The 144,179-nt window shown below is 46.8% G+C and overlaps 1 protein-coding gene across 2 annotated transcripts; it reads right to left on the bottom strand.

The window, feature by feature from the left end:
* Nucleotides 1-82,800: 82,800 nt before the first annotated feature.
* Nucleotides 82,801-141,562, bottom strand: TUBGCP3 (tubulin gamma complex component 3). 2 transcript variants are annotated; one of them, XM_062575495.1, is made up of 22 exons: nt 141,296-141,562; nt 129,939-130,046; nt 127,997-128,064; nt 124,798-124,875; nt 123,959-124,176; nt 118,333-118,505; nt 117,466-117,584; nt 112,509-112,634; nt 108,920-108,988; nt 104,646-104,778; nt 103,168-103,334; nt 101,727-101,837; nt 101,218-101,326; nt 96,485-96,674; nt 95,043-95,178; nt 94,099-94,167; nt 90,574-90,709; nt 86,606-86,694; nt 86,342-86,473; nt 85,844-85,984; nt 85,101-85,217; nt 82,801-83,978 (listed from the first exon to the last, which is right to left on the bottom strand). In XM_062575495.1, exons 1-22 carry the CDS (start codon nt 141,369-141,371, stop codon nt 83,820-83,822), a joined length of 2,724 nt encoding a protein of 907 aa, XP_062431479.1. In that variant the 5' UTR covers nt 141,372-141,562; the 3' UTR covers nt 82,801-83,819. The 2 variants fall into 2 exon arrangements, with proteins under 2 accessions (XP_062431479.1, XP_062431489.1); XM_062575505.1 differs by lacking the exon at nt 82,801-83,978 and having other exon boundaries at nt 85,130-85,217; nt 86,553-86,694.
* Between the last annotated feature and the right edge of the window lie 2,617 nt (nt 141,563-144,179).

Genomic DNA, 144,179 nt, shown 5'->3' with positions numbered 1-144,179 from the left:
ATAACTTAGGCTAAGTCCTTCCAGAGAAGCCTCTCTTTATTTCTATTACTTGCTCCAATGGAAGAAAAATAGATATTATAAACTTTGACCATTGAATCCCACCCTTGTGTCAAACTTAAGGTCCTTGCTACTTAATCCACTGAAGTGTTACGGGTGTCTTTTTGACAAGAGACTTCTGTATTAATATTGATGACATGAACACCTTTCTTTCACAGGCTTTAGAGAATGGAAGAGTAAGCAAGACTTCTTCAACACTAGTAGGAGTACTGAGGAGTTTTTAACATTTTATTTAATTTTATTTCAGTATATCAAAAACGCCTGTGTGGAAGACTCATGTATAGAAAATTAAATCTAGTGCATTTCTACACCACTTTCTTCAGTCTTCTGCAGAATATAATGTGGGCAAATTGAGGTGGGAATATTGTTCTATGGGAATCCTTCTACTGTTAAAATGAACAAATAAAATGATGGCTGCAAGCAGGCACAGCTGAAGTGTGCTGTGGACCAGGGGAGATGCTAGGACTCTGCCCTCAACAGTACCCTGCCCAGATACGGAAAGTTTGCAGCTGCTCTTGCAGCAAGAAAGGCAAAGTTCTGAATGCTGTGCTGCACCACATATTCAAATCGCTTTGTGCAAATTCTTCATATATGTAAGGTTTTTATTTTTAATGGACTTCACAGTTAAACTGTATTTTAACTTGCATCACCATATCTGTGGGTTTGCGTATATGCGAGAGGTGTGCGTTTGGGTGCGTAAAGGAGATTACACTTGAGGGTGAAGTTTGAGAGACTGATAAGTAATGGCAGCACTCCCATGTCTGAAAGCCTGCCCTAACAATTGACAGAGATTATACATGTTCCCTGCCTCTGGAGCTTTACTCTGCCATGGGGAAAGCTCTTGCAGCCTCCTGCCTGGAGCTGAAGGGGAGGATGGGCTGCAGGCCCGGGTCCACCGGATGCTGACTACTACAAGGTGCTCAGTCCTGAAGATCAGAGGAGAGCTAGACCCCCAAAAAACCCCCCTCTAAAGGCATACAGGCTAGTGACCAGGCTCGTAGCACCCATTGCCCAGCTAAGCGATCCCCATGGTGCTACTTACTGCTGGAGGTGTGGCCTACGCCAAGAGGTACTTTGGAAGCAAACAGTGGTTTCCAGCAGCTTTGGCCTGCAACCTCCTGGCCTTGCTCCTGCAACCTGGGAAAGACATGTGGGACTGGCATGGGAGGGCTGGGGCAGTGGTGCAGGGGCAGATGCCCTGCAACCGCCACCCGGGGAGCCAGGGGAGATCTCCTGAAAAGGCTGAGCTGGACATGCTGGAGGAGCTGACAACTTCCACAACTCTGCCCATTGCAGTTTGAGGGCTGAGTGTGAGGCGTGTTTCTGCTCCCTGGTTTATGGTGGGGCAATAGTGCAGCTTTGAAGCATGAAAAGCACAGCCATTGGGATATGCGAGCCATTGCAAGCTGCTCTTCCTATAACCATGCACTCTTGTTTGCCTTGAGGCAAGAGTTTTGTGTTAAAGCCTCTGCCTTAGAACTGGTGGCATCCTGAAAGTTTCTCAACCAGCCATGGAGGAGGTGGGATTTCCTCGCACCTCTCTAGGAGCCTGTAGCACAATTAGGCTTTGGCTAAGGTATTTCTGGAGGCCTCCTGCAGTGTCCTAAGCCTGAGCTCCCTCCACCCCTTCCCTCTCCTTGTGCTGAGGAGCCTCCACAACCAGCTCTGTCTGTCAGCTCACACACAGTGGGGTGATGATTGTCTCTGTTTGGAGGGCTGTGCTTGGAGACCCAGTGCCTGAAGGTCTTTGTGTGAGCAGAGCTGCTCTTTGGAGTGGTTCTCCTAGTCCTTACCTGGCTGAGCCTCGGGAGAGGAGGCTGCTGCGTGAACGCCTGTCCCTTAGTGCAGCGTGCAGAGCAAATCCTGCAGGACTTGAAGAACATGCAAGGTAGAGGGAGCAGCTGACTCTTCTGATCCCAGAGGCAAAGGGTTGCGGAGCCACCTGAGAAGTGCCTTAAAATCCCACCACGTGCCTTTCCTGTCCTGTGCCCTTCCCTCACCAGGTCTCTTATGGCTGTGTGAGCTTTACCAAGGAGAAGACAGGTGGTAGGGCTGCACCTTGTCATGCCCTTCCTATTGCATCCTAGGAGGGTCTTCATTCCCTTCCCTCTACTGCAAGCTGGCAACAGGGGTGACAAGTGTTTTCGGAGGCAGCAGCTCTTTGACTACATTCCTCTGGAAAGGCTGGAGTCCACTTCGGCTCACTTCAAAAGTATATAGGATCCTGTGCTTTCCTCACATACAGCTGCATTCCCTTTTCTGCTTTACCTCTCATAGTCACGGCTTGAGTGTTTGGGAGCAGAGCAACACCATTTCTGTGGGTCTTTGGGTTACCTCTTGTGCCATTGGTAGGGCCATACTGTTCTTCCCATCACAGTCCTTTTTGCCCTCTTTCCCAGCCAGCACCATCTGACTCTTCCCTACTTGAAGACCTTCAGCTTCTGCACACGGAAGACCACTACTCTATCCCCCAGCAGCCTCTGGTCTCACATTAGCACTCCCCTAACTCATTGCTCACAGCTGCACGGCCACCCTTTGCAGCCCCTCCTTCCCCTCTCCCTCCCCACATCTGGCAGGATTCAGCAGAGCGCTCCCAGGGAGCTCACTTGCGCTCCAAGGCTCATCTGCCCTCACCCATTTGCTTGAATGAAACCTTAGTGACAGCCCAAGCTGGGAAACTACGTTGATGAGGGGGACTGAGTGCAGACCTTGATGGAGGGCAACTCACTGACAGCTCCTCACACTCCGCCAACCCTGTCCTAAGCACTGTGCATTGCACCCAGACACAAAGCTCCAAAGCAGCCAAGGACTCGCACCAGTTTAGCCCAACAGTTTTATTATTCTATTCGGAATATGCCTCTGAAGTACATTGTCCCTGTTGGTAGTGAAAACATGCGCACTTGGAACGATCGGCTTTGGGTAAATCCAGTAAAATGCAGGTATCTGAGGAAGAGTGATAACCGCCATCTGCGTTACTCTGGCATCCAGGCTGAAGTGAACGTTTTGTATTCACACCATTAAATAAAGGGGCAAGCTCTCTTGCAAAGTTCACCGGAAGCGGACTGGAGCTGTTGTTGAGATTTACATTCTTTATGGCAAGCTCATCCTTTTCTCTTTTGCTTCCGAATTTTGCTTTGCCTTCCTCTATACTGGACTCTTGTCCTTTGGAGGCAGAGGCAGGATTAGCTGGTACCGCGTCTCTGCAACAGTGAGAATGGCTTTCAAGAAAGAGAACTCACTGCGAGGAAGGACGAGTCCACCCAAGCCAGATGACACCAGACCTCTCAGCAGAGGACCCTCCACAGCTCACCCAGCACTCCACAATGCTACCACTACACACGCTTCGTTGCTAAAATATAGCAAACAGAAGGAATGTGGGAAAAGAACAACTCACTGTTTTCTCTTCCTCAGCAGGGAAGCAGCTACACAAGTGAGCACTACTCCAAACAATACGGAACCCGAGACTGCAGCAGTGAAGACTACACGGTGCTTCTGTAAGGCTTTTTGAGCTGCAGCCTTTGCATCTTTGTCATGTGCAAAACCTGGAGCAAAGGAGACAATCCCATACATTGATATGGGTTCTGCAGTGCTGATAATCTCTCCGTGTGTTTGGGATTCCCAGGCAATTTTGCCTTCTGTGCTGTTATTATCGCTGATTCTGGTGTCTTGGCACTGGCGGACAGTAACAGTCATTTACACTTCTCATGGGCAAGAGCGCACTGGCCAGTGAAAGCCTGTGCTACCATCCCTTCCCCCTAACAGTGCCTCTGGGCTTCAGGGAGGGTGTGTGTGCTGGGGGACCTTCGATTCACCAAGAAGGCCTTTATATAGGAAAATGGGGGAAAAAAAAGAAAAGAAATGCAAAGCAAAGGAAGACAGACTACTTACGGCTGAGATCTCCCTGAGGCTCAAGGAACAGCTCCAGCCCCTGAGAAGCTGGAGACACACTGCCTTTAGGGACATCTGTAATTACACACAAAGGAGAAAAGGTTAAAATACCTGTGGCAATACTCATGTTTGTTAAGGAACTCTAGTGCATTGAACGGGATGTCTTCATGCCCTGGGTGTGGATTCACACAGCAGCAGAGGGGCCTGCCTGACCTTTGCCTAGGGACGTGGCGGTTCTCACAGTAAACCAAGTGTCACAGCTCACCTGTCGGTTTCCCCAGGAACTCTAAACCAGCATCCAATCGAGAAGCTCCATAGCCATCATGTACAACCACATCTGTAACCAAAGACAGAAGAGTTCCCGTTACATAGTTCCATGGGCTTCTCTGGATTTGGAAGGTGGTGACGGAGCATGGGATGAAAAATTACGCTAAGGTACTTGTCTTGCCCTTCCACTCCGGAGTATTTTGCAAATGCTACTGGGGAAAAGGACACCCTGGAGTTCATGCAGGCTGGGCATTGGCCAAGGACTTACACAGCTGAACATCACATGAATATAATATGGAAAAGTAAAGGCTAATTCCAGGAAGTGAATACATCTTGACTGCTTACCCTTGGCATCCCCCTGATGCTCCGAAATGAGATCCAGATGAGACGCTGGAAGGCCACTGCCTGCAGGAACATCTGTAACCAAACATAGAGGAGAGGATTTTTCACTGCAGGTTGCAACACACTGCTGCAGTGTGAATTGCAGTGAATGGAACTGAAATGCTGCTGCCTGCGCTCCCAGCCCAACAGCCAGGGCCAGCTCCTCTGGGGCAGCGTGTGGCCAAGGAGACATCTGAACCTGCCTCTCTCCCTATGCCTTTCCTCCAACACCGGTACCACCTCCCCTTCCTCCGCCCGCTGGTCTTCCAAACACCACTCGTATGCTCCAAGTCTTCAGCACTCCTCTCTCACTTAGGCATCCCTGCAAGACTGCTCCATACCTCGGTGCTTTGGAAAAAAGGCATATTTCCTGTCGTGGAGGCCTTCTCTGGGCTCTGGCACACTTGGAAGCACTGTCAAGAATCAGAGAGAGGTAAAGCCTCAGCACTGCTCCGGCACACAAGCTGCAGAAGGATGGATGAGGTTCCTTCTATACCCCTGCCTGACCTGTGAATCAGGGCATCCCGTGGGACCTCCTTTCACAGCAGGGATCCCACTCGGTGCTCCTTCTGTGCCTAGGACCTCTAGGGACTCCCTGCAAGTCCTGAGCTGCAGCTACAGCAGGAGGTCAAGTCAATTAAGAGTCATGTTTTCTAACCTGCGCTCAATGTGGTTAAAACGGGTAAAGCTGCCTCCTTCCCCACATGGCAAAGCTCCAAAATCCCGTGAGCTGTGTGGTGTGGGAAGTGAGGCTACCTAACAGGACCCACAGAGGTTGATACGCACATCTCTGGCATTCTCACTGCAGTCATCTCCACACACTAGAGACAAAAGTCATCTACAGAAGGCCGTGCCCGGCTTGTTTTAGGGCACTTCTGATGCCCTAATCCTTTAACAGATGCCTGCTGACATGCTGTGCAGTAGTGGCCTCCAAGGGAAGAGCCTGCAGACACACAGGGATTTTGATTTCCAGCACCAGGTGGCAACCGACAGCAAGCACCTGGCATGCCTGCTGCTTGAATTGCCTCTCTTTCTTCATCAGGCACTGCCAGGCTGTGACTGCCTCCTGCCAGAAAGGTCACCTTCTCTGGGGCCTCCTGATGATTGTCTTTGGAAAGAAAGCAAGACAGCTTGATGAGAAGGAATTGTTCCTCATCTCTTCCTCAGGGTATCTTCTGGAGGCAAGATGTTTCAAACGGCTTCAGTAAGAAGTTCAGAAACAAAACCCGGATTTTGGGGTGGGCACCTGGTCACTAGCCCAAACAATGTGTCCTTTGTTAAGAAAAAAATCAAAGCACACAGAATCTTCCAGATAACCAATACAGACAGCAACACCTCGCTGTATGTGTGGGGAGACGAGACAACTGCATGGGATCCTCTCGATCCCATTCCACTTGGTGCCTTTTTGAGAACTGGCAAGATAACATTGAATTCTTTCCTTTAAAGAGGGCAGGAAAAAGCTGTAGCTGGTTCAGCTGGGGAAAAAGGCCTTCTAAGAAGCAAGGCTCATCATTGCCAACTCCACCACGCAGTACGCATAGCAGTCACACATAGTGCACTGAGGCTGAAGCTCTTGCCACTATATTCAGGGCACCTTCACAAACACAGTGAAGAACACGTTCCTAGAAGAGACCCTGAACAAGCTCTGCAGCTTGCCAATGCCTGCAGGGTGTGAAAAAGTGCATCACTGCTGTGAGGCTCTGATCAATCCCTTTCTCCTGTGTAAGCATCAGCTTATCCATACCTGTTTATAAAACCTTAGGTTTACAATGATTATGCTTAACACAGGGTGAAATCTACCCACCAGGTTCTTTCTCCAAGTCCTTCAAGATTTCCTGTAGGACCTGAGAAGATTTCTGAGATTTTCCTGTATTGGCCTTATACTTTCTTCGCCGAGGGCCTAAATAGAAAGTATGAATTTAAATTTCACATGGACAAGACATGCACATGTCAATGCTGCTTCTTTCAAGGAAACTGAAACAGAAAAAGAGTCACGACTCAGCTAGAGGATTCCCCAGAGACTATAAACCAGCATCCAGCCAAGAAGCTGGATAGAAATCATCTGCAGCAACATCTGTAGCCAAAGAGATGAATAGTGATCCCATTACCTGTTTCCATAGGCTTCTTCAGATTTGAATGGTGGTGAAGGAGCATGGAGCGCCTCTTCACACCAAGACATTTGTCTTGCCTTTGCACTCCTGAGTCTTTGGCAAACACTTATTGGTTGCCTGCACAGGCACCATGTGGCTACAAATCTAAGAGTGCTGGGAAAGAATGTCCTGGAGTTCACCTGAGCTGCTAACTGAACCCAAACTAGCCTGCTGGCTTTGCTCTAGGCACTGGAAGAAGCACAAGGCTGCAGGAGGCAGGCAAAGCACTCCCCAAAGATCTCTGAAGCCCTCCCAAAGCCCACTCTGCTCTTTTGCAGGCATGAGCCGAGGACTTAAGCTATGTGCCCCACATATAAAACACAGAAACAAAATTCTTATTCCAGGAAGTGAATAAATCTCTGTCACTCTAAGCATGTGCCTGAGCCTCAGAAATGGGATCCAGCAGAGAAGCTGGAAGGCCACTGCCTGTAGGAACACCTCTAAGCCGAGACAAGGTTTCATGATGTTGTGCAATGTACTTCCACAGAAGTGACTTGCCATGAACGCAAGGGGAACAGGGAACACACACATAGTCTGAGAGTCTTCCAGCCGCAGGAGGGCTTGGGAGACTTGTTGCCTGGGACCTAGCACCACTCCAAATCCTCCCTCAAGGCACTACCCAACAGCTCCCAAACACCCCCAGGGAACACACACAACATCCCTCAGGGCTTTCTACCAGGAATGCCAATAACGTCCACCAAGGAAACCAGAACTCTACCAACAGGCAACCCTTAGATCCAGAGGACAAGGACTGTTTACACTGCTCACACACACAAGCCCACTGGCCACTGCGAGACTGAACCAGCGCTACATCTACTTGTTCAGCAGCCTTTTGGCCAGGAGATGTGTGTCACAGACCTTGGCTTCCTCAGAGAGCACTGCGAAGTGAGAAAAGAACTGCATATTAGTTAAACTGACTGTTTGCTGATGACTCACCCCCACGATGTCTCTGAAGCTCAAATCCAGGGTCCAGATGAGAAGACAAATCTCCATCACCTAAGGCCACACCTGTAACTAAACACACATGGCAATGGCAACCATTACACAGATTTCTATATGCATATTTAGATCTGAATTCTAGCAACAGACAGTGGGGAAAACAGAATTACAGCAAGGCACTTGTCTTGCCCTGCCACTCACAAGCATCTTGTACACGCTCACCTGGTGCATGCACAGGCACCCTATGGGTACAAATCTAAGGAAGCACAGAGCTGCTGCAGGAAAGGACACCCTGGAGTTCACACAAGCTGTAAACTCAACCCCAGCAAGTCTTGGAAGCAGCACCAAGACTTTGCAAGGCAAAGCACCCCGGGGCAGATCTCTGAAGGCCTCCCACATCCCACTCTGCTCTTCCGTGGGTCTCAGCACCAGCCAAGCACTCACTCACTCACACTCCACACCAAGAGAAGTCAGAAAGGTAAAAGCTTCCTCTGTGGAGTGAATACATCCTGACTACTTTCCCCGGGGATCCTCCTGGGGTTTGGGAAGAGGCTACAGCCAAAATGCTGGATACCCATAGCCTACAGCAGAGCAGAAACACCACACATAGGTGGCAAGCTTTCCTCACAACCTGCTACCAACTTCTTCACAAAGCAGTTCTAAGCAATGGAAGGGGAGGGGGTCCCGTCATGACATGCGACATATATGCAAGTCAAGAGAGCTGTGGAGGGGCAAGGGTCACCCCTTCCCTGGCACCTGGCAGTTTTCAAAGTAAAGAAATGCTCACAACTTACCCCTGAGCCCCCCACCCCCACCGTGACTCTAAAGCCCTTGGTCGACCTGAAGAGGAAGTATGAAGTACAATTGCACGTGAACAAGACAGGACCAAGGAAGTTCTTATTCTTTCAGGGAAGTCCAAAGTGACTACGTACCCCTGGGAAGACCCAGACCCTCAGCAAGGGGATGCAGCCGAGAAGATGGAAAACCATCGACTTTGGCCACATCTGTAACAAAACACAGATTTCACACAAGCTGTAAACTCAACCCCATCATGCCCCCGGCCTTGCAGCAGGCACTGGCAGCAGAACAGGCTCAGGGGGACTCGCCAACAGCCCTCTGCGAGCCAAAGCACCCAGTGCAGATCTCGGGAGCCTTCCCCAGGTCACACTTGCAGGTCAACAGCCTCACAGCTGCAGAGGGACCAGGGGAGGACCTGTTGCCTGGGATCTGGCAGCTCTCCAAACCCTCCACCCAGGCACTGTCCAACACCCTCAAACACCCTGGCACTAACACCCAACTACTCCGTGCCTTCTTCCACGGAGGAAGCCGAGGAAGCCAGGCCTCTGCAAAGGGGGAGCCCTCAGCACCGGAGGGCAGGAAGGATCATTTACACTGCGTGGCCACCAGAGCCCCCTTGGCCAGCTAAAGGCCAAAGCAGCACGAGAAAATCGCGGCTTCCAGCCTTCCCAGGCAAGATGCCCGGCGCTCACCTCCAGCCCATCCACGAGGCTCCGCGCTGGCGACCGGCCGGGGGCCTGGACGGCCTTCGCCCCCGGGCACGGCTGTGAGCACGGGGAGGGGACCGCAGCGGCCGGCACACAGCGCCCGGCGCTGCTCCACGGACACCTCTCGCCCCAGCCGCGGCCCCGCGCCCGGCGCCGCCGCCGCCCCGCGCAGCGCCGCCCGTCGCACCCACCCGCCGCCGCCCCACGAGCCCCGCGGAGCCGCCAGCGGCCCCCGACGCCGCCAACGCCGCCGCCCCGCCGGCCCCGCCGGCCCCCGGCTGCTGCCCCGCGCCGCCCGCGCCCGCGGGGCCTCCGCCGCCGCCCGCCCTACCTGCGCCCGGCGCTGCGCGCGGAGCAGCCCGCGCGTCCCGCGCACGCAGGGCCGCCAGCAGCACCAGCAGCAGCACCAGCCGCCGCCCGCCGCCCGGCGCCGCCCGCGCTCGCACCATGCTGCGCCCGGGCAGCAGCCGCCGCCCACGGCGCCCGGGGCACCACGCGCGAGGGCAGCGGCGGCTGCGGGGCGCGGCGAGCAGGAGGCACCGCGCCGCGCCGCAGATCAGCGCACCGCTCCGCACCGCTCCGCAGGAGAGCGCAGCACAGCACACCGCACTGCAACGCAGCACAGCACAGCACTGCGCACAGCACCGCTCCGGAGGAGAGCGCACCGCTCCGCACAGCTCCGGAGGAGAGCGCAGCACAGCACACCGCACTGCAAGCCAGCACAGCGCAGCACTGCGCACCGCTCCGCAGGAGAGCGCACCGCACCGCAGCACAGCGCACTGCACCGCACCGCTCCGCAGGGGAGCGAAGTACAACGCACTGCCCCGCACCGCAGCACAGCGCAGCACAACGCGGGGCCCCTCTGTGAGCTCACGGGCGCCCTCCGCGCGCCTCCGCGCCGGCGCAGGGGGTCGCGCAGCCCCGCCGCGCACCGCGCTCCCTCCGCGCTCCCTCCGCGCCGCGCCGCCGCCCGCGCCTCCTGCTGCCGCCCCCCAGCAGCCCCTCGGCCGCAGCCGCTCCACGCCCGCCCGCTCCCGCCCCTGCGCTCGCCGCCCGTCTCGGCCCCTCCGCGCCACCGCCTGCTCCAGCCTCCCGCTCTGCTCCCTTCCCGCCCCCGGCCCCGCTCCGCTCCAGCCCCGCCTCGGCGCTTCTCCGGCCGCCCGACGGGCAGCTCTCGGCAGCCCTGGCCTTCTCCCCACGCTGCCCCTCTAACCGCTCTGCGAGCGACCCGTGCGCACGCAGGCTCCAGCCGCTTGCTGGATTCATTCCTGCGCACAGATGGCCGCTCCCTGGCAGAGCCGCAGAGCTAGCACACCTTCTCCCCTTCCACTCTCCGTGTGCATCTACACTGCTCTGGCAGTGCTTTATACAGCTTTTCCTACTGGTTACCATTTCAGTACGCGACCTATTCGCTCTGCGCTTGTGCTTTAACATTGCTGCTAATTAGCATGGGAAGTGGGGAGGAAGGTGGTAACATCCTCATCATGTCATTATCATCTCATTACTCACTCGGGGGAGTGGCACTTAATATGGTAGTAAGCCTTAGTGAACTTAGAGGTCACTCTGGGCTATTGTGCTGTCCTTGTCTTGTCCACTCCTCACATTCTCCAGAGAGTGGTGGTTTCCTCGCGGTTATTCGGCTGGAGCTGCTTGTCCTTTGCTTTGCCCTGTTACAATAGTCTCCCTCCCTAGTCCTTGAGTCCTGTTGACTCTCTGCAGGGTTTCCACAGCACCGTTCCGACAATTCCTCCCTTTGAGACTTGATCGTATCACTTTGCTAGCAAGTCTCATCTAAACAACTGCAATTGTTCCCATCCCTTTAACTGCTGTTGGAAGGACGTCTGACTTTCCGCTGACTGTTGTCCTATTCCATTTCCTGAAGGTGGCTTGGAGTTGACCGACATCTCTTGATGGGTGCTAGATCTCAAAGACCATATGAGCATATTTTTAACACATCCAAATCCATCAGTCCACTTGAAGGGATACCTGCACTGTTATCCTCTGGAGCTGAGTCCATCAAGGGTTGGATTTGTGCTCTCCATGCCCGTTCCAGAGAGGTATGGAGCTGCACAGCATTCTCGGAAAAGGTCACCCACCCATTCAATTTGCAGAGTAAACCCCGTCCTAACAACGATGATATTCTCCCTCCGTGTCCTTGAGTCTTGTTAACTATCTGCAGGGTTTCCTCAGCATCGCTCCAACAGTGGGGGCTCCAAAGCCAAGCCTCTGCCCGGCTCTCATCACCCCTCAAGCTCTCATTTCCTCTCCTGGTTGCTTGCAGGCACCACGCCCTCCACACCCTTTGCTTTAGCACAAACTTTTCAGGCCCCCTGGAGCCTTGTGCACCACCCCAAGCAATCAGAGGTCTCCTGTTCCTTTACATATCCCTTAGTGCTCCAGGGGGCTTTTGGTGCTCTCCCTGTCAGCAAGGAGGAGGTGCTGACACACTCACATACGTCCTGGCACCATAGGCTGGGCTTTGTGAGGATGGTTTGTCTGTCTTCCCACCTTCCGCTGTTCATGTGGAGGTCAGCAGGTCACTTGTGCATTGCAGGAGCTCACGTGGAGGAGGCAGCGTGACTTGAGGAAGAACTGTAGCCGGTGGTGCTGGTGTGGCCTGTCCTCAGGCTGGCGCTGAGGCAGGCAGAGCAGCTTTAAAAAGACAGTGTTCTGGAGCTGAATAGGAGAGGGAGCAGGAGAGAAAGGGGAGCTGCCTGCTCCTGCCTGCTCCTTCTCCATGCACGCCCTCTTGTTGAGCTTGCCTGAGGCCTTCCCACTGTCCCCCTTTGCAAGTAACAAGCCTCAGGGAGGCAGCCCTCTGCACTCGGCTCTTTTCTGCTCCTGCATTCGCTGTGCTCTTGCTTAGCTCTGAGCAGAAGCATATGAAAGGCAGCAATCCCTTTGTAGCAGCCTCAGGGCTCACCTGGAGCGGCACAATCACTTTGGCAGTTGTTGAGGGAGAGGACTTCCTCCCCCCAGACATCTGCCTTCTTCCAGAACGTTGAATATCTGCATGCCAGAGAATTATGCTGTTGGTGGTTGTCTGGACACTACCCTTCTACAACTCAGATTCCTTCTTCTCCACTGGAAGTGGTTGGCATGACTTGCCCCTGGGTCTCTGTGGTGGAGCAAGGAAATGGGGGAGACCTCCAAAGTCATGAATGCCGCAGTCGCATCACACTCCCTCTCCAATTTGATCTCTTCAGCAACTGACATGTGGCTTCAAACAAACTCTGTCGCTCAAGCTCTCTCTGAAACCATTTGAGTTCAACAGCCATGTGTTAGGTGTCTGTGCTGCTTGTCCATGGAAAGGATGGTGCTGCAGTGACACTCACCTGCCGGGCTCACCTGAGACTTCCTTCACAGTCGCGATCTTCCTAGGAAGACTGTGGGACCAATTCCTGCAGCTCATCCTTGTAAAGAAGCCAGGTCACTAATGCACCTTGCACAGTCTCATGTGCTGCACAGGAGCCACGTGGACTGACGGCTTCAAAAGCAGAGGCTTTGTGTTTGGCTTGATCTGGCTTGTGCAGCTGCCACTACTTGCTCACTTGGGCCAGGTGCTGCTCAGATGTGTATTTTGTAGTGGATGATGAGTTTGGGTATGAAGAAATCCATTTCAGAGGAGGAGTAGGTGTTTCTGAGAACAGTTTCTGAAGAGGGGCTTAGGGGCCCTGTAGGCTGGGACCTACTGCTACTAAAATCCGCTGTCAAGGCGCTACCCAAAGACCCGTAAGGACCGTGGCACGAAGACACTGCCACAGTGCCAAGGGAGCTCTCCCATAAGGTGTCCTTAGCCTGGGCCAGAACTGGTGTCTATGTCCCAGGCTTGGCCTGAACAACACGTCCAGATTTAGGGTTAGGGTTACAGCTGAGAGGAAGGGCAAGCCTAGAGCCGCTGTCAGCATGGCAGTGGGAAGAGGCTGCCAAAGGCAGGCGTGTGGTCCTCAGAGAACTGTCATGTGAGGGGGTCGTCATTTGGGCCAGAAATGGGGTCCCTGTTGTCCCAGCCTTGGCCTGAGCAACGCTTTGAGGGCTAGGGCTATGGTGAGGGTGAGGGTTGAGAGGAAGAGGAGGGCTAGAGGCGATGCTGGCTTGGGTGTGGGAAGGGGCTGCCAAAAGAAGGTGCGTGTTGTCATCAGACCAATGCTTGTATGTTAACCCCCATTTCCGGCCCAGAGGGGAAGTTCCTCCCACAACAGCTCTCCTGGCACCACACACCTTCCTTTCACAGCCCCTTCCCACAGCCACGACAAGGCAGCTTCTAGGTTTGCTCTTTCTCTCAACCTGAACACAACGCAACGCCTAACCCGAAGCCTAGATTATTTTTCTTCCGGACAAGCCTGGGACGTGGACCTGCCATTTCTGCTCCAGGTGGAAACTCCTCGCAGCTCAGCTCTCTTGGAAGCACGCACCGTCCTTTCACCGTCCCTTCCCACACCCATGACAACAGTGCCTCTAGGCTTGCTCCTTCTCTCAGCCCAGACCCTAAGCCTCACCCTCAACGTCCTTTCAGGCCAAGGCTGGGACAGAGACCCAGGCTCAGTGCTTCTGCTGGGAAACCCAGGGGGAGGCGGCTGGGCTGGCTCAGCTCTGCTGCTCCTCCACAGCCCACGAATCCCAAACCTAACACAAGGCTTGAAAAAGGGAGGAAGCTCCCTCCCCTTCTCTTCTCTTGCCTGCCCTTCCCAAAGGTGCTGTTGCCCTGGTCACAAGTGCCACAGAGATTCACTCCTACCTTAGAGAGACACCTACAGGCCAATGCCTTATTGCCGAGACCAGAAGCCACCAGGAACCACGAGTGTCCCAGCTCCTCAAGGGAGACAGCACAAAGCTGGGTGTGAGCCTGCCCCAGTTTTATCCATGACAGCACAGACTACAGTTTATCCTCCAGTTTATCCTCCAGTCCCACTGTAGCCATGATCTCCGGAAAGCCCCAAGTGACCTGGTGACCCCGCCATGAAGAGGGGAGGGTGAGAAGATATTCAAGCTATCCTCACAAAGTCCAGTCACTGGTGCCAGGCTATATGTGAAAGCGTCAGGACTTCTGTCTGGCCGTTTGCTCCACCCGACCCCCTTCTCTGCTCCCTGCCTATAAATCATTGGCCAGCTCCTGCCTGGCCACCTTCTGTCATGTTGGAGGCTATTGGGTGCTCTCCCTTTGGCTGCGTGCACACTAGCGTTTCAGTGGAGATGAGGAGGGAGCTCCTGAAGTGAGTCTTCCCATGCTCCCTACCTCTGGAGCTTTGCTCCACCATGGGGAGAGCTCTCACAGCCCCTTGCCTGGAGCTGAAGGGGAACTTGGGCTGCAGGCCCATGTCACCTGGGTGCTGACTGCTGCCAGGTGCTCAGTCCTGGAGTCCGGAGGCGAGCTAGCCCCAAGAAACCCCCCTCAAAAGGCATACTGTTGCCATAAAATCTGGCTCAAAATAAAACCCTCTAAGACTCAATTTGAAGCTTTAGAAAGCAGGCATTCTTTGTTGCAGTGCTGGATGCACGGGGGATCGTTCCTCCAAACGTACATGCTGCACATCATGGTAAAAAAAGCTTTTAGCACCCTATCTTATTCATTAGATTTCCTGGAATTGCTTTACATATTCTTAACATTTCCTGGAACTAATTATAATATTCACATTGTGATTACGCATGCGCTTTGAGTGTCATGGAGTCCGCTGTGGGGATCTTTGGTGTTTGGGGTCACCAGGTGGTTGCTCAAGGGTGTCCTTTAGTTGAACTTTTCTGAGAACATGCATAATTACTGCAGTTTTGCTGTCTCCAAGCCCCTTGCGCTATCATGCAGTCATTGGCACCCTCCAGACCAGAATGATCTGGCACCCTCCAGACCAGGATGACTCCCCACCACCACCACCTGCCCCTCAGCTCCTCTTCAAGGACACAGCCATCAGTTTTGTACTGTCTGCTGACTTCCCTGTCTCCTAGATCCTTTCCCTAACCAGCAAATTCTTTCTCACAAAACACGCTATCAAGTTAAGTATACAAAATGATCATAAAAGGCAAGAGTGGAACCTTCTCCAAGGCCTAATGCATCAATACAGGCTAGAGACCGGGTTCACAGCACCCACTGCCTGGCTCAGCAGAACCCCACGGTGCTCCTTGCTGCTGGAGGTACGGCCTGGAAGCAAGCAGTGGTTTCCAGCTGCTTTGGCCTGCCACCTCCTGGCCTTGCTCCTGCAACCTGGGAAAGACTTGTGGGGCTGGCCTGGGGGGTGGGGGCAGTGGTGCAGGGGCAGTTGCCCTGCAACGGCCACCTGGGGAGCCAGGGGAGCTCTCCTGAAAAGGCTGAGCTGGACATGCTGGAGGAGCCAATGACCTGCACAGCTCTGCCCATTGCAGCTTGAGAGCTGCGCGTGAGGCTGGCTTTTGCTCCTTGCTTTAGGGACTAACAGCCATGGCCAACCAAGTTTGTTCTCTGGGCACCAGAGCTCAAAGATTATCTGCCAGGATCAGGAGTCCTCAATCTGATTCAAGAAAGCATGTCAGGGTTTGAAGTCAGTGGCCCTTACAGGACCTGGCAAGGCAGCTTCAGGGAGTGCTTGCAGGCACCATTTCTGCCAGGAGAAAATGTGATCTCCACGGCAAGGGATGTTTTATGTGGCAGGGGAGAGCTGCAGTCTTCAGAGCCTGGCCTCCTAACGTTGCGAGAAGCACTTGACAGTTGGAACGATTCAGTGCCCATGGTGGGGCTATTTTGTTATTGTGAAGCCTGAAAGCAGCACAAAGCTTATGTGCTGGTGACTTTAGCATCGCTGCCTGATTCTGCTTAGAAAAACGCAGCTCGAAAGGGACCCTTTGGGCTGTTGCCTGAGGGAGCTGTTAGGTGCTCCCATGTGTCCCTAGAGACTCCCCGTGCCAGAAACACTGCCCAAATGTCGCCGCTGGCAGACCAGTTCCGCACGGTTTGTTCTGTGCCTGAGTTCGCTTGGATCTCTCCAGTTTACAGTGCTAGATGCTATGTAAATCAATCTTTATGTCATGGGCTTATTAGGTAGAAGTCAAACAAGGGCTTAACCCCTTTCCTGCAGGACACCCTAGCTAATGAATCCAGTAATTCGTTAATGCGCATCCTTACGAAGAAAATGATTACGGAGCTGGCGACAAGGGTGCTTGCCCTACGTCCTCCGTCACAATGTGGGCATCCCCGGAATTACACCAGAAAGCCCCAGGTCTCAGCAGACAGGCTGCTCTTGCAGCTGCCTCTCAGGCTCGTTAGGTAAGCTGATGTATCTGTACCTTCCAGCTAGGAAGTTTGGTCCGTATCATTTCTATCAATCGTGCCAGTTCCGGAGCCAGAATTGCTGCTTGTGCTCCAGTCTCAGCAGGAACTAGTAAAGAGTTCCTTGCAAAGCTGCAGGGTTAGCAGACCCAATTCTTTGAGGCCCCAGGTCACTGCTGAACCCCAGGTTATTATGGAGGCCTGGAGATCATGGCTGCCTTTCCCTGCAGATGCAGGGGCATGCTGCCACCTTTCCGTTTGTGCAGAGCAGGGAGCTCTGGCCACGCGGGCCCATCTGCCTGGAGGTGCCTGGGAGTCCTTAAAGTGTGTGTGTGCTGCAGGTAGGCTTGAGCGAGGCATGAGTGAAGAAAGAGGTGCGGAGAAAACAGACTGAGGAAGCTGCATCCTGCCCATTGGCTTAAGCAGACCATTGTAGGCCTGTCCCACCTTCCGTTTTACAGGATTTTCAGGTGTTGCAGCAGCATCAAGGACTTTAAAACTTGACCTAAGTGCAACTAGGTAAGTGATATTATCAAGTCTGCAATGGGGGAATTGTTGGAAGGATGCTGTGGAGACCCTGCAAATACTCAACGAGTCTCAGGGACAAGGGGGAGAGGCTATTGTAAAAGAGTAATCAAAGGACAAGCAGTTGCAGCTGAGTAACCGCAAGGAAACCAACACTCTTTGAAGACTGTGAAGATGACAAGGCAAAGACAGCAGAATAACCCAGAGTAATCTGAAGTTACTGAAGACCTCCTGCAGTGTCCTAAGCCTGAGTTCCCTCCACCCCTTCCCTCTCCTTGTGCTGAGGAGCCTCCACAACCAGCTCTGCCAGTGAGCTCACACACAGTGGGGGGGATGATTGCCTCTGTTTGGAGGGCTGTGCTTGGAGACCCAGTGCCTGAAGGTCTTTGTGTGAGCAGTGCTGCTCTTGGGAGTGGTTCTCCTAGTCCTTACCTGGCTGAGCCTCGGGAGAGGAGGCTGCTGCATGAACGCCTGTCCCTTAGTGCAGCGTGCAGAGCAAATCCTGCAGGACTTGAAGAACGTGCAGGGGAGAGTGAGGAGATGGTTCTTCCGATCCCAGAGGCAAAGGGTTCCTGAGCCTCTGGGCTTCAGGGAGGGCGTGTGTGCTGGGGGACCTTCGATTCACCAAGAGGGCCTTTATATAGAAAAAGGGGAAAAAAAGAAAGAAAAAAAATCTAAAGGAAAGGAAGACAGACTACTTATGGCTGAGATCTACCTGAGGCTCAAGGAAAGGCTCCAGCCCCGGAGAAGCTGGAGACACACTGCCTACAGGGACGTCTGTAATTACACAAGAAAGAGAAAAGGTTAAAATACCTATGGCAATACTCGTGTTTGTAAAGGAACTCTAGTGCACTGAACGAGATGTCTTCATGCCCTGGGTGTGGATTCACACAGCAGCAGAGGGGCCTGCCTGACCTTTGCCTAGGGACATGGTGGCTCTCACAGTAAACCCAGAGTCACAACTCACCTGTGTGATTCCCCAGATACTAACTGCAATCATCTCCTCACACCAGAGAGAAAAGGCATCTTCAGAAAGCTGCCCCCAGCTTGTTTTAGAGCCCTTCCGATACCTAGTACCTTAACATTAACAAAGGTGGTGAAGAACACGCTCCTAGAAGAGACCCTGAACAAGCTCTGCAGCTTGCCAACGCCTGCAGGGTGTGAAACGGTGCATCACTGCTGCGAGGCTCTGATCGATCCCTTTCTCCTGCGTAAGCATCAGCTTATCCATACCTGTTTCTAAAACCTCAGGTTTACAATGGTTACACTTAACACAGAGCAAAATCTACCCACCAGCTGCCCTCTCCAAGTCCTGTAGGACTTGTAAGATTTCTCAGAAAGGTGTCCTGTCTGGGCCTTGTACTCCTCTCACCGAGGACCTACAGAAAGTATGAAGTTTCACATGGACAAGACATGCACAAGTCAATGCTGCTTTTTTCAAGCAAACCAAAAGAATAGTCTAATACTCATGACTCACCTAAAGCATTCCCCAGAGCCTCTAAACCGGCATCCAGCTGAGAAGCTGGATAGCCACCATCTGCAGCAACATCTGCCACCAAAGAGACGAGCAGAGCTCTCGTTACCTATTTCCGTAGGCTGCTTCAGATTAAAATGGTAGGAAGGAGCATGGAGCGCCTCATCACACTAAGGCACTCATCTCGCCTTTCCACTCCTGAGTCTTTGGCAAACACTTATCGGGTGCCTACATAGGCACCGTGTGGCTACAAGTCTAAGCATGCTGGCAAAGGATGCCCTGCAGTTCTCATCAGCTGTAACGACAGTCCCAACAAGCCTGCTGACCATGCTGTAGGCACTGGACAAGGTTACGCTGCTCACGCGTGAAACACTGAAACAAAGGGCTCATTCCAGGAAGTGAATAAATCTGTACCACTTACCCTTGGCCTGCCCCTGAGGCTCAGAAATGGGGTCCAGCTGAGAAGCTGGAAGGCCACTGCCTGCAGGAACACCTGTAAGCTGAGAAATGCCTTTAAATCCCACTGTGTGCCTTTCCTGTCCTATGCCCCTCCCTCACCAGCTTTCTCATGGCTGTGTGAGCTCCCTCAGAGACACTGCAGGTGTGGGGCTGCACTTTGTCATGGCCTTCCTATTGCATCCTAGGAGGGTCTTCATTCCCTTCCCTCTACTGCAAGCTGGCAACAGGGGTGACAAGTGTTTTCGGAGGCAGCAGCTCTTTGACTACATTCCTCTGGAAAGGCTGGAGTCCACTTGAGCCCACTTTGAAAAGCGCAAATAGGGTCCTGGGCTTTCCTCACATACAGCTGCATTCCCTTTTCTGCCTTACCTCTCATAGTCACGGCTTGAGTGTTTGGGAGCAGACCAACACCATTTCTGTGGGTCTTTGGGTTACCTCTTGTGCCATTGGTAGGGCCATACTGTTCTTCCCATCACAGTCCTTTTTGCCCTCTTTCCCAGCCAGCCCCCTCGCATTCTTCCCTACTTGAAGACCTTCAGCTTCTGCACACGGAAGACCACTACTCTATCCCCCAGCAGCCTCTGGTCTCACATTAGCACTCCCCTAACTCATTGCTCACAGCTGCACGGCCACCCTTTGCAGCCCCTCCTTCCCCTCTCCCTCCCCACATCTGGCAGGATTCAGCAGAGCGCTCCCAGGGAGCTCACTTGCGCTCCAAGGCTCATCTGCCCTCACCCATTTGCTTGAATGAAACCTTAGTGACAGCCCAAGCTGGGAAACTACGTTGATGAGGGGGACTGAGTGCAGACCTTGATGGAGGGCAACTCACTGACAGCTCCTCACACTCCGCCAACCCTGTTCTAAGCACTGTGCATTGCACCCAGACACAAAGCTCCAAAGCAGCCAAGGACTCGCACCAGTTTAGCCCAACAGTTTTATTATTCTATTCGGAATATGCCTCTGAAGTACATTGTCCCTGTTGGTAGTGAAAACATGCGCACTTGGAACGATCGGCTTTGGGTAAATCCAGTAAAATGCAGGTATCTGAGGAAGAGTGATAACCGCCATCTGCGTTACTCTGGCATCCAGGCTGAAGTGAACGTTTTGTATTCACACCATTAAATAAAGGGGCAAGCTCTCTTGCAAAGTTCACCGGAAGCGGACTGGAGCTGTTGTTGAGATTTACATTCTTTATGGCAAGCTCATCCTTTTCTCTTTTGCTTCCGAATTTTGCTCTGCCTTCCTCTATACTGGACTCTTGTCCTTTGGAGGCAGAGGCAGGATTAGCTGGTACCGCGTCTCTGCAACAGTGAGAATGGCTTTCAAGAAAGAGAACTCACTGCGAGGAAGGACGAGTCCACCCGAGCCAGATGACACCAGACCTCTCAGCAGAGGACCCTCCACAGCTCACCCAGCACTCCACAATGCTACCACTACACACACTTCGTTGCTAAAATATAGCAAATAGAAAGAATGTGGGAAAAGAACAACTCACTGTTTTCTCTTCCTCAGCAGGGAAGCAGCTACACAAGTCATCACTACTCCAAACAATACGGAACCCGAGACTGCGGCAGGAAGGACCAAATAGTACATTTGTAGGACTGTATGATCTGCAGCCTTTGCATGTTTGTCACCATGAAGACCTGGAGCAAAGGAGACAATCCCATACATTGATATGGGCTCTGCAGTGCTGATAATCTCTCCATGTGTTTGGGATTCCCAGGCAATTTTACCTTCTGTGCTGTTATTATCGCTGATTCTGGTGTCTTGGCACTGGCGGACAGTAACAGTCATTTACACTTCTCATGGGCAAGAGCGCACTGGCTAGTGAAAGCCTGTGCTACCATCCCTAACCCCTAACGGTGCCTCTGGGCTTCAGGGAGGGCATGTGTGCTGGGGACCTTCGATTCACCAAGAGATAGGAAAAAAAGAAAAAATACTAAAAAACAGAAAATCCAAAGGAAAGGAAGACAGACTACTTACGGCTGAGATCTCCTTGAGGCTCAAGGAAAGGCTCCAGTCCCTGAGAAGCTGGAGACACACTGCCTACAGGGACACCTGTAATTACACACAAAGGAGAAAAGGTTAAAATACCTGTGACAATATATTTGATTGTAAGGGAGATGTAGTGAATTGAAAGAGATCTTGTAATGACCTTGATGTTTAGGTAGGGACATGGCATAAACCAATAGCTATGACTCACCTGTGGGATTCCTTAGGGACTCAGAATCAGAGTTCAGATTAGAAGATAAATCTCCAGCACCTATGGCCACATCTGTAACCAAAAATAAGGGAACAGCTCCCAGTACATACTTTCATATGCTTGTTCAGATTTGAATGGTAGTGAATGCAAGGGGGGAAACAGAATCACACCAAGGAACTTCTCTTGCCCTGCCACTCACGAGTATCTTGCCCGCGCTCACCAGATTCATATATATCTAAGCAGGCACAGAACTGCCAGGAGAAGGGATTCCCTGGAGTTCCCACAAGCTGAACCCCCAACTCCAGCAAGGCTGATGCCTTTGCTGTAGGGACTGGAAGAAGCACAAGGCTGGAGGAGCCAGGCAAAACACCCACTGGAGATCTCTGAAGCCCTCCCAAAGCCCATTCTGCTCTTCTGCAGGCGTGAGCCTCGGTCAGGGACTTAAGCTACATGGCCCACGAGTAAAACACTGAAACAAAAGGCTCATTCCAGGAAGTGAATAATCTCTACCGCTTACTCTTGGCATGCCCCTGAGGCTCAGAAATGGGGTCCAGCTGAGAAGCTGGAAGGCCACTGTCTGCAGGACCAACTGTAAGCAAACACAGAGGAGACTAGGCTTCATGACCTGGTAGGACATACTTCTGCAGAAGTGACACGCTATGAATGGAAAGGGAATGGGGGATACGCATGTAGTTGGAGAGTTTCCAAGCTGCAGGGACTTTCTACTGGGGACATCTGCTGCCTGTCCAAACCCTCCATTGAAGCACTACCCAACAGCCCCCGAGCATCCCTAGGACAAACACACGACCCCTCGGGGATTTCTTCCGGGGACATCTCTGACATACACCAAGGAAACCAGAACTCTACCAACAGGCAACCCTTAGAGCCATGGGACAACCAGGACCGTTTACATTGCTCACACACAGGAGCGCACTGGCCACTGCCACACTGAACCAGCACTACCCCTAGTTGTTCGGCTGCCCTTTGGCCAGGGGATGTTTGTTGCAGACCTTGGCTTCCTCAGGCTGCACTACAAAGTGAGAAAAGAAAGGCTTCTTTTTTCCTGACTGACTATCTGCTGACTACTCACCTCCAGGATGTCTCTGAAGCTCAAACCCAGAGTCCAGATGAGGAGAGAAACCTCCATCACCGAGGGCCACACCTGTAACTAAACACACGTGGGAACAGCACCCGTTACACAGATTTTTATGACCTTCTTCAGATTTGAATGGCAGTGAATGATGGTGGGGAACACAAAATTACAGCAAGGCACTTGTCTTGCCCTGCCACTCACAAGCATCTTGCACACGCTCACCTGGTGCATGCACAGGCACCGTATGGGTACGAATCTAAGGAGGCAGAGAGCTGCTGCAGGGACGGACACCCTGGAGTTCACACAAGCTGTAAACTCAACCCCAGCAAGCTCTCTGCCTTTGCAGCAGGCTTTGGAAGCAGCACCAAGACTTTGCAAGGCAAAGCACCCCGGGGCAGATCTCTGAAGGCCTCCCACATCCCACTCTGCTCTTCCGTGGGTCTCAGCACCAGCCAAGCACTCACTCACTCACACTCCACACCAAGAGAAGTCAGAAAGGTAAAAGCTTCCTCTATGGAGTCATCCTGACTACTTACCCCAGGGATCCTCCTGAAGCCTGGGAAGAGGGCAGAGCCGAAATGCTGGATACCCATAGCCTACAGGCAGAGCAGAAACACCACACATAGGTGGCAAGTTTTCCTCACAACCTGCTACCAACCTCTTCACAAAGCAGTTCTAAGGAATGGAAGGGGAGGAGGGTCCTGTCATGACATGGGGCACATATGGAGACCAACAGTCACAAACTTGTGGAGGGGCAAGGGTCACCCCTTCCCTGGCACCTGGCAGCTTTCAAAGTAAAGAAATGCTCACAACTTACCCCTGGGGCCCTTCCGTGGCTCTAAAGCCCTTGGTCGACCTGAAGAGGAAGTATGAAGTACAATTGCACGTGAACAAGACAGGACCAGGAAAGTTCTTATTCTTTCAGGGAAGTCAAAACTGACTACGTACCCCTGGGAAGACCTGGAGGCTGAGCAAGGGGGTGCACCCGAAAAGCTGGATACGCCCTCTGCAGGGGAACAGCTGTAATGAGAAAACACGAGAAACACTTCACTTTTAGCTTGAGTTATAGTTTTTCAAGTCAATGGCAGCACACAAAAGGGGAAAAAGGGACACGCATATGGGTCTACAAAGATAATGCTGACAAAGTACCTGGCTGATGCTTTGTCCAGGACATGGAAGCTCTCAAAGAGGTTAAATATTCATAACTTACATGTGCGATCCCCCTTAGGTTCAAAATGAGGATCCAGCTGAGCAGCAGGATAGCCTTCAACTTCAGCTGCATCTGTAACAACACAGATGGAAAGGACTCCCATTACAGATATCGCAATATGCTTCTTCAGATTTGAATGGTAGTGAATGACGGTGCGGAACATAAAATTGCAGCAAGCCACGTGTCCTCCCTGCCATTCACAAGCATCTTGCACATGCTCACCTGGTACATGCACAGGCACCATATGGGTACAAATCTAAGGAAGCAGAGAGCTGCTGCAGGGAAGGACACCCTGGAGTTCACACAAGCTGTAAACTCAACCATGGGGCAGATCTCTGAAGGCCTCCCACATCCCACTCTGCTCTTCCGTGGGTCTCAACACCAGCCAAGCACTCACTCACTCACACTCCACACCAAGAGAAGTCAGAAAGGTAAAAGCTTCCTCTGTGGAGCGAATACATCCTGACTACTTTCCCCGGGGATCCTCCTGAGGTTTGGGAAGAGGCTACAGCCAAAATGCTGGATACCCATAGCCTACAGCAGAGCAGACACACCACACTTAGGAGGCAAGCTTTCCTCGCAACCTGCTACCAACTTCTTCCTTCACAAAGCAGTTTAAAGGAATGGGGGAGGGGGCGGCCTTTCATGACATGGGACATATATGTAGGCTAATAGTCTCAGAGCTCTGGAGGGGCAAGGGTCACCCTTTCCCTGGCACCTGGCAGCTTTCAAAGTAAAGAAATGCAAACAACTTACCCCTGGAGCCCCTCCACCCCCACCATGGCTCTAAAGCCCTTGGTCAACCTGAAGAGGAAGTATGAAATACAGCTGCAAGTGAACAAGACAGGGAAGTCAAAAATGACTACATACCCCTGGGAAGACCTGGACCCTCAGCAAGGGGATGCAGCTGAGAAGATGGATAACCATCAACTTTGGCCACATCTGTAATGAATGAAACACAGATGGGAACATTTCTTATTAAGTATTTCCATAGATGTCTCATGATGTGAAGGCTGGTGAATGATGGGCAGCATATAATGACACCATAGCACCTGACTCTCCCTTCCACTAAAACACATCAGGCGCATCTTGAGCTGCGAGACGAAAGGATGCCCTGGGCTTCACGCAAGCTGTAAACTCAACCCCATCATGCCTCCGGCCTTGCAGCAGGCACTGGCAGCAGAACAGGCTCAGGGGGACTCGCCAACAGCCCTCTGCGAGCCAAAGCACCCAGTGCAGATCTCGGGAGCCTTCCCCAGGTCACACTTGCAGGTCAACAGCCTCACAGCTGCAGAGGGACCAGGGGAGGACCTGTTGCCTGGGATCTGGCAGCTCTCCAAACCCTCCACCCAGGCACTGTCCAACACCCTCAAACACCCTGGCACTAACACCCAACTACTCCGTGCCTTCTTCCACGGAGGAAGCCGAGGAAGCCAGGCCTCTGCAAAGGGGGAGCCCTCAGCACCGGAGGGCAGGAAGGATCATTTACACTGCGTGGCCACCAGAGCCCCCTTGGCCAGCTAAAGGCCAAAGCAGCACGAGAAAATCGCGGCTTCCAGCCTTCCCAGGCAAGATGCCCGGCGCTCACCTCCAGCCCATCCACGAGGCTCCGCGCTGGCGACCGGCCGGGGGCCTGGACGGCCTTCGCCGCCGGGCACGGCTGTGAGCACGGGGAGGGGACCGCAGCGGCCGGCACACAGCGCCCGGCGCTGCTCCATGGACACCTCTCGCCCCAGCCGCGGCCCCGCGCTCGCACCATGCGCTCCCTCCGCGCCGCGCCGCCGCCCGCGCTTCCTGCTGCCGCCCCCCAGCAGCCCCTCGGCCGCAGCCGCTCCACGCCCGCCCGCTCCCGCCCCTGCGCTCGCCGCCCGCCTCGGCCCCTCCGCGCCACCGCCTGCTCCAGCCTCCCACTCTGCTCCCTTCCCGCCCCCGGCCCCGCTCCGCTCCAGCCCCGCCTCGGCGCTTCTCCGGCCGCCCGACGGGCAGCTCTCGGCAGCCCTGGCCTTCTCCCCACGCTGCCCCTCTAACCGCTCTGCGAGCGACCCGTGCGCACGCAGGCTCCAGCCGCTTGCTGGATTCATTCCTGCGCACAGATGGCCGCTCCCTGGCAGAGCCGCAGAGCTAGCACACCTTCTCCCCTTCCACTCTCCGTGTGCATCTACACTGCTCTGGCAGTGCTTTATACAGCTTTTCCTACTGGTTACCATTTCAGTACGCGACCTATTCGCTCTGCGCTTGCGCTTTAACATTGCTGCTAATTAGCATGGGAAGTGGGGAGGAAGGTGGTAACATCCTCATCATGTCATTATCATCTCATTACTCACTCGGGGGAGTGGCACTTAATATGGTAGTAAGCCTTAGTGAACTTAGAGGTCACTCTGGGCTATTGTGCTGTCCTTGTCTTGTCCACTCCTCACATTCTCCAGAGAGTGGTGGTTTCCTCGCGGTTATTCGGCTGGAGCTGCTTGTCCTTTGCTTTGCCCTGTTACAATAGTCTCCCTCCCTAGTCCTTGAGTCCTGTTGACTCTCTGCAGGGTTTCCACAGCACCGTTCCGACAATTCCTCCCTTTGAGACTTGATCGTATCACTTCGCTAGCAAGTCTCATCTAAACAACTGCAATTGTTCCCATCCCTTTAACTGCTGTTGGAAGGACGTCTGACTTTCCGCTGACTGTTGTCCTATTCCATTTCCTGAAGGTGGCTTAGAGTTGACCGACATCTCTTGATGGGTGCTAGATCTCAAAGACCATATGAGCATGTTTTTAACACATCCTAATAGGACAGAAAATAAAATTTTTATCATTCTCAGAACTAAGTTTTGTTGCAGACTTTGTATCCATCCAGGTACCAAAATTCCCAGGCTGTGTAAGATTTTATTTATCCATCCACTTCCCATACTTGCTCTCAAATCCCTCCTGTTTTTGCTACCTGCCTCATTCTATCCAGGGGTTGATTCAAAAGTTTTTGGTTTTGACTATCATTTTTGAGATCAAGATGTCCACAGACCCCATGTTCTTGCAGCAAAAGTAAATCCAAAGCTAATCTGTTTCGGCAGGGCATTTTTGAAGTTGCCTGTAGTTGCCAGTTTGCCTCTTGCAATCCAATTAGTTATCCAGTTAGTTGTAACACTGGCCATGCATAACAGAACTAACCATGTCCTCATTTTCCATCTTACTAACTTCATAACGAGGATTAAATAAATCACTATTCTTATAGATCAGTCCTAGTATTAAAAATAATAATAATATCAGAATGTAAAATAACACCAATATTCCAAAATAACACCAAAATAACACCAACACTGAGAGCAGTCTAATTCAACATAAGACAGTTCCGTTTCCCAAGTACAAGTCATCGATTTTGGAACTCTTGTATTCTTCTCTTGAGAGGCCCTGTGGGTGTGACAGTCCACATGTCATTCAAAGGTGCCTTCTTCACTTGGGCATAGTGGGTGCAGGAACTTACTCCCTCCACCTTCACTGCAGTATGAGCTGTCAGAAGCACCACTAAGGTCCCTTCCACTTCCCTCTTAGGGGTTCTTCTTTGCACGTCTGAACATAAACCAGATGCCCAGGCTTGAAGTCATGCACGGGGGAGTCCAATGGGAGGGGGGTACGTTGATGAAGGTACCTATGTAAAGATGCTAGTACCCGGGACAAACACAATAAATATTCTGTCAACATTTCTTCCCCTCTTACGTGCATTTGATCACTTCCTCCCTCTATTTCATTAATTGGGTAAGGTTTCCCGTAGTGTATTTCGAAAGGGCTTACCCCCTCTTTCATTCTTGGGGTTATTCCTGTTCTCATGAAGGCCATTGGTAATACGTTCATCTATTTCAGATGGGCTTCCTGACGAAGTTTTGAAATGTGCCTTTAAGAGTTAAGTTGTTTCATTCTTTCAACCTTACCACTAGACTGGGGTCTCCATGGGGCGTGTAATTCCCATTTCATCTGCAAAAATTTTTGACGTTCCCTGAACTACTTCTGAGATAAGATGAGGTCCATTATCTGAGGATATACCTTCAAGAATCCCAGATCAAGGGATTGTTTCTTCTAGTAAAATCTTAATTACTTCCCTTGTGCGATCAGTGGAGCACAGGAAACCTTCTGGCCAACCAGAAACAGTATCTACCAAAACAAGTAAATATTTAAGCCAACCACACGTAGGCAATTCAGGGAAATCTACCTGCCGGTGTTCCCCTGGAGTTAGTCCTCTTCTTACTTCTCCCATCGGTGGTTTCTTTGGAGATTTTGGGGTATTAGCACAACAGGTGGGACATCTCCTTACAGTAAGGTCAGCATTAGATTGCATCTTTGATCCCACAGCATTTCTTTGTACACTGCTTATCGTAGCGTCTGCTCCCATGCGAGTTTCTTCATGCAGTCTCTGAGGGAGCACTTCCGTCATTTTGGCAGTATTTAAAACTTGTCCATTCGGGGTGACCCACCACTCTGCAGCATTTTTGGTACCTTTTAGCCTTTCTGCCAATTGATTCTCCTTGTCTGAATATTCGGGAGGTCTCATCTGTATCCTTCTCCTGGGTATCAAAGCCCCAATCACCTGTCCTGCTAACGCTGCCCTTTTGGCTGCCTTGTCTGCTCTCCTGTTTCCTTGTGCCGCTTCGCTATTTCCCTTCTGGTGGGCTTTGCAATGCATTGTGGCCACTTCTTTGGTTCCATTATTGCCTGTAATAATCTTAATATCTCTTGTCCATACCTGACGTTGCTTCCCTGAGAATTTAAAAGCCCTCGTTCTTCCCAAATTGCTCCACAAGCGTCACCTGCCCCAAAGGCACACTTTGAGCCAGTATAGCTATTTAGTCTCTGGGCCTTTCTGAAACCAAGAGCTCGTGTAAGGGCAACGATTTCAGCCTTTTGTGCTGAGGTGTTTTGTAGCAATGGTTTAGCTTCTGCTTCCTTCCGTCAGGCCACTTCTGCATATCCAGCCTTTCTTTCTCCATACTGTACAAAGCTGCTACCGTCCGTGTGCAGCCGCACATCTGGGTTCTGCAAGGGTTGAACTTTTAAATTGAGCCGGCTGGAATATACTTGCTCTGTAGTGGCCAAGCAGTCACGTGGTAATTCTTCTTGCTCCTCATCGGTGAGCAGAGTAGCAGGGCTTAAGGTCAATAGCACCTTTAAGGTGACAGGTCCTTGTTCCAATAGCTGCTCTTCAGCTCTGAGGCACTTTGCTGTGGGCTTTGTTAGGAATTTGTTTTTCCTCAGAAGGAAATTTGGTCTTTGTTCATATTTTGCTCCCCCAGGAGGCATTTCCCCTCTTTTTTGGCACGGATCAGATGTTTGCAGATAAAGACTCCGCTGCTCACCGCCTTCTGTTTTTGCCGCATGTTAAACACCACAGGTATTTAGGATGCTGGCCAGGCCCTTATAGCTCTTGCTTGCAAGAGGGGGCCGGTGTGGACTTCTCTGGGCATGTGACCCCCGAGAAAGGGGAGTGTGTTGGTAGAGACATGTGCTTCCCTGTATGAAGGCAAAACCACGTACTGCACTGGATGAAAATGCAGCCTTCCTTTTGTAGCAGCCTCAGTGCTCATCTAGAGCCCCTTAGATTTTTTTTTTTTAATGGAAGATGAGTAGCTTTAACTTCTGAGGCTTCGTGTTTCACTGCTCTGTTTAGCAGTCTGTATGCACTAATCCTCCACAGGCAGTAAGTTTTGGGACCGTGTATAGCTAGTTCTGAACCTCCCTGCAAAACACCCACAACATAGTAGGACTTCTATCTTGTCTTGTAGCTATTGCCTGCAGTAATCAATCCTGCCAAAGGCATTTTGCATGATACTAATACTGTGCTTGGCTGAGTGTTGATTTCAGCCCTTACTCATCCTTCTTTGCATTTCACTTTGTCAGGGTACACTGATTTCAGCGCACTACAATGGCAACTCACAGCCTCCTCAGCATGTGCACAACACCTCCTGTCACTTATGTCTGGCCATTTGCACCACCAGACCCCCTTCTCTGCTCACTGCTCATTGGCCAGCTTCTGCCTGGCCAGCTTCTGTCATGTTGGAGGCCATTGGGTGCTCTCCCTTTGGCTACGTGCACACTAGTGTTTCAGTGGAGATGAGGAGGGAGCTCCTAAAGTGAGTCTTCCCATGCTTCCTACCTCTGGAGCTTTGCTCCACCATGGGGAGAGCTCTCACAGCCCCTTGCCTGGAGCTAAAGGTAAGGATAGGCTGCAGGCCCGGGTCCTGACTGCTGCCAGGTGCTCATTCCTGGAGACCAGAGGAGAGCTAGTCCCAAAGAAACCCCCTTCAAAAGGCATACAAGCTAGTCCCAGATTCTGCAGCATCCTGGCAGCTCTCATCCTGGCAAGGAGGTGAAAACAACAATTTAGCGCTTCCCTCCCTTCTTTCAGTTTCTGGTCTCATGCCCTCTCCCCCCCCACACACACACACAGCTTTTCTGTACTCCTAATTCCCTGCTTTGCTGTTTCTCAAATCCCTGCCCGCTCCCGTTAGCCCCTGGAGAAGAAGCCTGGGCAGCCTCATCGTTCTTTAGACCCCAGGCCTGCACAGCTCTGCCCATTGAGGCAGAGCTTGAGGACAGAGCAAACAGAGGCTAAAACCAAACAAAGGTAAGGCAAATAGCTCTGTTCGGTTTTGGCAGAGTTAAGTTCAAAATCAAGAAAAAAAAATTGGTCGCCTTTCTACTGCAGCATGGTGGCTCATAGATATTTATTATTATATAATCTTTGGCTGCCTCCACAACCAGACCTAAATCCCTACTCGGGTTTCGATCGGCTCCAGGTGGTTCCAGTGGGGTAGGAGGGAAACACTGGTGGGGGACCGGGCGGCCGGGGGGGCGATTTTGGAGGGTGCTGAACAGCGCTGGGCACAGCGGGTGGCAGCTGCCGCTTTGCCTGCGGCAGTGTCTGGGCTGCAGCCATTGGCTGTTGGTGCCCAGGTGCCGGGGCAGTGCTGGGGGGCCACGGGGGCCGTGGTGGGGGCGGACGGGGCGGGCGGCTGCCCGCGCGTGAGGGGTTTGGTTCTCTGGGGCGCCAGGGCGGGCGGGCTGGTTTCCCAGGCACGAGGGGTGGCCGCTGGCGTTGGGTCCAGTTCTCTGGGGCGCCACGGCAGCCAGGACGGTTGTCTTGGCGTGAGAGGCGGCCGCTGGTGTCTGGTCCAGATCTTTGGGCTGCACGAAGGTTCCTGCAGGGAGAGGCAGCTGTTAAGGACATGTGGGCTGTGCATTCCAGGGTGAAGGAGAGCCTGGACCTGCCAGGGGCACAGTAGCCCCACAGTGTGGATGGGCTCCAGGTCCCATCAGTCGTCTGATCGGCAAGGGCACAGCTGATGCAAGGGTGCTGGGGGAGCAGCATGCAGCTCCCATGGAGACTGGCACCCTGCCTCCAAGTATGACTTACGGAGTACCAAAAGCTATGGGTAGAAAACAGGGCACACTTGCACCCACACAGCTTTGTTTTTGCTTCCCTGCACCAGCAACCCAAACCTAGTGGCCTCTCAAGTTCTTCTTGGCCACGACCACATTGACCTGCCTCCTCTGAGACTGCTGGGAGGGGATCTTAAGTTTGAGAAACAGCAGGGACTGAAGTACTGCACAGTATGCCAGAATCTAGGAGAGCTGCATAGTCTTATTTCTCAGTGTGCCTGACAGAGACCAATACTCAACTTACTTACAATGTGTGATTGGAAGTGACTACCCAGGGTATACCCAAGGAAATAAGATCACAACCTCTGCTGTAACGAATGCGCTTAATGCTCTCCTTAGAATATGTATCCAAAGTACATAATCCCTCCCTGTACCAAAAACACACTCTTTGGGAGTGTCCAGGTTCAGACATTAGTGTTCTTTTCCAAAGCCAAGCCTAGAGCTGCAAAGGAGTCATCACCACAATCTGAGTTGCTCTGACAGCTAGTCTGAGGAACACATTTGGAATTAATAGCATTAGATAACAAAGTGATTTCTGTTGTCCCACAGTGGACTGTAGCTATTGCAGTTCTTACTTTCTATGGCAATCTCACGCTCCTTTGTTTCTCTTCCTGAATTGGCTTTGCCTTCATTTGTGGTTGGGTCTTCTCTTTTAGCAACAGTGTCAGTATTAGGTAATACTGGCAACACTAAAAATGGGTTTCAGAAAAGAATATTCATTGCTATAAACAGAGGAGCCAAATAGAAAATCTTACACCAGAAATCTCACTAGAGTACCATCAAAGCTAACTTTGCCCTCCAGAAGACTGCATCTGTAAACTCTTCCTTACTAAAAGCAACCATCCAATATAGAATTTTAGAAGAAAAAAGCAAACTCACTGTTTCCTCCTCCTCAGCAGCAAAATAACTAGGCAACACAACACTGCTCCAGCCACAAGGACACTCAAGATTGTTGTAGTGCGTACTGTGCGATGCTTTTGTATGTCTTTTGGATCTGCAGCATCTGCACTTCTCTCACTAGCCAAACCTGGAGGAAATTACACAAGGCCATATATTGCTGTGTTCTGCACTACTGATAATCTCACAATGTGTTTGACATTCCCAGGAAATTTTCTCTTTCTTAGCATTTCTGAAGGAGTGAAATCTTGGGGACTGCAATGCTTCCCTGGTTTCAGTAGCAGCAAAGTCCCCAAGTCATTGCAAATCACCATGCTTTAGAGTCTCTCTAGCCTCCCAGGGTTTTTTACATTCTGGGATGGACATAATCTCTTTTTCTCAATTGGATGGGTTTACTCCCCCTTTTTGGCGATCCTTTAAACCCCACAATTCCTTTGGTGCTCTCTTGCCTTTCTGAGGCTCAAAAGTATGGTCACATGGAGGCATGCTCTTACCTTTTGGGACAAGTTGTTCCACTGAACAAGACTCATTAGGCCAAAAGGAGAGCACATGAGGGGTGCTCATATGGTTTACCAAAAACTCTTTTGACTGACATGGACAAAAGCCATCCCAGGACTGGGGAGTGCCACCCCGACTTTTCCCTCACAGGTCAGCACACTTGACACAACGGGAAAGAGTAAGGCTCTCTTGGGCTCCTACTTCCATAGCCAGTGATACTGGTATTCCTGGCTACACCACATGCCAGCTCCAAATGAAATGCTGCTGGCTGTGCTACCCAGCCCAGCAGCCAGGGCCAGCTCCTCTGGGGCAGCGTGTGGCCAAGGAGACATCTGAACCTGCCTCTCTCCCTATGCCTTTCCTCCAACACCGGTACCACCTCCCCTTCCTCCGCCCGCTGGTCTTCCAAACACCACTCGTATGCTCCAAGTCTTCAGCACTCCTCTCTCACTTAGGCATCCCTGCAAGACTGCTCCATACCTCGGTGCTTTGGAAAAAAGGCATATTTCCTGTCGTGGGGGCCTTCTCTGGGCTCTGGCACACTTGGAAGCACTGTCAAGAATCAGAGAGAGGTAAAGCCTCAGCACTGCTCCGGCACACAAGCTGCAGAAGGATGGATGAGGTTCCTTCTATACTCCTGCCTGACCTGTGAATCAGGGCATCCCGTGGGACCTCCTTTCACAGCAGGGATCCCACTCGGTGCTCCTTCTGTGCCTAGGACCTCTAGGGACTCCCTGCAAGTCCTGAGCTGCAGCTACAGCAGGAGGTCAAGTCAATTAAGAGTCATGTTTTCTAACCTGCGCTCAATGTGGTTAAAACGGGTAAAGCTGCCTCCTTCCCCACATGGCAAAGCTCCAAAATCCCGTGAGCTGTGTGGTGTGGGAAGTGAGGCTACCTAACAGGACCCACAGAGGTTGATATGCACATCTCTGGCATTCTCACTGCAGTCATCTCCACACACTAGAGACAAAAGTCATCTACAGAAGGCCGTGCCCGGCTTGTTTTAGGGCACTTCTGATGCCCTAATCCTTTAACAGATGCCTGCTGACATGCTGTGCAGTAGTGGCCTCCAAGGGAAGAGCCTGCAGACACACAGGGATTTTGATTTCCAGCACCAGGTGGCAACCGACAGCAAGTACCTGGCATGCCTGCTGCTTGAATTGCCTCTCTTTCTTCATCAGGCACTGCCAGGCTGTGACTGCCTCCTGCCAGAAAGGTCACCTTCTCTGGGGCCTCCTGATGATTGTCTTTGGAAAGAAAGCAAGACAGCTTGATGAGAAGGAATTGTTCCTCATCTCTTCCTCAGGGTATCTTCTGGAGGCAAGATGTTTCAAACGGCTTCAGTAAGAAGTTCAGAAACAAAACCCGGATTTTGGGGTGGGCACCTGGTCACTAGCCCAAACAATGTGTCCTTTGTTAAGAAAAAAATCAAAGCACACAGAATCTTCCAGATAACCAATACAGACAGCAACACCTCGCTGTATGTGTGGGGAGACGAGACAACTGCATGGGATCCTCTCGATCCCATTCCACTTGGTGCCTTTTTGAGAACTGGCAAGATAACATTGAATTCTTTCCTTTAAAGAGGGCAGGAAAAAGCTGTAGCTGGTTCAGCTGGGGAAAAGGACCTTCTAAGAAGCAAGGCTCATCATTGCCAACTCCACCACGCAGTACGCATAGCAGTCACACATAGTGCACTGAGGCTGAAGCTCTTGCCACTATATTCAGGGCACCTTCACAAACACAGTGAAGAACACGTTCCTAGAAGAGACCCTGAACAAGCTCTGCAGCTTGCCAATGCCTGCAAGGTGTGAAACAGTGCATCACTGCTGCGAGGCTCTGATCGATCCCTTTCTCCTGCGTAAGCATCAGCTTATCCATACCTGTTTATAAAACCTTAGGTTTACAATGATTATGCTTAACACAGGGTGAAATCTACCCACCAGGTTCTTTCTCCAAGTCCTTCAAGATTTCCTGTAGGACTTCAGAAGATTTCTGAGAAGACTTTCCCATTTTTACATCAGACTTTGCTCTTTGAGGACCTAAACAGTAAGTATTAAGTTAGATTTCATATGAAGAAAGTATTCAAAAGTAAATGTTGATTCTTTCAAGTAAAGCAAATATTGACAACTTATCCACAGCATGGTGCCACGGCTCTAGAAAAGGATCTGACTGAGAAGCCAGAGAAGCCCTCGCTCTATCTGTGCACCAATGGAAATGTTTTCATTACATGTTGCAATATATTTCCTCATAAGTGAATTGTAGTGAATGGAAGGGGATCATGTAATTATCTGGGACATATAAGTAGGCTAAGACTCTCAGGGCTGCAAAAGAGCATGGGAGACTAGTTGGGTAACAGCAGGTAGCTCTCAAGTAAAGTACATATTGCTGACTTACCTGTAGGACTCTCCTGATGCTCAAAACCTGCAGCCAGCCGAGAATCAGGATAGTCATCCTCTGCAGCCACATCTGTAACCAAACACCAATGGGAACAGCACTTGTTACATTTACAGCCCAGTCTTTCTATACACCTGTACATATATATACACATACACAGTGGAGCCCCTACAGGAACATCAGTAATTTTACATACTGCAACTTACTTCTACAGAAGTGAATTGCTAGTAATAGAGGCAGACTGGGGGGGAGGAGGGGGCACATCTACATCAAGAGTCCCAACACCTGAAGAGATGCTGAGGGCCAGTTAGCCGGAACCGGACGGCTCCCATAATACGAGTCGACAGCCAACAACCGCAAGGACACCAGGGACAAGCACGCAGCCACCCTGTGCCTCCCCGCAGATGCCTGTCCGCAGCCACTAGTAGAGCCGCCGCCGCCCCGCGCAGCGCCGCCCGTCGCACCCACCCGCCGCCGCCCCACGAGCCCCGCGGAGCCACTCGAGGCCCCCGACGCCGCCGCCGCCCCGCCGCCCCCCAGCCGGCCCCGCCGCCCCCCAGCTGCCGCCCCGCGCCGCCCGCGCCCGCGGGGCCTCCGCCGCCGCCCGCCCTACCTGCGCCCGGCGCTGCGCGCGGAGCAGCCCGCGCGTCCCGCGCACGCAGGGCCGCCAGCAGCACCAGCAGCAGCACCAGCCGCCGCCCGCCGCCCGGCGCCGCCCGCGCTCGCACCATGCTGCGCCCGGGCAGCAGCCGCCGCCCACGGCGCCCGGGGCACCACGCGCGAGGGCAGCGGCGGCTGCGGGGCGCGGCGAGCAGGAGGCACCGCGCCGCGCCGCAGATCAGCGCACCGCTCCGCACCGCTCCGCAGGAGAGCGCAGCACAACGCGGGGCACCTCTGTGAGCTCACGGGCGCCCTCCGCGCGCCTCCGCGCCCGCGCAGGGGGTCGCGCAGCCCCGCCGCGCACCGCGCTCCCTCCGCGCCCGCGCCGCCGCCCGCGCTTCCTGCTGCCGCCCCCCAGCAGCCCCTCGGCCGCAGCCGCTCCACGCCCGCCCGCTCCCGCCCCTGCACTCGCCGCCCGCCTCGGCCTCTCCGCGCCACCGCCTGCTCCAGCCTCCTGCTGGAGGCAGAGGAGATACTTACACCGTTATCCTCCGGAGCTGAGTCCATCAAGGGTTGGATTTGCACTCTGCATGCCCATTCTGGAGGGGTATGGAGCTGCACAGCATTCTCGGAAAAGGTCACCCACCCATTCAATTTGCAGAGTAAACCCCATCCTAACAAAGAGAAGGGACACTCTGGCATACAGACAACTCACGAGTCAGTTTGGTACTTCTAATCGCACACTCCATTGGTTGCAAATATCGCCTCAAAGTTTTCCTTCCTGTAGCCCCAACAATGGTGAGAGTAGTCCTACTCAGGCGTCCTTTACCACTAGTTACCACTGAATGAGTGGCCCCACTATCTAATGACAAATCTGTAGTTTCATTCCCTGGGCTTACTGGAACCAGGGGATCAGCTGGGTGGATTCTAATTTTCTCCCCTGGTCCCCTTCCTTCCACATTTCATTCCTCTGACATTGTGAGGACGGGGTTTTCTGGGCTCTGTGGCTTCGTTATCATTCATTGGTTTGGCCATTCATTTTCCCAATGTCCTTCTTGTCTACAAACTGCACATTGATTTGGACCCAAAGGGGGCCTCAAGAGGCCTCCTCCCGGCCTCCCTCCACTTCTACCTCTTCCCCCACTGTCCCCCACTGCTTCTGCTTCCCCTCACCCTGCCTTTGAATTCATCTCCCCAAATGACTGCCACCAAGACAGAAGCCTACAGTTTCCTTTCATTTTGGTTTTCTCTTTTTCCCTTCTCATCTCTATAGAGCCTCTCTGTATACCTTATATGCTGTCTCCATCAACTGTGAAATTCCTCCAGCTCCATCTGCCTTCTGTAGCTTCTTTCTAATATCCTGAGCTGACTGGCCAATGAAGAGCATATTCAACAGTCTTTGATACGCTTCCTCATTTGGATCCAAGGCTGACCACTTTCTGGCTACTTCACATAATCTTTCTTAAAAGGCCAAGGGATGTTCCTCAGGCCCCTGCCTTTCTTCATGCAACTTTGACACATTCTTTGGTTTTGGAACCCCATATGGAATTAACTGTTGATACTGCCTCAGAAGTTCCCTCCCTCTCCCCTGTTTGGATCCCACTCTGGATCCCTTCTGGTGGCTAGGTAGACCTCGGAATCCTCCTTTCTGTCCCTTTTCTCACCCTCTTCTCTTGCTTTATCAATTACTATTCTCCTTTCTTCTCCCGTCAGGAAAGTATTGAATAATGCTTGCAAGTCTTCCCTATTAAGATTATGAGTTAGCAGAAGAGTCTGCAAAAGTTGACGCAGCCCTTCAGGACTTTCCCCATACGATCCAACAGACTTCTTCCAATTTAATAAATCTGTGGTTGTAAAAGGAACATGTACAAGTACTGTAGGCCCTTCTGGTCCCACTGCCTATCTCAAAGGAGCCTGTATAACAGGTTGTTGCTGTCTCCCACTTTGGCTAGAAATAGGGTTGGAATCTTCATCTCCTAGCAGGGGGTGGGGTGGAGGGCTCATTCTGCAGGAGTCATGGAATTATTTCCATAAGGAAGAGGTGTTGCCAGGAGTGGTATGTCCTCCTGTTCCTCTCCATTCAGAACTTTTCTGTTAATACAACCCCATTCTCTTCCTTCTTTTCTGCTGAAGCCATTACAGGTTCCTCTTTACTTCTCAGTTTTGTTAGATACTTTTTCTGGTTGGCCAGAAGGTTTCCTGTGCTCCACTAATCGCGCAAGAGAAGTAAATAAGATTTTACTAGAAGAAACAATCCCTCGATTTGGGATTCCTGAGGGTATATTCTCAGATAATGGACCTCGTCTTATCTCAGAGGAAGAACGTCAAAATTTTTACAGATATGAGAATTATACACCCCATGGAGAAGCCAGTCTAGTGGTAAGGTCGAAAGAATGAAACAAACGTTTAAGAGGCACATTTCAAAAATGTGCCAGGAAGAGTAATAATAGCCCCAAGAATAAAAGAGGGGATAAGCCCTTTCGAAATACACTACAGGAAACCTTACCCAATTAATGAAATAGAGGGAGGAAGTGATCAAATGCACGTAAGAGGGGAAGAAATGTTGAGAGAATTTTTATTGTGTTTGTCCCAGGTACTAGCATCTTTACATAGGTACCTTCATCAACGTACCCCCCTCCCATTGGACTCCCCCGTGCATGACTTCAAGCCTGGGCATCTGGTTTATGTTCAGACGTGCAAAGAAGAACCCCTAAGAGGGAAGTGGAAGGGACCTTAGTGGTGCTTCTGACAGCTCATACTGCAGTGAAGGTGGAGGGAGTAAGTTCCTGCACCCACTATGCCCAAGTGAAGAAGGCACCTTTGAATGACATGTGGACTGTCACACCCACAGGGCCTCTCAAGAGAAGAATACAAGAGTTCCAAAATCGATGACTTGTACTTGGGAAACGAAACTGTCTTATGTTGACTTAGAAAATAGAATTCCCTCAGGGGTTACTGGTGTTACCTTACATTCTGATACCACTATTATTTATAACAATAGGACTGACTTATAAGAATAGTGATTTATTTAATCCTCATTACGAAGTTAATAAGATGGAAAATGAGGACATGGTTAGTTCTGTTATGCCTGCCCACTGTTACAACTAACTGGATTTTGCAGCCTACACAGGCCTTTGGAAAAATCCATAATGTTACTCAGATTACTGCTTGCTTGCCTGTTCCAAAATCCGCCAGATCACCCACGCCATGGGGAACACTCACAATTAACTTAACATTCATGTGGGAACATCTGTGGAAAAATGGGTCTATAATTCTGTAGCATGGTATGATACAGAAGGGAAATACTCCTTAAAGTGGACACAGAAAAATAAATAATGCAATTGATAAGTAGAACCTAACGACCCCAAATCCCATGAGCAAAGGAAATTGTATATAAACCATCAGGAGACCAATGTACCAACACTCCATGGGGTTGCCAGATGGCTTTAGTTTGGACAGCTCCGCAAATAGGCAACTGGGAAAACGCACAGGCAACTAAATGGTGTCTCATTTGGGAAGGAATAGAAGGAAGCCCAGAAGATCCTTTACCAGCAGATCTAATATATCTCAATTTTAATAAATTTCAAATCAAATCCCATTATTCAAAAGAGAATGGATCTCTACTAAAATTTATAATTGTACCAGTTCAGACCCAGAAATCCAAAGATTACTTCCAGTAGCCCAAGCCTTGAGGCTGCATTGTCTGTGTAGGAATTACACTACCCCTGTACATCATACTTGGTCTCATTTGACATATAATGATACCTGGGCATCTATAGCCTGTTCTGAAGTAACAATTTCAGCATTGGGGCATACTGTTTGGATTAGTAGTGAAGGGAAATGGACAACACACCTCCCTGTTGCAGGTAAAAGCCAATATTGGACCTCAGGACTATTAACATTTTGTTCCCCATGGGGAAAAGCATCTCTAGGAACTAGTCTATGGGGAAGGACAAAGCAAGACACAGATCAGTGGCAACATCCTAGTACCGGGATGACCGCTGGATGGCTTTTAGAGCCCATTTTTGTCCCCCAGAATGTTCTCTCTGAAAAACAGACTCATTTCGCATAATCTTATTTTACAGATGGAAGCGTTGGGAAATGCCACCAGCTGGGGGATGCAAGAGGTCAGGCAACTTCAGAAACAGCATGCCAAAACAGATTAGCTTTGGATTTACTTTTGCTGCATGAACATGGGACATTTTGATCTCAGAAATGATAGTTGTTGTAAACATATTCCCAACATAACAAAAAAAATTTTTGGATGAACACCTGGATAGAATGAGGCAGGTAGCAAAAACAGGAGGGATTTGAGAGCGAGTATGGAAAGTGGATGGATAAATAAAATCTTACACAGCCTGGGAATTTTGGTACCTGGATGGATACAAAGTCTGCAACAAAACTTAGTTCTGAGAGTGATAAAAATTTTATTTTCTGTCCTATTAGGATGTGTTAAAAACATGCTCATATGGTCTTTGAGATCTAGCACCCATCAAGGGATGTCGGTCAACTCCAAGCCACCTTCAGGAAATGGAATAGGACAACAGTCAGCGGAAAGTCAGACGTCCTTCCAACAGCAGTTAAAGGGATGGGAACAATTGCAGTTGTTTAGATGAGACTTGCTAGCGAAGTGATACGATCAAGTCTCAAAGGGAGGAATTGTCGGAACGGTGCTGTGGAAACCCTGCAGAGAGTCAACAGGACTCAAGGACTAGGGAGGGAGACTATTGTAACAGGGCAAAGCAAAGGACAAGCAGCTCCAGCCGAATAACCGCGAGGAAACCACCACTCTCTGGAGAATGTGAGGAGTGGACAAGACAAGGACAGCACAATAGCCCAGAGTGACCTCTAAGTTCACTAAGGCTTACTACCATATTAAGTGCCACTCCCCCGAGTGAGTAATGAGATGATAATGACATGATGAGGATGTTACCACCTTCCTCCCCACTTCCCATGCTAATTAGCAGCAATGTTAAAGCACAAGCGCAGAGCGAATAGGTCGCGTACTGAAATGGTAACCAGTAGGAAAAGCTGTATAAAGCACTGCCAGAGCAGTGTAGATGCACACGGAGAGTGGAAGGGGAGAAGGTGTGCTAGCTCTGCGGCTCTGCCAGGGAGCGGCCATCTGTGCGCAGGAATGAATCCAGCAAGCGGCTGGAGCCTGCGTGCGCACGGGTCGCTCGCAGAGCGGTTAGAGGGGCAGCGTGGGGAGAAGGCCAGGGCTGCCGAGAGCTGCCCGTCGGGCGGCCGGAGAAGCGCCGAGGCGGGGCTGGAGCGGAGCGGGGCCGGGGGCGGGAAGGGAGCAGAGCGGGAGGCTGGAGCAGGCGGTGGCGCGGAGGGGCCGAGGCGGGCGGCGAGCGCAGGGGCGGGAGCGGGCGGGCGTGGAGCGGCTGCGGCCGAGGGGCTGCTGGGGGGCGGCAGCAGGAAGCGCGGGCGGCGGCGCGGGCGCGGAGGGAGCGCGGTGCGCGGCGGGGCTGCGCGGCCCCCTGTGCCGGCGCGGAGGCGCGCGGAGGGCGTCCGTGAGCTCACAGAGGGGCCCCGCGTTGTGCTGCGCTGTGCTGCGGTGCGATGCGCAGTGCTGCGCTGTGCTGCGGTGCGGAGAGGTGCGCTGTGCTGCGGTGCGGGGCAGTGCGTTGTACTTCGCTCCCCTGCGGAGCGGTGCGGTGCAGTGCGCTGTGCTGCGGTGCGGTGCGCTCTCCTGCGGTGCGGTGCGCAGTGCTGCGCTGTGCTGGCTTGCAGTGCGGTGTGCTGTGCTGCGCTCTCCTCCGGAGCTGTGCGGAGCGGTGCGCTCTCCTGCGGAGTGGTGCGGTGCGCAGTGCTGTGCTGCGCTCTCCTGCGGAGCGGTGCGGAGCGGTGCGCTGATCTGCGGCGCGGCGCGGTGCCTCCTGCTCGCCGCGCCCCGCAGCCGCCGCTGCCCTCGCGCGTGGTGCCCCGGGCGCCGTGGGCGGCGGCTGCTGCCCGGGCGCAGCATGGTGCGAGCGCGGGCGGCGCCGGGCGGCGGGCAGCGGCTGGTGCTGCTGCTGGTGCTGCTGGCGGCCCTGCGTGCGCGGAACGCGCGGGCTGCTCCGCGCGCAGCGCCGGGCGCAGGTAGGGCGGGCGGCGGCAAAGGCCCCGCGGGCGCGGGCGGCGGGGCCGGCGGGGTGGCGGCGGGGTGGCGGCGTCGGGGGCCGCTGGCGGCTCCGCGGGGCTCGTGGGGCGGCGGCGGGTGGGTGCGACGGGCGGCGCTGCGCGGGGCGGCGGCGGCGCTGGGCGCGGGGCCGCGGCTGGGGCGAGAGGTGTCCGTGGAGCAGCGCCGGGCGCTGTGTGCCGGCCGCTGCGGTCCCCTCCCCGTGCTCACAGCCGTGCCCGGCGGCGAAGGCCGTCCAGGCCCCCGGCCGGTCGCCAGCGCGGAGCCTCGTGGATGGGCTGGAGGTGAGCGCCGGGCATCTTGCCTGGGAAGGCTGGAAGCCGCGATTTTCTCGTGCTGCTTTGGCCTTTAGCTGGCCAAGGGGGCTCTGGTGGCCACGCAGTGTAAATGATCCTTCCTGCCCTCCGGTGCTGAGGGCTCCCCCTTTGCAGAGGCCTGGCTTCCTCGGCTTCCTCCGTGGAAGAAGGCACGGAGTAGTTGGGTGTTAGTGCCAGGGTGTTTGAGGGTGTTGGACAGTGCCTGGGTGGAGGGTTTGGAGAGCTGCCAGATCCCAGGCAACAGGTCCTCCCCTGGCGCCTCTGCAGCTGTGAGGCTGTTGACCTGCAAGTGTGACCTGGGGAAGGCTCCCGAGATCTGCACTGGGTGCTTTGGCTCGCAGAGGGCTGTTGGCGAGTCCCCCTGAGCCTGTTCTGCTGCCAGTGCCTGCTGCAAAGCCAGGGGGCATGATGGGGTTGAGTTTACAGCTTGTGTGAAATCTGTGTTTTGTTACAGATGTGACCAAAGTCGATGGTTTTCCATCTTCTCGGCTGCATCCCCTTGCTGAGGGTCTGGGTCTTCCAAGGGGTACGTAGTCACTTTGGACTTCCCTGAAAGAATAAGAACTTCCTTGGTCTTGTCTTGTTCACGTGCAATTGTACTTCATACTTCCTCTTCAGGTCGACCAAGGGCTTTAGAGCCACGGAAGGGCCCCAGGGGTAAGTTGTGAGCATTTCTTTACTTTGAAAGCTGCCAGGTGCCAGGGAGGGGGTGACCCTTGCCCCTCCACAAATTTGTGACTATTGGTCTCCATATGTGCCCCATGTTATGACGTGCCCCCACCCCTCCGCTTCCATTGCGTAGAACTGCTTTGTGAAGAAGTTGGTAGCAGGTTGTGAGGAAAGCTTGCCACCTATGATGTGTTGTGTTTCTGCTCTGCTGTAGGCTATGGGTATCCAGCATTTTGGCTGTAGCCTCTTCCCAAACCCCAGGAGGATCCCCGGGGAAAGTAGTCAGGATGTATTCACTCCACAGAGGAAGCTTTTACCTTTCTGACTTCTCTTGGTGTGGAGTGTGACTGAGTGAGTGCTTGGCTGGTGTTGAGACCCACGGAAGAGCAGAGTGGGATGTGGGAGGTCTTCAGAGATCTGCCCCAGGGTACTTTGCCTTGCAAAGTCTTGGTACTGCTTCCAAGACTTGCTGGGGTTGAGTTTACAGCTTGTGTGAACTCCAGGGTGTCCGTCCCTGCAGCAGCTCTCTGCTTCCTTAGATTTGTACCCATACGGTGCCTGTGCATGCACCAGGTGAGCGTGTGCAAGATGCTTGTGAGTGGCAGGGCAAGACAAGTGCCTTGCTGCAATTCTGTGTTCCCCACCATCATTCACTGCCATTCAAATCTGAAGAAGCTTATGGAAATCTGTGTAACGGGTGCTGTTCCCATGTGTGTTTAGTTACAGGTGTGGCCCTCGGTGATGGAGATTTACCTTCTCATCTAAATGCTGGATTTGAGACTCAGAGACATCCTGGAGGTGAGTAGTCAGCAGATAGTCAGTCAGGAAAAAAGAAGCCTTTCTTTTCTCACTTTGTAGTGCAGCCTGAGGAAGACAAGGTCTGCAACAAACATCCCCTGGCCAAAGGGCAGCCGAACAACTAGGGGTAGCGCTGGTTCAGTGTGGCAGTGGCCAGTGCGCTCCTGTGTGTGAGCAATGTAAACGGTCCTGGTTGTCCCCTGGCTCTAAGGGTTGCCTGTTGGTAGAGTTCTGGTTTCCTTGGTGTATGTCAGAGATGTCCCTGGAAGAAATCCCCGAGGGGTCGTGTGTTTGTCCTAGGGATGCTTGGGAGCTCTTGGGTAGTTGCTCGATGGAGGATTTGGAGTGGTGCCAGGTCCCAAGCAACAAGTCTCCCTAGCTGGCCTGCAGCTGGGGGACTCTCCAACTACCTGTGTGTCCCCCATTCCTCTTCCATTCATGGCAAGTAGTTTCTGTGGAAGGATGTTGCACTATGTCATGAAACCTTGCCTTTGTGTTTGCTTACAGGTGTTCCTTCAGGCAGTGGCCTTCCAGCTTCTCAGCTGGACCCCATTTCTGAGCCTCAGGGGCAGGCCAAGGGTAAGTGGTACAGATTTATTCACTTCCTGGAATGAGCCCTTTGTTTCAGTGTTTCACGCGTGAGCAGCGTAACCTTGTCCAGTGCCTACAGCATGGTCAGCAGGCTTGTTGGGGCTGTCGTTACAGCTGATGAGAACTGCAGGGCATCCTTTGCCAGCACGCTTAGACTTGTAGCCACACGGTGCCTATGTAGGCACCCGATAAGTGTTTGCCAAAGACTCAGGAGTGGAAAGGCGAGATGAGTGCCTTAGTGTGATGAGGCGCTCCATGCTCCTTCCTACCATTTTAATCTGAAGCAGCCTACGGAAATAGGTAACGAGAGCTCTGCTCGTCTCTTTGGTGGCAGATGTTGCTGCAGATGGTGGCTATCCAGCTTCTCAGCTGGATGCCGGTTTAGAGGCTCTGGGGAATGCTTTAGGTGAGTCATGAGTATTAGACTACTCTTTTGGTTTGCTTGAAAAAAGCAGCATTGACTTGTGCATGTCTTGTCCATGTGAAATTTAACTTCATATTTTCTGTAGGTCCTCGGCGAGAGGAGTACAAGGCCCAGACAGGACACCTTTCTGAGAAATCTTACCAAGTCCTACAGGAGGTCTTGAAGGACTTGGAGAGGGCAGCTGGTGGGTAGATTTTGCTCTGTGTTAAGTGTAACCATTGTAAACCTGAGGTTTTAGAAACAGGTATGGATAAGCTGGTGCTTACGCAGGAGAAAGGGATCGATCAGAGCCTCGCAGCAGTGATGCACCGTTTCACACCCTGCAGGCGTTGGCAAGCTGCAGAGCTTGTTCAGGGTCTCTTCTAGGAGCGTGTTCTTCACCACCTTTGTTAATGTTAAGGTACTAGGTATCGGAAGGGCTCTAAAACAAGCTGGGGGCAGCTTTCTGAAGATGCCTTTTCTCTCTGGTGTGAGGAGATGATTGCAGTTAGTATCTGGGGAATCGCACAGGTGAGTTGTGACTCTGGGTTTACTGTGAGAGCCACCATGTCCCTAGGCAAAGGTCAGGCAGGCCCCTCTGCTGCTGCGTGAATCCACACCCAGGGCATGAAGACATCTCGTTCAGTGCACTAGAGTTCCTTTACAAACACGAGTATTGCCATAGGTATTTTAACCTTTTCTCTTTCTTGTGTAATTACAGACGTCCCTGTAGGCAGTGTGTCTCCAGCTTCTCCGGGGCTGGAGCCTTTCCTTGAGCCTCAGCGAGATCTCAGCCGTAAGTAGTCTGTCTTCCTTTCCTTTGGATTTTTTTTCTTTCTTTTTTTCCCCTTTTTCTATATAAAGGCCCTCTTGGTGAATCGAAGGTCCCCCAGCACACACGCCCTCCCTGAAGCCCAGAGGCACCGTTAGGGGTAGGGGTGGTAGCACAGGCTTTCACTGGCCAGTGCGCTCTTGCCCATGAGAAGTGTAAATGACTGTTACTGTCCGCCAGTGCCAAGACACCAGAATCAGCGATAATAACAGCACAGAAGGTAAAATTGCCTGGGAATCCCAAACACACGGAGAGAGTATCAGCACTGCAGAGCCCATATCAATGTATGGGATTGTCTCCTTTGCTCCAGGTTTTGCACATGACAAAGATGCAAAGGCTGCAGCTCAAAAAGCCCTACAGAAGCACCGTGTGGTCATCGCTGCTGCAGTCTTGGGGTCCATATTGTACGGAGCGGTGCTCACTTGTGTAGCTGCTTCCCTGCTGAGGAAGAGAAAACAGTGAGTTGATCTTTTCCCACATTCTTTCTATTTGCTATGTTTTTGCAACAAAGCATGTGTAGTGGTAGTATTGTGGTGAGCTGTGGAGGGTCCTCTGCTGAGAGGTCTGGTGTCAGCTTGCTCGAGTGGACTCGTCCTTCCTCGCAGTGAGTTCTCTTTCTTGAAAGCCATTCTCACTGTTGCAGAGAAGCGGTAGGAGCTAATGCTGCCTCTGCCTCCGACACTAAAGAGGGCAGTACAGAGGAATGCAGCACACAACCAGGAAGCGAAAGACAAAAGGATGAGCTTCACACAGAAAATGAAGATCTCAACAACAGCTCCAGTCCGCTTCCAGGGCCTGTTCCAAACTGAAATAAAAAACTGTTGGGCTAAACTGGTGTGAGCAGTCATCTGCTCTGGTCCTTTGTGTCTGGGTGCAATTCACAGTGCTTAGGACAGAGTTGGCGGAGTGCAAGGAGCTGTCAGCGAGTTGCCCTCCATGAAGGTATGCACTCAGTCCCCATCTGAAGGAGGGGCTGCAAAGGGTGGCCGTGCAGCTCTGAGCAATGAGTTAGGAGAGCGCTAACGTGAGACCAGAGGCTGCTGGTGGATAGCACAGTGGTCTTCTGTGTGCAGAAGCTGAAGGTCTTCAAGTAGGGAGGAGTCAGAGGGGGCTGTCTGGGAAAGAGGGCAAAAAGGACTGTGATGGGAAGAACAGTATGGCCCTACCAATGGCACAAGAGGTAACCAAGACACCAACGTAAAGGGAATGCAGCTGTATGTGAGGAAAGCCCAGGACCCTATGTGCCCTTTTCAAAGTGGGCCCAAGTGGACTCCTGCCTTTCCAGAGGAATGTAGTCAAAGAGCTGCTGCCTCTGAAAACACTTGTCACCCCTGTTGCAAATTTGGCAGGAGAGGGAACAGAAGAACCATCTCCTCCCTCTCCCCTGCACGTTCTTCAAGTCCTGCAGGATTTGCTCTGCACGCTGCACTAAGGGACAGGCGTTCATGCAGCAGCCCCTCTCCCGAGGCTCAGCCAGGTAAGGACTACGAGAACCACTCCCAAGAGCAGCACTGCTCACACAAAGACCTTCAGGCACTGGGTCTCCAAGCACAGCCCTGCAAACAGAGGCAATCATCCCCCCCACTGTGTGTGAGCTGACTGGCAGAGATGGTTGTGGAGGCTCCTCAGCACAAAGAGAGGGAAGGGGTGGAGGGAGCACAGGCTTAGGACACTGCAGGAGGCCTCCAGAAACACCTTAGCCAAAGCCTAATTGTGCTACAGGCTCCTGGAGAGGTGCGAGGAAATCCCACTTCCTCAGCGGCTGGTTAGGAAGCTCCCAGGATGCCACCAGTTCTAAAGGAGAGGCTTTAACACAGAAACTCCTGCTGTTATCCCCAAAATGGGTTCTTTTATCTAATGTGCAAGCAACTGAAGGACACACAAGGTCAAGATACTTTATTTCATTTCTGTGCAGAGATAGATGCTAAGTGGTAATACCCACAAAGCCTGCACAACTCCCCTTCTCATTCTTTATTTATATATACACATTTCTGGGAGTACTTCATACAAATATTTCTATTGGTTACAGTTTTATTGTAACACATACCCTATGAATCCTGTAAAACGGAAGGTGGGACAGGCCTACAATGGTCTGCGTAAGCCGACGGGCAGGATGCAGCTTCCTCAGTCTGTTTTCTCCGCACCTCTTTCTTCACTCATGCCTCGCTCAAGCCTACCTGCAGCACACACACACTTTAAGGACTCCCAGGCACCTCCAGGCAGATGGGCCCGCGTGGCCAGAGCTCCCTGCTCTGCACAAACGGAAAGGTGGCAGCATGCCCCTGCATCTGCAGGGAAAGGCAGCCATGATCTCCAGGCCTCCATAATAACCTGGGGTTCAGCAGTGACCTGGGGCCTCAAAGAATTGGGTCTGCTAACCCTGCAGCTTTGCAAGGAACTCTTTACTAGTTCCTGCTGAGACTGGAGCACAAGCAGCAATTCTGGCTCCGGAACTGGCACGATTGATAGAAATGATACGGACCAAACTTCCTAGCTGGAAGGTACAGATACATCAGCTTACCTAACGAGCCTGAGAGGCAGCTGCAAGAGCAGCCTGTCTGCTGAGACCTGGGGCTTTCTGGTGTAATTCCAGGGATGCCCACATCGTGACGGAGGATGTAGGACAAGCACCCTTGTCGCCAGCTCTGGAAACATTTTCCTCGTAAGGACGCACATTAAATCCTTTCCCAGGTTGCAGGAGCAAGGCCAGAAGGTTGCAGGCCAAAGCAGCTGGGAACCACTGCTTGCTTCCAAAGTACCTCTTGGTGTAGGCCACACCTGCAGCAGCAAGGAGCACCGCGGGGATCTGCTGAGCCAGGCAGTGGGTGCTGCGAACCTGGTAGCTAGCCTGTATGCCTTTAGAGGGGGGTTTCTTGGGGCTAGCTCGCCTCTGGTCTGCGGGACTGCAGTCTGAATCCAGGGGGCCTCGGCCTGCAGCCCAAGTTCCCCTTCTGCTTCAGGCAAGGGGCTGCAAGAGCTCTCCCCATGGTGGAGCAAAGCTCCAGAGGTAGGGAGCATGGGAAGACTCCCTTCAGGAGTTCCCTCCTCATCTCCACTGAAACGCTAGTGTGCACGCAGCCAAAGGGAGAGCACCCAATGGCCTCCAACATGACAGAAGGTGGCCAGGCAGGAGCTGGCCAATGATTTATAGGCAGGGAGCAGAGAAGGGGGTCTGATGGTGCAAATGGCCAGACAGAAGTCCTGACGCTTTCACATATAGCCTGGCACCAGTGACTGGACTTTGTGAAGATAGCTTGAATATCTTCTCACCCTCCCCTCTTCATGGCGGGGTCACCAGGTCACTTGGGGCTTTCCGGAGATCATGGCTGCAGTGGGACTGGAGGATAAACTGGAGGATAAACTGTAGTCTGTGCTGTCATGGATAAAACTGGGGCAGGCTCACACCCGGCTTTGTGCTGTCTCCCTTGAGGAGCTGGGACACTCGTGGTTCAGCCCACTGGTGGCTTCTGGTCTCGGCAATAAGGCATTGGCCTGCAGGTGTCTCTCTAAGGTAGGAGTGAATCTCTGTGGCACTTGTGACCAGGGCAACAGCACCTTTGGGAAGGGCAGGCAAGAGAAGGGAAGGGGAGGGAGCTTCCTCCCTTTTTCAAGCCTTGTGTTGGGTTTGGGATTCGTGGGCTGTGGGGGAGCAGCAGCGCTGAGCCGGCCCAGCCGCCTCCCCCTGGGTTTCCCAGCAGAAGCACTGAGCCTGGGTCTCTGTCCCAGCCTTGGCCTGAAAGGACGTTGAGGGTGAGGCTTAGGGTCTGGGCTGAGAGAAGGAGCAAGCCTAGAGGCACTGTTGTCATGGGTGTGGGAAGGGACGGTGAAAGGACGGTGCGTGCTTCCAAGAGAGCTGAGCTGCGAGGAGTTTCCACCTGGAGCAGAAATGGCAGGTCCACATCCCAGGCTTGTCCGGAAGAAAAATAATCTAGGCTTCGGGTTAGGCGTTGCGTTGTGTTCAGGTTGAGAGAAAGAGCAAACCTAGAAGCTGCCTTGTCGTGGCTGTGGGAAGGGGCTGTGAAAGGAAGGTGTGTGGTGCCAGGAGAGCTGTTGTGGGAGGAACTTCCCCTCTGGGCCGGAAATGGGAGTTAACATACAAGCATTGGTCTGATGACAACACGCACCTTCTTTTGGCAGCCCCTTCCCACACCCAAGCCAGCATCGCCTCTAGCCCTCCTCTTCCTCTCAACCCTCACCCTCACCATAGCCCTAGCCCTCAAAGCGTTGCTCAGGCCAAGGCTGGGACAACAGGGACCCCATTTCTGGCCCAGATGACGACCCCCTCACATGACAGTTCTCTGGGGACCACACGCCTGCCTTTGGCAGCCTCTTCCCACTGCCATGCTGACAGCGGCTCTAGGCTTGCCCTTCCTCTCAGCTGTAACCCTAACCCTAAATCTGGACGTGTTGTTCAGGCCAAGCCTGGGACATAGACACCAGTTCTGGCCCAGGCTAAGGACACCTTATGGGAGAGCTCCCTTGGCACTGTGGCAGTGTCTTCGTGCCACGGTCCTTACGGGTCTTTGGGTAGCGCCTTGACAGCGGATTTTAGTAGCAGTAGGTCCCAGCCTACAGGGCCCCTAAGCCCCTCTTCAGAAACTGTTCTCAGAAACACCTACTCCTCCTCTGAAATGGATTTCTTCATACCCAAACTCATCATCCACTACAAAATACACATCTGAGCAGCACCTGGCCCAAGTGAGGAAGTAGTGGCAGCTGCGCAAGCCAGGCGCTGCCAGATCAAGCCAAACACAAAGCCTCTGCTTTTGAAGCCGTCAGTCCACGTGGCTCCTGTGCAGCACATGAGACTGTGCAAGGTGCATTAGTGACCTGGCTTCTTTACAAGGATGAGCTGCAGGAATTGGTCCCACAGTCTTCCTAGGAAGATCGCGACTGTGAAGGAAGTCTCAGGTGAGCCCGGCAGGTGAGTGTCACTGCAGCACCATCCTTTCCATGGACAAGCAGCACAGACACCTAACACATGGCTGTTGAACTCAAATGGTTTCAGAGAGAGCTTGAGCGACAGAGTTTGTTTGAAGCCACATGTCAGCTGCTGAAGAGATCAAATTGGAGAGGGAGTGTGATGCGACTGCGGCATTCATGACTTTGGAGGTCCTCCCCCATTTCCTTGCTCCACCACAGAGACCCAGGGGCAAGTCATGCCAACCACTTCCAGTGGAGAAGAAGGAATCTGAGTTGTAGAAGGGTAGTGTCCAGATAACTGCCAACAGCATAATTCTCTGGCATGCAGATGTTCAGCGTTCTGGAAGAAGGCAGATGTCTGGGGGGAGGAAGTCCTCTCCCTCAACAACTGCCAAAGTGATTGTGCCGCTCCAGGTGAGCCCTGAGGCTGCTACAAAGGGATTGCTGCCTTTCATATGCTTCTGCTCAGAGCTAAGCAAGAGCACAGCGAATGCAGGAGCAGAAAAGAGCCGAGTGCAGAGGGCTGCCTCCCTGAGGCTTGTTACTTGCAAAGGGGGACAGTGGGAAGGCCTCAGGCAAGCTCAACAAGAGGGCGTGCATGGAGAAGGAGCAGGCAGGAGCAGGCAGCTCCCCTTTCTCTCCTGCTCCCTCTCCTATTCAGCTCCAGAACGCTGTCTTTTTAAAGCTGCTCTGCCTGCCTCAGCGCCAGCCTGAGGACAGGCCACACCAGCACCACCGGCTACAGTTCTTCCTCAGGTCACGCTGCCTCCTCCTCGTGAGCTCCTGCAATGCACAAGTGACCTGCTGACCTCCACATGAACAGCGGAAGGTGGGAAGACAGACAAACCATCCTCACAAAGCCCAGCCTATGGTGCCAGGACGTATGTGAGTGTGTCAGCACCTCCTCCTTGCTGACAGGGAGAGCACCAAAAGCCCCCTGGAGCACTAAGGGATATGTAAAGGAACAGGAGACCTCTGATTGCTTGGGGTGGTGCACAAGGCTCCAGGGGGCCTGAAAAGTTTGTGCTAAAGCAAAGGGTGTGGAGGGCGTGGTGCCTGCAAGCAACCAGGAGAGGAAATGAGAGCTTGAGGGGTGATGAGAGCCGGGCAGAGGCTTGGCTTTGGAGCCCCCACTGTTGGAGCGATGCTGAGGAAACCCTGCAGATAGTTAACAAGACTCAAGGACACGGAGGGAGAATATCATAAAAGACTATTGCAAAAGACAACCAGGTCCAGCCAAAGGACCTTGATGAACACAACACTCCAGAATAGGGATTGAAGATTCCAGCCCTATTTGTAGCTGAACTGGGAGACAGCAACGATCCATTAAACAGGCTCCTTTGAGGCAGGCAGTGGGACTGGAAGGGACTCCAGTATTTGTATTCCTTTTACGACCTCAGATTTATTAACCTGGAAGGAGATTATTGGATCATATAAAGGCCTGAGGGGCTGCATCAACTTTTGGAGACTCTTCCGCTAACTGGGAAGACTTGCAGGTGCTATTGAATACTTTCCTGACACGAGAAGAAAGGAGGATGGTAATTAATAAAGCAAGAGGAGAGGGTGAGAAAAGAGACAGAAAGGTGGATCCTGAGGTCTACCTAGCCAGCAGAAGGGATCCAGAGTAGGATCCAGACAGGGGCAGAGGTAGGGAGCTACTGAGGCAGTATTAATTCCATATGAGGTTCGACATGGGGTTCTGAAAGCAAGGAATGTGTCAAAGTTGTATGAGGTAAGACAAGGGCCTGAGGAACATCCCTTGGCCTTTTAGGAAAGATTATGCGAAGTAGCCAGAAAGTGGTCACTCTTGGATCCAAATGAGGAAGCGAATCAAAGACTGTTGAATATGCTATTCATTGGCCAGTCAGCTCAGGATATTAGAAAGAAGCTACAGAAGGCAGATGGAGCTGGGGGAATGTCTATTTCACAGCTGATGGAGACAGCACATAAGGTATATAATAATCGAGATGAGAAGGGAAAAAGAGAAAACCAAAACCAAATTAAACTACAGGCCTCTCTCTAGGTGGCAGGCGTTTCGGGAGATGAATTCAAAGGCAGGGGAGGGGAAGGGGAAGAGGTAATGGAGGGGGAAGAGGTGGAAAGGGAAGGAGGCTGGGAGGAGGCCTCCTGAGGCCCCCTTTGGATCCAAATCAATGCAAAATTTGTAGACAGAAGGACGCTGGGAAAATGAATGGCCAAACCAAAGCACAATAAGAAAGCCACAGAGCCCAGAAAACACCAGCCTCATTATGTCAGAGGAATCAGATATGGAAGAAAATTAGAATCTGCCCAGCTGATCCCCTGGTTCCAGTAAGCCCAGGGAATGAAACTACAGATTTGTCATTAGATAGTGGGGCCACTCATTCAGTGGTAACTAGTGGTAAAGGACGCCTGAGTAGGACTACTCTCACCATTGTTGGGGCTACAGGAAGGAAAACTTTGAGGCGATATTGGCAACCAATGGAGTGTGCGATTAGAAGTACCAAACTGACTCGTGAGTTGTCTGTATGCCAGAGTGTCCCTTCTCTTTGTTAGGATGGGGTTTACTCTGCAAATTGAATGGGTGGGTGACCTTTTCCGAGAATGCTGTGCAGCTCCATACCTCTCTGGAACGGGCATGGAGAGCACAAATCCAACCCTTGATCCAACCGCCAACCCTCAGCTCCAGAGGATAACGGTGCAGGTATCCCTTCAAGTGGACTGATGGATTTGGATGTGTTAAAAATATGCTCATATGGTCTTTGAGATCTAGCACCCATCAAGGGATGTCGGTCAACTCTAAGCCACCTTCAGGAAATGGAATAGGACAACAGTCAGCAGAAAGTCAGACGTCCTTCCAACAGCAGTTAAAGGGATGGGAACAATTGCAGTTGTTTAGATGAGACTTGCTAGCGAAGTGATACGATCAAGTCTCAAAGGGAGGAATTGTCGGAACGGTGCTGTGGAAACCCTGCAGAGAGTCAACAGGACTCAAGGACTAGGGAGGGAGACTATTGTAACAGGGCAAAGCAAAGGACAAGCAGCTCCAGCCGAATAACCGCGAGGAAACCACCACTCTCTGGAGAATGTGAGGAGTGGACAAGACAAGGACAGCACAATAGCCCAGAGTGACCTCTAAGTTCACTAAGGCTTACTACCATATTAAGTGCCACTCCCCCGAGTGAGTAATGAGATGATAATGACATGATGAGGATGTTACCACCTTCCTCCCCACTTCCCATGCTAATTAGCAGCAATGTTAAAGTGCAAGCGCAGAGCGAATACGTCGCGTACTGAAATGGTAACCAGTAGGAAAAGCTGTATAAAGCACTGCCAGAGCAGTGTAGATGCACACGGAGAGTGGAAGGGGAGAAGGTGTGCTAGCTCTGCGGCTCTGCCAGGGAGCGGCCATCTGTGCGCAGGAATGAATCCAGCAAGCGGCTGGAGCCTGCGTGCGCACGGGTCGCTCGCAGAGCGGTTAGAGGGGCAGCGTGGGGAGAAGGCCAGGGCTGCCGAGAGCTGCCCGTCGGGCGGCCGGAGAAGCGCCGAGGCGGGGCTGGAGCGGAGCGGGGCCGGGGGCGGGAAGGGAGCAGAGCGGGAGGCTGGAGCAGGCGGTGGCGCGGAGGGGCCGAGGCGGGCGGCGAGCGCAGGGGCGGGAGCGGGCGGGCGTGGAGCGGCTGCGGCCGAGGGGCTGCTGGGGGGCGGCAGCAGGAAGCGCGGGCGGCGGCGCGGCGCGGAGGGAGCGCGGAGGGAGCGCGGTGCGCGGCGGGGCTGCGCGACCCCCTGCGTGGGCGCGGAGGCGCGCGGAGGGCGCCTGTGAGCTCACAGAGGGGCCCCGCGTTGTGCTGCGCTGTGCTGCGGTGCGGTGCTGAGCTGCGGTGCGGAGCAGTGCGCTGTGCTGATCTGCGGCGCGGCGCGGTGCCTCCTGCTCGCCGCGCCCCGCAGCCGCCGCTGCCCTCGCGCGTGGTGCCCCGGGCGCCGTGGGCGGCGGCTGCTGCCCGGGCGCAGCATGGTGCGAGCGCGGGCGGCGCCGGGCGGCGGGCGGCGGCTGGTGCTGCTGCTGGTGCTGCTGGCGGCCCTGCGTGCGCGGGACGCGCGGGCTGCTCCGCGCGCAGCGCCGGGCGCAGGTAGGGCGGGCGGCGGCGGAGGCCCCGCGGGCGCGGGCGGCGCGGGGCGGCAGCCGGGGGGCGGCGCGGCCGGCTGGGGGGCGGCGGCGCCGGGCGGCGTCGGCGGCGTCGGGGGCCGCTGGCGGCTCCGCGGGGCTCGTGGGGCGGCGGCGGGTGAGTGCGACGGGCGGCGCTGCGCGGGGCGGCGGCGGCGCCGGGCGCGGGGCCGCGGCTGGGGCGAGAGGTGTCCGTGGAGCAGCGCCGGGCGCTGTGTGCCGGCCGCTGCGGTTCCCTCCCCGTGCTCACAGCCGTGCCCGGGGGCGAAGGCCGTCCAGGCCCTCGTGGATGGGCTGGAGGTGAGCGCCGGGCATCTTGCCTGGGAAGGCTGGAAGCCGCGATTTTCTCGTGCTGCTTTGGCCTTTAGCTGGCCAAGGGGGCTCTGGTGGCCACGCAGTGTAAATGATCCTTCCTGCCCTCCGGTGCTGAGGGCTCCCCCTTTGCAGAGGCCTGGCTTCCTTGGCTTCCTCCGTGGAAGAAGGCATGGAGTAGTTGGGTGTTAGTGCCAGGGTGTTTGAGGGTGTTGGACAGTGCCTGGGTGGAGGGTTTGGAGAGCTGCCAGATCCCAGGCAACAGGTCCTCCCCTGGCGCCTCTGCAGCTGTGAGGCTGTTGACCTGCAAGTGTGACCTGGGGAAGGCTCCCGAGATCTGCACTGGGTGCTTTGGCTCGCAGAGGGCTGTTGGCGAGTCCCCCTGAGCCTGTTCTGCTGCCAGTGCCTGCTGCAAGGCCGGGGGCATGATGGGGTTGAGTTTACAGCTTGTGTGAAATCTGTGTTTCGTTACAGGTGTGGCCAAAGTCGATGGTTTTCCATCTTCTCGGCTGCATCCCCTTGCTGAGGGTCTGGGTCTTCCCAGGGGTACGTAGTCACTTTGGACTTCCCTGAAAGAATAAGAACTTCCTTGGTCCTGTCTTGTTCACATGCAGTTGTACTTCATACTTCCTCTTCAGGTCGACCAAGGGCTTTAGAGCCACGGAAGGGCCCGAGGGGTAAGTTGTGAGCATTTCTTTACTTTGAAAGCTGCCAGGTGCCTGCCCCTCCACAGCTCTGAGACTCTTGACCTCCATATATGTCCCATGTCATGACGGGACCCCCCTCTCCTTCCATTGCTTAGAACTCCTTTGTGAAGAAGTTGGTAGCAGGTTTTGAAGAAAGCTTGCCACCTATGATGTGTTGTGTTTCTGCTCTGCTGTAGGCTATGGGTATCCTGCTTTTCGTCTCTACCCTCTTCCCAGGCCTCGGGAGGATCCCCAGGGTAAGTAGTCAGGATGTATTCACTCCACAGAGGAAGCTTGTACATTTCTGACTTTTCTTGGTGTGGAGTGTAACTGAGTGAGTGCTTGGCTGGTGCTGAGACCCATGGAAGTGCAGAGTGGGACATGGGAGGCCTTCAGAGATCTGCCCCGGGGTGCTTTGCCTTGCAAAGTCTTGGTGCTGCTTCCAAAGCCTGCTGCAAAGCCAGAGGGCTTGCTGGGGTTGAGTTTACAGCTTGTGTGAACTCCAGGGTGTCCTTTCCTGCAGCAGCTCTGTGCCTCTTTATTTTTTCTACCCCATATTGTGCCTGTGCATGCACCAGGTGAGCGTGTGCAAGATGCTTGTGAGTGGCAGGGCAGGACACGTGGCTTGCTGCAATTTTATGTTCCGCAGCGTCATTCACTGCCATTCAAATCTGAAGAAGTGTATTGCAGTCTCTGTAATGGGAGCTCTTCCCATCTGAATGTGGTTACAGATGCAGCTGAACTAGATGGTTATCCTGCTGCTCAGCTGGACCCTGATTTTGAACCTAAGGAGGATCGCACATGTAAGTTATGAATATTTAACCTCTTTGAGAGCTTCCATGTCCTGGACAAAGCATCAGCCAGGTACCTTGTCAGCATTATCTTTGTAGACCCATATGCGTGTCCCTTTTTCCCCTTCTGTGTGCTGCCATTGACTTGAAAAACTATAACTCAAGCTAAAAGTGAAGTGTTTCTCGTGTTTTCTCATTACAGCTGTTCCCCTGCAGAGGGCGTATCCAGCTTTTCGGGTGCACCCCCTTGCTCAGCCTCCAGGTCTTCCCAGGGGTACGTAGTCAGTTCTGACTTCCCTGAAAGAATAAGAACTTTCCTGGTCCTGTCTTGTTCACGTGCAGTTGTACTTCGTACTTCCTCTTCAGGTCGACCAAGGGCTTTAGAGCCACGGAAGGGCCCCAGGGGTAAGTTGTGGGCATTTCTTTACTTTGAAAGCTCTCACATGGGACGGAAATGTGACCCCTGCCCCTCCACAGCTTTGAGACTATTGACCAACATATATGTCCCATGTCAAGCTAGAGAGATTGCTGGGGTTGAGTTTACAGCTTGTGTGAACTCCAGGGTGTCCTTCCCTGCAGCAGCTCTCTGCCTCCTTAGATTTGTACCCATACGGTGCCTGTGCATGCACCAGGTGAGCGTGTGCAAGATGCTTGTGAGTGGCAGGGCAAGACAAGTGCCTTGCTGCAATTCTGTGTTCCCCACCATCATTCACTGCCATTCAAATCTGAAGAAGCTTATGGAAATCTGTGTGACTGGTGCTGTTCCCATGTGTGTTTAGTTATAGGTGTGGCCCTCAGTGATGGAGGTTTCTCTCCTCATCTGGAAGCGGGATTTGAGCCTCAGAGACATCCTGGAGGTGAGTAGTCAGCAGATAGTCAGTCAGGAAAAAAGAAGCCTTTCTTTTCTCACTTTGTAGTGCAGCCTGAGGAAGACAAGGTCTGCAACAAACATCCCCTGGCCAAAGGGCAGCCGAACAACTAGGGGTAGCGCTGGTTCAGTGTGGCAGTGGCCAGTGCGCTCCTGTGTGTGAGCAATGTAAACGGTCCTGGTTGTCCCCTGGCTCTAAGGGTTGCCTGTTGGTAGAGTTCTGGTTTCCTTGGTGTATGTCAGAGATGTCCCTGGAAGAAATCCCCGAGGGGTCGTGTGTTTGTCCTAGGGATGCTTGGGGGCTGTTGGGTAGTGCTTCAATGGAGGGTTTGGACAGGCAGCAGATGTCCCCAGAAGAAAGCCCCTGCAGCTTGGAAACTCTCCAACTACATGTGTATCCCCCATTCCCTTTCCATTCATAGCGTGTCACTTCTGCAGAAGTATGTCCTACCAGGTCATGAAGCCTAGTCTCCTCTGTGTTTGCTTACAGGTGTTCCTTCAGGCAGTGGCCTTCCAGCTTCTCAGCTGGACCCCATTTCTGAGCCTCAGGGGCATGCCAAGAGTAAGCGGTAGAGATTATTCACTTCCTGGAATGAGCCTTTTGTTTCAGTGTTTTACTCGTGGGCCATGTAGCTTAAGTCCCTGACCGAGGCTCATGCCTGCAGAAGAGCAGAATGGGCTTTGGGAGGGCTTCAGAGATCTCCAGCGAGTGTTTTGCCTGGCTCCTCCAGCCTTGTGCTTCTTCCAGTCCCTACAGCAAAGGCATCAGCCTTGCTGGAGTTGGGGGTTCAGCTTGTGGGAACTGCAGGGAATCCCTTCTCCTGGCAGTTCTGTGCCTGCTTAGATATATATGAACCTGGTGAGCGCGGGCAAGATACTCGTGAGTGGCAGGGCAAGAGAAGTTCCTTGGTGTGATTCTGTTTCCCCCCTTGCATTCACTACCATTCAAATCTGAGCAAGCATATGAAAGTACGTACTGGGAGCTGTTCCCTTATTTTTGGTTACAGATGTGGCCATAGGTGCTGGAGATTTATCTTCTAATCTGAACTCTGATTCTGAGTCCCTAAGGAATCCCACAGGTGAGTCATAGCTATTGGTTTATGCCATGTCCCTACCTAAACATCAAGGTCATTACAAGATCTCTTTCAATTCACTACATCTCCCTTACAATCAAATATATTGTCACAGGTATTTTAACCTTTTCTCCTTTGTATGTAATTACAGATGTCCCTGTAGGCAGTGTGTCTCCAGCTTCTCCGGGGCTGGAGCCTTTCCTTGAGCCTCAGGGAGATCTCAGTAAGTAGTCCTTTGGATTTTCTTTCTTTTTTTAGTATTCTTTCTTTTTTCCTATCTCTTGGTGAATCCAAAGTCCCCAGCACACATGCCCTCCCTGAAGCCCAGAGGCACTGTTAGGGGTTAGGGATGGTAGCACAGGCTTTCACTAGCCAGTGCGCTCTTGCCCATGAGAAGTGTAAATGACTGTTACTGTCCGCTGGTGCCAAGACACCAGAATCAGCGATAATAACAGCACAGAAGGTAAAATTGCCTGGGAATCCCAAACACATGGAGAGATTATCAGCACTGCAGAGCCCATATCAATGTATGGGATTGTCTCCTTTGCTCCAGGTCTTCATGGTGACAAACATGCAAAGGCTGCAGATCATACAGTCCTACAAATGTACTATTTGGTCCTTCCTGCCGCAGTCTCGGGTTCTGTATTGTTTGGAGTAGTGATGACTTGTATAGTTACTTCCCTGCTGAGGAAGAGAAAACAGTGAGTTGTTCTTTTCCCACATTCTTTCTATTTGCTATATTTTAGCAACGAAGTGTGTGTAGTGGTAGCATTGTGGAGTGCTGGGTGAGCTGTGGAGGGTCCTCTGCTGAGAGGTCTGGTGTCATCTGGCTCGGGTGGACTCGTCCTTCCTCGCAGTGAGTTCTCTTTCTTGAAAGCCATTCTCACTGTTGCAGAGACGCGGTACCAGCTAATCCTGCCTCTGCCTCCAAAGGACAAGAGTCCAGTATAGAGGAAGGCAGAGCAAAATTCGGAAGCAAAAGAGAAAAGGATGAGCTTGCCATAAAGAATGTAAATCTCAACAACAGCTCCAGTCCGCTTCCGGTGAACTTTGCAACAGAGCTTGCCCCTTTATTTAATGGTGTGAATACAAAACGTTCACTTCAGCCTGGATGCCAGAGTAACGCAGATGGCGGTTATCACTCTTCCTCAGATACCTGCATTTTACTGGATTTACCCAAAGCCGATCGTTCCAAGTGCGCATGTTTTCACTACCAACAGGGACAATGTACTTCAGAGGCATATTCCGAATAGAATAATAAAACTGCTGGGCTAAACTGGTGCGAGTCCTTGGCTGCTTTGGAGCTTTGTGTCTGGGTGCAATGCACAGTGCTTAGGACAGGGTTGGCGGAGTGCGAGGAGCTGTCAGTGAGTTGCCCTCCATCAAGGTCTGCACTCAGTCCCCCTCATCAACGTAGTTTCCCAGCTTGGGCTGTCACTAAGGTTTCATTCAAGCAAATGGGTGAGGGCAGATGAGCCTTGGAGCGCAAGTGAGCTCCCTGGGAGCGCTCTGCTGAATCCTGCCAGATGTGGGGAGGGAGAGGGGAAGGAGGGGCTGCAAAGGGTGGCCGTGCAGCTGTGAGCAATGAGTTAGGGGAGTGCTAATGTGAGACCAGAGGCTGCTGGGGGATAGAGTAGTGGTCTTCCGTGTGCAGAAGCTGAAGGTCTTCAAGTAGGGAAGAGTCAGATGGTGCTGGCTGGGAAAGAGGGCAAAAAGGACTGTGATGGGAAGAACAGTATGGCCCTACCAATGGCACAAGAGGTAACCCAAAGACCCACAGAAATGGCGTTGGTCTGCTCCCAAACACTCAAACCGTGACTACGAGAGGTAAGGCAGAAAAGGGAATGCAGCTGTATGTGAGGAAAGCCCAGGACCCTATTTGCCCTTTTCAAAGTGGGCCCAAGTGGACTCCAGCCTTTCCAGAGGAATGTAGTCAAAGAGCTGCTGCCTCTGAAAACACTTGTCACCCCTGTTGCCAGCTTGCAGTAGAGGGAAGGGAATGAAGACCCTCCTAGGATGCAATAGGAAGGCCATGACAAAGTGCAGCCCCACACCTGCAGTGTCTCTGAGGGAGCTCACACAGCCATGAGAAAGCTGGTGAGGGAGGGGCATAGGACAGGAAAGGCACACAGTGGGATTTAAAGGCATTTCTCAGCTTACAGGTGTTCCTGCAGGCAGTGGCCTTCCAGCTTCTCAGCTGGACCCCATTTCTGAGCCTCAGGGGCAGGCCAAGGGTAAGTGGTACAGATTTATTCACTTCCTGGAATGAGCCCTTTGTTTCAGTGTTTCACGCGTGAGCAGCGTAACCTTGTCCAGTGCCTACAGCATGGTCAGCAGGCTTGTTGGGGCTGTCGTTACAGCTGATGAGAACTGCAGGGCATCCTTTGCCAGCACGCTTAGACTTGTAGCCACACGGTGCCTATGTAGGCACCCGATAAGTGTTTGCCAAAGACTCAGGAGTGGAAAGGCGAGATGAGTGCCTTAGTGTGATGAGGCGCTCCATGCTCCTTCCTACCATTTTAATCTGAAGCAGCCTACGGAAATAGGAAACGAGAGCTCTGCTCGTCTCTTTGGTGGCAGATGTTGCTGCAGATGGTGGCTATCCAGCTTCTCAGCTGGATGCCGGTTTAGAGGCTCTGGGGAATGCTTTAGGTGAGTCATGAGTATTAGACTATTCTTTTGGTTTGCTTGAAAAAAGCAGCATTGACTTGTGCATGTCTTGTCCATGTGAAACTTCATACTTTCTGTAGGTCCTCGGTGAGAGGAGTACAAGGCCCAGACAGGACACCTTTCTGAGAAATCTTACCAAGTCCTACAGGACTTGGAGAGGGCAGCTGGTGGGTAGATTTTGCTCTGTGTTAAGTGTAACCATTGTAAACCTGAGGTTTTAGAAGCAGGTATGGATAAGCTGGTGCTTACGCAGGAGAAAGGGATCGATCAGAGCCTCGCAGCAGTGATGCACCGTTTCACACCCTGCAGGCGTTGGCAAGCTGCAGAGCTTGTTCAGGGTCTCTTCCAGGAGCGTGTTCTTCACCACCTTTGTTAATGTTAAGGTACTAGGTATCGGAAGGGCTCTAAAACAAACTGGGGGCAGCTTTCTGAAGATGCCTTTTCTCTCTGGTGTGAGGAGATGATTGCAGTTAGTATCTGGGGAATCACACAGGTGAGTTGTGACTCTGGGTTTACTGTGAGAGCCACCATGTCCCTAGGCAAAGGTCAGGCAGGCCCCTCTGCTGCTGTGTGAATCCACACCCAGGGCATGAAGACATCTCGTTCAGTGCACTAGAGTTCCTTTACAAACACGAGTATTGCCATAGGTATTTTAACCTTTTCTCTTTCTTGTGTAATTACAGACGTCCCTGTAGGCAGTGTGTCTCCAGCTTCTCCGGAGCTGGAACCTTTCCTTGAGCCTCAGGTAGATCTCAGCCATAAGTAGTCTGTCTTCCTTTCCTTTAGATTTTTTTTCTTTCTTTTTTTCCCCTTTTTCTATATAAAGGCCCTCTTGGTGAATCGAAGGTCCCCCAGCACACACGCCCTCCCTGAAGCCCAGAGGCTCAGGAACCCTTTGCCTCTGGGATCGGAAGAACCATTTCCTCCCTCTCCCCTGCACGTTCTTCAAGTCCTGCAGGATTTGCTCTGAACGCTGCACTAAGGGACAGGCGTTCATGCAGCAGCCTCCTCTCCCGAGGCTCAGCCAGGTAAGGACTAGGAGAACCACTCCCAAGAGCAGCACTGCTCACACAAAGACCTTCAGGCACTGGGTCTCCAAGCACAGCCCTCCAAACAGAGGCAATCATCCCCCCCACTGTGTGTGAGCTCACTGGCAGAGCTGGTTGTGGAGGCTCCTCAGCACAAGGAGAGGGAAGGGGTGGAGGGAACTCAGGCTTAGGACACTGCAGGAGGTCTTCAGTAACTTCAGATTACTCTGGGTTATTCTGCTGTCTTTGCCTTGTCAGCTCCTCACAGTCTTCAAAGAGTGTTGGTTTCCTTGCGGTTACTCAGCTGCAACTGCTTGTCCTTTGATTACTCTTTTACAATAGCCTCTCCCCCTTGTCCCTGAGTCTCGTTGAGTATTTGCAGGGTCTCCACAGCATCTTTCCAACAATTCCCCCATTGCAGACTTGATAATATCACTTACCTAGTTGCACTTAGGTCAAGTTTTAAAGTCCTTGATGCTGCTGCAACACCTGAAAATCCTGTAAAACGGAAGGTGGGACAGGCCTACAATGGTCTGCTTAAGCCGACGGGCAGGATGCAGCTTCCTCAGTCTGTTTTCTCCGCACCTCTTTCTTCACTCATGCCTTGCTCAAGCCTACCTGCAGCACACACACACTTTAAGGACTCCCAGGCACCTCCAGGCAGATGGGCCCGCGTGGCCAGAGCTCCCTGCTCTGCACAAACGGAAAGGTGGCAGCATGCCCCTGCATCTGCAGGGAAAGGCAGCCATGATCTCCAGGCCTCCATAATAACCTGGGGTTCAGCAGTGACCTGGGGCCTCAAAGAATTGGGTCTGCTAACCCTGCAGCTTTGCAAGGAACTCTTTACTAGTTCCTGCTGAGACTGGAGCACAAGCAGCAATTCTGGCTCCGGAACTGGCACGATTGATAGAAATGATACGGACCAAACTTCCTAGCTGGAAGGTACAGATACATCAGCTTACCTAACGAGCCTGAGAGGCAGCTGCAAGAGCAGCCTGTCTGCTGAGACCTGGGGCTTTCTGGTGTAATTCCGGGGATGCCCACATTGTGACGGAGGACGTAGGACAAGCACCCTTGTCGCCAGCTCCGTAATCATTTTCTTCGTAAGGATGCGCATTAACGAATTACTGGATTCATTAGCTAGGGTGTCCTGCAGGAAAGGGGTTAAGCCCTTGTTTGACTTCTACCTAATAAGCCCATGACATAAATATTGATTTACATAGCATCTAGCACTGTAAACTGGAGAGATCCAAGCGAACTCAGGCACAGAACAAACCGTGCGGAACTGGTCTGCCAGCGGCGACATTTGGGCAGTGTTTCTGGCACGGGGAGTCTCTAGGGACACATGGGAGCACCTAACAGCTCCCTCAGGCAACAGCCCAAAGGGTCCCTTTCGAGCTGCGTTTTTCTAAGCAGAATCAGGCAGCGATGCTAAAGTCACCAGCACATAAGCTTTGTGCTGCTTTCAGGCTTCACAATAACAAAATAGCCCCACCATGGGCACTGAATCGTTCCAACTGTCAAGTGCTTCTCGCAACGTTAGGAGGCCAGGCTCTGAAGACTGCAGCTCTCCCCTGCCACATAAAACATCCTTTGCTGTGGAGATCACATTTTCTCTGGCTGAAATGGTGCCTGCAAGCACTCCCTGAAGCTGCCTTGCCAGGTCCTGTAAGGGCCACTGACTTCAAACCCTGACATGCTTTCTTGAACCAGATTGAGGACCCCTGATCCTGGCAGATAATCTTTGAGCTCTGGTGCCCAGAGAACAAACTTGGTTGGCCATGGCTGTTAGTCCCTAAAGCAAGGAGCAAAAGCCAGCCTCACGCGCAGCTCTCAAGCTGCAATGGGCAGAGCTGTGCAGGTCATTGGCTCCTCCAGCATGTCCAGCTCAGCCTTTTCAGGAGAGCTCCCCTGGCTCCCCAGGTGGCCGTTGCAGGGCAACTGCCCCTGCACCACTGCCCCCACCCCCCAGGCCAGCCCCACAAGACTTTCCCAGGTTGCAGGAGCAAGGCCAGGAGGTGGCAGGCCAAAGCAGCTGGAAACCACTGCTTGCTTCCAGGCCGTACCTCCAGCAGCAAGGAGCACCGCGGGGTTCTGCTGAGCCGGGCAGTGGGTGCTGTGAACCCGGTCTCTAGCCTGTATTGATGCATTAGGCCTTGGAGAAGGTTCCACTCTTGCCTTTTATGATCATTTTGTATACTTAACTTGATAGCGTGTTTTGTGAGAAAGAATTTGCTGGTTAGGGAAAGGATCTAGGAGACAGGGAAGTCAGCAGACAGTACAAAACTGATGGCTGTGTCCTTGAAGAGGAGCTGAGGGGCAGGTGGTGGTGGTGGGGAGTCATCCTGGTCTGGAGGGTGCCAGATCATTCTGGTCTGGAGGGTGCCAATGACTGCATGATAGCGCAAGGGGCTTGGAGACAGCAAAACTGCAGTAACTACGCATGTTCTCAGAAAAGTTCAACTAAAGGACACCCTTGAGCGACCACCTGGTGACCCCAAACACCAAAGATCCCCACAGCGGACTCCATGACACTCAAAGCGCATGCGTAATCACAATGTGAATATTATAATTAGTTCCAGGAAATGTTAAGAATATGTAAAGCAATTCCAGGAAATCTAATGAATAAGATAGTGTAGTAGAACCAGATAGGTATCCTGTTTTCATTTTGCAAAACAACAAAGAACCTAGTAATAGGTATTGTGAAAAAGATGCTTTGCCTAACCGGTTTAAAAGATTAAAGGAACTTTGGCCAATCACTTGGCTATACCCTAAAAGGTCAACGATCGACCTCCAACGAATGAGAAGAAACTAGAACCCTAGCAACAGGACTCACATGCGCAGAATGCTGTTACAACAGGAAGACAGAATGATATAAAAAGAGGAACTGGGACCCACCCGGTGCGGCAGTTGGCAGAGCAGAGACTCCCCTGTCGCCCAGCGTTGATATTTGCCTATATCTTGCTTGCTGTAATTAATAAAATTCTTGTATTGGCTACACTGATTGAGCGAAATTTATGACAATTTGGTGCCGTGACTCGGATGTAACCCGTGAGACGGGATCTTCTTTGGCCTACCAGGGAGGTGCCCCGCCTATCAATAGGTGGCCTTGGCAGTCCAATCTCCCGTCCTGGTTGCACCGACGAACCCAAATTTCAAGATACTAGGCAAGGGAGGCCGGCAGACCCTATAAACTTTGTGCACAAAGGTCCGGACGAAGACGCGGGATGCGTGAGTATTTTGTGAAAAAGGAGATACGTTCGGTCTGGGTCAGGGATCCTGGAGGCGCAGCGAATGTATGCGTGAGAGGGGGACTGGTAGTCCGGATTCCCCAAGCGAGTGCGGACCCTCAGTAGTGCGGTTCTCATTGCCCGCGAGGGCGTGAGCCATGAACCAGGGGAAGCGAGTGGATACATTCACGATAGAAGGCGCTCCAGAAGATGGAACAGGGGAAAAGCAAGCCCCCGAGTTCCATAAAATTTCCTCGGATACCCAGGGATAGTCCACTGGGGTTTATGTTAGACAATTGGAAACACTACCTCACTACAAAGGATAAAGATAAGGCAAAGATGATTGTGAAAAGTAAAATCCCCTTCAGTAAGGAGGAGAGCGAGTATGCTGGCGTATGGGTGACTAGACCGGGCGTAGATGCCCTCTTTTCCTTGAGGGAAAAGGAGAACAGGAGAAAAGAAGAAATACCAATAGTTCCCCCCCCTTATGTACCGCCCCAAGGCGATCCCCTTCCTAATGCATCGCAAGATCCCTCTAGGGTCGATGAACTAAGTCAAGATTTCATAACTCCAGAGCGGACGCAGCAGCAGAATCTATACCCGCTCCGGGAAATGCCCATTGGAGGCCGGGGTCCAAACCCAGTTATAGGATTCATCTCCATCCCATTGAGTTCCGGAGATGTGCGAGACTTTAAGAAACAAATGGGGAACCTTCTGGAGGACCCACTAGGAGTATCGGAAAAATTAGATCAATTTTTGGGACCCAGCATTTATACCTGGGAGGAGTTGCAGGCTATAATGAATATCCTATTCACAGCCAAGGAGAGGAATATGATTAGAAGGGCAGGAATGCGGATTTGGGATAACCAACACGCTCAGGGGCCTTTAGCGGACACCAAATGGCCACTTCAAAACCCCAATTGGAATCATCAACAGCAGGAGGTCGAGTTTCTGGTGGATACCGGAGCCGAACGATCGACTGTTCAGAAAATCCCAAAGGAATGTAAGATATCTAGAGAAATAGCTTAAGTAGTGGGAGCCAAAGGGGAACCCTTTGAGGTCCCCACAATTAAGAATGTATTAATTGAAACAGAATCTAAAATGGGACTGGGGAACCTGCTATTAGTCCCAGAGGCAGATTTTAACTTGTTAGGGAGGGATCTGATTACGGAATTAGGTATTAATATGGAAGTAATAGACAAAGAAATAAGGATTAAACTCTGCCCTTTAAGGGTGGAAGATGAAGGACAGATTAACCCTGAAGTTTGGTACACTCCTAACAGTGTTGGGAAACTTGATACAGCGCCTTTCTCAGTTATTATTAGAAACCCAGAGATACCTGTAAGAATTAAACAATATCCCGTCTCCCCTGAGGGCAGGAAAGGACTGCAACCCGAGATAAAGAGGTTACTGGAGAGAGGTCTCCTCGAACCTTGTATGTCTCCTTTTAACACCCCTATTTTGCCCGTGAGAAAGGCGGACGGGTCATATCGACTAGTGCACGATCTAAGGGGAATTAATAAAAGAACTGTGGCCCGCTTTCCGGTAGTGGCAAACCCCTATACTATATTGAGTAGATTGGGGCCTGAAAAACAATACTATAGTGTGATAGATCTCAAAGATGCATTCTGGACATGTCCTCTGGACGAACAGAGTAGAGACTATTTTGCATTTGAGTGGGAAGACCCAGACACGCATAGAAGACAACAGTTGAGGTGGACGGTACTTCCCCAGGGATTTACAGAATCCCCAAATTTATTTGGACAAGCTCTAGAACAAATTTTGCAGGAGTATCAGGCGGGGGAAGGAATCACCCTCATCCAATATGTGGATGACCTCTTAATCGCAGGTGAGACTGAAGATAGAGTCCGTGAAGAAAGCATTAAGCTCCTGAACTTCCTCAATGAAAAAGGGCTAAAAGCGTCAGAAGCTAAGCTACAATTCGTTGAGGAAGAGGTGAAATACCTGGGGCACTATCTTCGGAAGGGAGAGAAGAGAATAGACCCCGAAAGGGTAAGTGGGATCTTATCGCTGCCACCTCCTAGGAATAAGAAACAAATAGGCCAACTTTTAGGACTTGTCGGGTATTGCCGACAATGGATAGAAAACTATAGCGCGAAAGTCAAATTCCTGTATGACAAACTGAGCCAGGAGGTAAAATGGAGCAATGAAGATGAGGAACGCTTAAAGGAATTGCGACATGACTTAGTCAATGCTCCGGTGCTGAGCCTTCCTGACGTTAAGAGACCCTTTTATCTGTTCATCAACACAGATGACGGTACGGCTTATGGAGTATTGATGCAAGAATGGGCGGGTAAAAAGAGGCCCGTAGGATATCTGTCCAAATTGCTAGATCCAGTAAGTCGGGGATGGCCTACTTGCCTGCAGGCTATAGTAGCCTGTGCGTTACTCGTTGAAGAGGCCAACAAGATCACCCTTACCGGGCAGCTGCACGTGTTATCCCCTCATAATATCAGGGGAGTATTACAACAAAAGGCCAAGAAGTGGATAACAGATGCCCGACTTTTAAGATATGAAGGCATTCTATTAGACTCCCCAAAATTATCCTTAGAGATAGCTAGCATGCAGAACCTAGCTCAATTTTTATATGGAGAACCAAATGAGAACAATTTGACGCATGACTGTTTGGCAGTCATAGAAGAGCAAACAAAGATACGGCCAGATTTGGAAGAAGAAGAATTAGAGGTGGGAGACAGACTATTTGTGGACAGGTCCTCTAGGGTTGTTAATGGTGAAAGGGTGTCTGGATATGCAATAATTTCAGGAAAGGAGTTAACAGTCCTCGAGTCGGGGCCACTGCACAAGTCTTGGTCGGCACAGGCCTGCGAGCTTTATGCTTTACTACGAGCCCTGCAGATATTGCAAGGTAAAATAGGTACTATATATACCGACTCGAAATGCGCATATGGGGTTGTGCATACTTTTGGCAAGATCTGGGAAGAGAGGGGACTGATGAACTCCCAGGGCAAGAGCCTGATACATCAGAATTTGATCAGAAGAGTATTGCTAGCTCTGAGGGGGCCTAAGGAAATTGCTGTGGTACATTTGAAAGGGCACCAGAGAGGAAAAGATTTCAGAAGTAGAGGGAATAATGCCGCAGACCAAGAAGCAAAGAGGGCCGCACTATTAACTTTGCGTATCTCCCAGGGAACACAATGTCAGATTTGTGGGAGAATATATCTGCAACCTCCTTGCCATGTTTATCGAGAAAATGGGAAGTTGCTTGTGACAGATTGCATCTGTAAGGATCGGAGGCCTGAGGAATCGGTCCATGACCCACCTTGGAGAGTGTACAGTTTTACCACGCGTGAGCAGGAAAGGCTAGAAAAGATGGGGCTGAGGCGAGATTCCCAGGGGCGGTGGAAACTTCCAGGGGAAAACAGAATAGTATTACCAAAATCAGTAGCTATGGAAATTATGAGGAGGATACATGGTCGGACACATTGGGGGGCGCAGGCGCTAGTGGATCAATTTACTATACAATACGTGTTTTGGGGCCGACGACCTGGCAAAACAGGTGGTGCGAGGATGTGTCACCTGCTTGAAGGTGAACAAGGCCCATCTATGGCACCCCGTGCGAGGGGGACGACCGGCAGTGCGGCGGCCGTTTGCACATATTCAGGTAGATTTTACTGAACTGCCAAAGATTGGAAGGTATAAATACCTATTAGTAATGGTGGACCATTTGACCCATTATGTGGAGGCTTTTCCCACATCAAGAGCCACTGCTCAGGTGGTAGTCAAAATCCTCTTAGAACAACTTATCCCCCGCTATGGGATTACAGAGACTATTGATTCTGATCGGGGCCCCCATTTCGCGTCTAGAATCGTGACCGACACTATGACTGCATTAGGGGTTAGATGGGACCATCATACCCCCTGGCATCCCCAAAGTTCAGGGCGAGTAGAAAGAATGAATGGGGAAATAAAAAAACAGTTAACAAAGCTCATGATTGAGACCAAACTGTCATGGATAAAATATTTGCCGTTAGCTCTACTAAATGTTAGGACACAACCCAGAACGGACATGGGGGTTTCCCCATTCGAAATGTTGTATGGAATGCCTTACAATATGGGAGAACCCAGGACCACCCAATAGTCAGAGATCAGATCACGGCCAATTATCTTACTCAATTAATGAAATACAGGGAAGAGTTATGGAAAAAAGGAATCTTAGCGCAGAGACTGCCGTTAGACCTAAAGTTGCACCGTGTACGGCTGGGTGACTGGGTAATGATCAAAACATGGAAGGAAGCAACTTTGACCCCACAATGGGAGGGGCCTTACCTTGTGTTATTGACTACAGAAACTGCAGTTCGGACGGCGGAAAAAGGATGGACTCATGCCAGCAGAATTAAGGGACCGGTGGAAATCCAAGATCCTCGCCCCGAACTCGAATCAACTTCCGAGTGGCAAGTAATTGGAAGTCCCAGAGGACTGAAGTTAAAAATACAGAGAAAAGTGACTAGCAGAACTCAAACATCAAATGCCCAGAGGAACTGAATCTCCACTCGGGAGGAGGGAATGTATGAGGTACCCATGGTTGAATCTTTTCCTTTGTAAAATTTGCAGAGGCAAGTGGTAAGCCCATTGCGGCTAGAAAATTCCTGGCAAGAAAACTGGCGGAATCGCTTATATCTAGGGAACTTATCTGAGAGGTATCTCGTGCGGTTCCGCCTTGATTGACCACCAGAACTAAAATTTATATACAGAGCTGCGGGTGTTGTCTAGGAGGGCTCCTGAAGAATATCCTTGCTGCCGAGAAGATGGTTCACCTCGTAGCTCGAAGCAACCGGGTCGACGAGCGAGGCAGAGGGGTAACAGCTAGTGGAGAACGAAACCTCCGGATTCGGACACCTGTAGGACGTCCAGGATACGGTCCCGTGAAAAGGACTGGGATTGGTATCCCCTGTAGATCCACCGAAGCACGCTCCCTCTTTCAACGCAGGACTTACCCCTTGACTCTGCAAATTCTTGTGCTGATTGTACAATTAGCAGGTGCTATTGGGTCCATATCTCACCAAATATAACCGCCTGCCTGATATAGAGAGTTTGCAAATATTAGAACTAGCCGCGGAAGAATTACGCCAATATAATGAGCAAAATGAATCAGGATAAGAGAAATGGGGGAATTGTAGTAGAACCAGATAGGTATCCTGTTTTCATTTTGCAAAACAACAAAGAACCTAGTAATAGGTATTGTGAAAAAGATGCTTTGCCTAACCGGTTTAAAAGATTAAAGGAACTTTGGCCAATCACTTGGCTATACCATAAAAGGTCAACGATCGACCTCCAACGAATGAGAAGTTAAAGGAACTTTGGCCAATCACTTGGCTATACCCTAAAAGGTCAACGATCGACCTCCAACGAATGAGAAGAAACTAGAACCCTAGCAACAGGACTCACATGCGCAGAATGCTGTTACAACAGGAAGACAGAATGATATAAAAAGAGGAACTGGGACCCACCCGGTGCGGCAGTTGGCAGAGCAGAGACTCCCCTGTCGCCCAGCGTTGATATTTGCCTATATCTTGCTTGCTGTAATTAATAAAATTCTTGTATTGGCTACACTGATTGAGCGATATTTATGACAATAGGGTGCTAAAAGCTTTTTTTACCACGATGTGCAGCATGTACGTTTGGAGGAACGATCCCCCGTGCATCCAGCACTGCAACAAAGAATGCCTGCTTTCTAAAGCTTCAAATTGAGTCTTAGAGGGTTTTATTTTGAGCCAGATTTTATGGCAACAGTATGCCTTTTGAGGGGGGTTTCTTGGGGCTAGCTCGCCTCCGGACTCCAGGACTGAGCACCTGGCAGCAGTCAGCACCCAGGTGACATGGGCCTGCAGCCCAAGTTCCCCTTCAGCTCCAGGCAAGGGGCTGTGAGAGCTCTCCCCATGGTGGAGCAAAGCTCCAGAGGTAGGGAGCATGGGAAGACTCACTTCAGGAGCTCCCTCCTCATCTCCACTGAAACGCTAGTGTGCACGCAGCCAAAGGGAGAGCACCCAATAGCCTCCAACATGACAGAAGGTGGCCAGGCAGGAGCTGGCCAATGATTTATAGGCAGGGAGCAGAGAAGGGGGTCGGGTGGTGCAAATGGCCAGACAGAAGTCCTGACGCTTTCACATATAGCCTGGCACCAGTGACTGGACTTTGTGAGGATAGCTTGAATATCTTCTCACCCTCCCCTCTTCATGGCGGGGTCACCAGGTCACTTGGGGCTTTCTGGAGATCATGGCTGCAGTGGGACTGGAGGATAAACTGTAGTCTGTGCTGTCATGGATAAAACTGGGGCAGGCTCACACCCGGCTTTGTGCTGTCTCCCTTGAGGAGCTGGGACACTCGTGGTTCAGCCCACTGGTGGCTTCTGGTCTCGGCAATAAGGCATTGGCCTGCAGGTGTCTCTCTAAGGTAGGAGTGAATCTCTGTGGCACTTGTGACCAGGGCAACAGCACCTTTGGGAAGGGCAGGCAAGAGAAGGGAAGGGGAGGGAGCTTCCTCCCTTTTTCAAGCCTTGTGTTGGGTTTGGGATTCGTGGGCTGTGGGGGAGCAGCAGCGCTGAGCCGGCCCAGCCGCCTCCCCCTGGGTTTCCCAGCAGAAGCACTGAGCCTGGGTCTCTGTCCCAGCCTTGGCCTGAAAGGACGTTGAGGGTGAGGCTTAGGGTCTGGGCTGAGAGAAAGAGCAAGCCTAGAGGCACTGTTGTCATGGGTGTGGGAAGGGACGGTGAAAGGACGGTGCGTGCTTCCAAGAGAGCTGAGCTGCGAGGAGTTTCCACCTGGAGCAGAAATGGCAGGTCCACGTCCCAGGCTTGTCCGGAAGAAAAATAATCTAGGCTTCGGGTTAGGCGTTGCGTTGTGTTCAGGTTGAGAGAAAGAGCAAACCTAGAAGCTGCCTTGTCGTGGCTGTGGGAAGGGGCTGTGAAAGGAAGGTGTGTGGTGCCAGGAGAGCTGTTGTGGGAGGAACTTCCCCTCTGGGCCGGAAATGGGGGTTAACATACAAGCATTGGTCTGATGACAACACGCACCTTCTTTTGGCAGCCCCTTCCCACACCCAAGCCAGCATCGCCTCTAGCCCTCCTCTTCCTCTCAACCCTCACCGTAGCCCTAGCCCTCAAAGCGTTGCTCAGGCCAAGGCTGGGACAACAGGGACCCCATTTCTGGCCCAGATGACGACCCCCTCACATGACAGTTCTCTGGGGACCACACGCCTGCCTTTGGCAGCCTCTTCCCACTGCCATGCTGACAGCGGCTCTAGGCTTGCCCTTCCTCTCAGCTGTAACCCTAACCCTAAATCTGGAAGTGTTGTTCAGGCCAAGCCTGGGACATAGACACCAGTTCTGGCCCAGGCTAAGGACACCTTACGGGAGAGCTCCCTTGGCACGATGGCAGTGTCTTCGTGCCACGGTCCTTACGGGTCTTTGGGTAGCGCCTTGACAGCGGATTTTAGTAGCTGTAGGTCCCAGCCTACAGGGCCCCTAAGCCCCTCTTCAGAAACTGTTCTCAGAAACACCTACTCCTCCTCTGAAATGGATTTCTTCATACCCAAACTCATCATCCACTACAAAATACACATCTGAGCAGCACCTGGCCCAAGTGAGGAAGTAGTGGCAGCTGCGCAAGCCAGGCGCTGCCAGATCAAGCCAAACACAAAGCCTCTGCTTTTGAAGCCGTCAGTCCACGTGGCTCCTGTGCAGCACATGAGACTGTGCAAGGTGCATTAGTGACCTGGCTTCTTTACAAGGATGAGCTGCAGGAATTGGTCCCACAGTCTTCCTAGGAAGATCGCGACTGTGAAGGAAGTCTCAGGTGAGCCCGGCAGGTGAGTGTCACTGCAGCACCATCCTTTCCATGGACAAGCAGCACAGACACCTAACACATGGCTGTTGAACTCAAATGGTTTCAGAGAGAGCTTGAGCGACAGAGTTTGTTTGAAGCCACATGTCAGTTGCTGAAGAGATCAAATTGGAGAGGGAGTGTGATGCGACTGCGGCATTCATGACTTTGGAGGTCCTCCCCCATTTCCTTGCTCCACCACAGAGACCCAGGGGCAAGTCATGCCAACCACTTCCAGTGGAGAAGAAGGAATCTGAGTTGTAGAAGGGTAGTGTCCAGACAACTGCCAACAGCATAATTCTCTGGCATGCAGATGTTCAGCGTTCTGGAAGAAGGCAGATGTCTGGGGGGAGGAAGTCCTCTCCCTCAACAACTGCCAAAGTGATTGTGCCGCTCCAGGTGAGCCCTGAGGCTGCTACAAAGGGATTGCTGCCTTTCATATGCTTCTGCTCAGAGCTAAGCAAGAGCACAGCGAATGCAGGAGCAGAAAAGAGCCGAGTGCAGAGGGCTGCCTCCCTGAGGCTTGTTACTTGCAAAGGGGGACAGTGGGAAGGCCTCAGGCAAGCTCAACAAGAGGGCGTGCATGGAGAAGGAGCAGGCAGGAGCAGGCAGCTCCCCTTTCTCTCCTGCTCCCTCTCCTATTCAGCTCCAGAACGCTGTCTTTTTAAAGCTGCTCTGCCTGCCTCAGCGCCAGCCTGAGGACAGGCCACACCAGCACCACCGGCTACAGTTCTTCCTCAGGTCACGCTGCCTCCTCCTCGTGAGCTCCTGCAATGCACAAGTGACCTGCTGACCTCCACATGAACAGCGGAAGGTGGGAAGACAGACAAACCATCCTCACAAAGCCCAGCCTATGGTGCCAGGACGTATGTGAGTGTGTCAGCACCTCCTCCTTGCTGACAGGGAGAGCACCAAAAGCCCCCTGGAGCACTAAGGGATATGTAAAGGAACAGGAGACCTCTGATTGCTTGGGGTGGTGCACAAGGCTCCAGGGGGCCTGAAAAGTTTGTGCTAAAGCAAAGGGTGTGGAGGGCGTGGTGCCTGCAAGCAACCAGGAGAGGAAATGAGAGCTTGAGGGGTGATGAGAGCCGGGCAGAGGCTTGGCTTTGGAGCCCCCACTGTTGGAGCGATGCTGAGGAAACCCTGCAGATAGTTAACAAGACTCAAGGACACGGAGGGAGAATATCATAAAAGACTATTGCAAAAGACAACCAGGTCCAGCCAAAGGACCTTGATGAACACAACACTCCAGAATAGGGATTGAAGATTCCAGCCCTATTTGTAGCTGAACTGGGAGACAGCAACGATCCATTAAACAGGCTCCTTTGAGGCAGGCAGTGGGACTGGAAGGGACTCCAGTATTTGTATTCCTTTTACGACCTCAGATTTATTAACCTGGAAGGAGATTATTGGATCATATAAAGGCCTGAGGGGCTGCATCAACTTTTGGAGACTCTTCCGCTAACTGGGAAGACTTGCAGGTGCTATTGAATACTTTCCTGACACGAGAAGAAAGGAGGATGGTAATTAATAAAGCAAGAGGAGAGGGTGAGAAAAGAGACAGAAAGGTGGATCCTGAGGTCTACCTAGCCAGCAGAAGGGATCCAGAGTAGGATCCAGACAGGGGCAGAGGTAGGGAGCTACTGAGGCAGTATTAATTCCATATGAGGTTCGACATGGGGTTCTGAAAGCAAGGAATGTGTCAAAGTTGTATGAGGTAAGACAAGGGCCTGAGGAACATCCCTTGGCCTTTTAGGAAAGATTATGCGAAGTAGCCAGAAAGTGGTCACTCTTGGATCCAAATGAGGAAGCGAATCAAAGACTGTTGAATATGCTATTCATTGGCCAGTCAGCTCAGGATATTAGAAAGAAGCTACAGAAGGCAGATGGAGCTGGGGGAATGTCTATTTCACAGCTGATGGAGACAGCACATAAGGTATATAATAATCGAGATGAGAAGGGAAAAAGAGAAAACCAAAACCAAATTAAACTACAGGCCTCTCTCTAGGTGGCAGGCGTTTCGGGAGATGAATTCAAAGGCAGGGGAGGGGAAGGGGAAGAGGTAATGGAGGGGGAAGAGGTGGAAAGGGAAGGAGGCTGGGAGGAGGCCTCCTGAGGCCCCCTTTGGATCCAAATCAATGCAAAATTTGTAGACAGAAGGACGCTGGGAAAATGAATGGCCAAACCAAAGCACAATAAGAAAGCCACAGAGCCCAGAAAACACCAGCCTCATTATGTCAGAGGAATCAGATATGGAAGAAAATTAGAATCTGCCCAGCTGATCCCCTGGTTCCAGTAAGCCCAGGGAATGAAACTACAGATTTGTCATTAGATAGTGGGGCCACTCATTCAGTGGTAACTAGTGGTAAAGGACGCCTGAGTAGGACTACTCTCACCATTGTTGGGGCTACAGGAAGGAAAACTTTGAGGCGATATTGGCAACCAATGGAGTGTGCGATTAGAAGTACCAAACTGACTCGTGAGTTGTCTGTATGCCAGAGTGTCCCTTCTCTTTGTTAGGATGGGGTTTACTCTGCAAATTGAATGGGTGGGTGACCTTTTCCGAGAATGCTGTGCAGCTCCATACCTCTCTGGAACGGGCATGGAGAGCACAAATCCAACCCTTGATCCAACCGCCAACCCTCAGCTCCAGAGGATAACGGTGCAGGTATCCCTTCAAGTGGACTGATGGATTTGGATGTGTTAAAAATATGCTCATATGGTCTTTGAGATCTAGCACCCATCAAGGGATGTCGGTCAACTCTAAGCCACCTTCAGGAAATGGAATAGGACAACAGTCAGCAGAAAGTCAGACGTCCTTCCAACAGCAGTTAAAGGGATGGGAACAATTGCAGTTGTTTAGATGAGACTTGCTAGCGAAGTGATACGATCAAGTCTCAAAGGGAGGAATTGTCGGAACGGTGCTGTGGAAACCCTGCAGAGAGTCAACAGGACTCAAGGACTAGGGAGGGAGACTATTGTAACAGGGCAAAGCAAAGGACAAGCAGCTCCAGCCGAATAACCGCGAGGAAACCACCACTCTCTGGAGAATGTGAGGAGTGGACAAGACAAGGACAGCACAATAGCCCAGAGTGACCTCTAAGTTCACTAAGGCTTACTACCATATTAAGTGCCACTCCCCCGAGTGAGTAATGAGATGATAATGACATGATGAGGATGTTACCACCTTCCTCCCCACTTCCCATGCTAATTAGCAGCAATGTTAAAGTGCAAGCGCAGAGCGAATACGTCGCGTACTGAAATGGTAACCAGTAGGAAAAGCTGTATAAAGCACTGCCAGAGCAGTGTAGATGCACACGGAGAGTGGAAGGGGAGAAGGTGTGCTAGCTCTGCGGCTCTGCCAGGGAGCGGCCATCTGTGCGCAGGAATGAATCCAGCAAGCGGCTGGAGCCTGCGTGCGCACGGGTCGCTCGCAGAGCGGTTAGAGGGGCAGCGTGGGGAGAAGGCCAGGGCTGCCGAGAGCTGCCCGTCGGGCGGCCGGAGAAGCGCCGAGGCGGGGCTGGAGCGGAGCGGGGCCGGGGGCGGGAAGGGAGCAGAGCGGGAGGCTGGAGCAGGCGGTGGCGCGGAGGGGCCGAGGCGGGCGGCGAGCGCAGGGGCGGGAGCGGGCGGGCGTGGAGCGGCTGCGGCCGAGGGGCTGCTGGGGGGCGGCAGCAGGAAGCGCGGGCGGCGGCGCGGCGCGGAGGGAGCGCGGAGGGAGCGCGGTGCGCGGCGGGGCTGCGCGACCCCCTGCGTGGGCGCGGAGGCGCGCGGAGGGCGCCTGTGAGCTCACAGAGGGGCCCCGCGTTGTGCTGCGCTGTGCTGCGGTGCGGTGCTGAGCTGCGGTGCGGAGCAGTGCGCTGTGCTGATCTGCGGCGCGGCGCGGTGCCTCCTGCTCGCCACGCCCCGCAGCCGCCGCTGCCCTCGCGCGTGGTGCCCCGGGCGCCGTGGGCGGCGGCTGCTGCCCGGGCGCAGCATGGTGCGAGCGCGGGCGGCGCCGGGCGGCGGGCGGCGGCTGGTGCTGCTGCTGGTGCTGCTGGCGGCCCTGCGTGCGCGGGACGCGCGGGCTGCTCCGCGCGCAGCGCCGGGCGCAGGTAGGGCGGGCGGCGGCGGAGGCCCCGCGGGCGCGGGCGGCGCGGGGCGGCAGCCGGGGGGCGGCGGGGCCGGGCGGCGTCGGGGGCCGCTGGCGGCTCCGCGGGGCTCGTGGGGCGGCGGCGGGTGGGTGCGACGGGCGGCGCTGCGCGGGGCGGCGGCGGCGCCGGGCGCGGGGCCGCGGCTGGGGCGAGAGGTGTCCGTGGAGCAGCGCCGGGAGCTGTGTGCCGGCCGCTGCGGTTCCCTCCCCGTGCTCACAGCCGTGCCCGGGGGCGAAGGCCGTCCAGGCCCTCGTGGATGGGCTGGAGGTGAGCGCCGGGCATCTTGCCTGGGAAGGCTGGAAGCCGCGATTTTCTCGTGCTGCTTTGGCCTTTAGCTGGCCAAGGGGGCTCTGGTGGCCACGCAGTGTAAATGAACCTTCCTGCCCTCCGGTGCTGAGGGCTCCCCCTTTGCAGAGGCCTGGCTTCCTTGGCTTCCTCCGTGGAAGAAGGCATGGAGTAGTTGGGTGTTAGTGCCAGGGTGTTTGAGGGTGTTGGACAGTGCCTGGGTGGAGGGTTTGGAGAGCTGCCAGATCCCAGGCAACAGGTCCTCCCCTGGCGCTTCTGCAGCTGTGAGGCTGTTGACCTGCAAGTGTGACCTGGGGAAGGCTCCCGAGATCTGCACTGGGTGCTTTGGCTCGCAGAGGGCTGTTGGCGAGTCCCCCTGAGCCTGTTCTGCTGCCAGTGCCTGCTGCAAGGCCGGGGGCATGATGGGGTTGAGTTTACAGCTTGTGTGAAATCTGTGTTTCGTTACAGGTGTGGCCAAAGTCGATGGTTTTCCATCTTCTTGGCTGCATCCCCTTGCTGAGGGTCTGGGTCTTCCCAGGGGTACGTAGTCACTTTGGACTTCCCTGAAAGAATAAGAACTTCCTTGGTCCTGTCTTGTTCACGTGCAGTTGTACTTCATACTTCCTCTTCAGGTCGACCAAGGGCTTTAGAGCCACGGAAGGGCCCCAGGGGTAAGTTGTGAGCATTTCTTTACTTTGAAAGCTGCCAGGTGCCTGCCCCTCCACAGCTCTGAGACTCTTGACCTCCATATATGTCCCATGTCATGACGGGACCCCCCTCTCCTTCCATTGCTTAGAACTCCTTTGTGAAGAAGTTGGTAGCAGGTTTTGAAGAAAGCTTGCCACCTATGATGTGTTGTGTTTCTGCTCTGCTGTAGGCTATGGGTATCCTGCTTTTCGTCTCTACCCTCTTCCCAGGCCTCGGGAGGATCCCCAGGGTAAGTAGTCAGGATGTATTCACTCCACAGAGGAAGCTTGTACATTTCTGACTTTTCTTGGTGTGGAGTGTAACTGAGTGAGTGCTTGGCTGGTGCTGAGACCCATGGAAGTGCAGAGTGGGACATGGGAGGCCTTCAGAGATCTGCCCCGGGGTGCTTTGCCTTGCAAAGTCTTGGTGCTGCTTCCAAAGCCTGCTGCAAAGCCAGAGGGCTTGCTGGGGTTGAGTTTACAGCTTGTGTGAACTCCAGGGTGTCCTTTCCTGCAGCAGCTCTGTGCCTCTTTATTTTTTCTACCCCATATTGTGCCTGTGCATGCACCAGGTGAGCGTGTGCAAGATGCTTGTGAGTGGCAGGGCAGGACACGTGGCTTGCTGCAATTTTATGTTCCGCAGCGTCATTCACTGCCATTCAAATCTGAAGAAGTGTATTGCAGTCTCTGTAATGGGAGCTCTTCCCATCTGAATGTGGTTACAGATGCAGCTGAACTAGATGGTTATCCTGCTGCTCAGCGGGACCCTGATTTTGAACCTAAGGAGGATCGCACATGTAAGTTATGAATATTTAACCTCTTTGAGAGCTTCCATGTCCTGGACAAAGCATCAGCCAGGTACCTTGTCAGCATTATCTTTGTAGACCCATATGCGTGTCCCTTTTTCCCCTTCTGTGTGCTGCCATTGACTTGAAAAACTATAACTCAAGCTAAAAGTGAAGTGTTTCTCGTGTTTTCTCATTACAGCTGTTCCCCTGCAGAGGGTGTATCCAGCTTTTCGGGTGCACCCCCTTGCTCAGCCTCCAGGTCTTCCCAGGGGTACGTAGTCAGTTCTGACTTCCCTGAAAGAATAAGAACTTTCCTGGTCCTGTCTTGTTCACGTGCAGTTGTACTTCGTACTTCCTCTTCAGGTCGACCAAGGGCTTTAGAGCCACGGAAGGGCCCCAGGGGTAAGTTGTGGGCATTTCTTTACTTTGAAAGCTCTCACATGGGACGGAAATGTGACCCCTGCCCCTCCACAGCTTTGAGACTATTGACCAACATATATGTCCCATGTCAAGCTAGAGAGATTGCTGGGGTTGAGTTTACAGCTTGTGTGAACTCCAGGGTGTCCTTCCCTGCAGCAGCTCTCTGCCTCCTTAGATTTGTACCCATACGGTGCCTGTGCATGCACCAGGTGAGCGTGTGCAAGATGCTTGTGAGTGGCAGGGCAAGACAAGTGCCTTGCTGCAATTCTGTGTTCCCCACCATCATTCACTGCCATTCAAATCTGAAGAAGCTTATGGAAATCTGTGTGACTGGTGCTGTTCCCATGTGTGTTTAGTTATAGGTGTGGCCCTCAGTGATGGAGGTTTCTCTCCTCATCTGGAAGCGGGATTTGAGCCTCAGAGACATCCTGGAGGTGAGTAGTCAGCAGATAGTCAGTCAGGAAAAAAGAAGCCTTTCTTTTCTCACTTTGTAGTGCAGCCTGAGGAAGACAAGGTCTGCAACAAACATCCCCTGGCCAAAGGGCAGCCGAACAACTAGGGGTAGCGCTGGTTCAGTGTGGCAGTGGCCAGTGCGCTCCTGTGTGTGAGCAATGTAAACGGTCCTGGTTGTCCCCTGGCTCTAAGGGTTGCCTGTTGGTAGAGTTCTGGTTTCCTTGGTGTATGTCAGAGATGTCCCTGGAAGAAATCCCCGAGGGGTCGTGTGTTTGTCCTAGGGATGCTTGGGGGCTGTTGGGTAGTGCTTCAATGGAGGGTTTGGACAGGCAGCAGATGTCCCCAGAAGAAAGCCCCTGCAGCTTGGAAACTCTCCAACTACATGTGTATCCCCCATTCCCTTTCCATTCATAGCGTGTCACTTCTGCAGAAGTATGTCCTACCAGGTCATGAAGCCTAGTCTCCTCTGTGTTTGCTTACAGGTGTTCCTTCAGGCAGTGGCCTTCCAGCTTCTCAGCTGGACCCCATTTCTGAGCCTCAGGGGCATGCCAAGAGTAAGCGGTAGAGATTATTCACTTCCTGGAATGAGCCTTTTGTTTCAGTGTTTTACTCGTGGGCCATGTAGCTTAAGTCCCTGACCGAGGCTCATGCCTGCAGAAGAGCAGAATGGGCTTTGGGAGGGCTTCAGAGATCTCCAGCGGGTGTTTTGCCTGGCTCCTCCAGCCTTGTGCTTCTTCCAGTCCCTACAGCAAAGGCATCAGCCTTGCTGGAGTTGGGGGTTCAGCTTGTGGGAACTGCAGGGAATCCCTTCTCCTGGCAGTTCTGTGCCTGCTTAGATATATATGAATCTGGTGAGCGCGGGCAAGATACTCGTGAGTGGCAGGGCAAGAGAAGTTCCTTGGTGTGATTCTGTTTCCCCCCTTGCATTCACTACCATTCAAATCTGAACAAGCATATGAAAGTACGTACTGGGAGCTGTTCCCTTATTTTTGGTTACAGATGTGGCCATAGGTGCTGGAGATTTATCTTCTAATCTGAACTCTGATTCTGAGTCCCTAAGGAATCCCACAGGTGAGTCATAGCTATTGATTTATGCCATGTCCCTACCTAAACATCAAGGTCATTACAAGATCTCTTTCAATTCACTACATCTCCCTTACAATCAAATATATTGTCACAGGTATTTTAACCTTTTCTCCTTTGTATGTAATTACAGATGTCCCTGTAGGCAGTGTGTCTCCAGCTTCTCCGGGGCTGGAGCCTTTCCTTGAGCCTCAGGGAGATCTCAGTAAGTAGTCCTTTGGATTTTCTTTCTTTTTTTAGTATTCTTTCTTTTTTCCTATCTCTTGGTGAATCGAAGGTCCCCCAGCACACACGCCCTCCCTGAAGCCCAGAGGCACTGTTAGGGGTTAGGGATGGTAGCACAGGCTTTCACTAGCCAGTGCGCTCTTGCCCATGAGAAGTGTAAATGACTGTTACTGTCCGCTGGTGCCAAGACATTTTGCCTTTTGACAGAAGGCAAAATTGCCTGGGAATCCCAAACACACGGAGGGATTATCAGCACTGCAGAACCCATATCAATGTATGGGATTGTCTCCTTTGCTCCAGGTCTTCATGGTGACAAACATGCAAAGGCTGCAGATCATACAGTCCTACAAATGTACTATTTGCAGCTCAAAAAGCCCTACAAACGTTCTATTTGGTCCTTCCTGCCACAGTCTCGGGTTCCGTATTGTTTGGAGTAGTGATGACTTGTATAGTTACTTCCCTGCTGAGGAAGAGAAAACAGTGAGTTGTTCTTTTCCCACATTCTTTCTATTTGCTATATTTTAGCAACGAAACGTGTGTAGTGGTAGCATTGTGGAGTGCTGGGTGAGCTGTGGAGGGTCCTCTGCTGAGAGGTCTGGTGTCATCTGGCCCGGGTGGACTCGTCCTTCCTCGCAGTGAGTTCTCTTTCTTGAAAGCCATTCTCACTGTTGCAGAGACGCGGTACCAGCTAATCCTGCCTCTGCCTCCAAAGGACAAGAGTCCAGTATAGAGGAAGGCAGAGCAAAATTCGGAAGCAAAAGAGAAAAGGATGAGCTTGCCATAAAGAATGTAAATCTCAACAACAGCTCCAGTCCGCTTCCGGTGAACTTTGCAACAGAGCTTGCCCCTTTATTTAATGGTGTGAATACAAAACATTCACTTCAGCCTGGATGCCAGAGTAACGCAGACGGCGGTTATCACTCTTCCTCAGATACCTGCATTTTACTGGATTTACCCAAAGCCGATCGTTCCAAGTGCGCATGTTTTCACTACCAACAGGGACAATGTACTTCAGAGGCATATTCCGAATAGAAAAATAAAACTGCTGGGCTAAACTGGTGCGAGTCCTTGGCTGCTTTGGAGCTTTGTGTCTGGGTGCAATGCACAGTGCTTAGGACAGGGTTGGCGGAGTGCGAGGAGCTGTCAGCGAGTTGCCCTCCATCAAGGTCTGCACTCAGTCCCCCTCATCAATGTAGTTTCCCAGCTTGGGCTGTCACTAAGGTTTCATTCAAGCAAATGGGTGAGGGCAGATGAGCCTTGGAGCGCAAGTGAGCTCCCTGGGAGCGCTCTGCTGAATCCTGCCAGATGTGGGGAGGGAGAGGGGAAGGAGGGGCTGCAAAGGGTGGCCGTGCAGCTGTGAGCAATGAGTTAGGGGAGTGCTAATGTGAGATCAGAGGCTGCTGGGGAATAGAGTAGTGGTCTTCCGTGTGCAGAAGCTGAAGGTCTTCAAGTAGGGAAGAGTCAGATGGTGCTGGCTGGGAAAGAGGGCAAAAAGGACTGTGATGGGAAGAACAGTATGGCCCTACCAATGGCACAAGATGTAACCCAAAGACCCACAGAAATGGTGTTGGTCTGCTCCCAAACACTCAAACCGTGACTACGAGAGGTAAGGCAGAAAAGGGAATGCAGCTGTTTGTGAGGAAAGCCCAGGAGCCTATGTGCCCTTTTCAAAGTGGGCCCAAGTGGACTCCAGCCTTTCCAGAGGAATGTAGTCAAAGAGCTGCTGCCTCTGAAAACACTTGTCACCCCTGTCGCAAATCTGGCACACCTGGCAAATCTGCTGTGCTCAGAGGCATCGCCAGCCAAAGAGCCTTGAAGCATGCTTTCCAGGGCACTGCTGGATTCATTCTGGCACCAAAGATCCTGGCAGATAACCTTTCAGTTCTGGTGTCCAGAGAACAAACTCGGTAGGCCACGGCAGCAGGTCTGATGCATCGTCCCCCCGAGAGTTCCCCTCCCTCATGGCTCACAGCAGCCTCTCTGTATTGTCTGGCAAGTGCCTCCACTTTCCAGGGGCTTGAGTAGAGCAAGGGCAGTAAAGCTCACAGGCTTGGTGTACCTGACAGCAATTACTAGTCAATAAACTGCTCAGAACCAGGACTCTTAATACCTGTACCAAAACCCTGCAAATGTTAGGGATCTGTAAACCAACTATATTCCTAAGTGGAAGTGTCTTCCTTATGCTGTCTAAACACTGTCACCTTTCCATTACAAAAAGCAAAAGAAGCATTTGAAAGATAATTGCATTTTTATTTTTCTAAGCTTGCACGTGGAACATAGTAAGTGACCTGATACCATGGCATCTTTGCAAAAGAAAAAGTTGTTTTGTACTCATCCCCTCCCACCCAGAATCTGGACAGCAATATAGAAATATTTACAATGAAAAAATAGGGAAGGAAGAGAAATAACACAGTCAACCTTAGCCAAATCCCTTTCTTTTTAACATCTCAGATTCTCAACACAAAATACTTCATTCATTTCTATCCCTACAGACACTTTCCTTTGGCAGTAGTGAGGCTTTAACTTCAGTTCTTAGGATATCTTATGTGAAATAAATTCACTCCTGCTCTGTTTCTACAGTTTGCTCCTGTTGAGTAGCTGAAGAATTTGCCTGTTCAATCATTTCTACTCAAAACTGCTAACCTTGAAAATAAAGAAAAAATAAAGTTACATTTATGTCCCAGGATACAAAGTTTCTCACACAGTCAAATACATCACAACACTGAAAATCAGCATAATAAAATGCTTTCTATTAGCTTCTTTACATGGACATTAGGTCTGAGTTCTAATCTGTCCACTTTAACAAAGGCTTTTTTCAAATAGAACAAGTATATAGAAAAAATAACCCTCTTATTTTCTTGTTAAAAAAAAAAAAGGAAAAGGTGCCTCCTAAAACAAAAGATGCCATTTCCTGGTCACAGATAAAAGTTACAGCGGAGGGAGCTTACAAAGCTCCAAATTAAATATGGCATTTGTGGAAAAGGATGACTTAACAAGCTGATCGGAAGAGGTTCAATCAGCTCGTTTAGTCTGGTTGTTTTATAAACATCAGTGTAAAAAAAATTTTTTTTTTTTTTTGCTTTCTGCTATATAGTGTCACACAATCACATGACAGGAAACATGTTGCCTACAGAAATGGTGAACACCTATCACACGCCACTTGGTGTAATTATGTTGACACTGATTGCCTTGTCCAACAAGAGGTTCAACATCCTTCGGATACCGAGGTGCAGTTACTAGAAACTGTTTCACATATGTGAGCTTCGTCTGCCTCTAGTGCCCAAAGAAATACGAAGCCTTGGTTCTCTTGCTTTATAATGTTCATTGAAGTCCAATCTAAAGCTAAGAAATCGAAGACTTTCATCAGAACTGGTTGTCAGCAAGACCAAGAACTGCTGGACGATTCCCTGAATGAGAAAAAAAAAGCCAAGAGAAACCTAAGAACATGTCAGATGTGTTTCACATGAGGATGTGAGGTGGTATATAAGCCTGGCAAAGAGGCAGTGAGACTCTCAGAAAATGCAAACACAAGCATTAATACCTAAATGGTAGCAACAGAATTACACTGTATTCACATTTTTTGCAAAAGCTCAGAAGCTTCATTTTGTCTTTAAAACTACTACCACACACTATCCAGCATCTTCAGCATGCCCAGCTCAGCCTTTGAAGCAGAGTGGTCCCCTTGCCCTGCTGAGATTTTCCAGCCTGCACTGGGGCTCATAGATGCGGGCTGCATGGGAGCTGCCCTGCATCACTGCCCCGGCCCTCCCAGGCCAGCCCTACAAGACTCTGGAGACCCCCCACGGCCCAAGCCATGCAAGCAAGGCACCTCAACATGTTCCCAGGTCACGGGAGCAAGGCAGGCCAAACCGGCTGGAAACCACTACTTGCTTCCAAAGTACCTGTTGGCATAGGCCACAACTACAGCAGCACGGAGCACTGTGGGGGGTCTGCTGAGCCAGGCAGTGGGTGCTGCAAAGCCGGTCACTAGCCTGTATGCCAAAGGGAGAGCACTCAATGATCTTCAGACAAAGGCTGGCCAGGGAGGTCCTGTTCGGGAAATCCATGCTGGGGCTGAGCCCAAATATAGTCCAGGCAGACAGAAGCTAAATCATCAGCCTTTAGCAGTTCTTCTGAGCATGCAAATGACAATTTATTCTGGGCTTTCAGCTCTTAAAGAATTTAGCACAAGTCTCTGTAGGTCCTTAACAGCAATAACTTGCAAAGGCTGAGAAAACAAATGAAATGCAGTAGGAATTTGATTTTTCCAGATTATACCAAAACATGCCTATTACTTCCCCTCCCAAAAGGAGGAGGAGACTTAAATGAAGACACTATCCATGTTTGTCAGGGGAACACCTATAATCTGTTGAGGAACAGTGAATATAGACTTTTAAACAGAGCAGCAAAAACTGAAGAACAAATCCACAAATAGCACATATAAATGTAGTAGTAACACCTAGCCTGCATTTGAAATTGATTTCTACATATCAAATCTCATAATCCATATATAAAAAACTATGGGGCACCTGATAAAAATGTGTAAGTATTCGAAGCTGTGAGCACATTTTGGGTATTGATTCTTGAAATTCTTTTATTCTCTTGTTCTCTTCCTCCTCTTCTGATGCAGTTACACCCCATTCGCCCTACAAAGAGATCAAACAAAGAACAGGCTGAGCTTTACATGATGGAAGAGACTCATAAGTGCACCTTCTACGTGGCTAAACCACCATGTTCAACCAAACATTGCAAGAACAAGCCAACACATGGCCTCTGATACTGCATCTGTCAGTCCACTCAGTGGCTATATAGCACATGAGACTATTCAAGAGGTATTAATGACCTGGTTACTTTTAGAGGTAAAGGTTACTGAAGTCCTTCTCACAATCTTTGTGGGAAAGTTAACAAAATCTCACTGCAGCACCACACATCCTACAGATGGGCAATAAAGAGGCAGGCATGGAACAATGGCATTTATTGTGAAAATGTTTAGAATATGCAAGCTTCTTTCATTCCCTTCACCTAAAACAATCCTAAACTTCTTGTATTCCAAAGACCTATTCATCTAGACTTTTGAGGTAAGATAGACAGGAATAATGCCACTCAGGGTTTTTTGTTTTAATTCACTACCTACTACTGATGACTTTTACACCTGTTCCAACATTAAATTTTTGTTTCTACTCGAGACATTGTCAAAACCCCCCTCAGAGAGCAAAAACCATATACATCTGCCTCAATTAACTTCTGTGTTCTAGTGATATCATTACTGTACCTCAAGCTCACGCTGTTTCTTTCTCTCTTCAAATTGCAACCTCAGCTGCAACTCCTCCAAAGCAGCTCTGTACATTGTATCTTGGGCATTCTGGAGCTCAATGATCTGATCAAAAACAGCCCGAAGCTGGTTGAGAAGTACCTGTGAGATGGTACCACAGCAAAACATTGAGGAGAGATTTAAGTTATGACCACTTTCGGAACATGTGAAAACTTAATCTTTTTAAACACAGCCATATAGACTGCTTTGTAAAGCCTCAGGTCAGTTGCTGCATGAGCATACAGCTTCTCAGGACCAAAAGCAACTGGCTCACATTGCAGCAAGCTCTATAATCAGCACCCAGTGTGTGCGGGGATTTGCTAGAAAGCCTACCACAAGTCTTACATTAAAGGGAGAAAAATGACTTTTCCCAGTGTTTCTGTAACATAACAGAGGAAGGCTGCTAACCCACGACCCAAGATCACAAAGCTACAGCTTTATGCAAAGGAAACAACTTACCCGAGAGTCACTATCCAGCAAGCACCGAGCAATGATTGTGTCCAGAAAAACCTCATGAGCCGCAATGATGTGATCCAAGTCCTGTGCTTGTTGGACCTTGTTCCAGAGTTCATCCCATGAACATTCAAGTACCTGGAGCAATGATTCAGGATTGAACTATTTCATCTGCTAGATGACAAGCTTTTTGAAATTTAACACACACAACACATACAGGATATTAAAGTGCTTCTTTTTTAAGCAACCAGCTGGGTGGATAAAGTGTACCTCAAATGTAATGTAATACTGCATTTGATGAATAAAATGGACCATTTCTGATGCCAGAACGTGACACTGATGCAGCACGCCAGAAAGCTCTGTAAAAAAATCAAAGACATGGCATGTTAAAGACCAGCAGGAGAGCAATAGCCATCAAACCAACTTGGTATTTTTTTTTAACCCCCTGTCCCCAAATGGAGTACCCCACAAATCACCATTGTAACCTGGATGGTAACTGCGATACTGACTGGTAACACAAGATCAAAGAACTTTGCACAATGAATTCCCTGAAAACAGAGCCAAAGATGATGCTGACTGTGTGACCAGACAGTGCTGAAAACCTGTACAGCATCACAAAAAGAAAAGACCCTTGCAGCCCTATAGGAGACCAAAATACAGTGAATGTTGCATGCATTCTTTGGCTGCAAATCTAAGACTGAAGATCCACAGTTGCTGCTCCTCCCCCTCCCCTTAGATCTCTTGCAATTAGCCTTCAAAAGACAGAGACAGCACAATTTGCATTACTTAATTACAGGGAAACTGCCCCACAACTGGGCAGTTCATGACTCAGTTGTTCCAGGCTCAGTTTCTCATGCCACCACAGAGACCCAAGGGCAAATCATCCTTACAGTCTCAGTTGCCCCCTTGTAAAAGAGAAATGACAGTAAAGTAAGTGGCATTTCCTAGGAACAGGAAGGAAACAGAGCCATGCCATAAAGTCCCACACACCAGCCCTGCGAAGCAGAGCAGACTCGGCAAGCACCTCTCTCCCAGCCACCTCTAGAGGCAGAGGTGTTCTTTGCCTCCTCACGTCTAACAAAGCCCACAGCAAAGTGCCTCAGAGCTGAAGAGCAGCCATGGACTCTGCAAATAAGGAGGCAACAAAGGAGATAACAAGCTCTGAGAAGAAACAGATACTGTTCCAGCGCTGCACGCCCAGGCTCTGTTCCAAAGCCACCTACTTGCCATGGGAAACTTTGATTCTGGAGGTAGAAAAGTATTTGCACCTCTGGCATCTTCAACTCGTGTCCAAGAGGGCAACACATGACAGAGTCCAGGAAGGGACAGAACCCACCTGCGTGCCAGTTGCGGCCACTCTTGCAGAACCGAGCCCTTCACACTCCTGCAATGGCATTGTAGAAGTCGGGGGATACACAAGCCAAAACAGGACTAAAGAGAGAAATGCAGTTTGCATAAAGTTGCCTCCCTGCCTGTGCATGTTCTTCTGGGCCACTGACTCTTTCCTCTGAAACCTTTCCTGCCTTCCCTGCCCCCAAGTTTTTGTGACTCAGAAATCATTCAGCATCACCCTGAATGGACAAGAGGAAACGTAATCAATGGACTTTGCCTGCAAGAGTTTGTGCCTAAGACCCAGGCTCAGTGCTTCCGTAAGGAAACCCAGGGGGAGGCGGCTGGGCCGGCTCAGCTCTGCTGCTCCCCCACAGCCCACGAATCCCAAACCTAACACAAGGCTTGAAAAAGGGAGGAAGCTCCCTCCCCTTCCCTTCTCTTGCCTGCCCTTCCCAAAGGTGCTGTTGCCCTCACCGCCAGGGACACAAAGATTCGCTCCTGCATTAGAGAGACACTTACAGGCCAATAACTTATTGCCGAGACTAGAAGTCACCAGTGAACTAAACCACGAGTGTCCCAGCTCTTCAAAGGACACAGCACAAAGGTGAGTGCTTCACCTAGATATATGCTAGTGCCTCACGTTAGACACCCCCATGCTCATAGCCCAAAGAATTGAGGAAGAAGTAGAAGACTTGCTTACACTACTTGAGGGAAAGGAAAGCAAAGAGTTTGAGTAGTATTTACTCCCATCAGGAACAGAGGAGCAACGGATTGAGAAGAGAAGATGTCCCTTCCAAACTCAACCATTCTGTGATTCTGTGAAGAGCACAGCAAATGTGGGAGCGAAAAGAGCTGAGTCCAGAAGGCTGCATCCTTGAGGCTTGTTACTTGCAGCACAGGACAAAAGGGAATGCAGGGGGACAGTGGGAAGGCCTCAGGCAAGCTCAACAAGAGGGCGTGCATGGAGAAGGAGCAGGCAGGAGCAGGCAGCTCCCCTTTCTCTCCTGCTCCCTCTCCTATTCAGCTCCAGAACGCTGTCTTTTTAAAGCTGCTCTGCCTGCCTCAGCGCCAGCCTGAGGACAGGCCACGCCAGCACCACCGGCTACAGTTCTTCCTCAAGTCACGCTGCCTCCTCCACGTGAGCTCCTGAAATGCCTAAGTGACCGGGTAAACAGGATGGACTTCATAACTGAAAGGGACAGAGGCACAGTTTGGGTTATCTCAAGGGGGAGGACTATGACTGTATTGTCTATGGAGTACAGTTTCAAGATGGCCGATTTTTCCTTCTCAACATGAAGAGGGCAGAGTGGGAAGACACACAAGCCACCCTCAAAGTCCAGCCTCTGGTGTCAGGATATATGAGAATGAATCAGGAACTGCTTCTTGCTGAGAGCACCAAAAGCAACCAGGAGCACTAAGGGAAATGCACAAGAACACAAGACCTCTGTCTGAGTCAGCTTATGCAGAAGTTTCAACAAGGCTAGAAAATTCTGTCTTAAGCTAAATCTAAACATTCAGTGGTATCAGTAAGAGACAAAGATTCAAAATCATATATTTCCTATCATTGTGCAGGTCCTTGAACACTTTCATCAAAAAGAAAAAAGAACCAAGTAACACCCCCGCCTCAGGCCAGCAGCTAACATGCTAACTAGCACCAGAATATGTTTCCTAGATATGTGCTAGATCAATGAAAGAGACTCCTTGATATTTGGATAACATCTGTGCAAGCTGTCCCCTGCCAGGAGTCCATCTTTCAGGCTGAAGTTTTATACATAGAAGAGCTAGAATGTGCAGCCTGGTGTAATCTTGAGACAGGGTTGTTGAGAAAAGTAATCTTAAACACAAGAGTGAATGTTGGTAGAGGGAAAGCAAAATGCATACAAGGAAAATATACCTGAGCACTTCTTCTATGCTGTGTTGTACCTTAATGCCCTATACTGAAAGGAATGTGTATTCAAAGTGCTCAGGTTTTGCAGAGTTGTCACTGCATGGATTATTTGTTTATATCTCAAACATACAGAAAACAATCTCTATTCAACTCTTCTACCAATTCCATTCTGAACTTTAAGTTACGAAACTTGATGTTTTCTCTGATGACAAAACTAGAATCCTGTAATGGAACAAAGTTAGGCATAAAAGAGATTGTTTTACAGAAAAGTATAGGCTACAAATGCAACTAAAAATGTTACATTGCCTTTGTTTCCCTTTTTATTTATATTTTCAAATCAAGAAAGATACTGAAGCTTAGGTTATTAACTATCCATAAAGCAATATGTTTTAGATGAAAATTCATTTGATAAAGAATATGTAATGTGTATAAGCAGCAGCTGGAAAGCCAGCGAAGTCAGAGCTTCGCATGGTAGCAGCCATTTACCCAGACGATCTCCATCACAGGATTGGGATCTGTCAACAATAAAAGGACAAAACATCTACAAACTTGGCTGGCAGCTTATTTTGTTACACTACATGACTGAACTTACTAATCCTTAAACCATACGCTGGTGATTTGTTAAACGTAAATTAGAAAATGCAGCCTACAAAAGTAAAATGAATTTAGCTGTATTATGATAGTGCTCCTACTGCTTGGCTCTTCCATAAAACTCCTGCCTCTAAAACAGTTACTTCACTGCTTTGTTTCTTCTTTCCAGAGACATGGAGAATTTCATCTGCTCACTGCTACAAAATTCGCAACTAAGGATTAATTAAAACAATAAACAGGGGAAATTTCCATTCCTAATTATGCTGTTTCACCTTCATCATCATCTATCCTAAAACCTTTAGTCAAGAGGAGCAACAAAATACAAAATTAATCTTAGTGGATTTTTTTTTTCCATAACACAGTTTAAAATAAGTTGCAGTCATCTGAATCCAGTTTGCAAGTACGTTATCCATTTGGGTCCTCTTACCTGGCATACTTTTCAAAAGCTTTGCATTGCACATGTGTCCCTTCCATATATCAGTAAGAATATACTCCATCCGCTTTGCTCTCCAGAGGAAATTAAATACTCTTAGATAGTGGCTCATGCACTCACGTGTAAATACCTACAAAATTAACAAAAGATCAGCACAAATTTAACAGACATACAAAGTGTTCTGAGGGACAAAGAACCACCTCACAGACCATCTATTTTCACTCATGTAGTTTATGAGGAGATACTGGCAGAACCAATTCACTGAAAACCCCACAGCTACTGGGAAGATGCTTCCTCTAGAGTTTAACTGAGTTACCAAACATTCAACTAGTAAATATCATTTAAAAGCTGCATATTAAACTTGTACTGCATTGCAACAGCTGAATATTTTGTGGTAAGGTGAAATGAGAAGATACGGCTATCCAAAGACTATCATCATTACAAACTGCAAAAGCAAAAGCCGTAAGCTCAAAGCTCTTCCTCATAAGCGAGGTCAGCCCTAAGTTAAGGTTCCGCTGAGGAATGGAATTTTGGATCAATGTTTTCAGTGACAGGCTTTCCTCAAGTGACCTAGCTGTGGATGTGTAGGGGTAAGCAGTCTTCCTCTAACAGAAGCAGCAGAGCTTGAAATAGTTACCAAATGCCGCATCTGAAACACTACAGTCACTTGCTCTAGCCTCAAGAGCTACCAAGTACAGAGGCAGCCATGAAACACAGGGAATTTTCAGCAGGGCAGAGCTGCCAACCCAAGCCCTGTGGCAGCAGGCCAGAAGGTGAGGTACAGACAACACTGCTTAGAGCACCACGATTCCCTGTTTTTCACAGGAGAACTGCCTCAGCCCTAAGAAGCTGGTTGCTGGCACTTCTCACACTCCTCAGGGAGGCTAACACTGCAGGTAAGGCATGTAACAAGGGGTAGCCACAAGAGGAGGAATGTGTCTGCCATGGACTGGCCAGCTGTATTGGAAAGCAGGTCCTGTTCTCCATTGTCTGACAGAGCAGGTCCTGCACATAGGGCTCCCAGCATCATATAGTCATAGAGTTGGTAAGGTTGGAAGGGACCTCCGGAGATCATCTAGTCCAACCCTCAAACAAGTGGCCCATATGGGGATCGAACCCGTGACCTATGGCATTATTAGCACCACGCTCTAACCAATTGAGCTAACCCTAACCCCCCAAAATCAAAACAAAAAAAGTCTTTCCTATGCACTTCTTGATTTTGCTCTTGGGATGTGCTCCCCTAGCACAACTCAATTTCTGTATGTGCATTCAGGCTTCAGGATCTGAAATTCCTGAAGAGCTACAACTCTCTAATATTATGTGGACAAGAGGAGAGAGGTGATGGGAAATGTGGTGCTGCCTTGCTTATGAAAAAAGTCATACTGGTGTTCTCTGACAACATTTGCACACTGTTTTTCCTGATCTGTGGAGGAAATGCCTGGCAATTCCAGCATCATATTCAGCAGGAGCTACAGCCAAAGGATAGCAGTGTTTGCAGCACAGTAGCTGATCAGCAAAGCTAAGCACCAACTCACTGATATGGGCAGCTTCTGTTACAAGGGCTGAGGTGGGCATCCTCTGCACTGCAGAGAGCCCGAGCAGCTAGATCCTTGACTGAGAATAGGCATGGTAAACTGCAAGGGAGCCCTTATTCACACCAGCACTTGAAAAGAGCTGTGCAAAGGAGCACTCAACAACTGCAAAAACTGACAAGCAAGAAACACAGATTTGTTCCCAGTCACTTGAAAGCAAGTGCTCAAACCTTCCCATTTCTACTAGCCTGAAACCAACACCATGCGTCCTAGTGCTATTTCCAATGTGGGGGGAAGAAAGCTTATCCATCTCCAAACAAGAAGCAGTCTGTGCAGAAGGGAGGGTCACTTCCAAAGCTCCTTAGCAAGCTGGGAGGGAAATATTTCTCCCAGCTCCCCTCAGCTCTGAAGCACCAGGTCTGTCCAACTTCAAAAGGCACCAGAATGCGTAAGGGAAAGCCATCACGTGTATTTCCTCATGTTCCTACATGTCTTTACCAGAACAAAAAGAAAAAAGTACATGTGAATGTGTAACCATGCATAATTACACATCACCTAAAAAAGTCTGAGCCTCCAAAATATTAAAGCTAGCCTTTTTCTCTTGGCTTTCCAAACCACTGGAGTCAGGACAACAGCTGGAACTGGCCACCTAACTCATTGGGGAAAACAGAGGGGAGAAGTCTCTATAAGCTGGCATAATCTCTATCAACTGTCAGGGCAGGCCTTCAAGACATGGCAGTGCTGCCATTTCTCATCAATTTCTCAAACCTCACCCTCAGGAGTACTCTCCTTTATGCACACAAATGCGCATCCGTTACATAAAGTGCTGAAAGTTATAATAGCACTGCAGCCCATTAAAAAAAGGAAAAGTCTCATGTATGTGAAAAATGGCACAGCAGATCTAAAAATGCATTGCGGAGCAGCACTCAGGACTTTGCCCTTGCTGTTAGCTGCAACAGCAGCTGCAAGCTTTCAGTGTCCTGATGGGGTACTGCTGAGGGCAGAGCTGTAGCATCTCCCCTGGTCCACAGCACACTTCAGCTGTGCCTGCTTACAGCCATCATTTTATTTGTTCATTTCAACAGCAGGATTCCCACAGAACAATATTCCCACATCAGTATGCCCACATTATATTCCTGAGAAGACTGAAGGAAGTGATGAAGAAATGCATGAGAGGTTTACTTTTCTATACATGAGCCTTCCATGTAGGCATCTTTGGTGTAATAAAATTAAATAAGAAGAATGGTTTTCAGTACTGCTGTGATGCTTTTACCAGTTTCAATTTGTTGAAAGATGAGAAAGTGACACTCTATTTGAGGTCTCACTGACAAGCCAGTTGTAAGAACCTGGACCAATGTGTTAGGAGTCAGTCATTTCTTGGGAGGTGTCTTGAGCACTTTAAGTCCCAGCTGGGAGGAAGTGTAATAAAGAGTGAACAAGGGACAAAGCCTAAATGGTTCGCTGTTCTCAAACTACAATGTATGGATGATTCTTTCTGCTGATCAGACTCCTATCCTGATGTCTTGTTTTTTTAAAAAAAAATCATTATAGAGGCTAAAAGCACTCTAATCAGCAGTGCAGCTATTTTCTCAGCAGTTCTAATGAATACTACCTATCAAATTTTATTTAAATAGTACAAATAGGTTCTCCCCAAATATAATCCACAGCTTCTTGCAAATTATCCCAAATTAGCTGCTACGCCATTGATATAATAGAAAAAGAACATTCCATTTATTAAATACTTGCTAAAATCTCTGCTGGAACAGATGAATTACTGATTGTCAGTAATGCATGTTTTAAATGTAGCTTTTAAGCACTCACTCTTAGTTTATAAAACTCAACTGTTTATACAGTGTTTGTCCTAGATGCTAAAAAAAGAAGTCTCTTTGATCTTACTTTCCAGAATAAAAAGTTATTTCAGTAACAAATTATTTAACAATCCAAATTGGTATTAGAGATGTTCACAATCTGCAGTATATGGTATTACCGTTGCTATTGGCCCATCAACATGATAGTCTAAGCTGAAGACATCCCATCCAGTATCCCCAGGAGACACCTGCACTTAAAAAAAAGATGATGCTTTAGTGTTTAACCAGAGCATACTAGTGCTGAAGAAATCTTATTTACTCTTCATTCCCCAAAGCCTATGAAAAAACAAGTGCCACGTCATCAATGTCAATATGGAAGAGTTTCTTATCAAAAGGTACCCTCAGGAAATCAAGCAAGAACGATTTTAAGTTTGACACAAGAGTGGGATTTATCTTGCCAATTGTTTGTAAAATCATTTTTTTTCCCACTGGAGCTAATAAAAGAAATGTAGGGAAAGAGAGACTTCTCAGGCAGGACTCAGCCTAATATAGGTTTACTTCAGATGTCTACATTTATTTGGATAACCCTTACCCCTGGGGCTGGAGCCCCAAACCTTTCCTCATTGACACAAGTTCCTTACCAAAGATCTCCATCACAAAATGCATTTTCATTTTCTTCACTTTTTGTAACTACTAATCACAAATAACCCATACCCCAGATTCTATTAAGAGCAACAGCAGTAGGAGTTGCCTGCAGAAAACCCAAATCAGGGCCACCAGCACCACTTACTGTTAGACTCAGGTACTTGACCTTGCATTGTCAATAAAATAATCAGACTCCTGCAGACCAAAATACAAATAGACAGTGCATGGGAGATGGGAGAATGCAAGACTTTTGAAGGAGGCTTACATAATTCAAAATAGGCTTCAACAGAAAAAAAAGGAAAAACTGTATGTACTACATATACACATGAACACTGTTTCATATATGTGTCTGTACATACAAATATACACACACACTATATTATATATATATTTATATATAAACACACACACACACACTCAAGGTAGGTATTTTTACTCATTAGTCATTTTAGGTCAGAATAACCATGATGCAACAGACCTCCAGAAGTCGCACATCCAGTCGTTTGAGAATCTCAGGATTATCAAACTGCGCATTAGTTGCCCTCACAGCTGTTTCAAGAATTCCCGTCAGATTATGCTGATACAAAGTTGTAGCTGGTCGTGCAAGCTCTGGTCTAGAGGTTATGAAACAAATAAAAAGTTATGGCACAATACTGAGATATTCTGAAGTAGTGATTCAGTAGTAATTGCAGCACACAGTGAAACACTGTTCTGACAGTTTGACTTTCAAAATCCCTGTCTCAACCATAGGGAAAAAAAAAATCAATGAGCAAAATATTTCAAACTAGCTTTTTGTGTGCAGCTATACACCTAAATAGCAGTGGATTTAGGTATATATTCATCCTTATTTGATGTCAGTAACTGGAAGTCATCAGGATTGCTAGGATACTTATTCTTTATTTTAGATATATATGCAATTGAAGTTAAACAACAGTTGCATCATTAACATATCAAACCGCTAACTACATTTCATAATTTTGAGGGACTTACTGATCGTCATCCCAAGGGCTTAAAAATGCTGACAGAAGCACACAAGCCCACCTCCTCTGCGTAACTGCAACTTTCAGGAGAGCTGTATAGGTGAGTAGCAAGTGCCTTGCACTCCTCTCCCCCATGATCAGGGCTGAAAAGCCCCTCACTGCTTCTGCCTCAAACGTAATGCTGACTACACAAACAAACCTTCGCACTGCTTCACGCTAATTTTTTTTTTCTTAAAAAACATTGAAATGCATGTCAGTACAAATGGTCACAAGACCATTGGTTTTGATATACAAACAAGTTAGTAGAAGCTCTAATACAAAGCCTGCCTCGTAGACTGAAGAGCTGCTTTGTAAAGGATATTTTTCGCAGGCTAAGTTTCAGCAACAGAAATAGGATGCAAAAACCAGTCAGTTTGCAAATACACTTTAAGAACTGAGACTGATCCTTGTGAGAGCAACTCAGTGCTTAAAACAAGAGAGGCTGGTATTAGCAGAATTTCCAGGATGCAACGAGGGATTTTGCCACAATGTTTTTGACTAAATACTTCCAACGTATTACAGAAGTCTAACATTCACAGCAATGCTCACAAATGGCATTAAGAACACCAGAAACTGAAGTTTTGTGCTTAAACATCCTGCCAGAAGCAGGTGAAGTGCAAACGTTTTATGGACTGGCACAGAGTTAGAGTAAAGACAGCTATGTCAGTGCATCTTTTCAGGAGATCCTGTAACTGTACTGTACTCGCTCACTTCCTACCAAGAAAGGGAACTAAATGTTAGCCTCAGAGCCAAAGAAATCAAACCCAAAATGGAATTCAAAGATTCCTTTGAGTAATAAGATACTTAAGGTGCCCAGATTTGTAAACAAAGTATTTTGTGCTGATCATACATACTTGTAAGCATCAGAAATTCAACATAATTACCCTTCGTGCTCTCTTACTTGAGCAAGTCCATTAAGTGTCTGATAAAGTCTCCTTGGCCAAGTAGTAAATAGCGCCTCATGGCCTGCATGTGCTCCAGTAAGTTGTATTTCTTATTGAGAACATCAAGCAAGTATTTGCTGGTCTCAAAATAAGCTGCGTCAATTTTTTCTTGAAATGCATTTTCCAGATCTGTAAACAAATCAGCAGCTTAAAAAAAAAAAGAGAAAAAAGAAAAAAGAAAATTAGATATTTTCCAAAAGTGAGGCAAAGTTTGAAATTGAAGCATACAAGCAGAGAGGTCACAATATTAACTGTACATCTGGCATAGCTATACAAAAGCAAAAGCAAGTTTAAAGCAGCTCAAACTTCAACATTACTACTTCTAACCTTTGCTCAGCTTCTGCCTTCCAGTAAGAGCTTATATTATTTCATCGCTTTTACACAGAAAGTGAATTTTAATTTGCTGAAATACTGCAATATACAGAATCAAACCATTTTAAGGTTTGAATCAAAAGCCATTTTGAGATCCAAAAGAACAGAGTTAGGAAAATGCTTTTTTTCAGGGGGATCTAAATCAGAAGTTAAGGGTGAAAAAATCAAAGAATGAATCAGAATGTTCAGCCAAAAAGATTTCCTACTTTTAAGTTAGGATGAGAGAGGAAATAATATTCTTGCATTCTCTGGTGGACAGACAGCAACCTATTGTTTTCTTCTCCACCTCTAGTCACAGCAACTTGGGGGCAGAAAGTAGGAAATTACCATATTATTGGCAGCCTATTTCATTCTCTTCTACAAGTTTTTTAAGAAAGAGATTGCAATAAGGCTATCACGAGATAGCCTGAAAACAAATGCAACCTCCCCAGGCAATGTGGAGCAAACTCCAACTACTGGACCCTCAGTTACCATAAGATTCATGCCTTTCTCAGCGTTAAAGAAAGCACATACTCCCACTTCCAACAGTTTTCAATTCTACAACTATTACTCTTACGGTAGAAACTGAAGATCCAGTTACCAAATCAATCTAAGCCAGTGCACTACCTGCTCAAGGATAAGTTTCAAATGTATTTTAACCAGAAATAATCAGAACTAAACTTCACATACTCTTTTGCTAAGTCTCAGGCAATAAATCTGCTTTAAAAAAAAAAAAAAAAAAAGGAGTTCTAACAAAGTCAGTCTTTAATGAGGGCAACCTTGTATGGTCTGGTTCAGTGACGCATGCTGAGGCTTCCAAACTCTCATTCAATAATCTGTGAAGCTCTCTGCCATGAGACACTGAATGCAAGTATGTGCTGAGATGTCAAAGACGAATGACATTTATGTAAAACATTCCTGCACTCCACACTGTAAGAGGGCTAACTGCTCGAGTAACAAACATCAACAAACATTATGAGATGTCAGAAATAATATTGACTTGGTAAGGAGACTTCAAAGTAGCCTTTCCAGTCGCTGACTGACACCAAAGGATGCATCTCACTGAAATTTCTGCTGCAGCTTACTTCAGTCAAGATAGAAGTCTGGTTTGATCTGACAGAGCAATTCTTGCATTGCTCAGGTAACAAAACATGCAGCGGCATTCTACCCACTGCTAGGAAAAAGGAAAGACCATCATTTGGTGCAAATGGATTCATCAAGTTGGTATATGGCAATAGGGCAATTAAGAACACCCAATCAATTCCAACCTTTTCCTAATCTCCCTCCTAGCAGATCTTGGCCTTTTAATTTTCATCTTTAAAAGAGCAGTTTGAGTGTGACTGCTTGCACCGGTAGCAGTATCAGCCATTGAACTGCTACATGGCTTCACTGCTGGCTTTAGAGTAGGAAGGAAGAACTTTTAGAAAGAGGAGCTTCGAAGTGAGCTCACAGGAAGCTGCAACAGCCCGATGACCTGTTCCTGCAAGCATCTTTCCAGAAGATGCTATAAGCCTAAGAGACAAAGCAAAAGAGGCAACAAGCAAACCCAAAATGAGCTATGGGCTAAAACCTTCAGTTACCTAATGCAGCAGTCAGGCCCATGACTGACTGGAGGCACAGACAAAGCTGACAGACAGCAGGCAGTTGCCTACTTTGCCTATGAAGTCTAGGGAGTCACACTTGCTGCTCCTACCTCTACTCTAGGAAAGGTGAGTACATATTAGGCAGCACCTATGGCTGCGTTCACACTGACCAGTCTTGACTTCTTGATATCCCAAGCAGAAACAAGCCTGTCCTCTCTCCTTACAACTGTACCATGGCTTGAGAGAAGTGGCCTAGCCCTGAGACAGCAAAATTCAAGTTTACTTGCAAAGCTGATAGCATAGGCAACATACCATCTCTTTTTGACAGGAGAAACTACTCAGAAAGGTTGCTTGAACTGTGTTAATGAACAAGAGGTTCAGATGCAACTTTTTAAAGCTGTGCAAAACTGTCTCGGGACACTACGGAAGCCAGAAATGGATCAAGAAGTACTGACAGGCCCGTAAGTTGCTGCTGAACTAAGTGATCTTTTACAATTCCTAGTTCAGAAATACCCAAACTGCTAACAACTAGAAGTTGGAGCTGGGATCACTTTAGCAGCCTTCCTTATTGTCCTTTTTCTGTAGGTGCCTGCTACAATGTCCTGTCAGGTAATGGCTGACTTGTATAAAAATAGGAAGTCAGAGATCCAGAAGGGGTACATCTTCAGACAGTTTTTTACATAATTATCACTACAACATCACAACTAATTGGGGAAACATGAGAGTTAAGGTTTCAAAGAAAGTTAAAGCAATAGAAATATACAGCCAAAAACCATGACAGGTTCAGATTTAAAATGTGAAAAAGAATTCAAGCTGGTATTCTATTCTTCTGTTGCCTTATTACGAGTAATTACTTGAAGGTACACTCAGGATATTGCCAGATGACACTACTAAGACCCAACATATAAGCAGGACAGGATGTATTTTCAATAACATTGACACAGAATGTTCTTCCTGGAATTAATGGGCAAAATAACCTGAATATAAACGCAGTTTCATGCAGAATGAAAGTAGTATAATGCTGTGAGATACTTAGGCTACAGGCCATAAGCTTGGCGTATCTGCAGCACACTACAAATACAGTAGATAATGTTCATTTCTAAAACTACACTTCTGTCTAAAATCGGTATTCTCAGTGCTTAAGATCACATTTGCTTAAAAGAATGCTGTGAAGCTCACATCCCCCAGGTAATAAGGAACCTAAATATGTACAGATCCTCCATCCAGCCAAGCAGAAGCAAACAGAAACACAAACTAAAAGGAAATGAAAAGCACAGTCATAAACTCTGTGTCAAGTGGTAAATGTGATGTACCAAAAGACTATTTTTAGTCCTACCGTTTTTGACTTTTTTGAGCAGCTGACAAGCTTATATTTCAAATGCATCTACAGCCCCTGTTAACCTAACGCTGACCTTCTTTGCTTGTCTGGTCAAAGATGGCCTTAAAGTGCACTGCACATGGTACAAAATCACACTATTGGATAAAATCTTCCTTCAGACAGGAACTGGACTGTATTATTAGAATACCTTTCATGGAAGTACTCATTCTAAAAGGCTATACTATGAAGAGTTAATATAAAACATCATCCAAAGTTAATTTCCAAATCAAGTTTCAAATTTAGATAAAGGCAAGAGAAAAAGTAAAATCATATTTGAGAATATATATAACAGAAAAAATAATGTACAAGATGTCAAAAAGTCCAGAGAAGGATGTTCTTAGAAGACTAAGTAAAGATCTTGGCAGAAACAAATATTTAGATAATTCTCTCAGTAAAAGCTAGTTATGATAACATGACCTCACTATACTCCTATGAACTATGTACAAAATATCAGAGAAATCACCTTGCTCACTTACACCTTAACAAATGATACTTGACAAATGAAACAAGTTCTTATAAGAAGTTAAAGAAGCTAAATATCATTTCACCAGAACAAAAGTAGTTGTCATTTTTCCCAGATGCAGCAGCAACCTAAACATTACCTTACCACCTTTGCTAAGTATTTACCCACAAAATCTTAATTTTCTGTGTTCTAGATGTTTACTATTTGCTATCTTTCATCATAACAACTCTAACCTTACTGCAAAGGCTATGCCACCAAAGAATAACCTCAAACAGTATTTAATCTCTCATTCATTAAAACTGAAATCTCTCTTACATTATCTGAACGAATTCTGAAAGTTAAACTTTGTTCAGTTTAATGTTCAATAGCTGGCAACAACGCTTTTCAGTAATCTTCAAAAATAATTTTACTAACATTCCACATACTCTATTTTCTTCAGACATATTATAGTGGTAGAGTGCAATTATAGAAAGGCTTTTGTCCTCTCTGTTTTTATTGTGCATTCCTTTTATTTACAACTAATAGAATAATTTTTTAAAAATCACAGAATTAATTCAATATCACTATGGAATCACATGATGAGAAGTCACTAGTACTAAACTCTCACTGCAGCACAGAAGACTACACTCCAAAAAAGAAAAATCAGATGAAAGAAGGTTGATCGTGTCTGATTTCATTCAAAATTCCAGTACATTAACAGCCATCTAGCAAACCTATAAAATTAAAGACAAGAAAATTGCATGTGTGCTTCTCAACACAGCTTTTGTAAAATGCAAATATCTAGTAAAATACCTATATTTTAACATATATGGGACTTTCTTTCTACCATGCTACCCAAAAGGTCACTCTGTAGTCTAAACCTTGCATTGTACAGGGCTCAGCTCAAACTGAAGTTGACCAACTCCAATACTCTACCGTCTTTTGGAGATTCTGTAGACTTCGCCACAGCAATCATCTTTGTGGATGGAGTCTGATCATGACAAACTTGATGCAAGAAGTTTATGGATTTTCCTATTAAGAGGACCTGAACACGAAAGGATGACTTTTTAAAAATGACTTGCATATAAAAGAGAACAAACAGATACACAAAACCCCACAACCTCAAGGACAACAGGGTATTATGTCAGCATTCAACTAGCTTTTAGTGATACACTCATCAGAGCAAACAAGAACCTCACTGTTAACACATCATGGTTTTACATGCAAAATTGTTCCCCTACTCCAAACTCCCCTTAGGCAAAGATAATCAGTTACAGGATGGAAAGGAGAGACAGTCTTGCTGTTCTCCTCTGCCAATAAACAATCAATTTAATTTAGCTATTCTTAAGACAAATACTTAAACTTCAGCTTCATTCTCCTAATAAAAGTCTAAACAACAGCATAGGGCAAAAAAAATCCTTCAGAAGAATTTATTTTATTCATACCTTTTTTGATTGCTCCATTGTAATAAAAGAAGGTATCATTGACTTCCTCAAAGTGTATTTGTCATGCCACAACCGATCAGTTTTAACTGTAGGATCTGAAGCTACAAAAAACTGTAGATTGATAAATACATTAAAAAAAGAGAGAGAAACAGACTCTTTCCCCTTGTATTTCATTTGTGTACTAAGACACCTGAGAAGTATTTGTGAGTTCTCTCTTTAACCATAAAAGCTAAAAAAAATTTTTTTAAACAACACACAAATTTGTCCTGGTAACTGACATGGAAATTTTATCTTCACCAATATGAACTCCGAAGAAAAAAAAATGCTAAAGAACAGCCCCACACAATTTAATCTCCTTCTGTAAGTTATGAAACTTTGACTACCTCAGCATACAGTAAGATGTATTATCCATAAAATATCCATTAAGAAATACAGAAGCACATTACAGACAGCATTCAGCCTGCTACTTATACAGCTAGGGTAGAACATTAAGGTCAGAATATAACTGTAATACTCCTATTTTACTGATTCTATTTTTCACTTCAAGTCCTTTGGATTTTCTCTTATTTTAGCAGATGCAGAAAGAGTTGCAGAAAATGAGAAATCCTGCTGCAATTGAACTGGTGATCAAATGCCAAGGTCTCAACTCTACATGGAAGGATACCATTTATTATAATAAATATGATTAGTTTTGTTAAAATAAGTTGTGGAAGGAGTTTATATTCATCCTGTCACGCAAGACATCCATTTTTGGACATGGACTTTTTTCACTAAATAACAATTCTACTAAGAACAGCCAAATGTCTTTGTGTGAAAACTGTGTCAAAAGGGTGAAAATTGTAAATTGCTATATCACGGTGATTTCAGTATTAAGAATATTCTTAAAGTGCACAAGTAGGTTTTTAAACACACAGAGAGAGAGTTGAAAGCTAATAAATGATTAAGAAAAGAAAAACAAGTTTGAGAGGTACCAGGACAGAAAAGTGAAGCTTATTTGAAACAAACAGGGAGGAGAATAATAGGAGATTGAGAGGGCAAGAGGAAGGAGGGGAAGGAGAAGGGGAAGGAGAAGAGAGAGAAGAGAGAAAGGACATAGACAGACTGACATGAGAGAGGCAAGAGAGAAAAGGAGAGGGAGAGAGAAAGAGGAGATGTCCTTCTCTTTTTTCAGTAACAAAGATCTATCACTAGTCCACTATCATGCCTCTACTATAAGGAACCAAGACATGATTCATTAAAGACAACATAGTGTATCATTGCAGCCACTGGACATCCCACAGGCACAGAGAAAAAGAAGTCACATTTCATGTTACTATTGTATATATGACTTACTCATACTCTATATGGTTCAGTCCCAGTTTACTTTCCTAATTTGCCTCTAAGCTTCCCATAAATCCCAGTCCCAACAGAGATAAAGTATGTACTGTTACATATAAATTACCTCATGGTATGTATCCTCCAGCTCTCCATCATAAATCCAGCGATAAAGGAAATTCAGTACAGGATGAGATACTAGGCCAAGAATGTGCTGAACCAGAGATCTCATGTAGGGATCTCCTGTTTTAGTATAGGCATGAACTGCTGAAGCCAGTTCGCCACCTTTTCTCCCTGTAAGATCACAGCAGAGCAGAATAGAAGCATATGAAGGAAAAGTGTAAAACATCACACTTAATTTCTGCAGCCATTGATTTAGCTAGTCATATGTCACTCTGAGGGCCTGCTGAACAGCAAGTATAGCAAAAACACATTATTTATGTTGACAGAAAATGCTTAGATTTTAAAGCATAAATCAGTAATCTCACTAAAGTGGTAGTAAACCAAGTGCCCTGAAACAGTGTTCTTCACCTAATGCTAGCATGGATGCAAACTGTAAGGTATCAAATCACTTCTTAAAGATTAACTTTATACTTGTGAATTTTTTTTTCCACCGAAAGGGAACCTTCCTACTTGTTTTCTCTTTCTCCTGTCCTTGCTTGTCTTTCAGACCTTCTGTCTGCATACATGTACACAGACATCTTTTCTGCTTCTCAATAATTGTCCCCCACAGAGCCCTTTAGGTAATTTCTCCTGTATTCTTGCAATTAGAAGGTAAGAGGCTACCAAAAAATCAGATTTAGTAGTCATTTTGCTGTTAACTTGCACAGCTGAGAGTTTTTTCCAAGCACAGGCTGCAGCATTCAAAATTTTCATAAATGCCTTGGAAGTAAAGCCTGCATGTTTCAAATCATATTCCAAAAATTGAGATAAAATGGAAGTCTTCAGATTTTTCAGTTAAGATATTCTGAAACCAATGGCCACAAATGGCCACAATCTCCATTTATTTTCCAGAGTAGCAAAACTGAAGTCCCCTCAGGAAGAACCACAGCCTATATGCTGGTTACTGGTCAAAACTTTGGGGAACTCCAACACCACTTTCCAGATTTTTCTTGTGGGCTGCCAATACACCTGCACACTCTTTGCAGATTTGTAAAGTTTAGTTGTTTCACATGAATCTACAGACAAATTGCAAATCATTGTTATATGCCATCAGGAAAGACAGAGGAATATTCATACACAATGAAGAGACAGAGAGGTGCCAAGCATTTCACAGTATGTTATTGGGGTTTTCCACAGTGAAATAGTCTCTGAAAAATGAATAAAACTGAGCAAATAAAAAGGTGTGAAAGGTGTGTCTTTAAAAGACCTCCTAAGCATGTCTTTGTTAAAAAAAAAAAGAGAGAGAGAGAGAGTTGGAGTATATCAAAACAGCATTATAATTCCTCAGTTTTCCACTTTGAAACTAAGAGAGAGAGAGATACTCCTGTGAATTAGCTACTCAAAAATTGCAAAAAATGAAATAAGTTACAGATATCTACATTTGGCATGCTAAGTTACAAAACTTCAAAAAAAAAAAAAAAGTTAAATGAACTTTGAACAGACCTTGACAGTGATCAACAAGTGCTGCAAGGGTCTTCAACCTTATTTTAGGATCGTACGTCCACACCAGAAGACGACGAAGTGTTAAACTGCTTTCAAGTCCCAAATTTACGCCCTGATCATCTTCCAATTGCAGCTGATCAAATTAGAAACAGACACACACATCACGAAACAAAACTGGCAAGTACTGAAGCAGAACTGGTATTTCACAATTTTTCTTCTAAAGTTAGCTTTTGCCATACACTCACAGTACCCAATATTATATGTACTCTCATAAAATCATTGGGCTGAAACTTGAGAGTCCCACAAATGGAAATAGAGAATCAAGGTGAAAAAAAAGAGACAAGCAGAAGTGTAATGGGTCAGATAGAATAAAGAGTTTAAGAAAGTTAAAGAAATCAAGGTGATGACTAGTCAGTCACAAAAGAGGAGAAGGGCAGAGGCAAACAAAGCAGAGATCCTGAAAGACAGTAGATGATGCAAAGAAATGCCCTGAGGGAAAAAAAAAAAAAAAATGAGGAATGCAGGAGGTAAAATTTCTATTACTGCAGAGTCAACTTATTTTAGCTTAACATGCAACAAGTTCTGTTTAATGACTTGCTCCAGAAGCCATCAGAACTCAAGTTAGCTATGTAATGAGATTAAGCAATCGCTATCATCAATCCAAACAATAGAAAGATACTATAGGAAAAATCTTACAACGTGACTACCACATGAATGAAGATTTTCCAGCACCATGAAGACTGAAAATCAGTTATTTGTATTACTTGTATTTGAGGTTTATGTCACAGGTACAAATGGGTAAAGTAATCTAGGATCTCCCTCACTCCTGAAAAGGGAACATTCTCCATAACTAGCCAAGGACACTTCACCTCTCCATAACCATTTTCCAACAATTGACAAGAGATGGGCAAAGAACAGTTTGTGGTTTTGCTTTCTAAGAAGTAAATGTAGTGTTATAATATACCAATGTAAATGTTTGTTATATATCTCTGTAAGACAGGCAGTCAGACTTTGTAAGATATTGGTTAAAACAACAGTTACTGGAGATAACACGGGAAGAAAAAGTGAATAGGATAGATAGCCCTTCAGATGCTGGGAACCTCAAGTTGTACAGCATCAGACAGACCTCTGATCAGAGCACGGCACACTGCACAGATCCCACCCATGCTAAGATTCACTGGCAGTATGGTCTTTAGAATTCTTAAAGGATGTTTTTGGTGGTAAAGAATTCTATTCATCATTTCTACTGCCCAGCAAAACGATGTTCATATGGGAACATGCTGGTTCTTTTAAAGATAAAGACACACCAGTGGCATAATGGCCGCTGCCATCTGGGAGCTGCCTACAGAGTTCTCTGTTACCATTACCGGGCTCAGTTTATCCTGTGGCTAAGTGATATGCACAGTACAGCACAGCACAGTATACACCTGTGCCTGCTCAAGTCAATTGTTATGTGGATCAATAATTCCTCAATATATAATAGTTTTCTGGTTAGGACCACCACAAGTGCCTTCTTAAGAGGATTCAGCTCTGGCAGGACAAGAGCACAGCCTAAGAACTTGTAAGAATTTGTTTCTATAAACAAGCTCCTGGGGCAGTCCAAGCAAATAAGCTCTTGTAAAAGATGTTTTCTTTCCTCCTATATGCTACAACCAACCTACCATATACTAGAGTTCGTTTTCATATTTAGCACATTTTTTCCCCCAAAATACATTGTACTTTGTATTTTAACTTAAATAGACTAATGTGTTTCTGGTGGGCTATATTCAAGAAAGTCTACAGCCTCAAAATGCTGGGAATGCTGTCAAAGGCAAGCAGAAAGAAAGTAGGGAAAATTTAAGAGTAGGCCCTCTTTAGTCTAGCAAGACAAAAGAATATGACTGCTACTAAAATATATTTCTTCTCCTTATGAACCTTGCCAGCTCTCTAAACATCCACCAGTGTAAACACAGGGAAAGAAAGAAATGGGAGTTGTTGACATCAGGACTGACTAGCTACAAATTAAACTAAATTAAGTTAGAAGCTTTCTACTATGATCTGAAGAATAAGGTTCCAGAAAAGCATTCTAATTCAGAAGCTAACAAATTTAACAGCTTGAAGACTGAGCTTTATGTGGATGGCAGTGGACTAATCTGATAATCCTGGGTTCATACTACCTTTTTTTTTAATTCATCTTGGAAGAAGATGGAAATTAGCAATATCTAAGAGATATACGAGAGAGAATTAGGAGACCACCTTTGTCTTTAGAAAAAGAATTATAAGCTAACCTCATCATGGAAGCACATTTTCAAAGACGCTGACAATTCAAAAACAGTCTGTAAAGAAAACCTGATGGAAGAGTACACAGTACATGCAGGAAAGGACATTTACAGAGGAAGAAAAATGTTTGGGAAGCTTTCTGAATGAATAATAAAAAGCTATAGAGAAGACAATATAAAACTCTTATGACAAGATTCTTGTTATGTACTATCTACATCTGAACTGCAGCTAAATGGAACTGCTGCCAACCGAACTCCTGAATTGACCCCTGTATAATCTCATGAATACAAGAAAGCAATAGGTATTCACATCTAAGACACAATCTTTTACATGTTTTTAAGCAATTAAAATGTACAATTTTGTAAATAATATTTTCCCAAAAAGTAGATTTTCCATCACTTTTTAAAATAGAATTGACAAGTGTTGCTCACCTCCAGGATAATCTGGAGCAAGTCCTGAGAATTCTGACTCCCTTCTCAAAGATTTCTGTCCCATCAGTTAGAAACAAAACAAATGCCCACCTGTGTCAGAACACAGGCTAAATGGGCTCTATCTCCAGCAATGACAAAAGGAAAAGTTGTGCAGGGAGAGCATGCAAATCTGATCCCTCTTCTTCAGTCCTTTGCACTTGGGTTCCCACTAAACCCCAGTCAGTGTTTAGAATGTCATCCTTTCTTAGCCCTTTTAGTACCTGTTTGCAGATCTGCCTTCCATGAATTTGCCTAATCTCCTTTTCAATCTGTTGATGGCCATGATATCTTGAAGAAATAAATCTGAAAAGTTGGCCACTCTTCTCTCCTTCTCATTTAACTAAGTAACACTGACCAAACCGCACAATTTTGTATTCAGTTTATCCTTCATAATATTAGAAATCAAAGTCACTCTTCCCCGAGCCTTTTCCTCTTCATCCTCAAGACTCAGTCTGTCTCCCCTTTCCCCGTATGGCAGCTGTCCCATACTCTTAATGATTTTAGCTGTCCTTCTCCCTGCTTAGTCTCTACCACCTCAATACACTTCCTGCAAGGCAGACACCTGGACTGCACCCAGCACTCCAGCTGGGAACAAACCAAGGCCTCCTGCAGTGCCATGCTGACTGACACCTGCTACCTTGTTCAGGCCACTGCATGCTGAATCCAACAGTGCAAACAACTGCCTGAGAAGACGCCAAAAATCACTCCTGAACCGGGCAAAGTTCAGCATCAGGGAGACATGCACCAGACAAACTTTCCTCCAGACAAAATGCCCTCATACTTCCCGCACTGGAGCTTCCCAACACCTGTTTGCTCACATACTCAGCTTCATGCAGTTCCTTGCCAACAGCCACCTCCCTGAGAGCTCCCCAGTACAACAGATGTAAGGACACACTGGAGGGAGTCCAGCAAAGGACTGCAGAGATGATGAAGGGGTTGCAACATCTGACATACAAGGAGAGGCTGAGAGAGCTGGGACAGCTCAGCCTTGAGAAGAAAAGGCTTTGGGGGGGGATATTATCAAAGCATATAAAGATATTCTTGTATAAGAATAATACAATATTGAAATATCTTAGTCTCTCAATACAGTGTAAGGGGCAAGGAAAACTGCACTAGACAGAATAAAAAAGTGAAGCTGTCCTAGTTGCTGAACCATGTATTGCTTGAAATAATGGAAGAAAAAATCTCCTTTTAGAAAGATGTGGCATGCTAATATTTGGGATTTGAATGATAGCAAAGATATCACACTAGATGAAACTGCTACAAAGGAGGCAAGAAAGGACAGAGGCTTAGAAACAAGGATGCCATTCCTTACTTACATAACACATCAAACTGTAAGGTGGATTTTTAAGAGGAAAATACTCATACTCCATACATATATATTTGGATATAAGTATTCATTGCTACATACATCCAAAAAGTAAGTCCTATATACGATCAGTAGAAACTGTTGCACATCCTTCCCTTTCTAAAGGGACACCTTCTGGAGTTGTTTTACTTTATATGATCTGAACAATAAAGTTAAATATGAACTGCCTTACTTACCTGAGAGTGTAAAACAGAGAGAAGTCGATAGTATTCTTTCAGTTCCTGATGTAAGGCTGCACAAAAACTCTGTAAGAGGAAAAAAATATATCAGGAAAATAATTTCTGTTTTAATCCAGAACAGCTGTCATCAAATCATCATACTGTGAAGGCAGTTAAAAATTACCTAAAAGGAATCAACCTACAAGTTTCACCACAAAAGCCAAATCTTAAAAATTTGGCCAGTGTAATAGGGACGTACATGTAAGTGCTTTCTGAAGAGATAATGCAGTCCTTTTCCAAGAATACACACACATTGACAAGTGACTTTCTGTTGCTGCTGTCTTGATTCTATCAACAGATTAAACCATGATAAGTGCAACTCTCCAAAAATACAGTATCTCAATTAAGACAGTAAAAATTACCATAGGAAAGTTTAAATCAAAATATAACCCCAGAAGTATTATATTTAATAACTATGTAAAAGACAGTTTCAGTTTCATAAGGGTCTCTAATAACAGAACACAAAAGTTAGGCAACTATCACAGTATTTACTATATATACTGCACAATGTGATCAAGAATACACATTGCTTGTGAAAGAATACTCCCTCTGTAAGTGCTGCTTTAATCAAGTTATTTAAACTCTTGTTCTTTTAGCACTTGATAGTCATGCACAATGTTTCACTAGACATGGAAGATACAACCTAAGAAAATTATAAGATGTGCAGAATTCAACAGGTCTGAACTAAAGACAAGATTTTTCTTTAGAAAACAATTCTGAGTTCAATTATTTTGGGTTAGAAAAAAAGAATGATTTTAAAAAATAATTCTTGAAAGAATATTTGTTTAGTAACAGATAACTTCCTATGGTTTGGGGAGTTGGTTTTTTTTTTTTTTTTTTTTTTTTTTTTTTTTTTTTTTTTTTAAATCTCGCATAAAGACTAAGAAAAAAACCCTGCAAGACATTTTCTCAAAAAGGAAAATTATTGCACATTAATTTTGGACTAAGTTGAAAATCTCAGACTGATAGCTCATAAACACCTTTTTTTTTTTAAAGGGTGCTTCTGGGTATACACAAATTCTGCTTCAGAACCAATTTCTTAATCAACTGTCAGCATTTCTATTCTAATCAACTACAAGCAGAACAGACGTGTTCACTGAAACTTAAAACATCAAGAGTACCTAGAGCTAATTCTCACGCATTTTGTAAATAATTTCCCCAATGCTCTTTCCCTCAACTACTTTCAAAGCCACCACAGTCAAAGTAATTTGGAAATTTAAAAAGTTCATAAAAAGAACACTTGAGAGCTTAAAGTAAAATATTTATTAATTATGGCACGTACAAGGGAAAAATCATGACTATAAACACTAGAAGAAAAAAAAAATCCCTTTTCCTGTTAAGGGTTCTACCTTCAAGAGTGATTTTCTGCCTAAGTCAGGAAAAAAAAAAGTCATTTATCTTGCCATTATTTCCTTTTAAAGGAAATAGAAGTGCTCCTTTCCTCAATTTGACTTTGTGCATAAGAAAGAGAAATACAAACGTATGATATTTATTCCATTCCAGAGGATACTGAAGGGCAAAAAGAAATCCCATCATTGTAACCCCAGTTTTCATTTCTTCTCACTTGCTTCTTCAGTAGTTTTGAGTCTACTAAAGTAGTGCTTGTCAAGGGAAGATGAGATCCAAAATATTCAAAGGCATTATACATGTACATGAAATGTGAAAAAGATATCACTGACTTCAGCAGTCTGAAGTATCCAGGATCTAACTGGCCATCAACTTCTCCAAAAAACTTCAGAAACTAAAATTTGCACTCAGTGCCAATTCCTTCATCACAGACAACGTCTGGGAAACAAAAATCTGTAATGGAAAACTGGACATTATCCTAGAATTCTGATTTGGTCTGCAGTAAGAGAGAATTTAGAAAGGAAACAGAATGCTTGTTCAAGAGAAAAAAAAATGTAAGATGTCCACTACCTCAACTGGATTTTTTTTTTCTTTTTATCAGGAAACTGTCAAGGCAAGTTTTATTTCATTGCTGATTACTCTTTACTTTCTGAGGACAGAGTAAAGCTTAAACACTAAGCAGTGAAGGTGGAACACTATAACATTGAAGTGCAGTATACGGATATATCTCTACTCCTAACAGCTGTCAATACCTGACACTTTGCCTGATAAAAAAAAACAGTCAGCAGCACCACTTAAGAGGGGTGACAGACTTAATATCGTACCTGCAGTATACACAAGCAGGAATAGTATTCTTTGAAAACAGTAAGCAAAAACTTTAGAATGCACAACATGTTCTTGTGCTAAATTCTTAATGATAAATTTGCAGTAAATTGACCTGAAATTGTCAGCTATAAAAGCACTGAAAAGCAATAGTGCATACTTTTTTGCCCAAATACTGAAAACAGGAGTAGAATATATGTTTTTATTTGCACATTTATGCCCTAGAAATAAAATAGGGTTTGTCTTAAGGGAAATTAACAGAATTACAGCTATGCAGATTCAGCTAATTTCCTGCAAATAGCTAAGTTACTGCACACTTAAAATCCACTGAAGAATTAAACTTCTCCTCCTTGCTGTAAACTCGAAGATTAAAGCCAAAAATAGTAAAAATAAGCATAAGCATGAAGCTACTAGATAAAGAATAAGAAACTTCACCCAAATATGAGGGTGAAAGTCTGAAGAAAATACATATACAGTGACACTACTATATAAAACATGGAATTCAGTATTAGATCACTAGAAAACTAATTTTATATGTCACTAAAAAGGTTACTTAGAATAAGAGAAAGAAGGGAACAGAATAAAACATTAGAAAAGTTGAAAGCACTGCAGTGTCTCTACTGACCTCTTAAGAAAAAATAGATTGAAGGGAGAAGCACTTCAATTTCTTTGCAGATTAGGTAGGATGTTATGGCTAGAGGCAAGGACAACATTTCTGTCGACTCAGAAGGGATTAATATCCAGTTTTACAGAGGGAGCAAGTGAGAGGAAACAAGAATGCCTTAGCAGTAAATGTGGTTTTAGGTATTACAGCAGCTGTGAAGTTACTGTAGACTACAAATCGTGATGATGGAACCTATAAAAACAAAAATTGACATTCTTTTGATGTTGTATTCAAAAAAAAGGGCAGCAGATAACTGAGTATTTGCATTTCATGCAAGTTAGTGCAGTATTAACATATGAACATCAACATCAGATGACAAGTCAGGAATGTCTCCTGCACAATTCATGCTAACAGCTAAAGTGGTGATTGATTACCTCAGAGATGCCACCATTTCATTTAAGCAATGTTTTTGTTCATAAACATGCATAAGTGCTTCAAAAAAAATGGAATCTATGGAGGAGACATTTCCAGCTATGGATCATAGGGGACAACTTCTTCTTAGGACTGACAAAAATAAATGTCTTTCTTTTGCCTTCAGACTTTGACTCATACCAACAGCTACAGTCCATAAAAGGAGTAAATCAGAAGTTAAATGATCCAAGCTATGAATTCTCCAAGTCTACCCATCATTCCAGTGCTGCATTTTCCTTGGTAGTTCCTAACGGGGAACAAGACCAAATATTGTAGCAAAATCAATTTTTTAAGCCAACTTACCTGACCCACAAGTCCAAAAGCACGATCCAAACTCCTCTGGTCTGTGTATTTTCTTATTTTATTATGTAGCCATCCCAACTCTGCAAGTCTACTTGTAGTATCTCTGAGAGATTTAGACAAGCTCACCTACAAAGTTAACAGAAACAACAATTCATAAGTCTGAGTCAAATGCCAATCCTTGTTTCTCCACTAAGCCTTTGCTTCTCATAAAACAAGCCAGTTCAGGGAACACAGTCATTTTACATTCTACAGCAAAGATGCTGCCAAAAAAGAATACAAACATGTAATCAGCATTATGCTGCTAATAAGGCAAAGATAAAGTCAGTCTTGGAAAGACTGCAGCAACAAATAAATTACTGGCAACTCTCCTATTTTTCCTTTTGGAAATCTTGATGTATCAGTATTCACTCATTCTTTCTACATTAGGGAATCCTGTCAGTAACAAAAAGGTATTTAGAAAAGGAGAAGAAATCTGAAGAAGTTTTATGATGTAGAATCACACTTCATCTTAGCTTGATAATAAAAAGATTGAAAACTTCAGATCACTACATGAGATGACCATGATTGAAAATAATGAAGAAACCTAGAAAAATAACGAGTTACTACTTAATACACATGAAACAAACTTTTAATAGAAGAAAAATGACATCATGCCATGCTAGTTATCAGGAATCAAAACCTAGAGAATCCAGATCAAATTCCAAGTTCACATCAGATCTACAAGTAATAGCTCTTTAATGCTATTCAATCACAGGCACTTCTGAGCTACTTTGGTTTTTTTTCTAATTTATTTGTAATAGACATCTCACTTTTTCTACAAGCCTGTCTCAGCCCCCACACACTTTCCAACTATTTCTATCTTCATCTGAATCAGCACATTTCTTCTCTAAATTATCAGCCCACAAGACACTGCTCCTGCTCGAGATGTGCTTCTTCCCAGTTTCATTGCATTAGCCAGGTACACACTCAACCAGCTTTTAAAAATTTTATTTGGCAAACAAAAGCAAAGAGCATGACTGATCCATTAGGCCAAGAGTCAGAGTGTGACTTTTGCCCACAGTGCTTAGGCCTAGCCCATCTCTGCAGACAATTTTGTCTTGGACAGCCAGCTAGAACTGTCCAAACCTAAGTAAGAAAGTAAGCTAATGATGAAGCCAGACAGATCGCCTAAGAACTAAAGATCAAGCTCGCTCTTTAAGCTTCTTAGTTGGCAGTACAGACATATTCCCTGAGCAAAAAGATAAGCTATAGAGTGGGCTAGTCATGGCAGTGTGGACTTCAACCAGTCAACACCTCCTCGTTGTAAGACTAGAGTTCCATCCCTGACCCTCTTATTTAGCAATAGCTGTAAGTTCAGCTGTAAGTTCAGCTGTAAGTGCCAAACAATTTCTTTAGGTTAAATTCTAGCCCAAACAAGTATGATCATACACAGCTAGAAATTTGCCCACAGATTTAACCAAACAGATGACAAAAGTTACTTTGAATTCTAAAATTAAGAGTGCGTGGCAAGCATTAAGCGCACATCCTCTGGAATCAAACAGGAACAAACAAAACAGGCTTAATGTAATTACATTTGTAGCCCAAATCAGAAGCTGTTAGTTTTTACAGTGCTGAATATCACCAACTGGCCTAATACTAAGGCAGATATTAAAGAATATTCTGGCAAGAGTAAATAGCTTGAGAGCTATACTACTTTCTGAAAAGGACTGTGTATACAGTCACACATTTTACAAGCTTTTATTTAGCAGAGGTAAACTATATCTTCAATTACTTTTTTGCCTAGTGCTGTTATGCAATTGGAGTAGAATCTTAGTCCACCTTGTTCATCAGAAACACTTCCAGTTGCAGGGTTAGTTTGCCAAATAACTTCAGCTTCAGTGGGTGCAGTAGGTCAACAGACATGCCAGTAAGTAAAAAGGATGCAAAACAACTGACTTAAAAACAATTATAGACATCAAGTCTCAGTAAAAAGCATTATTGACCACAATTTTGAAAGACCCAGTTCCTCCTAACTTAATACAATTAGGAATGCAAAGCAAAACAGTTTTTCAGCTCAAACTAAACCATCTGATATGAAACTTTATGCAGAAAAACAATGAAACTCATAGTGCTAATTTTACTGGTACTAATTACACTTTCTCCACATTTTGCTAGAAGATCTATTAAACTACTGTTCCTCTGCCATATTTAATCTAATTTATAGACAGAAAGTAATTAAGAGAGTGCAGGTATTGAAGAATTACTAAACTTGCATATCTGCAAGTGCAGAAGAAGAATTTTTAAGAACTGTGTTTATTAACAACAAAATTACGGAGGAAAAAACTATGCATTTCACTTTTTGGTATTACTATTAAAAAAATGGCAGTTAGTTCAGTTCTCATTAAGACACTAAGTCTACTGTGCTCTTGTACATGCAACGACCCCAAAACAGCTCAAGCACTATGTCATATTGCCATGGTATAAAATAGTCTTAATTCAAGTGAACATCAGGAGCACTGTCTTTTCATAGCATCATAGAATCAGTAAGGTTGGAAGAGACCTCTGGAGATCATCTAGTCCTACCTCCCTACTCAGCAGGGTCACCTACAGCATGTTAGACAGGGTTGCATCCAGGCAGGCCTTGAACATCTCCAGAGAAGGAGACTCCACAATCTCTCTGGGCAACCTGTCCCAGTGCTCTGTCACTCTCACAGGGAAGAAATTCCCCCTCACGGTCAGGCAGAACTGCCTGTGCTTCAATTTCTGCCCATTGCCTCTTGTCCTGTCACACGGGACAACTGAAAAGAGTTTGTCCCCGTCCCCTTGACACCCTCCCTTCAGGTACTTGTACACGTTGATAAGATCCCCCCTCAGTCTTCTCTTCCCTAGGCTGAAGAGGCCCAGCTCTCGCAGCCGTTCCTCACAGGGCAGGTGCTCCAGCCCTCTGATCATCTTCGTAGCCCTACGCTGGACTCTCTGCAGTAGCTCCACGTCTCTCTTGTACTGGGGAGCCCAGACCTGGACACAGTACTCCAGCTGAGGCCTCTCCAGGGCTGAGTACATTTGAACAAGCACATGAAAAGCAGTTAGTGAGCTGAAACTGAATTGCGAGGCAGTATTCTCTAAACACTGAATATGGAGAGGATGCTGAAGCAAGTAGGGCCTTTTTGGGGGCTTACCCAGCTCACTCAATCTCTTCACCACCTTAAAACTCAAATCTTCTCTCTCTCAGGTTTCTTCCTTGTTCCTCTATCTTCTGCTCAGCACTTTCCTTCATATCCGTATCAACTGGATTTGTTATTGACAACAGAAGTTGATAGGGCTCTCTTCAGCTCTATTACCAGCCTTTTCCAGGGTTATCTGTATAATCTCATCTGATTACTTATATGTTGTAATCAAGTCCATAACATCAAGCAGCTAGCATCTAACAGAATATAAGTTTCCATTCATAGAATCACAGAATGGTTGAGGTGGGAAGTGACCTTTAGAAATCATCACCTCCAACCCCCCTGCTCAAGCAGGGTCACCTAGAGCAGGCTGTGGGGGACTGTGTCCAGACAGATTTTGAACATCTCCAAGAATGGAGATTCTAAAACCTCTCTGGACAACCTGTTCCAGTGCTCTGTCACCCTCACAGTAGAAAAGATTTTTCTTAGATTCAGAGAGAACTTCCTGTGTTTCAGTTTGTGCCCATTGCCTCTCATCCTATCACTGAGTACCACTGAGAAGAGTATGGCCCTACTTTTCTTGCACCCTCCTTTCAACTGTTTATATGCATTGATAAGATCCCTCCACAATTTTCTCTTCTCCAAGCTAAACAGTTCCAGTTCTTGCAGCCTTTTCTCATATGAGAGATGCTCCAGTCCCTTAATCATGTTAGTAGCCCTTCACTGGACTTGATCCAGTAGCTTTGTCTCTCTTCTACTGCAGAGCCCAGAACCAGACACTCCTAGTCTTCAGACAACTTAATTCCACATCTCAGTCTGTTAAATTTAATCCATGTAGAATCACCAATAATAACAACATAGTCAAAAGCCTGTATCTGCCTCACATTCATTCTCATACGCTACAGAGGGAAGGGGAATGATAACAAGAAATCACAAATCAAGCCATAACTTAAGAGACTTTATGCTAGCTTAACAGTTAGAACTCTACCTTGGTAGCTAGAACAAGTCAGCCTGGGTACCACTGCTAGACAACCTGTGAAGTGCTGCAGTTTGTTTCTGGGACCCAAATTACCCAATTCATTTTAAACTAATATGTTGCTCTGGAATACAGATATTCAGTCCTTGCTATGTACCCAAATCTTGCTCACGGCAGTTAAGGTAATGCTAGATAAAGCAACCAGAACTACTTCTGTGGTCCTCATTTTACTATATTCTTAACGTCTTCATTTCTGAACTTTAAGTTATCCTTTCCTTGAGTAAGGATAGACTCAGTGTGTGTGTGAGCATTTGTGTGTGTGCATGTGTGTTTGTGTGTATATGTAGAATGTATGTGTGTGTAAAGTGTGGAATTTATGAGTCTGTTGCTGCTGGCATTTCACTCTCATACTTTTTCAAATCCTGATCCTCTCTTCAGTCATGATACAAAATATTAGAATTCCACATCTTTGTCTCCAGAGGTTAGAGAGTAGGCAAAAGTACACTAACCTCATCTATCTGTATTTCCTCCTCCTAAAAAACAATGCCCATTTTATTCCACATTACTCCTGCATTTGCCTGCCTGATGGCCACTTTCCACCATCTCTCTTAAGACGCAACACAAAAAATGGGTTTGACTGGGAAAACAAAATTGCTGAAAACAAATAACTTCTGAATAGTTGAAATTACTTTTGCGGTATTTAAAAAAAAGGCAAGTAAAGAATTGTATTAATACATTTAACTTTTTTGTGGCTACATACCTCCCTATTTCAAACCCTACATACCTCTCTATTTCAGCTCCATTTACAAATGAAATACAAGTCACTATACAGTACCTTTCCCTCTACTTTATAGCAGTTTTCAGAATTGCACATTTTGATGTTTTTGCCATCTATTCCCTGGAAGACGTATAAAACATCTCTTACAAGGTTTGCTTCAGTTATTTCAACAGAGCCTAGAAAGAAAAAGAAAAGTATTTAGATTTGCTGGGACAATTAAGTTTGATTACAACTTAAAGAAGCTATGTAGAAGCCTAGTGAAAAAAACTAAAACATACATGTATAACCCCTAAAGAAATATTTTCTCTCACCAACAAACTGACAAGAAAGCCAAGAATAATGTCCCATGCCTAGCTCTACTGATACCTGGGATTGTCTCTGAGTAGATCACCTGTGCGAGAGAGGGCACCATATATTTTAACCAACATTGCAAAGAGTTCTGCAATTTGTATCTTTCCTGAGTTAATCACCCATGCAGGTTCGATGCAAGCATCAGAGTAAATTCACTTTCCTCTGACCAAACTGTTAACTAGGGTTTACAGAATATCTTCTATGTTTAGCTAGGAGTGAGGATTACTCATAAACCACAATCACTTGATTCTGACATACATAGTGATAGATTCAGTTCTTTAAGAAACAGAATACACATCAAACTAATCATTGCAAAAAAGAAATTAACAATCAAAGAGATTGTAACTAAATCAAACATGACTACCTTAAATATTTATTTCTACACATATATATATTTCCTTCCTATTCTATAGCAAAACACTCCTCAAAAATCTCAACACACTATAAAACTATTTCAAAAACTATATTCAAAATATAAAGCATTCAAAAACATTTACAAAATAATAGTAGATGTAGACAATAAAACGTATTTATATGTAGGAAGTCATGTCTAACATATGCATCTTTGCTTACCACTGGTATCCCCTTCTCGCCTTGACCTTGACACACTGCGGGAGAGAGCATTGGGAAGGCCTTTGGAGGTAGTGCTTTGTAAGGAAGGCTGGTTTGCAGTTAGAGTCCATGCAAGACGTGACCCCAACTGCTGACGGAGGCAATCTCCAACGCTTGGAGCTTGATAGGATTGTCTAAAAGGGCAAAAGAAAAAAAAAAAAAAAAACAAAATTTAATTTTCTCTCTCTAGACCCACCACCTAGTATTGCATATGCAAATTACAAGAAGTTCCCTAAGCTCAGGTTTGACTTTTTAAAGGATTTTTTTTTTTTATGGTGCAGAATATACACGCAAGGTATTGGCTCATACAAGCCAACACCTTCATGGATAAAACTCTAGAAAAGACTAAAGAACTTGGACATATGAAATCACATATCAGATAAAGAGGTATTTTGTTCATATTGAACTGTGCAGATATACTCAGAAAGACTAAAAGTGAAGTCAATTGCTCCTATCTGAAATTATATATAAAAAAACCCCAACAAATATTTAAGGTTAGTTACTACTTGAATCTGTAGCAAAACAGAATTAAAGGTAAGCAGAAAAAGAGGAGAAAGTTCACTTTCTTATTACTCCATTATGGAGAATAGTTTGCATCAAGTGTCTGAAGATGTGAAGAGGAACGGAGTATCTAGATAAGAAGTTTTGATTTCCCTTCCTCTCAAGCTTGTCAGTTCTTCTCACAAAAAGTTTTCAGAGCAAACAAGTTTAGAAGTTAGCTTTCTGTTTATTTATGTATTATGATAATGAAAATAGAACTGCAGAGATTTGCAAGGTCTTTTCATTTTTGTAGCTGACTGTGTTCCCCCCATTAATGAAATGTAAACATCTGGAAACAATCACATACTTATAAAAACTTAATGAATTTCACAAAAACGTGAAAATACAGGTGCAGGGAGAGATGGTATAAGGTTGTAACACAAATTATCACACACAACTACAGTCGAAGAATGAGTTCTCCCTCCCCCTTTTCTCCATAAAACATGATATGGCCAGGCATCAGACTTGTATGATTTTAAGCAATGAACAGGAGCACAGCCTGCAAGGCCTGAAGCAACTCTTCCACTGTGCTTAGCATTTGTAACTCACCAGCACTGAACATTAGCTATCGTACCTCATGATTACAAGGCCAAATTTCTGCTGTTCTACTTCAAGAAGAACATACAACAAAAAAGCCTTTTGGGCTTTTGGGGGTGACACCTATGAAAAGAACTTTTGAAAGAACGATCCTCACAGAAAGATCTGATGAATTTGAATTGCCCAGCTCATAGACTACACTACTAAGAAGGGAGCAGAGAGACCACTACAAAAAAGAACAATGTGATCAGATCAGACCAAGAATCTATCAGGAACAGCACAGGTTCTGCTTGTATTTAAACAGAGATAGACACAAGGACCAAGTGGATACACCTTCCTTCACTATTTCAGGATCACAGAATGGCTTAGAATGGATGGAACCTGTGAAGGTCATTTTGTCCAATCCCCTACTTGAGCAGGGACAGCTAGAGCAGGCTGCCCAGGACCATGTCCAATCAGATTTTGAACGTCTCCAAGGACGGAAACTCCTAAACCTCTCTGGGCAACCTGTGCCAGTATAACAACATTCTCCCAATAAAGAAGGCTTGAAGATGCTGGCTCATCTTTAACCTGTTGTCCAAAAGGACCCTCAGCACACTTTCAGAAAAGCAGCTTTCCAGACAGTCTGGCTGTACTGATGCAAGGGGTTGCTCCTCTCCAGATGCAGGACATGGTATTTCTCCTGGTCAGACTTCATGAGACTACTGCTGCTCCATTTCTCCAGCCTATCAAGGTCCCTTTGAACAGCAGCATACCATCCACTCTATTAAACGGTCCTCTCGATCTTGTATTGTCTGCAAAGTGAGGGTGCGCTCTCTCCCATCACCCATGTCACTAACGAAGATGTTACTGTGGGGTTTGTTAGACACTGAGCTAGGCGACCCGTCCTTCAACTGAGACTTGAAGCAGGTGTGCTGTGAGAAAAACAGAACAAGAATGCAGAATATGAGCCAAGCAGATAACTGTGGTGTCTGCTTGTGAGAAAATTGTATCAAGGGATATAACCAATCGCTTTAGTAGCTGGAGCACGTGCTTGTCGCTGTATACCCAATCACTGCGCTGTGTATGTCTCATGCACAACTCGTGCTTGCTGTATCGATATATATATTTTGCCTTCTGATATGGATAAATGTCTTCTGATCAGAACCTATCAGGAGTCCGTGCAATCAATCCCTTCATGTTACAACAGTACTAGCCCTAGCATCAACCTCTGCCGACCGGTCGCCAGCTCAATGCTGTGCCGTTGATCACAATCCTCAGAGCTCTGCCATTCAGCCAGCTTCAACCCACTTCACCATCTACTCATCCAGCCCACACTCAGTCAGCTTGTCTACAAGGATATATTACGGGAGATGCTGTCAAAAGCCTTACTAAAGTCAAGGTAAACATCATCCACGGCTCTCCTCTCATCCACCACCAGCTCCAGTCAGCTCATCGTAGCAGGCTATACAGACGATTGGATAAGCACAATTTCAGGTCTCAGGGGCCTTGGATTCCTGAAGGCCAGTCGTACCAAAGACCAAAGTGGCAGAGATAACTTGATGCTTTCTTCATTTCCATATCCTGTATCACACGTTCCCTGCCCCATTCAGCAGCAGATCCATGTTTTCCCCTAGCCTTCCTCTTGCTGCTTAGGTACCTGTAGAAGATCTTGTTGCTTGGACAGTGTCTCTTGGACCCCTCTTCCCTCCAGGGCTGTATCCCATGGGATTCTTCCATGCAGGTCCCTGAACAAACAAAAGCCTGCTCTTCCAAAGTCCGGTGTTTTAACCCCACTTTTTGCTTTTCTCCCCTCCTTGAAGGATCCTGAACTCCACCATCTCATGATCGCTGCAGCCAAGGCTGCCCCCAACTTTCCCACCACTCTTGTGTGTAACCACGAAGTCCAGCAAAGCACCTCTCCTTGTCAACTCCTCAATCACTTGCGTTGGGAAGCTGTCATCAGTGCATCCAGGAACCTCCTGGACTGCTTGTGCCCTGCTGTGCTGTCCTTCCAGTGCCTATCAGGGTGATTCAAGTCTCCCTGGAAGACTGGGGCTGTGAACATGAGGCTTCTTCCAGCTGTCTGAAGAAGGCCTCCTGTACTTTTTCTTGTCAGCCAGTCTGTAGCAGACACTCAGCAAACACAGCATCACCTATGTTGGTTTGCCCTCTAATCCTATTAACTCTCAGCTAACGCCTCCCTCACCCCTAGACGGAGCTCCATGCATTCCTGCTGCTCGCTCACATAAAGAGCTACTCCTCCTGGTCTGTCCCTTCTAAAGGGCCAGTAGCCTCCATTGCAGCACACCACTTGTGAGCTATCCCACTATGTCTCCAAGCCAGGGGGAAGCATAGCTCTAACTGCAGACTTCTAAAGCCTCCTGTCTGCTCTCCCTGCTGCGTGCATTAAGTACAGGCACTTCAGCACAGTTCTGCTGATTTCCCAGAAACTGTATAAAAGCTTCCACCATATGGCTGCCCTACCAGCTCTTCCCTACTTGTGTGCGCACACTTAGGGTGTACCACCTTTGGCTTTATTTTATAGGTTTCAAGGTCTCTCTTGTTTACATCACCTTACAGCTTTTGCTTACCAGTCTCATCCATTACCTCCTCATCTGAATGTGAGGAATTCCCCATCATTCATAATTTAAAGCTCCCCATTGCTTTTCTTAGATACAACACACAAACCTAGTACTGTCAAAGTCAAGCAAGTATTTGTAATGTAAAGCATATAAACAACAGTAAAACCCAGTTGTGTCAGCACCAATAATTTCCAGAATATAAATTCTAAAAGACCAGCTCAAATGCACATTCTCAATTTTTATTACAATGTAAAAGCTTTTGAAAATATATCTATTGAGGTTTTGTGTGTGTGTTTCAGGACTGCCTAGGAGGAAAAAAAAAGGGGAGGGGGGAGAAAGGAGAATTAAGAGAAGAAGAGATGGCTTCTTTCTCTTTTCCAAATATGAAAGGAAAGAAACTAATAAGATTTTCAGTAATGTACTAAAAATTTGGTCAATTCATAACCAATGAAGGACTTCATTCATTTTTGCATACCTTAAAGATTTTTCCCCATTTCATTATGTTCTTGTGTGCCTTTTTGACATGAACCAAAGTTTCTTGAAAACTGATATCCTCATAGCTTTTGCATGACGGCCATATTTCCAGACTTTTTTGCTCAAGGTTTTAACAGCTATGCAAATAAGATTGCTGAGGTCCTCATTTCTGCAAGCTTCATAACATCCTGTTCATGTTTTCAAGCTCAACTTCTATTAACCAATACATCGGTACTATAGAATCACTGTTGAATCACCCTCTCTCACTGACTATGAGCACATGTTAATTTTCCCTCTGTAGAACAAACTACATGTAGTCTACCTCTGCCAAGGTCTGTAGAGCTGTAGTGATTATCCAACACGATATCCCAAAGTACAGGAAAGATCCAGACTTTGAACACATTACTGTCTGTGTGTATTCAGCTTATTTAACAAAGTCAGTATTAAAGCAGTCATCTTATAGCCTACAAGGGCCAACCTGTATTCATCATCGCAAAATCTGAACTATTCAGTATTTGAATTTTTCAGCTGCACATGTAGATCAGCAAAACCCAAAGTGAAGGGTTTATTGTCTCTAATATTAAAACTTCAAAGAAACTTTGTCTCCTTAAATTCTCCAGCACTTTCTTGTCTGTGTGTACACGCACATGCAAGCAAGAAGACAAACTTCTCCTTAAACACCCACCCTGAGGTTCAAAGACTGTACCTTTCAGTTTGTTTAATGTTTTAGATCACTGTTTTAAGACACAAGCTGCCACAACCTTTCAATATCAATTCTTTGCTCAGTACTACTTTCCCTGAAGAAGCCACTTTACTCATTGGGCTGTTCAGTGGTATGTTGGATGGTATAGACTTGACTGTTAGGAAGAATAAGCACGTCTATACTTAAGTCCGAATTTCATTTATGAGTGGACAAGAACAGCCAAAATCTGCCCACTCAAAATGCAAGATTCCTCTAGATAAAACAATCAGCCTGCTATTAATGTGCTTAAAAGCAAGTCAGACCATCAAAGAAAGGTCATACATTTGAAAACCGAGGATAAAAGTCTACTATTTTGACACTGGCTAAGGAACACTGTAAAAGAAGCTTCACTTAAGGAAGATTCTAAATCCAAGGTGTTTACAGAAGAAAGATAAAGGTTATTTTGAAGGGTTTCAGAAAACTGAGAAGTTTGGCGAAGGATTTGTTGATATTAGAATCCAAAAGAATACATCAAGTATCAGCTATTTAGTAGATATCAAATCTTTAAATTTAATCTTAGCTATGCTTGGTCAGCTATTTATATCTCCAAATGGGAACATAACAGCACCTGAAATTCAGAACTGCTCAGCTAAGGAACAGTTTCTATTCACCTACAGTGGGACCCACAATGGCATACAAGTAAAAAACAAGTAGATTGTCTCTAGCCATCTACGCACTATTAAACAGGTCTTCTCCAAACCTATTTGTAAGGTAACAAGGTTTAATTTACCCTGGAAGAAGTGACTGTGGAGTTGGTGTTGGACCATTCAAGGCATACAGGCTGATGCTACTGATCCCGCTGCTCCCCATACTACCAGAACTCTGGGCAGACTGAGCATTGCGGTCTTGGTAATTCAATGGAAGGCTTTGAGGCCTGGCATAGTAATAAGGGGTTGAGTGAGCATCCCGTGGTAATGCCTGAGCAAAGAGTGTGGCATAACTTGATACCTGAGAAGGAAGGGAAAAGTGAGAGGAGGAATAAAAAAAATAAAAACAAACAAAAAAAGTGAGCTGCATTAAGTCATGTCCTTAGTTAACACAATGAAATATTCAAGAATGTAAAAAATCATGTTTATGTAAGGAAAAAATTGCTGATACAACTATAACAACAAAAAAAGCAAGTCCTTTGCAGCCAGCAAGAGTGCTTTCAGCAATATAGCTTATTTTTGCCTCCTGAATTGTCATTAGGAATATTTGTAAAAGAAATACTTTGTTAGCAGAGCTGCAAGCAAAGTAAAAGTTTTGCTCTTCCTCTTCCATTTCAAATTCATTAGTATATTAGCAGACTTTACCCAAAAAAAAAAAAATTCATCTAGCAAAGGCACAGCTTAAGTCACAGAGGTTGGATAGCCTGTAATTTTACCTTCATTTATTACAGAAAAAGTACTCAGAAAAAGAATTGCAAAATCTTAGTCAGATGTTTTCTTCCTCTCAGCTTTCAGGATCTTTGAAGAAAAAAGGTTTCCAGAAATGCCGGTTAAATCTGCATAGTGATTTTTAATGACATCTAAAATGATTAATATACATTTACTATTTCTCAATTAGAAATAATAAGCCTTTTTTACCTACCTTGCTAGACTGCTTACGTGGATCTTCACTGAGGTTAAGCAGGAGGTAGAGTATTGACCATTTGTTTTTCAAAACACCCTTTTTAAGGGATAAAAAGCAGAATTAAAAAAATTATCAAAAATTACAACTTACTCATTTTTGTTTATCCAGCCTACTAAAAATCTAAACATATGAATTACAATTTTCTACACAAATAAGACCCACACTCCTGAATAAACTGGGAACATGCAGTATAGCCTCTTCATCAGTAATTTTATAAACTTTCTCCATTATGTTCAAGTCACAAAGTCTCACCTGATCTGAGAAAAATAAGTACACTAAATTTAAAATTCAAAAGGTGTTAACAAAGAAATTCATATAATACTGAATTTTCACCAACATTCCTGTCCTACTTCATTTAAAACATCTTGGGCTTAAATGTAACTCTATCCTAAACATGAAGGAGGAAAACTTATGATAGAATTGTAGATAAACAACTGTCTTTTCTCCATTTTCTCCCTTCCTGTCATTTTTAGGGAGGCTTCAAGAATCAAGGAGGGTATTACTTGTAGATTCTATTTAAAAGAGCGACCAAATGTTTCACAGCTTAAGACATAGAGACATTGTAAACACAAAATTTGAGGTATATATGCAACATATTCTCTACTAAGCAGATAAAGGCTACAGATAAACACAGATACACAGACTCTTAAAGCTTTCAGCTTTAAATCTCAACAGAAAGCTTACCAGCAGAAGAACAGTAAAGCCCAAAGTCTCAACAGAAAGCTTACCAGCAGAAGAACAGTAAAGCCCAAAGTACAAAGGGAACACTTTAAAGAGTTTGGGAAACATTAACATACTTTATTTTAGACAAGCATATATATTTCTGTGATAAAAGCTCATCTCCACAAACACAAAATAGTACAGAGATACAATGGCAAGTGAGGGAATCTGAGTAATATCCTACTCCAATTACTCCCACTCCATTTACTCCCAGGTCCATTACAGCAGGGCAATCAGCCCAGCAAAAACTCATCTCCATAGACACAGAACAATTTGTGTGTGCATGCCTTTAAGGTCCCCCCCATTGGGGCATTTGTCTACTGGGGAACCAGGGGAGTGCCAGCCAACTGCTAGAAGGACCACAGAGTTCCTCTGGGAGAGGTGTATCAACTGGGAGACCCATCGATGCAGGTGTATGGCTCTGAGGGCAAGACCACAGGGAAGCTGGTCACTAGAGGGACCAGGGGAGTCCCAGTCAACTTCTAAGAGGACCGTGAGTATATAGGGGTGGCTTGAGGATGAGGCACCAGGAAAGAGCAAGGATTTAGGGTCAGCTACTGCATGGTCTACACGTTCAAGGCCAGCTACTAGACAGGTAGTACAGTGTCCCTGTGTGTGTGCGCGTGTGTGATGGGGTCAGTATCAGCAACTGAAGTGGCTCTGTACACTTTGGGGGCTCATAGGTCCAGGTGCAAGCAACAGGTTAGATCAAGGATTCAGGGACCAGCTACTGGGTGGATTGATTGTCTAAGCCCAGCTGCTGGAGAGATCCACATTCTACATATATATATTTCCCACTAACAGACCTTCTTCCTGATGAGCCAAAGGGGGACTGGGCAAGGCTGTTGACACTGTGTTTGTAGAAGTGCTGACTGTGTCAGTGCTGATCTGTGGGGCCAGTCATGTATGCATATCCATCTATTGTGTGTAGTAGCATGAACTGCCTGTTGGGATACATGCTCAGCCTCACAAACTGGAGAGCCAGGGAAATGCTGCAGCAGCTGTCACTATTGGCTAGGTCATGCCAGGCCAGGAGGAACCCTGGTCCTAGAGACATCTTCAGAAAACCTAGAGATACAGGAAGGTGAGGCTCTGAAACCCAACAATTTCTAGATATATTAACGCACAGTTCTATAGAACCCGAGTTCTTTGAAGACATACACTTTATGACGGAGATAAAATAGTGGAGTATGTCAAAGAAACTCATACAAGTTTCTTCACAATTTTTAAATCAAGCTACAGTAGGTGCACTCTCTCTCATCACCTATGTCACTAACGAAGATGTTGCAACAGTACTAGCCCTAGCATCAACCTCTGCCGACCGGTCGCCAGCTCAATGCTGTGCCGTTGATCACAATCCTCAGAGCTCTGCCATTCAGCCAGCTTCAACCCACTTCACCATCTACTCATCCAGCCCACACTCAGTCAGCTTGTCTACAAGGATATATTACGGGAGACGTTGTCAAAAGCCTTACTAAAGTCAAGGTAAACAACATCCACAGCTCTCCCCTCCTCCACCACCAGCTCCAGTCAGCTCATCGTAGCAGGCTATACAGACGATTGGATAAGCACAATTTCAGGTCTCAGGGGCCTTGGATTCCTGAAGGCCAGTCGTACCAACAAAGAGCCAGTAGCCTCCATCATAGCACTCCATTTGTGTGAGCTATGCCATCACAACTACAAGCCCAATGAAATTGTAGCTCTGTAACTGCACATAGACTCTTTCTGTTTGTTCCGTGCGCTTTGTGCATTAAGGCACTTCGGAGAGGCACCCCAGCACATTGTCTTCCTAGAAAGGGCATGAGAACTTTTCCCCATCATGCAATTCCCTAAGCACTTCCTTATGTTCTTGAATATGCTTGGGGTAATTCTATTTCAGTCTCATTTTGTTGATCAAGAGATGCTTTCTGCTTACATCACCTGAGACCTTTTGGTTGCCAAACCATCCTCCACTTCTTGATCTGACTATTGATCATTCTCTCCCACCTAATTTTAGGTGTCATTCTTCATTTTAAGCCCCTTCTTACCAGGTAGGCACCAGGTTAAGGCAAACATTTGACATTCAACATGAAAGGCTCAGATCACTTATCCAATCTCTGATTGCAATCAAAAAAAAAAAAAAAAATCAATTAAGAGGACTGTTTAATTCCCACATCAACATACTTGGAATGCATTACCATAAAATAAATGACAACCAGAAAATTTTCAATTTTATGTGAAAATAGGCTTCTTTTATTCTGTCTTCAAATTTAACCCAAGTTCATTTCTTAATAATAGCAAACAGCTCAAAGTGTATCACTTATAAATTTATCATAAGCTAAAATGATAAGCAAGTTTACATCTGAAAGTTAGCACTGTCCAAAATAAATCTGTCACATCAAAAGGGTGTGTATGCATGCTTTCAACTGCTTTACTGATGGTAAATTTATTACAATACCTGTGAACTGAGTTTTCTGTAGAGTTCTGAAAACAAAGCAGCATCTGCTTCCCTTCTCTGCCTCACAACTGTAAAAAGGGAATATAGATTAAAAAGCTGAAACAAATAAGAGTGTAATTATCATGATGGAATTGATGTTTCTGTGGTAATTTGGGAAACTTACTCATACAGTTTTGTCTGCTTTCATGTTACCTGTATGTCTGCCCGTACAAGGTAGATAAAAATGTATGTGGGGGGGGAGGGGAACAGAGCTACCCATTCCAAGAGAGATTTTTTTTCCCCAAAAAGTGAAGCAGTAACAGAAGAGAACCATAACTCACAGGTAACATTCTTTTTGATGATAAAAAGCAGACATTAAATTGTATCTTGCATCCATGACTTGCCTCCATTCTCAACTATAAACATTTTGGAGACATATACTGTGGTCATCAACTCTAACCAGATCTTTTAATATAGACAGTCTATTGAAGGAGAAATTTGTCACCCCAATGTTCTAGCAACAGAAGTCACTTAACGTAAGCACCTGTTTCTCTTTGGGTAATTCAAAAATTATACTTTCTAAATACTTTATATTACTTCCTATATACCTTCCTTTCAAAGTCTAGCCTGTGCTTGTGTAGGTTTAGAAATTAAAACATAACTGAAAGCAGACATGGGAACAATCACGCTTTGTTTTGTAAAATGCTTTACAGCATGCTGTAACCCATATTACACAATAGAAGCAAAAAGCAAAGTAGTACTGCCACTTTCTCACAGTCAAGCAGAATTGCAAGGTCACAGAACTACTATGCATTAAGAAAAATAATACAAACACATTGTCTTGATCTCTGCCAGTAACATAAGCTTTTGCTCAGAAGAGCTGTCTCCAAGCTTTAAGGTGTCTTCTGAAAAGCCACATTATATTAGAAATATTAAAAAGAGACAGAACCATATTTAAAAAAAAATCCACACAGAGAAACAGCTAAAGAAACCTTAATAAAACAACTACTGTTGTGCCTTAAAAATGCTATTTAATATTAAAAGCCATTGCTAAGTACATTTTACCAAATAAGTGACCTCCTTGGTCACGCTTCCTTGGAGGCGACACCAACGTAAGTGTAAAATTAGGAGAATATATGCTGTTATTTGTTCCATGACCACTGATATCAGCCTACAAACTGAAATAGTGCAGAAGGAAGATAAGGGAGATTATCAGCTTCAAAATTCCTGACAATTAGCCCAAACTTAATGAGCACATATGCTATGCCTAGTATTGGCCAGAGTGTACACCACAGAAAACAGTGTTTTGAAGTCAGATATATAAAAATTTTAACAAGCTTATATCAAGCAGGTAATGGAAGCACCAAATTAACAAAAAAAACAACAAAGTTGTTTAAAAAGGTTACAACCACTGATTTCAATTACCCCAACCCAATTTCACTGACAGAATACTCAAAGCTCGAGCATAAATATGAAGCTTTAATTTAATTAACATACTTCAATTAATTGTTTTGGAGGGTAGAGCAGAGAATCTGCTGAAAGCAGTTTTTGGCTTTTCATGAATGCATCATCTCCCTGTTGGATTCACACAGCACAACACTGCTGACTCAGCACAGAACACAAGGGAATGTAAATATAGTATAACATTTACTTACATAGTCTAATGTTTTAGTTTAGAGGTGGTTGCAGATAAACTTGTTGAGAAAATGAAGGCAATAAATAGCAGCTAAGTCACATGAACAAGCAATGATTCATTCCATTACCAGGATGCCCATTCAACAAATTTCATACAGATGCTTCTAAAATTAATTGTGCCAAAGCGTAATATTTTTAAAGTGCACCTCACAATATCAGTCTCCTAAAAAGAAATGTGAATTCATAAGGTCTGAATAAAGTGAGACACTTCCATTCCTGTTTTAGGAAAAAAAAAAAAAAAAAAAAGGAAAAAAAAAGATGCACATACGTTCTTTCTTGATTTTCTCAGCTACAAGAAATTCATCCCGTTCAACAGTGGGAGCAAAGTTGCTTCCAATAACTCTCACTGCATATTGAAACTGTTGAGCTGCATCAGCTGAAAGAAAGAAGAAAAACCCTCTCAGTTAAACAGGCTTAAAAGTTCTATTAAAAGCAAATCTGGCATAAATGTACCTGGCTTAGATCACCTATTATTATATAGTACTCCAAGACACTTCTAACCTAGGGACAGTCAAGTACAGTTTACCCCAGAAAGATTAATGATGCTATACTTTAAACACACTCACCTGTACAGACTGCAAAATGATTGCACTTAACATTTGTGAACAACTCTATCCACAAAAACAAGCCTAGAAGTTGTACCAGCTACATACTGCTGTAAAGGCACTAGAATCTGTGTAGATGGAGAAACATTTAGATCTATGCAATTATTCGAGTATTACACACTTCAGCCAGCTCTGCTATTACCCAGGAACCAAAATCCTGTAGGACTTCACACAAATTCATGAGATTCAGTTCACACACAGAAACAACATAGCCATGTTCACCAAGCATTCTCCAACAGTACGTACTCAAATTGGTTTATTCTGCTTGTACAGCTGGACTCAGATATGTGTTTACAAGTTAGAGTCAAAGCTAGTTTGACTAGGTGAGATGTCTGCACCATCTCCTAGTGTATAACGTAAACATACCCACAGTCAGTGGCTTCTTTCAACTGCCTATCATTCACGCATCAATTCGATCTTTAATACTGTTGATAAAAAGTATCGCTTTAGGGCAAATATCTCTGCTTTGTGGGAAGATTAGCACTGACTTAGGATAAGGTTGAGACAGAGCTAGTTTAGTATTCGTGCCTCTACGACACTGTCATCTTCCCATTTGTTGATCTGAAAAGTTGACCAAGCGATGACACTACAGTCATGCCTACTGTCATTACAAATGCAGAGTGCTGGGTAAATTTCTATTTCTCACATACAAGTAACTAGTAACATGGTGGGAATACTACCAGACAAAAAGTGTGTGCAAATGTGTGGTGTCAGGTATTTGACTCCACTTTCTGATTTTCAGGTTTGTTTTGAATGCAACAATTTTGCACGCAGATTCAGACCCTTCATGAGTTTTACTTCATTGGTACAGTTTTCAACTGGAAGCTGACTGCTGAAGAGTCACACAGTAGTGGCTCTACCAAGGAATAAGAAGGGATGATGCCTTGGAAAAACACATACAAAATGAGCATGGAAGAGGAACAGGGTAAAAGTCCATTAGAAGCAGAGATGCTTAATTTACAATGGGGAGGGAAAAAAAGGGGGGGGGGAACCTCAAGTCAATTATTAATAAAATCCATTAAGATCTCCAGATATTTACAGAAAGGAGAAATATGAAATCAAACACGCTACTTTGAATGACCACTTTTGTCCACCTTACAATATAAACTCCACACACTGATCCCAAACTAAAAGAATACAACTGTTAACCAGCAAACACATTAACCAGTTGACAAAAAAAAAATCACAAGGAAAATATCTGCTCAGACAGAACCAATAATATCTATCAATATTTTAACATGTAAGACCATTAAAGGAGCATGTCTATCATTCTACTTTCGGGGGGGAGGGGGGAAGGGGGAAAAACACACACACCCAGTCTCAACCACTGTAAGATCACAAACACGCATGATCTAAATGCCTTCTAGAAGGAAAAGTTCTACTGTTAGACTAGGCAATCTTTCATCCACAACAACCACTTTAAAATCCAGATAAAAGTATTTCATTAATTGAATTCACTAAACTGATGAACTGGCTCCCCAATACAACAGAGACATGGAGCTACTGGAGAGAGTCCAATGCAGAGATACAAAGATGATTAGATGACTGCAGCATCTCTCCAGTGAGGAATGGCTGCAAGAGCTGGGCCTGTTTCACCTGGGGAAGAGAAGACTGAGGGGGGATCTTATCAATGTGTGTAAGTACCTGAAGGGAGGGTGTCAAGGGGACGGGGACAAACTCTTCTCAGTTGCCCCGTGTGACAGGACGAGAGGCAATGGGCAGAAATTGAAGCACAGGAAGTTCTGCCTGACCATGAGGGGGAATTTCTTCCCTGTGAGAGTGACGGAGCACTGGACCAGGTTGCCCAGAGAGGTTGTGGAGTCTCCTTCTCTGGAGATCGTCACAGCCCGCCTGGATGCAATCTTGTCTAACATGCTGTAGGTGACCCTGCTTGAGCAGGGGGTTGGACTAGATGATCTCCAGAGGTTCCTTCCAACCTCAACCATTCTGTGATTTCTGTGAACTATGAGGGGAGAGAGAACATGAGGAAGTGTTTCTGCATAATTCTTAGGCATAACGCATGTCATTATGGAATAACTCCAGGTTTCCAAGAGTGTTACATAGAATTGGAGGGGAAGGGAAAAAATAACAGGTCCACAAAAACAGAACACTAGATTTAGCAAAGTTAATTAATATAAAAACATTTCCAGTAAGTTATCCCATAAAATAAGAAAGGTTGTTTTATCTTCTTTCAACTCCATAACTGTGCACCTAGCAGCAACTGGGCAAGAGTTAGGTTTCTCTAATTATTCTTGCATATTTTTGACATAAATGTTTGGCATAAACTGTCACCTGACTCGGGCTACAATCTAAAAACAAGATTGCTAGAAGAACTTCAGGTCAAACAACTCAGGTGAACTAAAGTTAGAGAAGGGACCAAGGGTTGATTACAGAGCACTGTATCAATCACAACATGCATCTTTTAAACTATTAGAGGACCAAACATGAATCATCATCAACAAACTCGTTCAACTTAGGTTACAGAAAAATAAAAAACAGGAAACAATTCAAAAATATAAATGGGTGTCCTATTTACACAACATACACACATGCACACAAAAAAAAAAAAAAACCCAAAAAACAAAAACAAACAAAATCACCCCTGAAAGTTTTCCTCACTTTTGAGCTGTTAGACTGGTCTTCTGAGGAAGAGGAGGCTTCTGAAATTAACCAATCCATCCACGCGCACCATCCTCTCTATTCCCTCTATTAACTTTTAAACTACTGATAGATTTTAATAAATTAGACAGAGGTCTCAGAGACGAAATTAAGCAGGTTTCATGGAAATTGGCAACCGGCAAAACAAACACCCAAACAATGTTCTCTGAGAGAAAGTCTACAGCCTAATGTCAGTGCCTATGCATCTGGTTTGGTCTGTCAGCCTGCAAGCACCATATCAGCAGTACCATGTGGTGCCTCCTGCCCAGGCTGCAGCTTGTGGGCATGAAGGAACACAGACATAGAAGGTGAAGGAACAGTAATTTTAAAGAGGGCTACCAGGAACAAAAGAATCAGCTGCCATTACTGCAGCTGGAGGTGGGAGGATGCAACAGTGAGTTTAACTGATTGAAGACTTGGGAAACAAATCCCTAGAAAATAAAGACCTATTCATATCTTTATTTAACGAATCTATTTCCTAAAAATATTTATGATCTTGTGGTACACTGTTATATATTTATCTTTTTAAGAGTTTTAATCAATCAGATTTTATTACTCAATATTCTGATGACTTGACAATTGAGCATTATTTATTCAGCTCCTTGTGCTGAGTTTTCAGTATATGCTACAGTTTATACTGAGATTATCAGTAAACCTAGTATTTATTTCTGAGAAAAAAAATATTAATAAACTATAGACAATACACCGATTTTCACTGAACAACAATGCACATTTTTCCAGGTAAGCAGCTCTCTACTGTACTAAGTTTTTGTTTGGCTTAGGGTTTGTTTTTAATTCTGTGGTTTCTGAACCAAAAATGTTTCAAATGAGTGTTTCAAAAAGATTTGGAGGTGCTATAGCTCCTCTCTGTTGTTCCCTTCAATATTAGTGGTTTAGATTAAATTCAGATGAACTATGATTCATACAATGAGAAATCATATGGGTTTAACATCTTCAGTCAGCTGATTAAGTAATTAAATCCAGCATAGATATGTACAAAGTTTCTAGAAAAAAGCTTCTAGAGATTCCCTAGAATTTAGTTTCTTTTAGTTTCAATTACCTGCTCTCTACACGTACAGATTTGCACTGGTGATTCAATAACACTGTTGCAAGATTTTTTTTTATATTATGTTTTATTCAGATTTTCATGTTCTATTTACAGAGTCCAGCTTTTCCTTTAAAAGCAATAACCCCTTGCTATAGGGGTTTCTTCAGCATCAGATTATTTCTTACAAGTGTCTTAAAATAATTTCAGTACCTGAAGTGATTACATACAATTTAATAAGGACATCTGTCAGCAAAATAAGAGATTCACATAGTGAATGGGCATATTTAATTGCTTTCCCTTCACAAATAGCCATAAGGACATCAGATGGACTTAAAGAGATAGGGTGTATCCATACATGGGTACACAGCTATTTCACCAATAAGCAATTACAGCATCTATTATACAACAGCAAGGTTACATATCTGACACTGGAAATTGCTGCAACTGTTTCCAGAGGGAAGGGAGAACATAGGAAAGCAGCCTAGTTTTCAGAGGTCTGATCAGACCATCTAATGCAGAAAGAGACCACCGCCCCCCCCCCAACCGTAAAGCAAAGTCTCCCATAAGTACTCATATATACAAAGTTAATGATACTGGTAAACAGCCATTCAGTTGAATGAAAAGAGCTGCTAAAAACAGCTAAAAAAAAAAATGTTCCTTTGAGCAGAGAAAGCTATATAATTCAAAGATTTATAGTTCATCCAACTATCCACACTTCTTCAAACAGTGAACTGCTTCCAAAGGCAGGTAACAGCATTTTAAAGCCACCTAAAAAAAGCACAGCATATGCAAAGAACAGAGATGCAAGGCATAGGAAGAACCTGGTTGCAATAAAACAAAGAAAAATAGTACAAAACAGAAATTTAAAAGGAAAACTTCAAGAAAGACAAAGTTAAAATCACTTGGCCAAAATATCTCTGAAGTACAGCTTCTTGGAAAAAATGCTGAAATTCAGCAAGTCTTTTGGTAAAAAATAAACTTCTGACATTACCTACAATTTTAGGAAGTGAACTGAAATTTACTTCAAGTTATTGCACCTTTTTTTTTTCCCCCCATCACCACTGCCCATAGGTCTCAAAGTGAAAAAAAAAAAAAAAGAAAAAAGAAAAAAGAAAAAAAGAAAAAAAAAGAAAAAGACAACTTTAAAGGAAATTTTAAAGTTTAAAGGAGTAAAGTCCTGGAAACAGAAACAGTAATTGAAAGATTATTTCAAAACATTAACATATCACGATTGTGAGAAATCTGGTCTCCTAAAAATAGACATTTGGTTACTTTACCTTATCTGCAGGTATAGCTTTTAAATTATAGGACAATTCTATGAAAAGTTTACCTGAACTAGATGGTAATTGCTTTCTTACTTTAAACTATTTTCACAGATTATCAAGGTCTCTCTACTCTTTCTTCTTGGTAGTTGAAAACCCTAGACAATACAATTTTATTCAAATACAGCTGCAAAACATATTCCTGTAAAATAGCTGCCTTTTAAACAGCACACGATATTCTATGCATGGTACCGAACAGCTATCAAGTATTACTGGAAACTACTCGAACACTATTACTGTGTTACATTTAAAACATGCTGGGAAGAAAAGAATCATTAAGAATGTCTTTGTTGAACACTTTTGCAAAACCCAGCACGGGAGCAGAGCTGTAGAACTGAAGACTTTTCTCACATATACTGTGAGTGCATACCGGTTTTGTCAAAACAGTAAGGCTAGCATATCTCCTCTGCATATTTTACCCACATAAACAAGTTATCATATTAATGTCATTGTTTTCTTTCATGGTGATAATTCATACTGATATATGACATCATATGCTGATAAAGTACAGTCACAGAATGTCTGAGGTTGGACAGGACCTCTGGAAATCATCTAGTCCAATCTTCCTACTCAAACAGGGTCATCTAGAGCACAATGCCCAGAACCCTATCCAGATGGCTTTTGAACATCTCCAAGGATGGAAGCTCCACAATCTAAGTAACCCATTCCAGTGCTCAGTCACCCTCACAGTAAAGAAGTCTACTAGTACAGAATGCTGTTATTGCTACTATTTTGCTTAAAAAATAATTTACATACATTATAAACAGAACTACTTGTTTCTGTACAAAAGGTTATGTTTAAGTAGTGTAATTTGGGGGTAGCTCAATTAAATATTCCTGATGAAAATTTATTTCTGCATCAGTCTTCTGATCTAGACAACTATCTTAAACTTTTCAACTGTAAGTACATTTCTTTCAGAATGCTGTTAACAGTAAAAACAAAGTATAAATGTAAACATACTCTCTTCATGTGAGTTTTAAAGTTTATTCTTAATTAACAATCTTTCCAGTTTTCAGCCTCCCCTCCTACTGAGGTGGGGGGTAGGGGGACACCCACCACCTATAAACTCCCATGCCTTTCCTTACCTGAAAGTCAGGTGCCTCCTGTTCCAAAGCTAGAGGCACAGCACTGGAAACAGCTATTTTTTTAGTTGTCTTAATATTGCTGGTTCTTATTGCATTGTCAGTAAGCAGATATGACTAATGTCTCACAGAACTATCAGCAACTTGAATATACTGTCTTCTTCTAATTTTTGCTTTACTTGTCAGCTTGTATTTGCTTCACTTACCACATATAAAGAATAAGAGTATTTCACCTTTTGAAGGAACAATTATAAGACTCTGTTTTCCTCTACCATGAGGATTAAAATTCACATTAATTCCAAACGCTTAGAATGTTTTTAAAAATAATAATAAAAAAATCACTGAATATAAATTAAGGGTATAGCACAGACCTCAAGAACTAAACTGCTCTATGAAGACAGGAACACTAAAGAAGTTCCGAACGATGTGCACCTCCCAAAACATTGAAGGAGCTTCGCATATAAGAATGGTTTTTTGGATTCAAAAAACAAACAGCTGTATCTTGAATATTAACAGCAATATCTTTTGAAGTACTAAGAGTTCTTAAAAACAAAAAGCTAGTATGGCAGTCTATAAAGTCTCCATTCAACTAAAATTTTCAAGAGGTTTGTAAAAGGCAGCTAAGAACAAGAAGCTTTTTGTTAGGAGGCTTAAATTCATTATCTAAAGAGATGCATACAATCATGTGCAACTGCTGGAGTCCACATACACACAAAAAAAACCCTACAGAAAGTTCTCTGAAAGCTCAGGTATTAGGATAAGAATGATGTGGATAAACACAGAAAGATTGATAATGCAGAACTAAAACAGTAAGTCTTAGACACTCTGAGTACATAAGCAGGAAAAGTCAGCAACAGCTCTAACTGCAGTGATCCCAAACTAACTTAACCTGATGATTGCAGACCCATAGCAAAGTGAAGCTGAAGCCAGTTTTACTTGAGAACCAGCCAAAACACAGAAACAGAGGTCTGCCAATCCTTAGTTCTAAAAATAAATAAATAAACTTTAAAAAAAAGAAAAGTTCCTCCCACATAACAACAGATCTTGCAATGCAGTTCTCAGAGGAAGAGCTCTTCATCAAAACCAGTAACTAAGCCTACGCAGCTAACTGATGCTGCAAACTAATTCATCAATCTAGTGGATGGTCAGAAAAAGAGGAAGACGAAGAAAAGGACAATTCCACCACTGAAAGTCTCTGCAGTCACCTTCTGTCATGACAGAAACTCACTTCAACGTAAGCTTTTTAAGAAACAGGGAAGAGGCAGAGCTTTTAAGGGCACCTCAGGTACTGAATATGACAAAAGCCAAAGAATTCCCAGGAGAAACAGGTTTAATCAAATTTAATGAGCACTTCACACTCAGACCTACAGAACACAGACATGGGTGTAGAGTAAAAGCACTCATATCATTTATTAGCATCACTACAAACACAGACATTATATAGACTGGATCTTCAGCTTCTACTGAAGCCATGGCCTCTTCAGGAATATAGCAAAAACAAGTGCTGAGAAGGAATGCTGCCAAGCAAATCAAACCTTTTTACGTACAGACAAATTCAGGAAAAGTATGGACAGAAAGGACCATTAGACCATCTAACCTGACTCCCTTTCCATCATGAACCCATTATATTTCAACTTGTATTTTACTAGTTATAGAAAAACTAAGTAGTTATCAAAAGCTAGAACTTTAAAAAGTTCACAGCAGGATACTTACGCACATGGTTAAAAAAATACTATTTGCATCTAGCTTCAGCTTCTTGTTATTAATTTTCATTAGGTACTTCTCTAATATTTAAATATCTCCTAAATAGCTAGGAATTTTTTCTTAACTCCTCAGAGATAATTAAACATCAATTTTGTCTTTGAGTGATCTGTGATGTTTGTAAAGTCTGTTTCACAAAAGAGCCCAGGTACATACAAAGCAGCTTAACTTCATGAGTACATGGTGGGAGGTAGGAAGGAAAGGAGACAGCTCCTCAATTAGACCACTAACTTCACACAAATACCATACTTCAAGCTTTTCCTGTGCTAAAAAGAAGAGGTAAAGGCCTGAAGAACAGTGAGGTGCTAATTGACTTGTCTGGTGGTTTCCTTAACATCTGTATGGATACATGTCATTATACCTCAACACAAAGAATCGCTAGAAGTAATAGTTCCCCTATCTTCTCTGTTTGTTCCTTGGAGGTATAACATAGGAGCCCAACAGGAAAAACAAAGCAAAAACAAACCCCACCCATACACACACCTTTTCTCACTGGGGCTTCTTCCACAGGGACTGATAAACCAGGAAGGCTCTAGAACTTACTTTCAATAGCTGAGCCGATAACAAACTAACACACACACACACTACCATTTACTGTGTCAAGAGAAGCCTTACATTAGAAGAATGAGTCTTCAGTACTAAGGTCCTTCCTAACATGAAGTTAAAGAATGGAGTAAGGATGGCCCTCCAATCTCTCACATACATAAAAATATGAGCGATAGTAAACATGGCAGTTAACCCACCTTATTATTCAAGTTGTTACTTCAAAGAAGACCTCAAATAACCCATAAGTGATCAGAGGCAACAGACTACAGGTTATGTGCAGCAACCTAGTATGATTACGGCAAACCTCCTATAAGCTTCCCACACACATGGAGGGGAGGTGGGGGAAGGAGGGAACACTTAGTTGCATGAATGAAACCCAGCATACAGGAATGAGTTTAACACTTACAAAAAAAAAAAAAAAAGTTTTCATTCCCCCCTCCCTGTTTTTGCAAGCTAGTATATAAAGGCATATAATAAACTTCATATAATAAACTTACTACTCCATTCAGATGTGAGAAAAACTTATGAAACTACAACTTCAAAAGGAAGGCCAGATTCAAAGTTAGCAGAAGCAGGCAACCTCTCCTTAACACTCATGCCACAATTGATAAATGCTGGATAGTTTTCTATTTCTAGTCTTCTCTGTTTCAGTTTTATAAATGTCACATAGCTAACTAAAATAAAATTACGAACACACAGTTTTAGATATTGAGTTTGTAGTTCCCTACAGGTCTTTAAAAAAGAAAACAAGATTCAGTAACTCAACACTGGCAACAAAAACAATGGCCTCACAGATGTCTCCACTACTCAGTAACCCAAGTCAATTTCCCTTTCCTTCTCTAAGGGAGCAGGATTAGCACAACAATTTGAGTTTTCTTGTAAAAGTTTGCAGTGTTCTTAAATATGAATATAGAACATGTTCTAATCGCATTAGAAAAAATATTTCCAAGTTACTTTAAAGATGAGAAACAACCTTAAAAGTAAAGCTGTAGCAGCACCTTATAATTGTATGTTTATTGAAGGGTATTCCACATCAACAATTAAACCAGTTGCTAACACATAGTTGCATAAAAACCACAGGAGGTATTAAACAGTTCAGAAGCTAACATTACAAACTGAAACACCATTTTTGTTTTACTCATGATCAATTTGTAAAAGTGATTGTTGGAATCCGCTCTCTTACCAGAGGATATAAATAAGTTTCTCACTGAAGTTAAAGAAACTTCTCAAATCCTGTTTAAGAAGGCTGGTTCCAAAGTATGGAACAGCCCACAGAAAACTGAGAAAAAGAAATCCTTACTTTTTTTTTTAATAATGCCTTTTGGGTTGGGGGAGGGAGGGAAGAATAGAAACTTGTCACATTCTGAGAAAACACCTACACCAGAAATTCTTGCCACAGAATTATTCCAGTTTGACAACTCTTGAAACGGGAAAGCTAGAGCTTTACAGAAAAGAAAAAAAAAAAAAAAAAAAAAAAAAAAAAAAAAAAAAAAAACAGCAGCAACCAGTATCTTAAAGGATGTTTCTGGTTTCTGTGAAAGAGTCCCTATTCAACATTTCAGCAAAGGCAAGGAGATTTTGCTTCCAAGCTTCTTGGATCTCCAATAGGTAGAGTGGCAAAAATTGAGAAAAGAAAAAGAGAGGAAAAAAAAGAAAGAAATATATAGCTGCACCTTGTTGCTCATTTTCCAGCCTCCAAAAACAACAATTCATTTATAGGCCACATTTTAGTCAAGTCAAACTGAATTCTTTACAAGAGATCAGTATTCAAAATTATTACAGTTCCTGTTATCTAATATCTAAAGGTAACCTAGACTGACTTTTTGGAAAGAGAGTACCAAAAAAAAAAAAAAAAAAAAAAAAAAAAAAAAAGAGAGAGAGAGAGAGAGAGAGAGAGAGAGAGACTTTACAGCTACTAAGAACATGGAAGAACGCCACCTTTCAGATGAGAAAATAGACCGAACATAAGCTAGGTCATACATTTCTCTGATGAGCAATGCTTATAAACTGAGCAACATAACTATTTTTTTTAATAGCACTTAGAAAGTAGTCATAGCAGATGCACCTCCTCCTTTCCACCCTCCAACCGCCTGCCAAAAACAGAAGCTTTGCCTTGCTAGCAACAGACAGAACTTATGCCAACACTGAGATTCAGTCTCTTGCTGGAACATCACAGCAGCAGCAAGACATGGGGGAAATCTGGATTTCAGTCAGCTGCCAGAGCAGCTACTTGACTCGAGGAGGTCGCAGAGGAAGATGGAGGTGTATGAACGTGAGGCACCTCTTGCCTCAGCCATCCAGGGAGCAGTGCCCCGCTCCACGGCACAGGGCAGCGCCGCTAGGAGCCAGCGGGAGGACGTGGGGGTGCCACAAGCCCGCCTCCGGGCGCCCACCAGCCCGGGGCGGGGGTGGCAGGCCGGGACGCTGCCCGCCGAGGGGCCGCCCGGGCCCGCCCGGCCAGCGCCGCCACCCCGCGGCCGCGATGACAGCGCGACCCTCCCCCCGCCGGCCGTTACCGCCGCGCCCTGCTCCGCGCGCGCGCGGGGGAGGGGGCGCCCCAACGGCCGCCGGGGGGTGGGGGAGGGGGAAGCGGGGGCCGTTACCTTCGCTCTTGCCCAGGATGCGGCAGCAGAGGCTCTGCAGCAAGACGTTGGGGGACTTCTGGTCCGGACTCGCCATCCTCGCCCGCGGGAGGGAGGTGGCGCGGGGAGAGCAGACGGAGGCAGAGGCGGGAAGCGAGGAGAGACGCGGCGGGCGGCAAGGGAGGGACACGAGAAGAGGCCTCCCCGCCCCTAGCCGGCGCGTGACCCCGGCGACGCCTCCGGCTCCGGCTGCTGCCTCCGCCACCCGTCCGTTACCTAAGGCGCCATTTTAACAGAACCCGCCGAAAGCCGCAGCGGCGGCAGCCCAGCGCCCACAATGCCCCTGCGCGCCGGGCGGCACCGGAGCGCGCCGCGCCGAACACGCTCCCCCGCTCCTTCCGCAGCCGCAGCGCCGAGGTTCCGGGCGCACACTCGCCCCGCTCCCGGCCGCTGTGGGTCCGCCTCCCCACGCGGCCAAAGATGCCCCAAACACTGAAAACCGCCACCCTGCGACAACTTTCTACTTGTTGAAAGTGTCCTTTCATCCCCCCCCTCCTCCGCCTCCAAACCGAAGGAGATCGGATCCTCTCGTTTCTGCACCCAGAAGAGCAAGTTGCTCACGGCCCTGCTATCATTATATAACGCTATGATCTACAGTGAAGTATAATTTATAATTTACATTTTTTATGCCCGGGAAAATATCAATGCATGTTGATAACCTTTCCACATAAAATTGTTACGAATCAGTGCAGACCTGGAAAATATTTCAATATTCCCCATGCACATTTTCTCTATATTATGCTGCCCCGTGGATGTGCAGCCTGTGTTTCTTGTTGAGGTCCCCAGTCTTGCGGTGTTGTGGTTGGCACTGGACAGTAAAGCAGTACCCCTGAGGTATTTGCCCTTCCTGAAGGCTGCCATGCCTGTCATCCGCCAACTATCCCAAAATCACTAAAGAAATCTCAATGTAAAAAGTACAACGTTTTTGTTTTACTAAAACTTACAGCTTTGCAAATTGGTTACTATCATTTGGATGCAGAGTTTATCATCAAACAACAACATAACTTTATAGTTAAGGGCGTGCTTCAGGTGTTTTCCAGCCGGCAGGCTGCCCTATCAAGCTAGCTCTTAGGCTGTTTTAGGCAACATGCTCCTAAGTCCTTTGACAAACCTGCTCCTCGGACTTATCACCCCTCTAAAACAGATACTGACTTTGGAGGATGCTTCTCTCCCGTTTCTCTTACTCAGTCAAGTCACGCTAGGTCCAGGTCGAATTCTGTCACTACCAGAGCCGCGCTCCCTGTGCTGCGGGAGCTCTGCACCTCCCGGCTCCCTCTTCTCTAGCAAAGGTGCTTCAAACTGTTGCGGCAGCCAGGGGGACTTAGAGCACTGCTGGCTGTAAGCAATTCCTGCTATACAACGCTTCTTGCTGGCAGTCTGTGTTGGCACCCAGCTACACCATCTCTGCGTAGCCATGATTTTATGTGTATACCTTTTGTGGACGTATAACTTCAGATGTTTCTTTATAGAAACATTATAGATGCAAACAATGAATTTGACTCCTTACTGCCTCATTACTAGTAAAAACTAATCATGATGGCAAGACAAGAGCTAAAATTGGTTGAGGATATCTGGCTTTCTGTTATTTGGGATATTGTAGTAGGAATACCATAATCTCACCATTCACATTATGACTCTTTCAATCCTAGTGATGCTTTAGACTCTCAAACTAAAGTTCAGAGAACTCAACGTTAATAGAGTTATCAGACTTTAACCCTGTATGAATAAGGGGTCTGTAATCTGATTCTGAAAGATTTCAAAGACCGTGGGTTTTTTTCCTACCAAAGAGCAGAATAATCTCTGTTCCTTTCTCCACCCAAAGGAAACACACCAGTTGTTCTACAAAGAGCAGGTGACTCATTACTGCTGACACTTCACACTTAAATATTATCATGGAAGGTGTTAATTTATCAAGTAATATATATGGAGTATATGTGCTCACACAGAAAAAAATATTTCGGCAATAATATCAGCAGGTGGTGCTGCTATACAAAATCTTCAGATTCCAAGGAAATCCACTCATTGACAAATATCCTGTTATTGGTTTTAAATGGATATATGTAATCTAATAATTCTGTTCATGCTGGTCATTTTGACAATTGTGTCAGTTCTGAAAATAGAACACATTACGGAACAGCACAATACGGAGCATGCTATTAAAGTGGGCTTACTTGTGTGGCAAAAGCACAGTGACTAGTCTAAGTTTTTCAACTTCAGCAAATCTACATCCTAAGTTATGCCTTTGAAATACTGTAATATGTTATGAAGAAAAGGGTAAGGAGTTCTTCCTATTCTGTTCGCTACTATCAAGCTAGCTGATTCATATACACATCCTGGACAGCACATACCTATCTCTGAACTAGCCAAAGCACCAACTGCTTTTTGTCCAGCTAGACAGAGGATTCAAAAACTGAAAGTATAAGGGTCAGAGAGCTCTGGAAATAATGTTAGAAGTAGTCAGAAAAAGGCAGGAAGAATGCAAGTTCCCAGGAAATAAAGGAAGCAAAGCTTCCTTAGCTCTGCAGATTTGACTTGATTTCAGATGGAGCATGGAGCTATGCATAAGCAAGGCTCAGATGAAAAGAAAATTAAATACAAACGGTTTAACTTTCTTGAGTATCAATTCTGCATTATAGCCTACATGTTCTAACTTCAACAATATTACTACCACCTCTCTAGTTTCAAGAGTTTTCATTTAGGCTGTTCTTCAGTTGATTGAGGAGCCTGAAATGTGTTCCATATACGTAAACACACACACATATATATGCCATATATCTACACTGAAAATTGAATTCACATATACATCCAGAATGAAACCTGTGTTTTAAAATAAGTACTTAAGGGA

Source organism: Rhea pennata, chromosome 1 (genome assembly GCF_028389875.1).
Source record: "Rhea pennata isolate bPtePen1 chromosome 1, bPtePen1.pri, whole genome shotgun sequence".
NCBI classification, from domain to species: Eukaryota; Metazoa; Chordata; class Aves; order Rheiformes; family Rheidae; genus Rhea; species Rhea pennata.
This window is presented reverse-complemented; position numbering and strand designations above follow the sequence as displayed.

Bases quoted from the DNA above. Each gene is read 5' to 3' on its own strand.
- TUBGCP3 (XM_062575495.1), bottom strand. From the start codon at position 141,371: ATGGCGAGTCCGGACCAGAAGTCCCCCAACGTCTTGCTGCAGAGCCTC. The intron at 108,989-112,508 runs GTAAGTTGGCTT...TTCCTCTTACAG, and splicing joins CTTTTGGACTTGTGGGTCAG to AGTTTTTGTGCAGCCTTACA. The intron at 103,335-104,645 runs GTCTGTTCAAAG...GTGATCTTACAG, and splicing joins ACTTGTTGATCACTGTCAAG to GGAGAAAAGGTGGCGAACTG.